Source organism: Macaca nemestrina, chromosome 9 (assembly GCF_043159975.1).
Source record: "Macaca nemestrina isolate mMacNem1 chromosome 9, mMacNem.hap1, whole genome shotgun sequence".
NCBI classification, from domain to species: Eukaryota; Metazoa; Chordata; class Mammalia; order Primates; family Cercopithecidae; genus Macaca; species Macaca nemestrina.
Genome location: NC_092133.1, coordinates 60,049,474 through 60,191,485, shown reverse-complemented (window position 1 = coordinate 60,191,485; position 142,012 = coordinate 60,049,474). Strand labels below are relative to the sequence as shown.

At 40.3% G+C, this 142,012-nt stretch overlaps 1 long non-coding RNA gene across 2 annotated transcripts; it reads right to left on the bottom strand.

Moving 5' to 3' along the window:
- Positions 1 to 25,327: 25,327 nt before the first annotated feature.
- LOC105466154 (uncharacterized) lies at positions 25,328 to 133,749 on the bottom strand. 2 transcript variants are annotated; one of them, XR_011607796.1, is made up of 5 exons: positions 132,763 to 133,749; positions 128,105 to 128,253; positions 117,959 to 118,084; positions 28,589 to 28,696; positions 25,328 to 25,941 (listed from the first exon to the last, which is right to left on the bottom strand). It is a non-coding gene; the product is annotated as an uncharacterized lncRNA (long non-coding RNA). The 2 variants fall into 2 exon arrangements; XR_011607795.1 differs by having other exon boundaries at positions 25,328 to 28,696; positions 132,763 to 133,747.
- Positions 133,750 to 142,012: the final 8,263 nt, after the last annotated feature.

The window sequence follows — 142,012 nt, the reverse complement described above, 5'->3', positions numbered from 1 at the left end:
TCGTGTTTCATTGTGCCAATCCCTTTTCATGGTGAAATTCCCAGAGCCTAAAAAGGCGTGGATAGGTTCCCAAACCCTATGTTTTATCACTCACCTGCATTCTCCTCTGTGTACTGTGATGGCTTGGTGGGGATGAAATTGACAGAAAGAAAAAGAGGTAATTGACTGAGTAAAATTATCACTAAAAAGTCAGCCTTGAGGACACACTGCAGCACACCTCTCTTATTCACTGTTAGAGTAAATTAATCGTCTGAAGTTGTCTACAAGGCTCCAAATATTGCCCTGGAATGACCAAACTTTCACTTTTAGCATTCTTTGAAGGGCTAATTGACTTCCAGAAAAGCAGCCTGGCTTGTAAATTCATTGCCAGTTTGGAAAAAAAAAAAATCTTAAATTTAAATTTTAAAATATTTTAAAATTATTTATATATATACATGTTGAAAAGAATATTTTATCTCTCCACCTACTGATGCATATCTTTAGCATATGACTATATTATAGTTATCAGATTTAAAAGCTGGCAGACTCACACCACCATTCATACACTGTAATTATTGGTTTGTCCTCCAATTATCTTCCTAGACTGGAGACTCTCTGAAGGCAAAAATGGGTCCTGCTACTCTTTCTATCCTTTCCAAATTCCTTGCCCTGATGTAGGAAGCACTTAGAAAATGCACTTGAATAAATTAAAATGTAGTCACTGTCATTTCTAATAATAATAGCTAACTTTATTAACAGTTTCATTCAATTCTCACAATGATCCTTTGAGGGAGTGCTATAAATAGCTCCGTTTTAGGTTGCAGTGAGTGGAGAACGCACCAAGCTGCACTCCAGCTTGGGTGACAGAGTGAGACTCCATCTCACACACACACACACAAAAATCCATTTTACTTATTTTTCATTTCAGCTTTTATTTTAGATTCGGGGGAACATGAGCAGGTTTGTTACATAGGTCTACTGCATGATGCTGAGGTGTGTAATATGATTGATCCTGTAACTCAGGTAGTGAGAATAGTACCCAATAGGTAGTTTTCCAACACCTGCTCCCCCTCCTTCATCCCCACTCTGGTAGTTCTCATCTTTATGTCCATGTGTACCCAATGTTTAGCTCCCACTTACAAGTGAGAACACTGGTGTTAGGTTTTCTGTTTCTGTATTAATATGCTTAGGATGATGGCCTCCAGCTGCATCCACATTGCTGCAAAGGACATGATTTTGTTCTTTTTATGGCTGTGTAGTGTTCCATGGTATATATGTGTCACATTTTCTTTATCAAATCCACTGTTGATGGGCACCTAGCTTGATTTCATGTCTTTGCTATTGTGAATAGTGCTGCGAGGAACATATGAACGCAAGTTTCTTTTTGATAGACAAATTTATTTTCCTTTGGGAATATACCTAGTAATGGGATTGGTGGATTAAAGGGTAGCTCTATTCTAAGTCCTTTAAAAAATCTCCAAACTGCTTTCCACAGTGGCTGAACTAATTTACATTCCTACCAGCAGTATGTAAGCATTCCCTTTTCTCCACAGCCTTGCCAGCATCTGTTTTTATTTTTATTTTTTGAGTTTTAATAATAGCCATTCTAACTGGTATGAGATGGTATCTCATTGTAGTTTTGGTTTGCATTTCTCTGATGATTAGTAATGTTGAGCATTTTTCCTTTTTTTTTTTTTTTTTTTTTTTTTTGAGACGGAGTCTCGCTCTGTCGCCCAGGCTGGAGTGCAGTGGTCCCATCTCAGCTCGCTGCAAGCTCCGCCTCCCGGGTCTATGCCATTCTCCTGCCTCAGCCTCCCGAGTAGTTGGGATTACAGGCGCCCGCCACCTCGCCTGGCTAGTTTTTTGTATTTTTTAGTAGAGACGGGGTTTCACCGTGTTAGCCAGGATGGTCTCGATCTCCTGACCTCGTGATCCGCCCGTCTCGGCCTCCCAAAGTGCTGGGATTACAGGCTTGAGCCACCGCGCCCGGCCCTGTTGAGCATTTTTCCATATGTTTATTGGCCACTTGGATGTCTTTTTAAAAAATTATCTCCATTTTAGAGACGAAGAAACTGAGGCCTAAAGAAGGTAAGTAACTGACCCTAAGCTACATAGCTACACAACAGAGATGGTAGTAGACTTTACGTTAGTAAACTCCTTAGGTTTTCAAAGCTCATGGCATGTGTTAAACCACTCTTGCATACTACCTCTGTGAATTCCTAAAGGGACCCAATTTCATATTTTTGTCCTTGTGCTTAGAAACTATGTAAGCCAGGCTAAGTTTATCATGGTAATGAATAATCCCAATAATTCAAGGGCTTTCACAGCAGCAGTTTATCTCACATTTCATGTCTAAGCCCCTAGGGAATGGCAGGATCACAAGATGGAAGGAGCCTTGGAGTCTTCTGCCTGATGCCCTGTGTGCAACCTGCAGATGGAGGAAGGGAATGGGGCCATTCCCAGCAGAAGTGATGCTGAGCCAGGCCAAAGACGACATCTGATCTAAGCCAAAAGGTTGAGAGGCGATTAAGCCAAAGACTGATGCGCACAACTTCCACTCACATCCTATTGGCCAGAACTCAATCACATCACCACGCCTAATTGCAGGGCAGAGTGGGAAATGGGCTCCTGCTGTGGGGCCAGGTAGAAAAAAAGCAGATGTGGGTAAGCACTAACAGCTTCTACCCCAGAAAACTAAGGGACTCAAGATTCAAGCCCAGCATCAGAGAACTTTAGAAGCAGAGTGCTAAGACACTTTTCTCTTCCATTATCTCTTGCAAGCTTCCTATTTTCCCTTCTTCACTCTAAACTACTGTGACCCATTAGCAACTGCAGCTTCTCCTACTAACCTATGCCAATATTACCTGAAGAGTTAGATTCAAATCTCTAAAGTATATCCTTTAACTTTTAAGAAAAAAAAACTCAAAATGTATTTCTTGCCCTATAGGTGTATTAGAAAATGTCATTTCCATTGCATGAAACAGTTTTCCTTCAGGAAGAATGTATCGCCAGATAACCTTCGACAATCAATTCTCTGAACACATTTAAGGTTTTTAAGTTACTTGTAAATATTGTACTTACAGAAATGATTTATAATAAATTAGGATCATAGATTTGATAAAGCAGAGTTAATCTACGGTACATTGAGTGTGAACACAAATTGTATTTCATTAATTAATTAATTCATTTAACAAATATGTACTAAACACCTATTAAGTTTTGCTGCATACCAGACCCAAGACCCAAAGGCCAAACACCAATAAATACAATACAGTTTTATATGATGAAAATATTAAATAAGATTTTATAAGACAACCTTGGATCAAAAATCTGGGCCTATTTTCCTTCCTGACAGTGTTCCCATACCTCAGCAAATCAGAAAGTACAAGTTTAAGTTACATTTAGTTCTGTCTATCAAATGTGGACAGAAGACTGTTCTCTATAATCGCAGGGCCCCAGAATAATGTAACTAACTCACAGAAACTGACCCATTTTCTGAATTCCCTTCAGTTTACAATTATCAGTCAGAGTTGACAACTAGTTCTTACTTCCCTAAGACCCTCAAGACTAGCAATCAAGATTCAAATACATCAAGATCACCCACAACAACTCAGTTCTTAAAATTCACTCTGAAAATTCCATTCTTTTCTATGTAAACCTAAGATCCTGAGGAGTATATCATTCCAGTGGTTTATAAACATTGCCAATCATCAGGATCACCTGGAAATTCATATTCATATAAACTTTATAAATTTCAAATCTATATTCCACATCTTTTAAATCAGAATCTTGAAGACAGAGGTCTGGCAATTTGTGATCTTGAAAATTTACCCTAGTTAATTCTTACAATGTGCCCAGGCATTAAGAAACATTGCATCTTTTAAACTTGCCCACTATTGGTTAGATCTACCTTAGGATACCCAGGGCCTCACATCCTTGTAGACAATCATCCAGCTCTTAGAAAGTAGATTTCTAGCTACCCTCTTTCCTCTGCAGCTTGACTCTAAGTCTCTCAGAAACATTTCTTTCTTTACAAAACTTTTACCTTGGAGCAGTTCTCTAGTAATTCCAAACCAAAGGCAAGTAACACTCTCATTATCGTAATCACTTCATCAGTCTACATTTTAATGGAGGCATATTCTCAAACCCTTTTCAAAACCCAAATCAGAGAGGGATTTTAAAACAAACAAGTTAGCACTACTTTAAAACCCATTTTCAGTCATTCTCATATCCTTAGTACAAATCCGTTAAAACTTTAGAAGTCATTAAGGGGTGGCCCTGAAGGTTTTTTGATTGTCAGGAAGTGTTATTGAGATGGATTTGTTGAAGAGATGCTTTATACCATTCCACATTCCTGTCAAAGTTTTATTAGATTTCTAAACTGAAGATAAATACTTTATTTTTAACCATAACAATCTGAGGCTCTGAGAAAGAAAATGAGAAAGTCAAATTATCCTACACCTTAGTTTGGAAGATGGAATTGCACACTTTCAAGTAGAACTGGCTGTTCAAATGAAGAAGGACCTCTGCAAATAACGAACAACAACCACAACTAAAATTGGGACAATAATACGTGGAAAGAGCTAACCTTCCAAACTGATTGTTTGATTTAATTTCCTTATTTGGTACAGCTTGATCTCATTCCCTCTGGAAAAAAAAATAGTTTTAAAAAATTTCCCTTATTAATTCCTTTAGTATGATCACAAACCTCAACAGGCAGGCTACTTGAGAAACAGTTCATAGACTCTCAGAGCTGGAGAAAGCCACAGGGATTATCTAGTCCAAACGTCTCTTCAATACAAGAATCCTTTCTCTGGTGTCATTGACAAAGAGAAGCTCAACCAGATTCTGCTTCAAAGACTTCAGGGAAATAACGAGGACTGACATTTGTAGGTCACTTTGTAGATAACAAAGCACCTTTAATCATATTGTTCCCCTTAAATTATATTGTAGATGATGACATGGAGATTTTGAGAGATTAAATGACTTGCTGTGATGACACAACTAACAAATGGCTGTATTAAGTCTTTGGACTAAAAAGTCGTATTTCTTTTCCCTCTTGTCTTCCTGGTGAGAGTCAAGGGAGGCTTTGTTCTTTGCAAGGCATTCCACTACAGCTGACCCTTGAACAACATGAGTTTGAACTGCAAGGTCCATATATACTCTGATTTTTTTCAATAAGTTACACCAAGTGTCCTTACCTCTCCTGCATCCCCTTCCACCTCCACTACCTCTGCCACCCAAGACAGCAAAACCAACCCCTCCTCTTCCTCCTCCTCTGCCTAGTCAACATGAAGACCATGAGGATGAAGATCTTTACAATAATCCACTTCCACTTAATGAATAGTAAATATATTTTCTCTTCCTTGTGATTTTTGGTAATATTTTCTTTTCTTTTCTATAGCTTACTTTATTGTAAGAATACAGTGCAAAATGTATATAACATACAAAATATGTTAACTGACTGCTTATGTTCTCAATAAGGCTTTTGGTGAACAGTAGGATATTAGTAGTTAAGTTTTTAGGGAGTCAAAAGTTATGTATGGATTTTGACTCTTCAGGGGGTCAGCACCCCAACCCTCATGTTTAAGGATCCACTGTACTTTGTTGAACAGCTATAATGATTTAAAAATTCCTAGAGGCAAAATCTATTTCCCTGTAACTTTTAAGAATTTTTAATAGAGGCCGGGCGCGGTGGCTCAAGCCTGTAATCCCAGCACTTTGGGAGGCTGAGACGGGCGGATCACGAAGTCAGGAGATCGAGACCATCCTGGCTAACACGGTGAAACCCCATCTCTACTAAAAAATACAAAAAACTAGCCGGGCGCGGTGGTGGGCGCCTGTAGTCCCAACTACTCGGGAGGCTGAGGCAGGAGAATGGCGTGAACCCGGCAGGCGGAGCTTGTAGTGAGCTGAGATCCGGCCACTGCACTCCAGCCTGGGCGGCAGAGCGAGACTCCGTCTCAAAAAAAAAAAAAAAAAAAAAAAAAAAGAATTTTTAATAGAAACTTTAATAGTGCGTAGTTTATGACAGGCACTATTTAAAGTACCTTCCATGTATTTACCCATTTAATTCTCTCTACTGTGAAATGGGTATGATTATTATCCCCATTTTACACATAAGAAAACCAAAGCTGCAAGTGAATGGCAAAGCTGGAATCTAAACCAAACTAGTCCATCTCCAAGTCCAAAGACCACCCTGCCTCTCACTCTACTATGGGAACTGCATTCTAAGCTTTGAATCAACACAAAATAAAATTGCTTTTTTGGTCACAAAATAACCATGAAAATATTTGAAAATAACTATCAAGTTCCCTCTCTGAGATTTGTATCACTCAGGGTTCCATCAGAGAAACTGAACTACTAGAAATGATACATAAGATAAGAGATCTATTACTGGGAATTTACTTTCACAATTGTGAGAGCTAAACAGTTCTGTAAATCTCTTGTACTTATGTCTGATGCCAAAAGTCATAAACTCAAGGCTTGATATTTGATAAAATTAACTTTTTACTGTTTTATTAAGAGTATTAAGTTAAACTGACTTTTTAAAAAAACTACAAGAGCATCGTAATTAAAAATACAGTGATCACAAGTACAGTTTGGAGCCACTGCTTTGATGCATGTTAAGCAGCTAGACATTTACCCACCACTTTTGCTGAGCTATCAGTGCAAATAACAACACAGTGCAAAGGAAAATAACATCTTAGTATTATTATAAAAATCACTTTGAAATTACAGGGCCTCTGAAAAGGATTTAGGGATTCTCAGGGGTTTGTGGGCCACACTTTAAGGACCAATGATCTCTAGTATATCCAAGAAGTTCTGGCAAGTCAACTTAATTTAGAGTAGGCCACCTTTGGATCCAGGTTTATATCAATCAACCAAACACCAAACATTTATACACACAAACACACACAGGCACACACAATCTCTTAGGATGACAATTCTCATTGCCTACACGCAATTCAATTGTGCTAGCACACAGAATTCCAACTCCAAAACAAAAGGAACTTCAAGCATGGCACTGTTATAAGTGGTCTGTCTTCCCTCATCGTAGATATAAAGACATGTTTAAGTGAAAAGGTATCACTCTTTGTGAAGGGAAAGTTTTTATAAGATTAGTATCCTCTATTCTCATTAAAAGACAAACCGTTCCATAGGTCCCTTGAGAAGTTTTTCCTAATATCCCACTACATTCTTGTTGGCTTCTGTCCATCATTCCAATTATCAAGACCCTTTTTAATTTTGAATCTGCAATTCATACTTTGTGCCAGGAGGACTCTTGGAAATCCTGAGCTGCAAACTGGGGGTAGTTCTTGACTATTTCCCACATGACGCTCCCTTCTTTATATGAGGACAAATGGGTGCAATTGTCAGTTGTGTTTTTAGAGCATGGTACCACAAGACCTTGATCATTTCATCCCTAAAACTAATTTAACACATTAATAATGAAATTGAAGCAAAAAAATGCCAAACAAAATATATCTTTTCTTTTGGATAAATTATGCATAGTTGCTACGTATAATATTTCTATTAGTGATTACAGGAAGCCCATCTCTCAATGTCCCCAATAAAAGCAGAAATTGGGTGTTACCACCATCAATCACTTATAAAAGAGAAGCTCCAGCCATCTCACTTATTGGAGGCAGTGACCACACTGTGACTATGGATACCGACTGTTGACAGACCTCTGTTCTTCCACCAGCTTAAAACGGAGGGAGGGGGAGCCCTGAGTTCACCACTGTCCAAACTAAAAACAAAAGGAAAACACCTGATAACTGGAGTAACATGTCATTATTACTTAAAAATATACTAAAGGAAAAACTGAAAAGGACATGATTGAAAAAGACACTTAGTTGATTTTGTCATTTAAAAGTCTGGCTGGGTGCGGTGGCTCAGGCCTGTAATCCCAGCACTTTGGGAGGCCGAGGTGGGTGGACCACAAGGTCAGGAGTTCAAAACCAGCCTGGCCAAGATGGTGAAACCCCATCTCTACTAAAAATACAAAAATTAGCCAGGCTTGGTGGCAGGCACCTATAATCCCAGCTACTCAGGAGGCTGAGGCAGGAGAATTGCTTGAACCCCGGCAGCAGAGATTGCAGTGAGCCAAGATCACATCATTGCACTCCAGCCTGGATGATAGAGTGAGACTCCATCTCAAAACAAAAAAAGTCTAAAAAATAATCTCTGTTCAGTGCCTTATAAAATGATCAGTTATGTTCCAAGGAGTCTGACTCCATTTTTTGGATATTTGACTAATGACAGCTTTTAAGCTTCACCCCTCCCTCACTCCCTTCTGCTCCACATCTGGTACCATGGACTCAGTGTTGATTCCCCACAAAATTTATCTGTTGAAACCCTAATCCCAATGTGATGCTATTTGAAGATGGGGTATTTGGGGCATCATTAGATTACGAGGGTGGAGCCCTCATGAATGGAATTAGAGACCTTATAAGAAGAGGACATACAGCTTACTAGCTCCTATTCTGCATGGAAGGATACTGATATAAGTTGGCAGTCATGAACCAGGAAGAGAGCCCTCATCAGAACTGATCTTGCTGACATGCTGAGCTTGTACTTCCAGTCACCAGAACTGCAAGAAATATATTTCTGTTGCTCATAAGCCATCCAGCCTATGACACTTTGTTGTAGAAGCCGAAATGGATGAGGACATCTGAGTAAGCCAATAAGAAAGCCCAGGTGTGCCAAAAGAGACTGAAACCATGCTAGTCCCTCCTCCCATGCAGGAACCCTTGCATGGGCTCCACCTCCTAACCACAGTAAGAACTCTGAACCAGTCTCCTTTTCTTGCTCTTTCAAGCCATTTTGGACCTGTTTGGGAGACCTGCCCTGCTCTCCAAAAACCTCAATTACAGAAGGAATAAACCCAATCTTTGGAACTTTGTGAATGTGATAGGATATCTCTCCTGTGAATGTGTCATGTTATATGGCACAGTTGACCTGAGGAGGAGAGATTATCTAGGTAAGGTAATCTAATCACAGGAGCCTTTAAAAGCAGGGACCTTTCTCTGGGTGGCAGCAAAAGAGCAGCCACAAAGGGAAGTCAGAGATTTTAAGCACTAGGGGAATTTGACATGTAGCTGTCAGCTGGAAGGTGAAGGGAGACACATGAAAAGAAATACAGATGGCTTCTGGGAGCAGTGAGTGCCCCCACCTGACAGCCAGCAAGGTGCTTAGACATACACCTGAAAGGATCTGGATTCTGTCAACGTGAATGAGCATGGAAGGCTATGCTTCCCCTGAGCCTCCAGGTAAGAGCCCATTTGGCCAACAGCTTGTGAAACTCTGAGCAGAAAACCTAGCCAAGCTGATTCAGATTTCTGACCTACAGAACTGTGGGCTAATAAATGGGTGTTGTTTAAACCACTAAATTTGTGGTAAATTGTTATGCAAGCAATAAAAAAAAGTGCTAAGAGTGTGATGCTGAGAACTCACCAAAATTAAAAACTATAGGTTGCCTTCTACACCCAAAGAGGTTAAAATCTAACAGGCAAGTGAAGTGTATATACTAACAAAAAGGAACATGTGACAAGTGCTATAAGGACTATCCAAAAAAACTGCTTGACTTAGGTATTTTTGGCTGCTAAAACAAAATATCTTAGACTGGGTGACTTATACACAGTGGAACTGTTTTCCCACAGTTCTGGAGGCTGGAAAGTCCAAGATCAAGTCACCAGCAGAGTTGGTGTTGGTGAGGGCCTGCTTCCTGTTTCACAGACAGTGGTCTTCTCCCTCTAACTCCACATGGCAGACAGAAGGAGCATTCTCTCTTGGGCCTCTTTTATGAAAGCACCAATCCTAATCATGAAAGCTCTTCCCCCATGACCTTCTCACTTCCCAAAGATTCACCATCCTAATAGCATCACCTTGGAAGTAAAGATTTCAACATATAAATTTGGGAGGGACATAAATATGCAGACTATAGCACTGCTATAGAACAGTGATTCTCAACCAGGGGCAATTTTGATCCCCAGGGGACATTTGGCAATATTTGGAGACAGCAGAATTGCTGCTAGCTTCCAGAAGGTAGAGACTAGGAATGCTGCTGAACATCATACAATGCACATGACACTCCCCACAACGAAAAAAAGAATTATCTGGTACAAGATGACAATAGTGCTAAGGTTTGGAAACCCTGCCCTAGGAATAGAGAGAAGAAAATTAATTTCAACTGAGGAGTTTGGCCCAGCTCCTTAGAGGTGGTGATATTTGAGCTGGACAGTGGAGGATAAGTAGGATTTTGAAAGATAGGGGTTCAGGTAGCAAGAAACTACTCCTGGGGTTCCTGCTTGGACACTATACCAAAGCACACACAGGCAAAGTATGGCGTTGGCAGGTAGTAAGTAGCCACTCCCCCACCCCTGTTCCCACTCCTACATCCTCACATGGTTTTCCTTTTAGTTGGTACCAAGTTCTGTAACTTCCCAATGTCTCACTCAACCAAAAGAAAATTAATTTAGAAATGGGGGTGCATGACATGATGTTAGAATTTATGAAGGATACAAAACAGAATAAACCATGACTCATGCCTTCAACATGTTGACAATCTAAGTGATGAGACAGTCTATCCACAAAGAAGTGCATCAAACTTAATTTTATTAAAAGTAACTGCACCACTCCTCACACCAGTCAGTTACCTCAAGGAAATTCTCCAAGCATGCCTCAACATGTATGAGATGTGCAGTCAAATTCCTGTGTGGATTTTAATGAAATGAGTTAATTTGGTGTATTGCCCTCTCTTCTAGTCTTCCATAGAGTCTGTCTTGCAACGCAGTCACAGGAATTCAGCCCTCCACAAACTGAGAGCCTTCACATACTTACTGCTTGTTCACTGCAGTGCCCCTCATTACCATGTTTATTATACTTTTGCATACCCTTGGTAGTCAAGAATGCAGGACTATTGTTAAACCCAGACAGGAGGAAAAATACAAAAAACTCACTCTCTTTGGCACTCAATGTTTATCAAAGCCATTAGAGGGGGAGAAATGAATCTGTCGCTAACAGCATTTTCATTCTGGATAGCCCTAAACAGGAGCAGCTGGGCTGAGATTGCCGTTTCAGAGTTCACGAGGGACTCTTACAGCTGTCACATCTAAGCGAGTCTTTAAAACATTTCTCAAAGCCAGACTTATTTGAAACAAGCATCTGGTGACAAATGTTGAAAGAATAACAAAACCCTCTGTACTCTGGGTTTCTTGACCTTCATGTTTATTAATGTTCAGCACTTCCCCACCCCTCTCAAAATTTCAAAACCATACCACTGGGCTCTACTAAATGCACTCTGCTGGAGACAAGTAAAATAGAGTAGATTTCTATGCTTCTCTGCTTGACAAAAATAAACCCATTAAAAAGTTAAGACGTCAATTGATGAAAGAATGCAGGGAGCAGATTTGCTCAGCTCTCCACTGGACAGTGGGTACTTTTTAATTGAACTAAAACTTGAGCACTCTTCACTAAATCCCCTTATGATTAATTCTGTTAGCCAAGTAGATTATTTCTACAAATTTTTAAAACTATAGAACTTCTTTCACAGACAAGGAAGATTCCTTTTAACCTCAATTTTCTCTCCAGAGTTGCCTATAGAGAAAGCCAAATGCTTCCCAGAGCCCATGAAAACTCTCCTTTAGTGGCCTGGATAAAATTGGCCAGTCCATGAATTCTCTATCATTTCAATGGTTGAATTCAACTTTACAGGAGTAGCAAAAAGAGACTGACCTTGTGCTAAGAGGAGGAAGTAAGGAAAACAGAACTGAGGGACTCCTTTGAAAGATGCCTTATTGAAATAGAATCCTAAGACCTCTAATCATTAAGAACAATCTATTTATTTTAGGAACAAGTCTCAGTATGCCCTGGATTAACTCAACACATAAGGATAGGATGAGACAGTTAATCTCTATCCTTCCTAATACACCCAAAAGGCAAGAAACACTCAGATCATAAAGCTAAAGGTTATTTATTAAAGATACTGAGGAAAGGAAAGAGGTTATGGCACTAACTGCCCATCAACACCATGGACAAACCTTTGTCCCAGGACAATGTCATGTGATGGATTGTTCCAAGATAGATGTAACTAAGAATTGATGCAATATGAGTGATTCTCTTGACCCCTGTCTTGACCCCAGCTGGGCTGCCCAGTAGCACCTACAAAAAGGAATCCATGAGTTGAGCTCAGTTTCAGTGAAGTATCCAATAAAACAGGATGCATAATTATAGCATGTTCTTCAGATTAGAGGCGTTTCCTCAAACTCTTTTGTCATTAAAAGCAGAGCTCTACTCTTTATTCACCCATCCTCTCTGTGTGCCACCACTTTCCCTTTCTTCCTTTATAACACACACACACTCTCAGACACACATATACACACACTCTCACACACTCACACACACACTTAGGTTGCTACATACGAAGGAGGGAATTATTCCCTATTGTTTGAACTACTTTGTCTTATTTAGTGTATTAGTCATGGTTCTCCAGAGAAACAGAACCAATAGAATAGAGGGAGGGGGTCAGGATTTATTAGGAGAATCAGCTCACACAGTGATGGAGGCTAACTCAGCAGTCCAGAAGGCAGTAATGGAAAGAGTGGTGAGAAACAAGGCCAGAGACATAAGAAGGGACTAGATCAGGAAAGGCCTTGCAGTACAGGATTATATATACATATATATGTTCCAGCTATTGTAAGAAGGCATCTGGGTAGTTTGAGCAAAGGAGTGGCAAGATTAAACTTAATTTCTTAGAAGGATCATTCTGACTGCTGAATGGAGAGGATCCATGGAGTGGCAAGTTAGAAGCAGGGAAGCTACTTAGGAGGCTCATGTAGTAGTCCAGGAGTGGACACTGGTAAACAAGGACTATAGAGAACAGTGTAGTAGCATTGGAGAGGCTAAAAAGTGGTTAAATCTTAAAATAAAAAATAAAAAGCCTACAAGGTATTTGGTCTGGTAATAGTCCTCCCATTTACTCCTATAGAGACAGTGAAGAGAGCGGGTATAGGGATGGCAGAGGACATGAACATATTGGGTTTGAAATGCCAACTGAACATTCAATAGTACATGTGAAGGTGGCTGTTAGCCAGCCTAGAGTTGAAGAGAGAGACTGGAGCTGAAATGCAAATTTGAGCCATCTGAAAAGAACAGGACTTAGATCCATGGGCATACGATGTGAGTCGAGCGAGAAGAGCAAAGGTCTAAGGATCCAACCCAGTGCTTCACCATTTTGAGCAAGGCGAGAAAAAGCCAAGAAAGTAGACTGAGAGGAAGTAGTCAGTCAATGTGGTGTTCTGGAAGCTGAGTGAAGAAGACATTTCTTCAAGGAGGGTGTGAATCCATGGAGCAAATGCTGCTAAGAAACCAAGGGTGGACCTGGGAACTGACCATTGTATTTAGCTATGTGGTACTCCTGGACTTGGGCCCTGAATTAGGTTTTTTAAGTGGAGTGATGAGGCACAAAAGCCTGGTTTGAGAGGGTTCAAGAGAGAAGGGAGGAAAGTGTAAACAATTGGTAGAGACAAGTCTCCTGAGATTTACTGTAAATGGGAACTAAGAAATTGGGCAACAGCTAGAGAGGAAAGTGAAGTCAAGGAATTTTTTTCTTTTTAATGGAAGAAATTACAGTGTGTGTATACCAATGGGAAAGACCCAGGATAGAAGAAAAAGTTGATGATACAGAAGAAAGGGAAGAAATTTTAGAAACAATATCCTTAGTATCCCAAAGAGGTGTCACCTCCAGTGTACAGGTAGTAGGGTTAACTTTAGTCAGCAGCCCACTGGGCATCCAGATTGGGGTGGGGGCGTCAGGAGGCAGGGTATACAGGTGCAAATACAGACTGATTAGAAGGTTCCATATGGGAAGATATGGAAGTTCTCATGAAATTGCTTCTTTTTTTCTCTGTAAAATAAAATGGACTGGCTGAGGAATCCTGGTCATTTGAGGAGAGAAAGGTGTGAAATAGAGTGAGCTGACTAGTAGATGTGGTAGGATTGCTGTGCAGTCTATAGGAGTTTGTGGTCATATATGTACCCAAACAGAATAAACCCAAATCCTGTTATCCTATGATCTTCATGTCTCCTCTTTCTAAGGTGAAATAATAATACTTTTGAAGAAATTCTATCCAAAGGAAAAAAAACTAATCTCTTTTTCTTGAACTTTATGAAGATTTCTAAAGCATTTATTGATGATTGAACCCAAACTTCAAAATAAGGAATGTATGTTATGCACTGCATAACTATGTTTCGTCACTGATAGACTACATATACAATGGTGGTCCCGTAAGATTACAATGGAGCTTGTATAGAAACCTGATATATGACACTTGATACTGGCATTGCAGATCAAGTAGGGGAAATGATTGATATCCAGTAATGGTGCTGGGACATTTGGTTTTCCATATGAAAAAATATATACAAATGAAAAACTCTATACTATCTAGGTTTGTGTAGGTACACTTTATGATGTTTGCACAACTAAGTCACCTAAGGATGCATTTCTCAGAATGTATCTCATTCATCAAGCAATATGACCATTAATATATTAGAAAAATGTATAAATTTTATGGGAAAAGGATTTTTGTTTATTTTGTTCATTATTGTATTCCCAGTGCCTAGAACAATGCCTGGCACATAGTTTGTAAATGGTCAATAAATACTGAAAAAATGTACATTGAATAAATGTACATGCATATTGTAGTATTACACATACACTGTATGAATCCTATACAAGCATCTATCCAGTGATCTGTAATAACAGGATATCTCCAAAGTCTTAGTCAAGTTTTAAGCTTAATAACTTTTGAAGTATAAATGCTACAAGCCTACAAAAAAAATCATTTAAAAGTTAAATTATTTAACTTTCTTATATATTTATATAGTTTTGTGAATTTTAAAAAATAAATATTTTATTTCAATGTTTTGCTTCAGTTAGTATTGGTCACTTGAATAGAGCCTGAAAAACAACTTAACAATTTATTATTTTAAACTTACAAATCTCAGTAAGTATATAAGAAATGTAAATAATTCAGCTTTCAAATTATGTTTTTGTAATTTTGAAGTTCTTAAAGCTTAATTCTAAACTAATATTTTTTTGACACCCTGTATATACAAGCCACAGACAGTGGTTGTATCAGTCCTTGGTTCTTCTTGGGAAATATAAAGATGAGATTTCCCCCAAAACTATAAAAACCTTAGAAGAAAACCTAGGCTATTACCATTCATGACATAGGCATGGACAAAGAGTTCATGACGAGAACATCAAAAGCAATTGCAACAAAAGCAAAAATTGACAAATGAGATATAATTAAACTAAAGAGTTTCTGTTGCAGGAACAGGGACCCCAAACAGAGGGACTGGCTGAAGCCATGGCAGAAGAACATACATTGTGAAGATTTCACGGACATTTATTAGTTCCCCAAATTAATACTTTTATAATTTCTTACACCTGTCTTTACTGCAATCTCTGAACATAAATTATGAAGATTTCATGGACATTTATCACTTCATCAGTCAATACTCTTACAATTTCCTATCCCTGTCTTTAATCTCTTAATCCTGTCATCTTTGTAAGCTAAGGATGTATGTCGCCTCAGGACCCTGTGACGATTGTGTTATCTGTACAAATTGTTTGTAAAACATGTGTGTTTGAACAATATGAAATCTGGGCACCTTGAAAAGAACAGGATAACAGTGATTTTCAGGGAACAAGGGAGATAACCATAAGATCTGACTGCCTGCAGGGCCGGGCCGAACAGAGTCATATTTCTCTTCTTGCAAAAGCAAATAGGAGAAATATCACTGAATTCTTTTTCTCAACAAGGAACAGCCCTGGGAAAGGAATGTATTCCCAGGGCAAGGCCTCTAAATGTCCACTCTGGGAGTGTCTGTCTTATGCAGTTGAAGATAAGGGATGAAATACACCCTGGTCTCCCGCAGGGCCCTCAGGCTTGCTAGGTTTAGGAAATTCCAGCCTGGCGAATTCTAGTCAGACCAGTTGTCTGCTCTCGAACCCTGTTTCCTGTTAAGATGTTTCTCAATGACAATGCGTGCACAGTGGGACATGGAACCTCATTAGTAATTCTGATTTCTCCCTGGCCTTGTGACCTTGCTCTGCCTCCATTTGCCTTGTGATATTTTATTGCCTTTTGAAGTATGTGATCTCTGTGACCCACTCCTTATTTGTACACCCCTCCCCTTTTGAAATCCCTAATAAAAACTTGCTGGTTTTGTGGCTCGAGGACATCACAGAACCTGCCAACATGTGATGTCATCCCTGGAGACCCAGCTGTAAAATTTCTCTCTTTTGTACTCTTTCTCTTTATTTCTCAGACTGGCTGGCAGAAGGAAACTAGTAAAGAACCTACATTGAAATATTGGGGGCTGGTTCCCCTGATAAGTTTCTGCAAAGTCAAAGAAATTATCATCAGAGTCAATAGACAACCTACAGAATGGGAGAAAATACTTGTAATCTATCCATCTGACAAAGGTCTAATATCCAGAATCTACAAGGAACTTAAACAAATTTATAAGAAAAAAACAAACAACCCCATTAAAAAGTGGGCAAAGGACAAGAACAGTCAGTTCTCAAAATAAGATATTTATGAGGCCAACAAATATATGGAAAAAACCTCAACATCATTGATCATTAGAGAAATGCAAATCAAAACAACCATGAGATGCTATCTCTTGCCAGTCAGAATGGCAATTATTAAAAAGTCAAGAAACAACAGATGCTGGCAAGGCTGTGGAGAAATAGGAGTGTTTTACACTGTTGGTGGGAATATAAATTAGTTCAACTATTGTGGAAAACAGTGTGGCAATTCCTCAGAGACCTAGAATGAGAAATACCATTTGACCCAGCAGTCTCATTACTGGGCTTATACTTAAGGGAATGTAAATTGTTCTATTATAAAGATATACACACACATCTGTGAATACTTGCAGCACTATTCACAATAGCAAAGACATGGAATCAACCCAAATGCCTATTAATGATAGGCTAGATAAAAAAATATGGTACATATACACCATGGAATACTATGCCACCATAAAAAGGAATGAGATCATGTCTTTTTCACAGACATGGATGGAGCTGGAAGCCATTATCCTCAGCAAACTGAGGCAGGAACATTAATGCATATGGAGCTTAATACCTACATGATGGCTTGATAGATGCAGCAAACCACCATGGCACACATTTACCTATATAACAAACCTGCACATCCTGCACATATATCCTGAAACTTAAAATAATTTTTCTAATGATGAGATTTTCTGGTCTAGTCTGGACCCTCTTCTATGAGTCTGGTTTAGAAGATGCCTCCTTCTTACCTACTATTTATTACTGATCAGACGTAGTGCTTGACCAAGCCCAATCTTTAAGACCCCGTGGCCTGGGCTCTGTTCAAGGCTCTACCTAACTTCTCTGCAGGATGCACTGCCACTCAGTGACATTGTCATTTTTACTCTCTGTCCTTAGAGGTCTGGGACCTCTGTGGTGGCTACATTCTCCCTGCAAGGTCAGCACAGGCAATCAGAAAGAGTCCTGCTCCTTTGGCCCATGGATCTCTCTCTGTCTGAAGTAGGAACCTAAAACAAGTCTCTCACTTGGGCAGTGACACTTTCTTTGTAATAGCCCCTGGGAAACAATAGATCAGGAGAAAACTGAATTTACCCAGTGTCTGTAGATCCCTATATATGTTCTGAATGAAAGTCCAATTTACTAATTAAGTTACTCTGTTGTAACCGAGAGTTTTGCCCAAAGCTAGTCAGGAACAAATGCTTGTAACTTAGCATTTTTACTGGAGGGTTTTATTGGTCTTTCTTCCACTTCCCAGTACTAAAACCTAGAGAAGAGAGAGAAGGAGAAGAGAGGAAAGAGAAAGCAGGTAGATAAATAGTGCTTGAGGGAGGAGACTCCTGCTGGCATCTGTCAGCCAAGTGTACAGAAGGCTCTGGGTGAGGTCAGCACAGAAGGGAGCACAGTGCTCAGGCCATCCACCTGCTATGGGGGTCCCAATTGACCCATCTGAGCCATGGGATCTCCCCAGCCCACTTTTTCTGCATTCCAGGCCCCCTACCTATACAGAGAATTCCTACCCAGTACTGCAGCATTCATGCACACAAACTGCTTAGCACAACCATCAGAATATACGAAATACCACATGCAGATCTCTTTGGTTGTTCTGCAAAGAGTTTTATCACTTTATATTATGTGCCCTCTTCACTTTATTTATTTAATTTTTAGAGACAGGGTCTCACTCTGTCACCCAGGCTGGAGTGCAGTGGCCCAACCATGGCTCACTGCAGCCTTGAACTGCTGAGCTCAAGTGATCCTCTCGCCTCGGCTTTCTGAAGTGCTGGGATTACAGGCGTGAGCCATCATCCCCAGCCATGTGTGCCTGTTTAAATTGAATATTTCATATACAATCAGACTCCTCACTTTAAAAAATAATGATTTGATAATACATGTCAGCAATTGATAGGAAGCTTAGAAGCAGTTTCCTATTTGTTTAGGTCAGGGCAGACTGCACACAGAACTTACTTTATCATGTAATTTTCGTCTTTAGATAGAAGAGTCATTTCAAATTATATGCCTTGCCTTTGAAATAAGAAATAAGAATTGCAATACAAGTAAAACAGTTTTTAAAACAGTATCAGAAAATAAAAGGTTACCAAAAAATGTACAAAGTATATTGCCCTGAAAAACACATAAAATTAGGGTAAAGAGAAAATCTTAACATTTAAGTAATTGACATAAAATCATATTTTAACTTTATTGTTGAAATTTTGAGACATACAAAACCAAAGAGAAAAACACAATGAAGAACCAAAAATCTATCATCTGTTTTCAACATATAGTTATCGAAATATGGACATCCGGGTTTACTCAATTTCTTCACCCTCTATATACCTACTAATTTTTTAAACATTTTTTACAAATTCTAGAAATATATTTCATCCACAAATTCTTAAGTGTAAATATTAAAGATTATGAACTCCTTTATTAAGTTAATCAAAATATCTTTATCTTTAACACACATAGAAATATAAATTATTTAGTATCAAGTATAAAATCAGTGCTCAAATGTTTCCAGTTGTGTAAGAAAGGTTAGGCTTTTACAATTGGTGCATTTGAATTCAGATCTAAACAATGTACTCATTTTTATTTTATTTATTTATTTTTGCAATGGAGTTTCACTCTTGTAACCCAGGCTGGAGTGCAATGGTACGATCTTGGCTCACTGCAAACTCTGCCTCCCAGTTTCAAATGATTCTCGTGCCTCAGTGTCCCAAGTAGCTGGGATTACAGGTATGAGCCACCATGCCTGGCTAATTTTTGTATTTTTAGTAGAGACTGGGTTTCACCATGTTGACCAGGCTGGTCTCGAACTCCCGACCTCAAGTGATCCACCCACTTCAGCCTCCCAAAGTGCTGGGATTACAGGCATGAGCCACCACACCTGGCCCAATGTGCCCATTTTTAGTTGGAATATGTCATACATTTCTTATTTTTTACTCTATAAGTTCCTCTTCCCTCCTTTTATTTTCATTTATTTGTTGAAGAAATTAGAATTCCCCACATTCTATATTTGTCATATTGCAATCAATTGCTGTTTAACACATTCCACCACCCCTATATTCTTGTAAAAACAAAAATAAATGTTGAGGCTTTATTAGAATCAGGTTCTGATTTGGGAAGGGCAATTCACAGTTGCTCTGTGGTTTTTATTTTATCACTTTAGAAAGCACATTCGGTCCTGTTGTCTCTCTGTGCTCTAGCTGAACTCTACTGGATGCACAAAGAAGAGCTGGTGCTATTCCTACTGAAAGCACTCCAAAAAAATTGGGAGGAGGAGCTCCTCCCTAACTCATTGTATGAGGCCAGCATCATCCTGATACAAAAACCTGGCAGAGACACGACAACAACAACAAAGAAACTTCAGGCCAATATTCTTGATGAAAATCGATGCAAAAATCCTCAACAAAATACTGGCAAACTGAATCCAGCAGCACATCCAAAAGCGTATCCACCATGATCAAGTAGGCTTTATCCATGGATGCAAGCTTTGTTCAACATATGCAAACCAATAAATGTGATTCATCACATAAACAGAACTATAGACAAAAACCACATGATTATCTCCATAGATGTAGAAAAGGCCTTCAATAAAACTCAACACCCCTTCATGTTAAAAACTCTCAATAAACTAGGTATTGAAGGAACAGACCTCAAAATAACAAGAGCCATCTATGACAAACCCACAGCCAACAGGTGCACCAGCAAAGCAATGTGGGGAGTTGTTGTGGGTCCCAGGGGAAGCTGCTGTAGTATGGCTGGTGCATGGCCAGAGGGGCCACACTGCTGGAGCAGGGTGCCAGTCAGGCATGGTCTGCCAGCACAGAAGCTATTAGTGCGGGCTCCCAGAGCACCTGAGTCTGTCCTGCAAGCAGACATAGCCAGGCTGGGGCCTTGGGAGAGGCCAGCAGACAAGGGGGTGCTCAGATTGAATTGGTCCCATCTGATAGAAAAGACCACCCTGCAGAGTTCAAGTCTGGCAGTTCCCCTAGGGCTAAAGTCTCCCGTGGAAGCAAGTCGAGCCTAGGGGGATGGCTACCCCAGCCATGCCCCACTGTAGATGCTCTTACAAGAAACTCTCAAGGATCTACATCAGCCAGCTTGCTGCCCCTATCACTTCTCCCAGCAGCTCTCCTTGCCAACTCTAATGTCTGTGGTGTTCAAGGGGTCTCCTCCTGCCCAGGTTCCAGAGGCCTGTGGCAAGAGCAGGTTGTTTCTTGCCAGTTCAACTCACCCTTTCCTCCAGACCCCTTGGGAGCTAGGAATGAGTCCTGATGCATGGTATCTCCATGCAGGGTTCCCAGCTACCTCACACTTCAGCCCAGCTTCTGTGTTTTTCCTCTGCGCACTCTCAGTGCCTTCTCTCTGCAGATCTGTTAGGAGCATGCCAGTCAGCTCTGTCTCTTCCATGGGAGCAGTCCCATCTGGCTTTGTCTAGTCAGCCATCTTGCCCTCCCCACGTCTGTTTTTGAATAGCATATTTGATGCTGTTAATACTTTGCAATTATTAATATTTCAGTGCTCAAATTATCTCCCATGTGGGAAATGACAGCGTCTTTAAGTTGGCTCTTTTGCACTTTGGACATGACACAAATGTCATGATAGGTTGTTCTAAGTTATAATAAGGTTTTTCTGTCTTATCTTCCTTATGTCCTGCCTAAGACCCAAACCCAGGCATTATCCAAAACTTACTGGCTAGTTTTAGTGAGGCATTATTCTTAGAACCTACCATCTGCGGGAAAGGCACACTCATTTTGAGTTGATTGAACAATGTCTCCCAGAGCTGTCCAACAGAGTGTTCTGCAATGATGAAAATATTCTATAACTGTACTGTCCAAGATGGTAGTCACAAGCCATGTGTGGTACTTGAACTCTTGAACTATGGTTAGTAAGAGCGATCTGAATTTTTCATTTTATCACATTTACCTTTAATTATTTTAAATATAAATAGCCATGTGTGACTAGTGGACACCTTATTGGACAGTTCAGATATACACCCTGGGGATGGTTTTTAAAGTGCCACTGAATTTCTCTGATACTTTTCCCATGAAGAGTTAGGGTCGATTCTTCCCCTCTTCCATTTATCTAGGTGGGCCTGTGACTGCTTCTACAATCACAGAAAGGTAAAAGGGATGCTATGTAATTTACAAGTCTAGGTCATAAAAGTCCTTTTGGCTTCTGACTGGCTGTTTTGAAACCTTCACTCTCCTATGCCCACTCTGAGAATGCTCACTCTGTGGGGAGCTAATTGCCAAGCGGGAAGCCCCGCTACACTGAGCTGCCACACTGGAGAGGCGATGTGAAGGCACTTTAGTTGACATGTCATGTCCACCTAATCCTCAGCAAGTCACTGGGTTTGTGAGTAAAGCCTATTTAGATCCTGCAGACCAGCCCTTTGGCCAGATGAGTGGTTCAGATGAGAGCAAGAACGTAAGAATCATAAAGCCCAAATTCCTGACCCACAGAACTTATAAGAATAGCAAAAGGGTTGTTCTTTTATACCACTAAGTTTGATACACTGCCTAGATTAATAACAAGCACTTGGTTAAATATATTATGGTATAAACCAATTAGACTATTAGACAACCAATAAAATAGTCCTTATGGAAAGTAATTATATAGAAAATTATTATCAATAATGTTAAATATTAAAATATATATGTGAATTGATGATAACTATTAAAAACACATAGAGGAAAACACAGTTGAAGGAAATGCACCAAAATATTAACATATATTATGTCAAAGTGGTAGGAACATCAATTTTTCTTTCTTTATTTTCTAAGTTTTCTATATATGGCACATATTTTACAACGAAAAAAATAAATAGCTTAATACACAATTTCTTAAGTGACAGAAGAGAAAGGAAAATTCCTGCTTACCAGCTGCCTGAGATACCTTCCTATCCAAAGGCCCTCCATCACTAGGCAAAAGTGATGGTCAAAGCTTTGCTCGTCCACCTTCTACCACCCTCTATCTGGTGCCTGGAGACTCAATCTTCCTCTCTGGTCCCCCATCCACCCTAAAAATGGATAAAAAGAGACCTGGGCACTCTTGCCATATGAATGCAGGGATTTCTAAAGGGCAGCTTCCTACTTGTTTCTCTCTTGTTCCAGGCTGCCCCAAAGAAATGCAGGGCTCCCCATAGTAGTGTTAATTACCTTGAAAGCATGACCTTATAGATATCACCAGCAGCTGGAACCCAGAGGTGAATCTAGGTTTTATGAGGCTCATCCAAAGCTTTTAGAATTTGAAGGGGAGCCTCTTTTAGAAATCCAAATAGCACATTTACCCACAGAATCCCAAAAGGCACCAACTCCCAGGATGGGGAAAAAAGGGATGCTCTGATCTCCTGTTGCACCAGCAACTGTACTGTGCAACTGGACTCCTTGAATATTCCAGAGCAAATGCAGGATCCATGTGGCCTTGCTCCCCTCAATTTCTCAACAGCACTTCCCCTCACTAGGCTCTCTGATGGTGTTGCTCAGTGTCCCAGTGAAGGACTGCAGAGCCTTGGGCAGCGGGCAGTGGACAATGAGGGTGGCTGCCTCTCAGAGGGGCGCCAGTGGCGTTCCCAAGGGCCACCTTCTCACCTGCTCGCTTACGGAGTGTGGGGTTCCCGAGTTCTCCAGAGAGCAGCTTGCTCTTTCTGTGCATATTTCTTGCTTTAGGTCATCTGATGAAAACTTGCCTCTCTCCTTATTTAGAAGAGCCTGCTAGGGCTCAAACTCATGACAATAAATATTAACTAACATTTCCAAACCAAAGGTGCAAGTATAGTTTTCTGTTTAAGTATACATTTCCCCCTCCTTTTGTTTGATAGTTGGTCTACAATTTCTTTTTTCTTAATGAACACACCAAGAGAAGAATCTTCAAGTGGACTTCAGGGGGATCCTACCCCATGAGATCTGGTTACTTTCACATGAAATCTAGTCTCTTCCTTACATCCAAGGCCTCTCCAGCATGTGAACAAGGAAACAACATTGGGACTGCTATCTGCTGAAGTCTCTGCTGCAGCAAATGGTACTGTGGCCACCAGTGGGAGGGGCATACTCTACAATCTCCTCCAAAAATGTGAGCATTCTCAAAAGCACCCTTCATGCCATTCGGTATAAATGAAGAGAAAGGAAGAATATAGATCCCATAGTGCTTGAAATTTCCTGGAAGCTGTTAATTCATGCTTATTACATAATCACCATATGACCTTTTATCAATTGTTTGCAGGCCATTTCTCCAACTAAATTTTAAGCTCTGGTCATAAAGGGGCAGGGTCCTGCCATTTTATTTTTATATCCTGCATCCTTGCAAAATTCCAGGCTCATAAAGGAGCTTACTAAAGCTTGCCAGAATATTTGAATTAACTAACATAACTAACTTCATAATTAACCACAAATTCATATTAATCATGCTAAATGAGGGAAGATGGCATTGAGCCATACTGACAGCTAGCCTACACAGAGCGTCACTGTGTGACACAGAGTTTCTATGGGGTCTCCAAGGAGGAGGCTGGGAGCTCTGAAAACCCCTTTCAGAGGCAGAATACTTGAAGGAGGAAAATATGTTTAAATTGGGAAAAGAAAGATTGTCAAGGCAAAATAATACCCCGTCTTTAAAAGCCCTGTCCTAAACCACTCAGGCTGCCCAAGAATGGAGCAGGGCGTCTCACAAAACCACAGCTGTCCTTGCTGGGCAGATGAAAGCTGAGTCTGAAGGATCATCTGCAGGAGGAGCTGTGAGTCCTCTATGGCCATGTCTAAATTTAGGTGTCTCTGATTCAAGGTGGCAAGCCCAACATACCCCTCACACCATCCCCTCCTTGGAATAAAGAACAGCAGGAGACCAAGCTACAAGGAAATTACACATGATGGTGAAAGTATAAATTGGCCACTTGGCTCACCTCAGGGAGCATCCTTCCCAGGCCCCTTCCAAGTCTCTCTTTGGTTCAGTTTCCAAGGAGTGTGGCTTAAGCACTGACCTCCCTGCTACCCTCCTGCCTCACTTATAGTAACAGTTCCTGAACAGAAAAACATTCCAGTGTCTACCTAAGGCACCAAACATGTGAATATATTAGTTTCCAATTGCTACCTAACAAGTTACCACAAACTAAGTGGCTTAAAACATTTATGTATTATCTCATGGTTTCATGAGTTAGAAGTCCAGGCAAGTGGAGCTGAGCTGCTTAGGGCCTCACAAAGCTAACATCATGGTGTCAGCTGGGGCATCAGTCTCATGTGGAGCTCAGAGTGTTCTCAGATTCATTCAGATTGATGACAGAATTTTGATCCCTGCAGTTGTAGAACTGAGGTCACATCTTCTGGCTGGATGTCAGTTGGGGACTGCTTTCAGCTCCCAAAGGCCACCCTAAGGTCCTATCCACATGGCCCCCTCCACTGGAAGTTCTCCGTGTGACTGTTGGTTTCTTTCAGGCTAGCAGGAGAGTGCCCGCTTTGTTTCCTGTCCCTTTTAAGGACTCACCTAATCAGACCAGGCCCAGCCTGGATAATAAGATAATCTTCCTTTGCCCATAAAGACCAGCATAATCGCCAGGAGTGATATTCATCATATTCACAGGTCATGCCTATCCTTAAGGGGAGAGGGATGATACAGGGTATCTATACCAAGGAGCAGGAATCTTGGGGACCATCTTAGAATTCTACCTGCCACAGTGAGTACAGTATATCTAAAATGTACTTTGCATTTTATCTTCCTTAAACACTTTCTTATATACTAGCCCATGTTAGCAAGTTAAGTTAAAAAAAAAAAAAAAAAAAAAAAAGCTAAGTAAAAACTATAAATAGCACTTAAAGGAGAAGGAAAGAGGCAGAGGTCCAGAACTCTAGTTTGCCATTTGCCCCCTCCTCCCCATATCAGCCAACCTCAGTTGTTTGCCGTAGAGAAATGCACATGTCTGAGATCCCGCTGATCAAAATGTGACCCAGCACTTCTGTTTATTATTCATTGGGCGTTGTTGAGTTACACTGGTCATTTCACCCATTAAATGATGTGCTAAATCTGGAGCACAGGGAGAGAACAGGGAAGCCCTGGGGGAAGATTGCTTTGGGATAGGCTAACCTGGCCGCCCTTGGCTGCATGTCTGGGTTCAGGCCATCCTCCCACCTCCCCTTCCGAACCCTGCAGAGAGTATCTGCACTTTGGGTTAGTGCTGGCAGCTGTAGCATTTCCTGTACATGAGAATATAGAAAATTCACCTCTCTGAGTAAGGGTTCTTCCACTCAGCGTGAAGTTTTGTGGCTCCTCTCTGTTGTTGCCTGTTCTCAAGATTCGTTCCCTTTATTACCCGAGTAATGTGGTCGTACCACAGTTTGTTTTCCATTCTCTCGTGGATGGACACCTGAGATATTTCCAAGTTGTGCCTATCATGAATAAAGCTGCTGTGAACATTCTAGTATAGGACAAAAGGATGAAAAGAAGTTTGAAGTCTGTCTTCTGTCTTTTAATCTTATTTATGATTTTTAAATAAAAGGTTTCTAATTTCAATGTAGTCTTATTTCTTGGCATAAGTTTCATGATTTTTTAATTTTAAGAAATCCTTGGTATCCCAAGATTATAAACAGCATCTCTTACACTTTTTTTCTAACCCATCATAATTTTGTTTTTAATAGCTAGTATCTGAAATTCATTTTTGAGATGGCTTGAGTTAAGGATCTTAGTATTTCCTGCAGACATACAGCCAAGACCTCCACTACATGTATTGAGGAGTCTGTTATCTCCTGACTTTGCATTCTTTTCTCCTCTTATGAACTCTCCTTCAACCATCTGCCTCCATGGTTCCAATAACCAAGTAAGCATTGATAATGCCAAAGTCTTTCTCTAGCCAAGGATGGCAACTCCATGGACTCCTCTTCTCAACTACGCATGCTCCTGTCATTCAATCTAATGGCAAATATTTCTAAATATGCACAAAATCTGACCACTTCTTACCAGTTATACCACTTGCACTGTGTCCAAGTCATTATGACCCATAATTTGGACTCCTGCCTTAGCCTCCTGACTGGTTTCCCTGCTTCTGTTATCACCCCAGCAAATTAGAATAATCCTGTTAAAACTTACATCAGATCATGTCATCCTTTGCCATAAACTCTCCAAACATTCCCATCTCCAGTAAAAAGCAATTGTCTTAAAGCAGCCTCAAAGGCCCTACCTGGCCTAGGTGCCCCTGCCCTTTCTGTCCCCTTTACTCCCACTCTCCCACTTGCTGACCCCATTCCAGACCCATTAACTCACTACCTGCTCCTGAGAACACCAGGTGTTCTTCTTATGGGCTTTGCAGGAGCTACTCCTGATACCTAAAATGCTTTTCCCTCCAACACCTGTGTGACTCACTTGATTACCTCCTTTTGAACTTGGCTCAAATCTCGCCATCTCAGGAAGCCTTGCCTTGCCCACCCTGTTTAAATTGAAACCTGTGCTTTTCCCTACCCCCATCCCAATCCCCATGTACTGCTCTGTTCTCCATAGCATTTGTTACTGGTTAATACACGACATCACTTATTTATTCTATTTCTTTTTTTATTTCCTCCCCTCCAACTAGAATATAAGCTCTATAAAGACAGGATTTTTACCTTTTTGTGGTTGATTCTACTACCACAGAGTGGTCCTTAGCATGTCCCAGATGTTCAATAATGTGTTAAATAATGAGTAAATGAACTTCCTTCTGAATGTTACCTAGATCTTCCACAGGCACCTCACACTATTAACATTGAACTTACTCTATTTTTGCCAGAACTACCCATGTCCACCTTACCCACACAAGCTTACTAGAATAGTCCTAGTCTCATTACAGTTACCTATGTCACCTTCCTCCACTATGACCTCCTTGTCATCTCACTGTCAGCTCCTGAAGACCAGGAGCTCATTTCCTCATCTTTCCTTGGGTCATTGCAGTTTCCCACAAGCCTCTTTGCCTCTGTTCTGGCTCCCATTTAATTCTCGCTCCTCAAGCAGCCACCAGCATGTTGCTAAAATCTACATATAATCTTGTCCTTTGTTTGCTTACAATTCTTTCATGACTCCCCTTACTTTCAGGATAATGAACAAATGGTATTGTTATTATGGTATTGTTACCATATGTTATTATGGTATCATGGTATTGTCACCAGTGGTGAATCTGTACGGGTCTTCAGCAAATTTGATCCTTGCCTCCTTGGAGAAAAGAATTTGGCTGAGGGATACAAGTAGGATTAAGTCAGAGGGAGAGACCAAGGCAAGTTTCAGAGCAGGAGGGAGAGTTTATTAAAATGTTTTAGAGCAGGAGCAAAAGAAGCAAAGTACACTTGGAAGAGGGCCAAGCAGGCAACTTGAGAGGTCCAAGTGGCTCGTTCAGCCCTTGACTTGGGGTTTTATACATTGACATGGCTCTGGGATTTTCTTTTCTCCTCCATTGAATCTTCCCTTGGGGCAGGCTATTGCTCAGCTACTGCATGTGCAATGTCGGTCAGCATTTGGGAGGGTGACCACATGTATAGTGCATTTACTAAGACTGGGCGCATGCTCTCTGGGGGCAAACGCCCCCCAGGGGAACATCACACATCAGTCATTTTGCTTCTTAGTTCACATGCTTCAGGCCACTTGCCCAGCTTTTGAGATCTTATCAAGCGCTGATTACCAACTGTAGGTGTTTTCCATCTACTGGGAGACTGTCTTACCCTGGAGCCAGCTGCAACCAATTATCATTTCAGAGAGACAGTTTAACAACCACTTGACATGACCTGATGGTCATCTGACATTCCTGGGGTGGAGAGTCCTCCCCTGCCTTCCTCACACCTACCTAACTACCTACTCTAACATTCCTGCCCCTCAAGAGTCCAAGACCCAATTCTTTGGGAAAATGGACAAAGGTCAGTCTTCTGTAACTGCTTCCTGCTGTCAGAGGGGTGGTAGTCATTGTTCTGTGGGTCTTGGCCTCTTGCTAGCTGTCAAGGCAGGGTGACTCTGTGAGTGAATCTCTTGGTGAAAATGGTATCCAGCCAGGTCAAAAAGGAGACAGGGACAGGATTTTACCTCTCCATATTCCACTGATGGGCAGTCTAGGGGTTCTCTGTGGAAGGGTGACTCTTGAATACTGAGAGAGCAGTATCCCTCACTGAGGATCATTTGGAGCTTGATGGCCTAAAGACAGGAGGAGACAAATTGGGTATTAGATTTAGAAGACATGGACCAAAAAGGAGCAAAAGTAGGAGACTAACAAGTGGGCCAGAAATAGAAGAACCCAGAAGAACCATTTCCAGGTTCCATCCCAATCTCCAACCCTGACAGGCTCATTCTCGTAAACAGGAGGCTCAATTTATGAGTTGTCTGATATTGTCTTGTACTTTTCCCAATTCATTGACCCCAAAGCAACATTTTTCATCTAAGACTAAACAAATTCCTCCCTATTCTACCATTAACATATCTAGCTCTCAGCCATTTTGGAGGACTACAGCTGCTAAAAAGTCCATTTGTTCTTGAATGGCTGTTAAGGTTTTAACCATGGCATCATATTGTTGGCTACTTCCACTGAGAGTTGGCTATAGGTCAAGGCTTGTGTGACTCCAATGATTCTGGTTTCTGTATCAGCTATAATGCTAAGTTCCATGAGAAGGTGACTTAATTGTATAGCCTTTTTCATCTTGGTCAAGATGTAATGCCCATAGATTGGTACTGAAGAGAGAGATTGCCAGGGATACATGTCCCAAAGATGTCCAGGGATACATAGCCTGTGGTACAAGTTCCAGTCCAACTAGTGGGGAGGCACTGGTGAACTAACTGGTCACAAATATAGTGACTCCTCACGTCTTAAGACAAGTAAAGGTGTCAAAATGAAATAAATGTCTGACTCTTTCCAGCATAGGTAAGTGGCTTAGCTAACTCCATATGTTCCCAGGTTTTACATAGACTTTAATGGCTTTAAAGCAGGCAAGCTGTACAGTTATTAAGAGTCACAGTAGCAGTTTATGACCTTAAAGTATTTAGTAGCCCTAATAACCTTTAAAATCATACAGCATTTCTTTTATAAATTCCCTTTCACAAATATTCTTATGACTTGTACAGACCATCTACAACATGCTTGGACTTTCTGACTTGTCCTAAACCTCCCTCTTTTTTAAACCAGTCATTTTGCTTTTGGACAAGAATTTGCCATGCAAGATCCTTTCTCATATAAAATATCTTTTCTTTATAACTTTTCTTACCAAAAATACCTCTACTTTCATAACTTTTGAATTAGACAAAAGCCATTTTCCTACTGTTAGGAAGTTATGGTTTGTACTACACATTGTTGTGTGAGTCCTGTGATGGGGGAGCAGGTGGGGATGTTATCTATACACTGTAGAAGTTATCCTCCCTCAAGAGATTGCTCAATTAGATTTCTTGCTAGGGCTTTTCTAAATAAGAGTGGGCTATTTCTATACCCCTGAGGTAGGACTGTCCAGGTTGAAGTTATTGGTTAAAGATTTAGGTAGCTTTCCCAGAAGAAATAGGGTTATTAGAGGGAAAGATGAATTCAGAAGTTGGGCAAATATTAAGCAGGCACCCATCTTGGAAAGTATATTTTTGCCCAAAGTGGTGGGGGTATTTAGACATTAATGGGGACCACTGGGAAAATGGTAATTGATCCCTTAAATAATATAAATAATAATATATATCTTAAATAATATAAATATTTAATATAAATATAAATAATATAAATAATTAAATAATATAATCTTTTTTCTTTGGAAGGAGGGCATGCCATTTGCCCCTGTTACCTGACAGTATCTGAAAGAGTTGCTCAGAGAAGAAGATTAGCACTAAATAGGCAGCTCTTGAACACAAAAGGGAAATTCATAATTTTATTTGTAGCCTCTAGAGTTGCCCTTGGCTTTGTTTCCTTTGGTCAGAATGGATACCCCCTTCAACTCAAGGCCTTTATTGGATTGGAGTCCGGCCTGGGGGCCTTTCTGACTCTCAGGACAGTCCTTTTTCCAGTGGCTGAGCTTGTGGTAGAGGGAGCAGGCCTTGTGGAGCTTTTTTCCACTTAGCCCATTGAAGTTTTTTGTTTTAAGCTTGTGTGTGGGGGGATGTCAAGCTTTTCCCAGTTTTTGAGGATGCATCAAGGGGTGTGTCCTATGGTATGGAGACATGATTACCTATCTGTGAAAAGAGAACAGAGGAGACAAGAGGGAAAGAAGGTGTCCCCTCTAGTTTCCCTACTATCTTTTTCCTGGACTTACAGCAGACCAGAGTGAACAGGGCATCCCCATTCATCCTAGGGGTTCCAGATGAACCAGTGGTTATCCTAACCTTGGTCCCACCTTGTTTTATGGAGGTGTGATTAACCATTTGTGAAGAGAGAACAGAGAGAAAAGAGAAGAAGGCATTCCCCCTTGTTCCCTTCATCCTGCGCCTATCACAAACTGGAGTGAACATGGTGCCCCCCTTTCATCTTAGGGGTTCTGGAATGGACTGTGCTTACCAGGTACCCCTAACCCTGGTCCCATCCCATTTCTGGGACCAAACTTCATCTCTATTCTAGTGGTAATCTCTTTTGCACCTATAGCCTGGGACTAGCCTTCTTCTCTGCTCTACAGGTACTCTAGTCTCTTGCACCTGTGGCCTTGGGGTAGCCTATATCCTTGTCCCCATGACCTTACAGTGACTCTCATTCAGAGCATTCTAGCAACGAAATGATCATCTCTTTTCTCATATTCCCATTTCCCATGTTCTTTAAGTAGATGAGAAGCCTGTTTTTCAGCCAATTGCCACAAGGGGGTTGGACGGCCCCCCTTCGAATATAATCTTGAAGGTCCTGATGCATATTGAGAAAGGTGTAGAAGTGATTAGAGGAGGAAAATTTTTATTTGGGGTTCCTTGTCTTCTGGGGTAACATGCAAAACAAATGCTTAAACAGATAGAAGAATCCCTCTGCTACCAGAGGAAGCAGGAGGAAGCCAGAGGGAAGCTCATGGAAAGACTTTATATGCTCGCAAAAACAGCAGCCCTTAGATTTGGAGGGCAATGTTTATTTGCCTTCTTGACATAAAGGAGGAACCTCCAGATAACTTGGGGCCTGGGATAAGGGCTCACAGGTGACAAAGGAAGAATTTTCCTTCCTTCTAAAAAGGTGATAACTCAGAAAAAGCAGATAGGTGGTGTCCTCAAAGGACCATAGAGTGAAGTCCTATGCAGGTAGACAAATAGCTTCAAAAACCACCAAAAAACTTGACCCTGGAGCATAACAGGGACAAAAAGCATATGGGAAGTCACAAGGAGCTGGCAAAGCCAGAGTTACAATTAGTGTCTGCCCTGACAATGAGCCAACAGACAGGGAAAGGGTTGAAGGTCATCTGAGCTGGAAGAGTAAAACCAAGTATAAATCTCAGGGGATATCCACAATGAAGCCCATGTCTTGGTTGCCAGGCAAACCCAGCAAGAGCCATAGGCCCAGGAACAACAAATGGAGTATGTGTTAAGGCAGAGAAGGAAGTCACACAGCATACAAAGTGAAAGCAGAGAAAAGGCAGACTTGCTCCCAATGCAGATGGTCCAGCGGGTGTGCAAGGCCATTTCAGAATACACACAGAGAAAACAGGAGAATAGGCAGTGCACCTTTTTGGGAAAGAGCCTGTTTTAGTTGAAGAATCAGAGGAAACCCCAGACATTACATGGCCTTAGACTTCAGCCCTACCACTCTCGTAAGCCTCCTGTCCAGGAGGGCCATTAGTGTCTCAGGTCTACTCAGTGCAGACTCTAAGGTCCTTCCCACCCCTGCAAACCTTTCAGAGTGAGCTGAGAGATCAGCTGTGGGGAGCAGAGCTATTGTGGCTAAGAGGAAATATTCTGGGAGTGGTTAGTAAGCAAGAGAGTGAAAGGAAACCACATACAGGGGTTGAATGCCTCCAGCTGAAGAAGGTAAGGTGTAGAGACATCTTAGCTCTTGGGAATGTATCCAAGTCATGGCACCAAAATACGTTACCAGCAATCAACCCATACAGGTCTGCAGCAGATTTGTTCCTTGCCTTCTCAGAGGAAAGAATTCAGCTGAGGAGTGAAGTAGATTTAAGGCACAGGGAGAGACCGAGACAAGTTTAAGAGTAGGAGTGAGAGTTTATTAAAATGTTTTAGAGCCGGAGCAAAAGGAAACAAGGTACACTTGGAAGAGGACCAAGCAGGCAACTTGAGAGATCCAAGTGCCCCATTTAGCCACTGACTTTGGGATTTGTACATTGGCATGGTTCTGGGGTTTTCTTTTCTCTTCCCTTGATTCTTCCGTTGGAGCAGGCTGTTGCTCAAATGCCACATAAGCAATGTCAGTCAGCATTTGGGAGGGTGGTCACATGCATAGTGCATTTACTGAGGTTGTGCGCATGCTTTCTAGGGACAACTTCCCTTTACTGGTCAAATGCCTCCAGAGGAAAGTCAGACATCAGCCATTTTGCTTCTCAGTGCACATGCTTGAGCCTGTTTGCCCAACTTCTGAGATCTTATCGGGAAGCGACTGATCACCAGCTCCAGGTGTTTTCTATATATTGGGAGGCTGTCATCCCCAAGCACCAGCTGTAACCAATTATCATATCAGAGAGACAGTTTAACAACTGCCTGACCATTATCTGATGGTCATCAGACATTCTTGGGAGCGGGGTTAGAGGGCCTCTCCTGCCATGCTCATGTCTGCCTAACTACCTATTCTAACAGTTATGTTTGTCCATGATCTGTCCTGGCTGAGTTCTGCAGCAGTGCCTCCCAGCCCAGATTCATTCATCAACCACGCACAACTATTTGCCAGGGGTCCCACTGTATATTCATCCATTTTGCATTGCTATAAAGAAATACTTGAGACTGTGTAATTTATAAAGAAAAGAGATTTGTTTGGCTGCAGGCTGTACAAGGATGGCATCAGCAACTGCTTGGCTTCTGATGAGGCCTCAGGAAGCTTACAGTTATGGTAGAAGGTGAAGTGGGAGCAGACAAGTCACATGGTGAGAACAGGAGCAAGACAGAAGGAAGCAAGAGAGAGGTGAGGAGGTACCAGGCTCTTTTAAAGAACCAGCTCTCATGTGAACTGACAGAGTGAAAACTCACTCATTATCACAAGGACAGCACCCAGCCATTCATGAAGAATCTGCCCCCATGACCCAAACATCTCCCACCAGGCCCCACCTCCAACATTGGGGAACACATTTCAACATGAGATTTGGAGGGGATTATATTAGTCTGTTTTCATGCTGCTGATAACGACATACCCAAGACTGGGAAGAAAAGGATGTTTAATTGGACTTACAGTTCCACATGACTGGTGAGGCCTCAGAATCATGGCGAGAGGCAAAAGGTACTTCTTACATGGCGGCAGTAAGAGAATATGAGGAAAAAGCAAAAGCAGGAACCCCTGATAAACCCATCAGATCTCATGAGACTTATTCACTATCATGAAAATAGCACGGGAAAGACCAGCCCCCATAATTCAATTACCTCCCCCTAGGTCCCTCCTACAACATGTGGGAATTCTGGGAGATATCATTCAAGTTGAGATTTGAATGGGGACACAGCCAAAACATATCATTCTGCCCCTGGCCCCTCCCAAATCCCATGTCCTCACATTTCAAAACCAATCATGCCTTCCCAACAGTCACCGAAAGTCTTAACTCATTCAGCATTAACCCAGAAGTCCACAGTCCAAAGTTTCATCTGAGATGAGGCAAGTCCCTTCTGCCTATGAGCCTGTACAATCAAAAACAAGCTAATTACTTCCTAGATACAATGGGGGTACAGGTATTGGGTAAATACGGCCGTTCCAAATGAGATACATTGGCAAAAACAAGGGGTTACAGGGCCCATGCAAGTCCAAAATCCAGCAGGACAGTCAAATATGTTAAAGCTCCAAAATGATCTCCTTTGACTCTAGGTCTCACATCCAGGTCACACTGATGCAAGAGGTGGGTTTCCTTGGTCTTGGACAGCTCCATCCCTGTAGCTTTGCAAGGTACAGCTTCCCTCCTGGCTGCTTTCAGAGGCTGGCATTTAGTGTCTGTGGCTTTTCCAGCTGCACGGTGCAAGCTGTCAGTGAATCTACCATTCTGGGGTCTGGAGGACAGTGGCCCTTTTCTCACAGCTCCACTAGGCAGTGCCCCAGTAGGGACCCTGTGTGGGGGCTCTGACTCCACATTTTCCTTCCACACTGCCCTAGCAGAGGTTCTCCATGAGGGCCCCACTCCTGCAGCAAACTTTTGCCTGGGCACCCAGGCATTTCTATACATCTTCTGATATCTAGGTGGAAGTTCCCAAACCTCAATTCTTGACCTGTGCACCCACAGGCTCAACACCATGTGGAAGCTGTCAAGGCTTGGGGCTTCCACCCTCTGAAGCCACAGCCCAAGCTCTACGTTGGCCCCTTTCAGCAATGGCTGGAGCAGCTGGAAAACAGGGCACCAAGTCCCTAGGCTGCACACACAGCATGAGGACCCTGGGCCCAGCCCACAAAACAACTTTTCCCTACCGGGCGTCTGGGCCTGTGATGGGAGGGGCTGCCGTGAAGGTCTCTGACACGGTCTGGAGACATTTTCCCCATGGTCTTAGGGGTTAACATTAGGATCCTTGCTACTTATGCAAATTTCTGCTGCCATCTTGAATTTCTCCTCAAGAAATGGGTTTACAGAGGCCTCAGAAATAACACCACACATCTACAACCATCTGATCTTTGACAAACCTGACAAAAATAAGCAATGGGAAAAGGATTCCCTATTTAATAAGTAGTGCTGGGAAAACTAGCTAGCCATGTGGAGAAAACTGAAACTGGACCCCTTCCTTACACCTTATACAAAAATTAACTCAAGATGGATTAAAAACTTAAACATAAGACCTAAAACCATAAAAATCCTATAAGAAAACCTTGGCAATACCATTCAGGACATAGGAATGGGCAAAGACTTCATGCCTAAAATACCAAAAGCAATGGCAACAAAAGCCAAAATTGACAAATGGGATCTAACTAAACTAAAGAGCTTCTGCACAGCAAAAGAAACTACCATCAGAGTGAACAGGAAACCTACAGAATGGGAGAAAATTTTTGCAATCTATCCATCTGACAAAGGGCTAATATCCAGAATCTACAAGGAACTTAAATTTAAAGTAAAAAAAAATCAAAAAGTGGGCAAAGGATATGAACAAACACTTCTCAAAAGAAGACATTTAAGCAGCAAACAAACATGAAAAAATGCTCATCATCACTGGTCATTAGAGAAATGCAAATCAAAACCACAATGAGATACCATCTCATGCCAGTTAGAATGGTGATCATTAAAAAGTCAGGAAACAACAGGTGCTGGAGAGGATGTGGAGAAATAGGAACACTTTTACACTGTTGGTGGGAGTGTAAATTAGTTCAACCAGTGTGGAAGACAGAGTGGTGATTCCTCAAGGATATAGAACTAGAAATACCAGTGGACCCAGCGATCCCATTACTGGGTATATACCCAAAGGATTATAAACCATGCTACTATAAAGACATATGCACATGTATGTTTATTGTGGCACTATTCACAATAGCAAAGACTTGGAACCAACCCAAATGTCAATCAATGATAGACTGGATGAAGAAAATGTGGCACATACACACCATGGAATCCTAGGCAGCCATAAAAAAAGATGAGTTCATATCCTTTGCAGGGACATGGATGAAGCTGGGAACATTGTTCTCAGCAAACTGCATGTTCTCACTCATAAGCAGGAGTTAAACAATGAGAACACATGGACCCAGGGAGATAGCATTAGGAGAAATACCTAATGTAGGTCATGGGTTGATTGGTGCAGCAAACCACCATGGCACATGTATACCTATGTCACAAAACTACCCATTCTGCACATGTACCCCAAAACTTAAAGTATAATAAAAATAAATAAATAAAATAAAAATGGGTTTTTCTTTTCTACTGCATCATTAGGCTGCAAATTTTCTGAACTTTTATGTTCTGTTTCCCTTTTAAAATGGAATGCTTTTAACAGCACCCAAGTCACCTCTTGAATGCTTTGCTGCTTAGAAATTTCTTTTACCAGATACCCTAAATCATCTCACTCAAGTTCAAAGTTCCACAAACCTCTAGGGTAGTGGCAAAGTGTCTCCAGCCTCTGGTAAAACATAACAAGAGTCACCTTTGCTCCAGTTCCCAACAAGTTCCTCATCTCCATCTGAGACCACCTCAGCCTAGACCTTATTGTTCATATCACTATCAGCATTTTTCTCAAAGCCATTCAACAAGTCTCTAGGAGGTTCCAAACTCTCCCGTATTTTCCTGTCTTCTTCTGAGATCTCCAAGCTCTTCCAGCCTCTGCCTGTTACCCAGTTCCAAAGTCGCTTCCACATTTTCTGGTGTCTTTTCAGCAAGGCCCCACTCAACTGGTACCAATTTACTGTGTTAGTCTGTTTTCACACTGCTGATAAAGACTTACGTGAGACTGGGAAGAAAAAGAGGTTTAATTGGACTTACAGTTCCACATGACTGGGAGGTCTCAGAATCATGACACTGTGGAAGTGTGGTGCCATCAACCCTTTGCCTTCTCCTAGTGCAATTAAGAAACACAAGCTTTCTTTAAAAATGGCAGGGCGCAGTGATCACTGTCCCCCATGAATAGCCATCACTCTGCTGGGAAGAGGCTCAGTCTTACAGAGTTATGTCAAACAAATTTAACCAAACAAACTTAACCCTCTGTCTGTCTTCTAACAGCAAGCTAGAGGATCAGCACTTTGGGGTGTATATATGCCTGTCAGAGGGTGTGGGCAAATCAGAAGTTCACATACTTGGCTTGAAAATTTCCACTTAGAGAGTAGAAGAGGGCTCTGTACACATCATCGACTAAGCCATACCTGGCTTTGCCTAAATAGCCTGGCAATCTGAAGCCCTGGGCCAGTTTTCCTCTTGTCTTGGAACTAGCAGGATACCCTCTGCTCCTACAGCTGCCCCATTCCACAATCCCTGCCGCTAACGAAAGTGTCGCAAAGGCAAGGCTGATGTTTGTAGTGACCACATGAGAACTGGAAGTATTCTAACCAAAGGTAGGAGCAAAAGTGTCTCCAAGCACAGGTATTTTCTCAGTAGTGCTGTCTCCTCAAAAGTCAAATGGGGTACCATGGCTAGGTGACCAGGTATTCTGACTGAGACCAAAGCAGAAATGTCTCCTGAATCATATACAGCCTTGTCCCCTCTGACTGTAACAGAAGTGTTCTGTGTAATAAGTACCCCAGGAGCTCAGAATGATGGTAGGAAGAGAAGCATCTCCAAAAACAAGTTCCATGATGTCCCTTCCCATTGTACCACCTGGACTTTAACCACATGGGCTCCAGCTGCTCTGATTGTATGTGAGAATACAAGGACCTGCAAGCACAGGTATGCACTAGCTGCTGCTATTCCTAAAGATGAACTCTGGTCAGGCACACCTCAGGTGCGCTGATTGTAGGCATGAAAGAAAGTATCTCCAAGCATGAGAGGGGTGCTGATCCCTCCCACTGCAACAAGTGTGCTCTGGCCAGGGGGACCCTAGGAGCTCTGACAGAAGTTGGGAAAAGAAAAGCCCAACACAGGTATAGTGCTGGCCTCTGTGGCTATAAGAGATATGCTCTGGCATGATGGGTCTCAGCTAATCTGACCACAAGAAGGAACAAAAGTGTTACCTGGCCCTTGATTCTTCTTAAGAGGGCTGACTCCTCTAGTAGTAACAACTGTGCATTCACCCAGCTGGCTCTGACTATAGACAGGAAGGAAAGTATCTCCCAGGACAGATCTGCTCTTTGTAGAGATGGACCAGATTGTTGTAGGCCGGCAAGAACCTGGTGCTCAGGTCTAGGTGTCTCAACCCAGGAAAGTAGTGTCTGCTCAGTCCTGCACCAAAGCTGAGTGTTCTAGATATGGATCTTAGACTAAGGCAGCCACACTCATCCTAAAGCTACTGCAACCCACAGAGGCCACAGATTTCATAAACACAAATGGGTCTGCAGAAGTGTTGGCAAACAGTGAATTCTTGCCCCCAATACTGGGCATCCTGGTGCAGACTCTAAAGCCAGAAGTAGTAGCTGTACCAACTAAGAAAATGCCTGAGGTGCATCCACAAGCCAACTGGGTGATGACAGGGATGTCAAAGGTGGAAAATGGAGAGGTCAAATCCATGAAGCTGATTGAGTTGTGCTGCCATCTGGTGGTTAGGATGTGGCAGAGGTTAAATCAGGAGCTTGTGCTGAGGCTTCCTGGTTTCCAAAAGGGAAAGTCAACAAAGCTGGTAGCTCCAGGCTGCAGCCCATCAGGGGCCTAAAATATACACACAGGGGTCAAAATGATTTTCCAAGTTGCATGAGGGCCACTAACCAACTGTGCCAATGCTGCCAATGCATACTATCCAAACCAGAGATGTCCGTGGAAAATGGGAAGTATTCACTAGAGACCAGGGAGACCAGAGATGACAGCCTGGGGAGGGAGCTTAGTATCCATATCAATTTCATCAGAGTCAGAGGTAGGATTGGATGTGGACTCTGGTGAGGTGCTGACTGCAGGCATAGAGGCAACTACAGAGGCAGTGATAGGTAGGCCAGAAAAAGCAGAGGCACTGGGGAGAGTGGCTCCTGCTGCTGCCCACTAGAGACCTCAAATGTGGGCTGAGTGGAAGGGAAGCCCACGGGAAGATTGAAAGCTGTGGTGGGGCTGCTGATTATAATGCAAGTGGGCTGGTAGAGACTGGGGCCTTTGCAGGAGATATGTGCTCCATACTGCAATGTGCCTGGACAAATGGGAAGCAGCCTCACCCTGGAGCCTGGAAACACCTATTTCTCCTCTCAGTAGTGCTGGCTCAGCCAGTAGTAACAGGTTTGCTCTGAATAAGTGGGCCTCAGTTACACTGACCATATGCACAAAAGAGTCTCCCAACACTGTGGCTGGCTCCTCTCACTGTGCCATCTGAACTTTATCTGGGGTGGTGGGGGGCAGGTGGTCTCACTGTAAATAGAAATGCATGGGCCTAACAATAGATATGGGGTTGGCCCTGTGCTGCTACAGATGCTCTGGTCAGGTGTGTCCCAAGCTCTATGACTGTAAACATGAGTGGAAGTATCTCCAAGCACAGAAATAGTGCTGGCCCCAGTGACCGCAACAAATATGCTGTGTCCAAGTGGGCCCCAGGTGCTCTGAAGAAAGATAGAAGCAGACAGAACAGGACCCTCAAGCACAGGTATGGTTCTGGCCACTCCAACTGCGCCGGACGTGCTCTGGCATGATGGGTCCCATGTGATACGACCACACACACAAAACGTGTAATGTATTCTCATTGGAGCTGACTCCTCCAGTAGCTTTCACCCAGGAGACCAGTATTCTGACTATAGACAGGAAGAAAATTGTCTCCCAAGATAAATTCGCTCTCCATAGAAGTGGAGTCTGCAGCCTGGACAACACGGTGAAAACCCGTCTCTACTAACAACACAAAAGATTAGCTGGGCGTGGCAGCATGTGCCTGTAGTACCAGCTACTGCAGAGGCTGAGGCAGGAGAATTGCTCGAACCCAGGAGGTGGAGGTTGCACAGTGAGCCAAGATCACACCACTGCACTCCAGCCTGGGCAACAGAGCGAGACTCTGTCTTTAAAAAAAAAAAAAAAGTGGGGTCTGCATTTGCAACAAGGGTGCTATGAGCCATGAGGACCATTGAGTTCAGATTTAAGCCTCTCCCAAAATGAGCTCTGGAACTGGGTGTCCCCCTTGGTTCCTCACCAAAGCTCAGTGGTCTAGACATGGATCTTGGGCCTAGGGCAGCCACACTCACCCTAAAGCTGCTGCTCCCCATCAGGGCTGCAGATTCCATAAACACAAATGGGACTGCAGTGGTCTTGGCAAGCAGTGAACTACTAGCCCCAGGGCTGGGCATTCTGGTGGGGGCTCTAAAGCTAGGAGTAGTGGCTGTACCAACAGGCAAAATATCTGAGGTGTATCCAAAGGGCAGCTGGGTGCTGATAGGAATGCCCAAGGGAAAATAAGGATATCAAACCCACAAAGTTTACTGATGCTCCCAGTGAGTGGCTGGGCTGCAGTAGAGGTTAAGTCTGAAGCTCTTACTGGGGCTGCCTTATGTCAATAAGTTACCAAAGCTGGTAGCTGCAAGCTTCAGCCCAGGAGGGGCTGCAAATGTGAGCTAAACGTTGGCTCCTGGGCCATAATAACTTTGAAATTTGCACTTGGGCCACTGACCAACTGTGCAAACAAACGGGTGGGAACAGGTTGAGGTAACACTGCTCCTGGGTGACATGTTCTCAGAACCAGGGAGCTCCATGGAAAATGGGAAGATGTTCTCTCTGGAGCCTGAAGGAGACCTCAGGAAGAAAGCTTGAGAAGGGGGAGTGATGTCCCTGCCCGTGACACCAAAGTTCAAAGCAGCTAAGAGTTCAACCCTGCAGACGTGCTGGTTGCGATGGAGGACATGACTGCAGAAAGAGTGATAGGCTGGTGGGAGAAGGCTGAGTGCTGGCAGAGGTGACTGAGGAAGGGTATCCATGAATCCACTGGAGGGTCTATAGGTGACTCTATTCTTCAGGAAGCAAGCTAGGAGAAAAATCCACGTGCTGGCAGGTGTGAGGAGGACAGTAGTAGAAGATGCTCCAGCTATGACTGAGAGATGGGAATGCAGGTCCTCTGTTCTTATTACTAAGTGGAACCCCCAAAATGAGCTTGAACCTAAAAGGAGAAAGACAGTCAGCACAAACAGCAAATGGAGAATTAGGAGAGGAACTGTGCATCTCATTTCACAGTCGGTCTCTGGAGTGTGAGAAGATAGAGGGGCAGACAGGACTGGGGCCCTGGCAGACAGGTCAGCTAAGTTTGTAACTGGGAATGTTTTAACATGCAACACCCGCAAGGTGAAAGTGACCATTGCAGGATGTTTTCATTCCCCACAGCAGGCAGAGCAAAAGAACCCACAGGCTGAGTGGTGACACTGTAGTCCACCGTGGCCTCAATCTTAACTTCCAATATGTTGTTGAGCCATTGACACTCAGCTTTCTTCTCTAAGTTTAGGTCTTCTCTAATGACTAGACAAGGAAGCTGAGGAGGGGAGGAGGGCAGCTCACCTCCATCCCACAACAGTAGCAGTGGGGGCAGCAGCAACATTGAAATTTTCCATCTACAAGGCCTACAACTGGCAGATGTGGGTGAAGAATTTCTCCTTGACAAGTATCTAAATGGTGTCTGGAAGCTTTTCTCCCCACTAGTCTCCTCCAACATCAGTGAGTGGAGAACTCTGGGATGGCCTTCATCAAGCACTGTCTTTGTCAGCCTCTTGAGCAGGAAGGAGCAGGATGAGCTCTTTGAAGACGTCTGGGCTGTCTTTACTCAAGCTGTCTTCTGGGAGCCCAGATTGGAGTGTCTCCGGACAAAGACCCCCGACTGCACCGGAAAAAAGACAACAGTCCAGTGTCCTCCACAGGCCTAGATGCTGATGGCATAGTGCTCCTACTGCCACTGTATGCCGATGATACACCCCTGCTGCCACGGGGCCTATTCTCTGATCTCGCCGCCGTTGCTCACTAGTTGGTGTCCTCTTCCTTCGCTGTTTCTCTCCTGTCCTCTCCTAGGGCCCTTCACTCAGTCTCCTTTGGACAAGGATCTACCCAGTGACTGATGGCACCGGCCTCAAGGGACGACTAGCGGCTAAGGTGGCAAACGGAGGATGGCCCCTTTGCTTCCAGGAAGACGGATGTTTACTGTTCCCGGGTGGCCTGATTCTTCCAAGTGGCCCATTGGAACACAGAGTGTCCCCCCAGACACTCTGCTAGGAGCGGAGCGCTGAGCCTGCTGCACAGAGGCAAAAGCCCTCAGTGCTCACAGAACAACCGCGAACAGCACCCAGGAGAGGTGCAGGGAGCCAAGCCATCTGGCCAGACGGAGTGGCGGGGGCGGAGGAAGGGCAGCGCAGGGACCAGTGGGCAAGGCTGCCAGTGAGTTGCCTGTGGGGAGCAGTTTGAGCTCTGCTGTGTTTGCTAGGCGGAGAGGGCACTGAGAGAGGTCGCCTAGCTAGACTCTGCTCGCAGGGGGCGCTGTCCCACGCGGTGCTAGCGACAGTCACTGACTGGAGCATGTGGCAAAGAAAGGGCGCACCAGAGAAGGGCGCCAGAGGGCAATCTTAGCCGCCCACCCGGCCTACTCTCTAGCGCTTCGGGACCTCCTGCCTCTGGGGCAGGAGTTTGGGCTCAGGTGGGTCCCACACTGTTGGGGACTGTTGAGGACTGCCACTGCGGAGGGCCGGACCCACAGGGCCTGTGAACCCCTTAGCGCCTGGCACAGGGCACCAGCTTGGGAAATCAATTCCCGTGTGTCCTCTGGTCCTTTTCCCGGAGTCACTGAGAGGCAGAGCATGCCCAAAGCCAGAGCGCGGGAGCACCCCATTTCCTGACTGGACAGAAGTGGCTTGCATGCAAGAAGGGTCCAGTAAGAGGGGGAAGGGCAGCAGACAAGGGACTTTGGTTCTCGTGCAGCACCTAGAACGCCTAGGGGTCCAGGATTGCTGCAGAGCACGTGCTACGATGGGGCGGGGACCCTGAGCAGCACAGGCGTAACTACCCTAGACTGACTCTTCCTTTCGAGTTGTCACCGCAGACAACACCAGTTTATCCCCACACCTGCACCCCATGCTTCAGAGCTAGGGTAGGGTCAGAGCTGGGGATGCCACCTTCTCCAGGAACCTCACGAGGGCCTGGAGTCAGGCGCCCTTCTCTTGGCCACCCTGCAAAGGCAAGATCCCAGAGTTCCACCAGCTGACATGTAAAGGACATAGATAGAAAATACATAGGCATGGGCAAGGACTTCATGTCTAAAACACCAAAAGCAACGGCAACAAAAGCGAAAATTGACAAATGGGATCTAATTAAACTAAAGAGCTTCTGCACAGCAAAAGAAACTACCATCAGAGTGAACAGGCAACCTACAGAATGGGAGAAAATTTTTGCAATCTACTCATCAGACAAAGGGCTAATATCCAGAACCTACAAAGAACTCAAACAAATTTACAAGAAAAAAACAAACAACCCCATCAAAAAGTGGGCAAAGGATATGAATAGACATTTCTCAAAAGAGGACATTCATATAGCCAACAGACACATGAAAAAATGCTCATCACCACTGGCCATCAGAGAAACGCAAATCAAAACCACAATGAGATACCATCTCACACCAGTTAGAATGGCAATCATTAAAAAGTCAGGAAACAACAGGTGCTGGAGAGGATGTGGAGAAATAGGAACGCTTTTACACTGTTGGTGGGATTGTAAACTAGTTCAACCATTATGGAAAACAGTATGGCAATTCCTCAAGGATCTAGAACTAGAAGTACCATATGACCCAGCCATCCCATTACTGGGTATATACCCAAAGGATTATAAATCATGCTGCTTTAAAGACACATGCACACGTATGTTTATTGCGGCACTATTCACAATAGCAAAGACTTGGAATCAACCCAAATGTCCATCAGTGACAGACTGGATTAAGAAAATGTGGCACATATACACCATGGAATACTATGCAGCCATAAAAAAGGATGAGTTTGTGTCCTTTGTAGGGACATGGATGCAGCTGGAAACCATCATTCTCAGCAAACTATCGCAAGAACAGAAAATCAAACACCGCATGTTCTCACTCATAGGCGGGAACTGAACAATGAGATCACTTGGACTCGGGAAGGGGAACATCACACACTGGGGCCTATCAAGGGGAGGCGGGACGGGGGAGGGATTGCATTGGGAGTTATACCTGATGTAAATGACGAGTTGATGGGTGCTGACGAGTTGATGAGTGCAGCACACCAACATGGCACAAGTATACATATGTAACAAACCTGCACGTTATGCACATGTAACCTAGAACTTAAAGTATAATTTAAAAAAAAAAGAAAGAAAATACAATGGCTTTTTACTTATTGACCTTATATATTAGAAACTTGCTACATTCACTTTCCACTTCTGATAGTTTCTTTGTGGATTCCTTAAGATTTTTTTACATACACAACGTGTTTCCTATAAGTAATGACAGTTTTACTCCCTCCTTTTTACTCTGTATGTCTTTTATTCCTTTTCCCTACTTTCTGCATTTACGAGGACCTCCAGAAAACTGTTGAATACAAATGGAGAAAATGCATATCCTTTTCAGGTTCCCGGTCTTAAGGGGAAAGCATTCACTATGCTAACAGCATAGTCAGGGTTTTTGTAGAAGCCCTTTATTACATTAAGGAAATTCCCACCAGTTCCTACTTTTCTGAGAGATTTTTTTGAAAGGGGTGTTAAATTTTGTCCATTTTTTCCAAAGCTGTGGAGATATTTGGCTTTTCTCCCTCATCCTCTTAATATGGTGAATTACGCTGATTAATTTTTAAATGTTAAATCAACTTTGAATTCCAGAGACCACTTAGTTGTATTACATCATACATTTTGATGGATTTTATTTGCTAAAATCTTGTTAAAGATTTTTGTGACTATGCCCATGAGGGATATTAATCAGTAATTTTCTTTTATTGTTAGGTTTTCATATTAGCGCTTACTGGACTCTAGATTGAGTTAGGAAAAGTTGTCTCTGTGCTATTTTCTGAAAAAGTTCATCTAACACTGGTAAGATATAATAGCATCCTTACGCGTTTGATGGAATTCACCAGGAAAGCTATGTGGACTTCAATTCTCTTCCTGGGAAGATTTCTGTAGTCCATTACTATCCTTTAATTTCTGGAAGATATATCATGATGCTCCCCATTTTTATGCGTAATACTAGTAATTTGAGTTCCCTCTTGTCATTCCAAATAGAAGATCAGTCTTGGTACAGATTTTCAGTTTTATTTTGTTTGAAAAAAAAAAGAAAAAACCACAACTTTTAGCTTTGTCATTTTCTCTATTGTGTATTTTCTTCTCTTCTTTCCTTATTGCTACTTGCTTTGGATTTAACATGCTCATCTATTTTTTCTATTGTATGGAAACTTAAATTACTGATTTTTACATTTCTCTTGCTTTTTAATAAAATAAAGCTACAACATTCCCTTAAGCACTACTTTACCTGTATCCCACAAATTTTTATTTGCTATGTTTTACTTAGTTCAAGATATTTTCTTTTTTCTCGTCATTTTCTCTTTGACCAATTGTTTATGTAAAAGTGTGTTTTGCTTAATTTCCAAATATGAAGATTTTCAAGATACCTGAATTGCTATTGATTTCTAATTTAATTCCACCAGGGCCAATTATAAGTTTCCGATCCTTTGAAATTTTTAAGACTTTTTTTTTTTTTTTTTTTTTTTTTTGCTCAGCTTAGTCCCATCTTCACCAACATTCCTTATGTAATTACGAGAAATTATGTTCAGCTCTTCCTGAGTATAGTATTTCCAAATCTCAATTAGATCAACTTAAGCCTTCCATACTCTTACTTTGTTTGTTAGCTACTTGCTTTAATAATTGCTGAGAAAGAGATATTAAAATCCCCTACCATGATTGTAATATGTCTACTTATTGCCTTAGTTTGGTCAGTTTTGCCTCATGTATTTTGAAGGTCAGCTATGTGCATAAACTTTTAAGAAACTTACCTCTTCCAAATAAATCGACCCTTTTATTATTGGGACATGTTTCTTTTTATAGCCAGTAGTAATCCTTGTCTTCAAGTCTGATTTATCTGATATTAATTTATCTACACCATATTCACTACTCTTAGAGGTACCAGCATCCTGGTTTACCAAGGAATATCCTGCTTTAAGCAACGAAAATCTCACATTCTGGAGAATTCCTCATCCTGAACAAAATGGATGGTTGGTCACCCTAGCTATCTAGTACTTGCATGGTATATCTTTTTCTATCATTTCATTTTCAACAAATCTATGTTTTTATATTTAGAGAGTACCTCATATAGATTGCGTAGTTGGGTCTTGCTTTTTTAATCCAGTTAATCAACCTCTGCTCTTTAAATGGATGTTTTAAATACTTTCAACTCTTATTTTAGACTCAGGGGATATATGTGCAGGTTTGTTATATGGGTATGTTGCATGATGCTGAGATTTGAGACACAAATGATCCCATCATCCAAATAGTGACCATAGTACCCAATAGTTACTTTTTCAAACCTTGTGATATGGTTTGGCTGTGTCACCACCCAAATCTCATCTTGAATTTAGCTCCCATGATTCCCACGTGTTGTGGGAAGGATCTGGTGGGAGATAATTGAATCATCAGGGCAGTTTCCCCCATACTGTTCTCGTGGTAGTGAATAAGTCTCATGAGATCTGATGGTTTTATAAGGGGAAACCCCTTTCATTTGGTTTTCATTCTCTCATCTGCTGCCATGTAAGACATGCCTTTTGCCTTCTGCCATGGTTGTGAGGCCTTCCCAGCCACATGGAAAGTGAGTCCACTAAACCTCTTTTTTTTATATAAATTACCCAGTCTCAAGTATGTCTTTGTCAGTAGCACGAAAACAGACTAATACAACTTGTTGCTCCTCCCTTTATCCCCCTTGTGTTCCCCAATGTGTATTACTGCCATTTTCATGTCCATGTGTACCCAGTGTTTAGTTCCCACTTATAAATTAGAACATGTGCTATTTGGTTTTCTGTCCCTGCATTAATTCACTTAGGATAATGGCTTCCAGCTGCATCCATAATTTTATTCTTTTTTATGGTTGCACAATAGTTCCTGGGGTACACATGCCACATGTTCTTTATCCAATCAACTGTTGATGGACACCTAAGTTTTTTTTTTTTTTTTTTTAATACTTTAAGTTCTAGGGTACACGTGCACAACATGCAGGTTTGTTACATATGTATACATGTGCCATGTTGGTGTGCTGCACCCATTAACTCGTCATTTACATTAGGTATATCTCCTAATGCTATCCCTCCCAGCTTCCCCCATCCACGACAGGCCCTGGTGAGTGATGTTCCCTTCCTGTGTCCAAGTGTTCTCATCGTTCAATTCCCACCTATGAGTGAGAACATGCAGTGTTTGGTTTTCTATTCTTGCTATAGTTTGCTGAGAATGATGGTTTCCAGTTGCATCCATGTCCCTACTGAGGCATCACGCTATCTGACTTCAAACTATACTACAAGGCTACAGTAACCAAAACAGCATGGTACTGGTACCAAAACAGAGATATAGACCAATGGAACAGAACAGAGCCCTAAGAAATAATACCACACATCTACAACCATCTGATCTTTGACAAACCTGACAAAAACAAGAAATGTGGAAAGGATTCCCTATTTAATAAATGGTGCTGGGAAAACTGGCTAGCCACATGTAGAAAGCTAAAACTGGATCCCTTCCTTATACCTTATACGAAAATTAATTCAAGATGGATTAGAGACTTAAATGTTAGACCTAAAACCATAAAAACCCTAGAAGAAAACCTAGGCAATACCATTCAGGACATAGGCATGGGCAAGGACACCTAAGTTTATTCCATGTCTTTGGAGTTGTGAATAGTGCTCTGATGAACATACAAATGGATGTGTCTTTTTTATTTTCCTTTGGATACGTACCCAGTAATGAGATTACTGGGTCAAATGGCATTTCCATCTTCAGGTCTTTGAGGTATTGCCACACTGTCTTCCACAATGGTTAAACTAATTTACACTCCCACCAACAGTGTATAAGTGCTCCTTTTTCTCCACAACCTCACCATCATCTGTTATTTTTTGACTCCTTAATAATAGCCATTCTGAGTGATGTGAGATGAGGTTTTTTTCATGTTTGTTGGACACTTGTGTGTTTTCTTTTGAGAAATGTCTATTCATTTCTTTTGCCCACTTTTAGTGGGGTTATTTGGTTTTTGCCTGTTGAAATGTTTAAGTTCCTTATAGAATCTGCATAGTAGGTCTTTGTTGGCTACATAGTTAGCAAATATTTTCTCCCATTGTATAGGTTGCCTGTTTACTCTGTTGATAGTTTCTTTTACTGTGCAGAAGCCTTTTAGTTTAATTAGGTCCCAATTATCAATTTTTTGTTTTGTTACAATTGCTTTTGAAGACTTAGTCATAAATTATTTCCCAAGGCCAATGTTGATCATGGTGTTTCCTAGGTTTTCTTCTAAGATTCTTACAGTTTGAGATCTTACATTTAAATCTTTAATCCATGTTAACTTTTATATGGTGAAAGGTAGGGGTCCAGTTTCCTTCTTCTGCATATAGCTGGCCAGCTATCCCAGCATCATTTATTGACTAGGCAGTACTTTACCCATAGCTTATTTTTGTCAACTTTGTCAAAGACCAGATAGCCGTAGGTGTGAAGCTTTATATCTGGGTTCTCCATTCTGTTCCATTGCTCTATGTGTCTGTTTTTGTACCAGTACCATATAGTTTTGGTTACTATAGCTTTGTCATATAATTTGAAGTTGGGTAATGTGATGCTTCCACTTTGTTCCTTTTGCGTAGGATTGTTTTGGCTATTTGAGATCTTTTTTGGTTCCATATGAATTTTAGAATAGTTTTTACTAACCCTGGAAAAAAAAACTATATTAGTGGTTTGATAGGAAGAGCATCTAATCTGTAGATTGCTTTGGGTAGTATGGCCATTTTAACAATATTGATTCTTCCAATCCATGAGCATGGGGTGTTTTTCCCATTTGTGTCATCTATGATTTCTTTCTGCAATGCTTTGTAGTTCTCCTTGTAGACATTTCTCACCTTCTTGGTTAGACGTATTCCTAGGCATTTGTGTGTGTGTGGCTATTGTAAAAGGGATTATGTTCTTGATTTGGCTCTCAGCTTGAACATTATTGGTGTATACAAATACTACTGTTTTTTGTATGTTCATTTTGTATGCTTAAACTTTACTAAAGTCATTTATCAGTTCCAGGAGCCTTTTGGTGGAGTCTTTAGTGTTTTATAGGTATCAAATCATATCATTCATGAAGACAGTTTGACTTCCCCCTTCCTGTTTGGATGCCTTTTATTTCTGTCTCTTGCCTGATTGCTCTGGTAAGGACTTCCAGTACTATATTGAATAGGAACAGTGAGAGTGGGCATTCTTGTCTTGTTCTAGTTCTCAAGGAGAATGCTTCCAGCTTTTGGCTGTTCATTGTGATGTTGGTTGTAGGTTTGTCATAGATGGCTCTTATTTGAGGTATAGTCCTTTGATGCCTAGTTTGCCGAGGCTTTCTATCATGAAGAAATGTTGAATCTTATCACACGCTTTTCCTGCATCTGTTGAGATGATCATATGTGTTTAATTCTGTTTATGTGGTGAATAACATTTGTTGATTTGTGTATGTTGAACCAACCTTGCATCCCAGGAATGAAGCCTACTTGATTGTGATGAATTAACTTTTTGATGTGCTGTTGTATTTGGTTTGCTGGTATCCTGTTGAGGATTTTTGTGTCTACGGTAATGAGGAATATTGGCCTATAGTTTTCTTTTTTCTTTGTGTGTTTGCCAGGTTTTGGTATCAGGGTAATGCTGGCTTTATAGAATGAGTTAGGGAGGAGTCCCCCCTCCTCGATTGTTTTTAAATAGTTTCAGTAGGATTAGTACCAGTTCTTTGTATCTCTGGTAGAATTCAACTATGAATCCATCTGTTATGGGCTTTTTGGTTGATAGCTTTTTTTTATTACTGATTTAATTTCAGAACTCCATATTGTTCTGTTCAGTTTTCATTTCTTTTTTATTCAATCTTGGGAGGTTGTGTGTTTCCAGGAATTTATCCATTAAAAGGGTTGTTTAGTCCAATTATAGTTAATGTAATTGTTTATATAATTGCGTTCAAATCTGTGTAGGATAGAAGAGTTCTAGGTGTTCCACATTCCTACTTACATTTGAAATGACATACATCTTTTAAACTTTATTCTGGTGAAAGTATAGTGGTATCTCACTGTGGTTTCAATACTCATTTTCCTGATAACTAATAATATTGAACACTTTTTACATACTTATTGAAACATTTTCAATCTCCTTTTGTGAAGGAGTAATACCCATTCTTTCCAAGGGTTGCTTTAAGAATATTTTTTAATCTGCATAATGTATAGCGTCAGCATGCAATTAATATCAACTGTTATAATTCCTATTGTCATTATTACCATGGATTGTTCTCCAATGTGGTGGACGTTATGTCCTCTTTCTGAACCACTTCATTCCATGCTAGGCTTTGCTGTTAATTCCCTCAATTCCCACAGAAAACATTACCACTAGTCTTTTATGGAAACCAGACTTCTGTTAAAGGTTTAGGGTCATGGTAGGAAATGACAGTATCATACAATACAGGCATTAGCTAAAAGTCAAATGTTAGACATCACTATTCTAAAACTCTTAGAGTTCCTTTCATCATCTTGCTTATTCCTGGAACTCCCTGTTCTCAGTTTCTCCTTACCAGGCCTTAGGTCCCTTAACTCTTCATTCCAGAGTTACTCATGGATAAATTGCTCTCTCTATTGTCTTGCACACTTCAACTCTTTTTAGATTTTTATTCTCTTTTCAGAAAATTCCCTACGAGTGAAGACTAGAGCTTTTGCTTTCATACCAAAAGATGCTCATCAAGATATTTATCAAAAACAAAGTGCCTTCTCTTGAGTTTGAAATGTTACCACTCCTTTGGAAAGTCAAAATGTTTGCAGTTAATTTTATTACAAATTATTTAATTACAAATGTTTATTATAAAACTATTTAATTACAAATGTTTCTGTTATATCTATAAGTATATATGTTATATCTGAAAGTATTAATTAATTAACAAGGGACTATTCATCCTATGTTACAGCTAAAATAGCTGAGGCTCATTGATGAAGTAATGTTCCAAGTTGCACAGACCTCAATTTGAATTCAAACTCAAATGTACCTGACCCTAGAAATTGTTTCTCCATCCACTAAATCACATTCTTCCCCCATGGAACTCCTGAGCTCCTGCACATTTCCTCCCTCTCAATCTCTGCAAGTTGAATTTCTTATTCAATTTTCTCTTGGGTCCTAACCCTTACTACTGTTTGACACATGAAATTATATCACTATAGGAAGTCACCAAACATCTGAGCCTCAGCAACTTACCTGTGAATTGGGAACAGTAGCTACATTTTGATTGCTAGAAGAATTCATTAAACTAACATTAAAATGTTCTATAAGCAGTAAACACTGGATTTTATTTCTAGCAGTGTGGTAGATTAGAAACTCCACCATTTAAATCTAAAAATACTGGATAAAACATTTTTTTAAAAAAAAAAAAACCTTTCACTGAATGGCTGAGCTGGTGATATGGCAAGGGAATTTCTCAGAGAATAGAAATGGTTAGAAGGCATAAATTTACTTGGCTAAGGGAGAACTGAATCTGCAGTTTTCTCTGGAATATCTGCCTATCCCTATTGGCTCAGAACCTCAATTTTAATAGATTATGTGTGCTGAGGCAGAAGACAAGACTCAGCTTGTAAATTCCCACACAAACATGAGATTTCTAAAACATGACACGTTCAATGAGTAAATCAGAAATAAATAACAAATCTGGCAAGGATGACGATGAAGATACGTGCCTACATAGGCCTTGGTTCTGGGTTGGAAGGACAATAGACAAAAGTTTACTTCTTGAGAATTCTCAGAAACCTCTTCTCCCCATAGACTTGCAGTTCGACATCATTCTATCTGAAACATCCAAGCCAATAATTTTGGTTAAAATGGTCCTGAACTGATAATGCCCCCACATGTCACCTATACACACATGAAAGAATTATTAAACCACACATGGATACCTCTGTCACTTGGGAGGTAGTGCTCAGTGTTGACATGGTTCAACTCATAACCCTACACATCTGTCATCCTAACAACATTCAGTTCCTGGGGAAATGTTTCTCCATATCCCTTGCTCTGTGTCCTGGAAACAAAAGGCAGCTGTGTTTCAATTCCAGGAAGGTCTGTGGATTTTGCCACTGCCAGTGGTGTCAAAGACTAACACCATTTGGGAGTGTAGGGGGATTTAGCTACAGATGTTGTTAAATTTTAAAAAGACAATTTTGTCAAATTCCTCTTCCCAGAAAACACATATCCAATGGATTTTTTGCATTAAAAAAAATTACCCCATGTCCATAGTGCCCAGCATCAACATTTCTATTTCTCTTCAGGTTCCAATTCAAGGTTTTCTACATTGCTTCACAAATTAGTGCAGCATTTGTGATAATTGCAGATGGCAGGGAAGGAACATTTGCAATACTTAGCAATTCATATTTCTTTTATATTTGTATATATGTAGGTCTGTATACAACCTCTAAAAATCATGGTAACAAGTTTACATTTGCAACTAGGACACAGAATGCTAGAAGTGTGAGTTGTATTTTCACAAAACATTTAATATTTAAATTTTTTAAAGATAAATGCTGTTTCATTTACATTTTTCTTTAAAAGTTTACATTCATCATATAAATTATATATTGCCTTCTAATTTTAATAGATAATTTTGAATATTCTCAAAGAAAGCTTTGTAATAAGTAACTGTTTTGAAATGAAAGATTAAAAATAGATTTTATAGAGTGAATATAAACAAATAAAACAAGCATTTATTTACTCATATAAATTTTGGCCCATCAAGAGAACACCTAGATATGTATAATAATGAAATTCACTAATCTCTGATATTTTGACAACTTCCAGTCACCTAAAAAATTATGTTTTCAAATACCTTTAGGCATTATCATTATGAAGGTATATTTATCAAGGTAGGAGGATAAAACATTGCATCTAACAGTTTTTTGGCTTAATTTATTACTTTTAAAAACTTAGACATATGGTATGTGAATTCCATCTGTAATCTTGCAAATGCTGTACTCATTACAAATGTTAGAAACAAGACTGGCCAGGTCCCTTGAAAATGCAAAACCAACTTCTTTCTTTCCGGAAAAATCCACTTTACACTCAAACTTCAAGTAATTCCCACAGGTAAAGTTCTAAAGATCATATTATGGTTTTTAAAAATCACTAAGCCCATGAGAAAATAGGCTATCATGATTGAGACATAGCAGAAAACACGGATTTGCAATCTGATCAGCTAAGATTTAAGATACTAGAATTATTGGATATAATAAAAAGTAATTATTTTGATATGGCTATAGTTGGGAAGTTAAGAGATTAAAGAGACATAGAGGATACAGTAAGCCCAACATGTCCGTCAGCATTCCAGAAGGAGCTAATTGAGAGAAGAGGGAATAATATTAATATGCATATGTGAAAATCTGATATATGTCAGAGGGACGATGCAAATCAGTTTTTGAAAACATGGACAGCTCATTAATGTATGCCAGAACAATTGATTAATTATCATGTGGAACAAAAAATGAACATGAATTCTTATTTTGAAACATATTCAAAAATATGTATACCTATATGTATATGCATCTATTTGAAAGATTTATATACATGTACATGTACATAAATATATACATGTACATATACCTGTATATAAATATATGTATATTTGTTCACATGTATTTACACATATGTAAATACATGTGAATAAATGTATATAAATATATGTAAATTTATAGATATTTAAATACATATACATATATTATATTTAAATATGCATATATTTAAATATATACATGTATGCATGTATTGAAAGACATACCTATATACAGATATACACATATTTAAATATACATATATTTTAAAACATATATAGATATACATATATTTTTATATATATATTTGAATGAGATTCTTCTAGTTAAATTAAATGGATAATTAATCTCAAGCACAAAATACCCCTTGCCTACATATGAATGGATTAATTTTTTCCCCACTGTCATGTTTATTGGCTTTTTTTTTTGAGAACATAAAGGTAATACAAGCTCTTTTAGAAAATTAAAGAAATGTATATACATATAGGTATATATTTGTGTGTGCATATGTACCAAAAACATTTATTTTTGTTTTAATAGCAACCATTTAATACCAAAAAAAACATTTATTTTACATCTCTAAGTCCACAGCCTTTTTCTTGGTGCTAAAGGGAAAAAATCAGTAAGTTTCACTGATTTTTGCTTTGACATATTTGCTTTTAATTCCTGAGAATCCTGAAGAGATCAGAATGTTACTTAGCAAACGGGAAACTTGCTGATCAGTTAAAGAAGTATCTGGAAATTTAAATGATTTCTACCCTACAACCACTTGGGAGGAAAAATAACTAGAAAATGGGGAAAAAAGTCTGGCAAGTCTGCCCAGAGCCTGGAGAAAGAGAGACATACTCCCTCCAGAATACACAGCAGGTTGTTTGTCTTTTTGAAAATCTTGATTGCTCAGGGCCCATGAGAGTTAGTGCAAGACCAGAAGGTAGCTTTCTGCAGGACCAGGTGTCACAGTTCCATGGAAACTTGAGGAAGTTCAAACATCTATTAAAGTGACGAAGTTTATAATAAGTTAGTTGTTAAATGCCTTTTTGCTTGTTCTCTAAACCCATGAACTGCCTTTCTTTCCTCTTTCTGTTCAGTATCTAACATTTTTCTGCTAAATTTGATATGGCATCTGTATTAGTCTATTTTCACACTGCTGATAAAGATATACCCGAGACTGGGAAGAAAAAGAGGTTTAATTGGACTTACAATTCCACATGGCCTCAGAACCATGGCAGGAGGTGAAAGGCACTTCTTACATGGTGGTGGCAAGAGAAAATGAGTAAGATGCAAAAGCGGAAACCCCTGATGAAACCATCCAATCTCATGAGACTTATTTACTACCACAAGAACAGTATGGGGGAAACCACCCCCATGATTCAAATTATCTCTCACCAGGTCCCTCCCACAACATGTGGGAATTCTGGGAGATGCAGTTCAAGTTGAGATTTGGGTAAGGACATAGCCAAACCATATCAGCACCAGAAGAAAATTCAGACTTGGAGACAGAAAAAAATATAAGCAGCATATTTGCAAACAGATTAGCATTTGATTTGTATGAGATTCTCCTAGTTAAATTAATCCAATTATTAATCTTAAGCAGAAAATATCCCTTTCCTACTAAGAATGTATTAATTTTTTCCCACTGTCATATTTACTGGCTTTATTTTGAGAACATAAAGGTAACACAAGCTCATTTAAAAAACTAACAAAATACAGAAAAGTAAAAAGACAACAAAAATTACCAATAATCTTACTCCTAAGAGTACGTTTTTAAAATCTATTTTCTTTCCTTTTTCTATAAATACACATTTTTTATTTTTGGAAAGTTTAATAAAATGCAACCACTCTTTTTCTTAATTTTACATCAACATTAACAGTTTTAAAATTCTTCAAAAACATATTCTTTTTTTGAGATGAAGTCTCACTCTGTTTCCCAGGCTGAAGTGCAGTGGTGCAATCTCGGCTCACTGCAAACTCCACCTTCCGGGTTCAAGCAAGTCTCCTGCCTCAGCCTCCCAAGGATCTGGGACTACAGGTGTGTGCCACCATGCCAGCTAGTTTTTTATATTTTTAGTAGAAATGGGATTTCACCATGTTGGCCAGGATGGTCTCGATCTCCTGACCTCATGATCTGCCCTCCTCAGCCTCCCAAAGTGCCAGGATTACAGGCAAAAACATCATTTTAATCACTACAAATTTATTCCACCATTCCCCTTTTTACATTTTTAAGTGGGATCATATTTTTACATTTTCTTTTTTCTTTGTGTTTGATTCCTTTTTCGGATTTACTTGTGAAACCACAATTTTCCTCCCCACAACAGTGTTTAACAGTTTAGAGATATCGACAGTTTTCTTTGTGAAATTTTGTACCCAATATTTTTGAAATTTTTTTCCAATTGGACAGGTGAAAGTTGTATCCCTTGTTTAATATTTATTATAATTATTACTAGGGTTTCTGACTTATTTTGATGTCTACTCCAGACTTCTACATGCTTCTGGTTCCCTCCCCCTTCTGAATCCATATGACCCTTCTTTCACTTCCAAATATAAATCCCAGACACAGAGCTCTACCTTTCCCACGACCCCACTGACTCATAAACTGCCCCCCTAGACAAACACCCAGGTAGAGGGTATGTGCCTCAATACCTAGATATGGGGATATTGATAGTATAGAATAAACAGCTCCCTTCACCTGCACTGGAAGGATAGAACCAAGCCAGATGGAATGGACTTCAACTCAGTGATGTGTTGGAGTATGTCTCAGCTCACGAGAGCCAACTACAGATTTCTTTTCTCAATTCCATGTTCAATGATGTCACATTGGCTGCTCAAAATTGTTCATGGGGAGAGGATTTCCACCATTAATTAGCAAATGCTACAAATTAAAGCCTCCCAGTGCGCCATACCCCCACACCCACCAACTACCCAGAGACAGTTGTTAGACATTTAACAGCATTCTACTACCTACTTCCACTTCAGGCTATGGCAGATAAGCTAGTATCAGACTAACCTTCCTGCTTAGAACACCTAGAAAAACTGTATAAATTTTTTTAATTGTTTAAAGGAACATTACCAGGACAGCCAAGACTTAAGGGTCTGAGATCCTAGAGACAAAGAAGTGCTGAGAAGTGAGTCTGATGTTACACTCCCCTGACACAACTGCTGATGCCCAGGCAGCATGTGAGCCACTAAGCAGAAAGTCATGGCCAGCAGGCATAAGAGCTGAGCAGAGCTTTCAGCAGTCTCAGGGACTGCAGAGAAAAATCTGAATTTTTTCAGGACCTACCAAAGAGGAGGGTTCCTAATAAACACTCAGGCTTTCATGTGGGATTTCTGAAGGGCAATATTCCAGGAATTTAGGTAACAGGAGACACCAAACCCTCAAAAAGAATAAAGTTTGCCTCAGATTTAGATCAATTGCAGACTAAAGTAAGATAAACCTCCTCATCCTAACTGCCTGCTAGTCACAAAAGTAAATCCTCTTGTGGGCTTATAGTAGAACCAATAACCAACAATAGCTAGCAAGAAATCGATTCAAGGTGTACAAAGCTACAGAAGAATTGTATACCTAAATGGGAAAACCTAACAATAAAGTTTCTAGTAGATGCCACTGAAAATCTACATGGTATTGGAAGTACTTCAAAACACATGTACACCATTGTGCAACATTATTTGTAATATTTAAAAACTGGAAGCAATAGAATGGATACACTGTGGTATATTCATTCATTAGAGTATTACACCACAGTAGTATAAAAGCACAAACTACTGCTAAACACAACAGGCTGGATGAATGTCACAGACATAGTACTGAATGAAAGAAGCCAATGCAAAATAGTACACACTGTATGATTCCATTTATATAAAGTATAAAAATGGGCAAAATCAATCTATGATGTTAATAATTTAGCAGGAGAATAACAAGAAGTATGAGGGGGCTTCCAAAAATGCTTGTATGTTTTGTTTCTTGATCTGAGCAAGGTTTACAAGGCTTGTTCCTGTGAAAATATAATAAGCAGTCGACTTATGGCTTGTATGCTTCTCTATATAAATGTTATATTTAAAGTTTATTAAAGGATAATTAAGAGACAGCACTGAAACTCTTCCCAGAGGTGAAACATGCCACCTGAATCAGACAGGCATCCATGATGCAAATGACAGAAAAATCTAACTCAAACTGACTTTGAAACTAGTATGAAAGTCCAAAGAAAATCTGCAAATTACCAACAAACGTATGAAAAGATGTTCAACATCATTGGTCATTAGGGAAATGCAAATCAAAATCACAATGAGATGCCACCTCACACCTATTAGGATAGCTTAAATGAAAAAGATAATAGCAAAACTTGGCTAAGATGTGGAGAAATTGGAACGCTCTCATACACTGCTGGTGAGAATGTAAAATGGTACACCCACATAGGAAAACTGGCAGTTCCTCAAAAGTGTTCAGCAGACTTACCATACGACCCAGTGGTTCCATTCCTAGGTACATACTCAAATGATAACATATATCCGTAAGAAAGCTTACATAGTAATGTTCAAATATCATTATTCACAATAGCCAAAAATGGAAACGAGTCAAATAGCAGTTGGCAACTTAAAAACGGAATGAAATACTGATGATATATGCTACAACATGGACGAACTTTCAACTTGTGATGCAGAAAAGAAGCCAGTCACGAAAGATCACATATACATATTTATATGGAATGTCCAAAACAGACAAATCTAAAGAGACAGAGTAGATCAGCAATTGTCATGGCCTAGGGCTGACAGTAGGGAGAGATCAGGAAGGGGACGTTGAAGAGAAATGGGGAATAATCACAAATGGGAATGGGGCTTCCATTTGCAGTGATGAAAATATTGTAAAGTTGATTGTGGTGAAGGTTGCACAACTCTACATATTTACTTACATTTTAAAGGAGGATTTATTTGAGAAAAACAAAAACACAACAGAACACTCCATGGGCCACGTTACACAATAAAATAGGCAATAGTATACATACTTTTGTAAGTTTAAACACTCAGGTATACCAACGACAATCACGTGGGTATAACGGTTATGAATAGATAAATTGTATTCATAAAGAAATAGGTCAAAGGGAAATATATAAATGTCTATTACTCTGGTTGGCAATTGTGTGCACCCAGCTTTGTAAATGTGATCATACCATGATGAAAAACCTGTCTTTTGATGAAATCGATCAAAAACTACTGTGGGTCACCTCCATATATGCAGTCACCCAGAGAGCCAAGATCTTAAAAAATTTTATCTTTCACAAATGCAGGCATACAAAAAGGATATCTCTTCATTTACTGAGGAAGTTTCAACATTTTTACACACACAAACACAGTGCTTAGACTGTTACAAAGTCAACATTGTGATAAATCACTTTCATGGAGTCAAATTTGTCAAAACATAAATGCATAAAACTGGAACTCTCTAAAAGTTTCTATATAGTTTATACCTCCAGTATTGAACTAATGCAAAAACAAAAACACATAGCATAGCAAATTGCAAAAATAAAAATAATAATAATGCTGACAATTTAAAATAGTGCAAAAAACATTTAAAAGAAAAAGAAACACAAAAAACTTAAAATTCAACATATGGAAAAAATGTACTATAAATTATGGGCAATTGCAAGGAGATAGTTCCTAAGAGCTGACTGACTTTCACCATCATTAGATTTTGAAGTCTTACATCATGAAGAATAGCTGCTTTTCATCTTTTAGGACATGGCTGTCCTCAGAGAATATTTCCACAATCATTTTCTATGCAGTACTGCTCTTTTTGAAATTCTTCTATTTCTAATTCTTTAAAAAATGTGTCTTTTCATCCTACCATGCACATGATTATTTTTGAACCAGTCAGTAATATCTCTGACTTCTTCATGCAAATGTGGCTTCAATGCACTAAAATTTCCTGGAACGTCATTAGCCAGGAGGAATGATACATTTTTAAACTGAGGTTTTTGTCATTGCCATATTATGGCCAATCCACTCATCTGAATTTTCTGCCAAATGCAAATAAAGATAAAATTGATTTTAAAAAGGTTAAAAAAAAAAAGATAAAAAGGTGACAGTTCTACTTAACATGGTGCAACTAACATGACGTAACTATCCTGCATACAACTGAAAGCACATTAATCCTTTCCATAGAATTCAGCTTTCAGGATTTTAACATTTGGGCTGTTAAGCTTTTGAGATTGTAATTTTGAGAATTTTACACATTAGGGATTTTAATCTTTAGGGATTTCAACATTTGAGACTACGGCTTTCAAGACTGTGTCTTTTGGGATTATGATCCAAACCATCCCAAGACACAACAACATTGAATTTAGGCCAGTTACGTGTTCAAGTGAAAAGAAGAGTTGCCTTCTCTCACTTTAAATCAAAAGCTTTCTATGTTTAAGTTGAATGAGGAAGGCATGTCAAAAGCTAAGACAGGCCAAAACCTAGGCCTCTTATGCCAAACAGCCAAGTTGTAAATGCAAAGGAAAAGTTCTTGAAGAAAATTAAAAGGGCTACTCCAGTGAATGCACAAATGATAAGAAAGTGAAACAGCATTGTTTCTGATATGGAGAAAGTTTTAGTTGTCTGGAGAGAAGATAAAAACAGCCACAACACTTCCTTAAGTCAAAGACTAGCCCAGAGTAAGACCCTAACTCTCTTCAGTTGTATGAAGGCTGAGAGAGGTGAGGAAGCTGCAGGAGAAAAGGTTGAAGCTACTAGAGGTGGGTTGATGAAGGCATTTCCAGAAAAAGTGCAAGGTGAAGCAGGAAGCGCCGATGTAGAGGCTGTAGCCAGTTATCCAGAAGATCTGGCTAAGATAACTGATGAATGTGGCTACACTAAACAACACATTTTCAATGTAGATGAAACAGTCTTATATTGGAAGAAGACATCTAGGACTTTTATAACTAGAGAAAAGAAGTCAGTTCCTAACTTCAAAGTTTCAAAGGACAAGGCTGACTCTCTAATTAGGGGCCAATGCAGCTGGTAACACTAAATTGGAGTCAATGCTCATTGATCATTCTAAAATTTCCACGGTCCTTATGTTAACCCTTTCCTGCCTGTGCTCTATAAATGGGACAACAAAGCCCAGATAATAATAGCACATCTATTCACAGCATGGTGTACTGAATATCTTAAGTCCACTGTTGAAACATACTACTCAGGAAAAAAAAAAAATCCCTTCAAACTATTACTATTCATTGACGATGCATCTGGTCACCCAAGAGCTCTGATGGAGATATACAAGGACATAAATGTTTTAATGCCTAACACAACATTAATTCTGTCATGGATCAAAGAGTAATTCTAACTTTTAAGTCTCAGTATTTAGGAAAGTCATTTTGGTTTTGGGGTTTTTTGTTCTGTCTTGTTTCCGTTTCTTTTCGAGGAAGAGTCTCCCTCTGTCTCCTAGTCTGGATTGCAGTGCCACAATCTCGGCTTACTGCAACCTCTGCATCCTGGATTCAATAATTCTCCTGCCTCAGCCTCCTGAGTAGCTGGGATTACAGGCGCCTACCACCACACCAGGCTAATTTTTGTATTAGATTTCACCATGTTGGCCAGGCTAGTCACAAACTCCTGACCTCAAGTGATGTACCCTCCTCAACCTCCCAAAGGGCTGGTATTACAGGCATGAGCCACCGCACCCATCCTGGAGACACATTTTGTAATGCTATAGTTGCCTTGGATAGTGATTCCTCTAATAAATCTGGGCAAAGTAAATTGAAAACCTTCATGAAAAGATTCACCTTCTAGATACCATTAAGAACATTCATAATTCATGGGAGGAAGTCAAAATACCAATACTAATAAGAGTTTAGAAGAAGCTGATTACAATTCTCATGGACAACTGAGTGGTATAAGACTTAAGTAGAGAAAATAACTGCAGATGTAGTAGAAGTAGTAGGAGAACTAGAATTAGAAGTACAGCCTGAAAATGTGACTAAATTGTTGCAATCTCGTGATAAAACTTGAATGGATGAGGACTTGCTTCTTATGGATGAGCAAAGAAAGTGGTTTAAGATGGAAATTACTCCTGATAAAGATGCTTTGAACATTGTTGAAATGAAAACAAAGGATTTAGAATAGTAAAAAGAGCATTTAGAATACTATATAAACTTAATTGATAAACAAGCAACAGAGTTTGAGAGAATTTACTCCAATTTGAAAGAAGTTTTACCGTAGATAAAATTTTATCCAACAGTTTCACATGTTACAGAGAAATCGTTCATGAAAAGAGTCAATCAATGTGGCAAACTTTACTATTGTCTTATTTTAAGAAATTGCCATAGCCACCCCAATCTTCAACAACCACCACCCTGATCAGTCAGCAGCCATTAACATGGAGGCAACACCTTTCACCAATAAGATTATGACTCGCTGAAGGCTCAAGTGATAATTAGCATTTCTTAGCTGTAAAGTATTCCTAATTAAGATATTTGCATTTTTATAAATAATGCTATTGCACACTTAGTAGATTATAGTATATAACAGATATAATTTTTATATGCCCTGGGAACATAAAAACAATGTGTGTGACTTCACTTTATTGCAATATTTGCTTTATTTTAGTAGTCTAGAACTGAACCCATGATATTGCCAAGATATACCGGTACTTAGTTTCTGACCTAGTCACAATTTATCAGTATAGGTGAATGCCACCTTCAAGTATTCAACTGAATACCTAGGTCACCAAATATATAAAAACATAAAAGACAGAAGACCAAAACTATGTCTATCATTAGAATTGTGATCAAAAGCATGTTTACTTACAATTTCTATTTTGGCCTTCACCTCAAAACCTGAAAGATAAGCAGGGCAGGTATTATTAACCACATTTTATAAATTAGAAAACCTAGGATCAGAAAGCTTTTGCCCTACTTTTTAATTGGTGACAAAGCAGGAACTGGAAAAATTATCTCCTGGCCCTTTACATATGAGTGTTACTACTGAACCATCCAGTGTGGCAAGCATTAAAATGTTTTCCCTAAACTTGAAGATGCAATGACCCATCCACACTTTTGCTTGATTAATCACTAAGGAACATAAAATCACATTAAACATTTCTATGTGACAATGCTAGGCATTCAGTAACCACCGACAGATCCATTCATGTGACTGTGAGGTCATGAAACACAGAAACCCAATTAATTGTCTACCTACCATTCAAATTTATGTTACCCTTTAGTCACTTATTCTAGCCATCTGAGCTAATCCATGGTTTTTGCAATTAAAAAAACACTGAAACATTTCTAAATCTAAGGGCATACTTTGAGTGAACACCAAACATTTTGTATGATAGATTGGGTTTTGTTTTGTTTTTTTTTTTTTAACTCAAGTAACTAGCAAACTTTATGTTTTTTTAAAAAAAAACTCACCATGTTACTTGTAATCGAAAATGGATTTACTTAGCTGGGTAGCTTTAATTAGTTTGTTGGTACTCCAAAGACTTTTGAAAGAATGGGATTTTTTTCTAATACCTATAACGCATACAAGCGTTAAATCAAAGCCCACTCCAGCAAAATCGAATTCTAAAAGCCCCAGAGTAAAATCAAGACAAAATAATTTACACTACAACCACTGCATCAAAATAGAAAGAAGTCTGAATAATCCAATAGCTACCACCACTATGATTTTCCAAAGAAAAGCAGAATTTAAGATTTTTCTAATAAATTCCACACTTGTTACATTTCTGTTACTGTTAGCTTGTCTAAAAGGGTTATTACTTCTAAAGCACATCAATTTAACAAGCATATCATATAGTAAAGACAGAGGGAAACATACTAAAATGAAAAGAGAGGCAACTTCTTGATGACAAAATTATATGTATTTTTTCTTTTTCTTTTTAAATATACACTTAATGTTGCTATAAGATTGTTACAGTCCCCCCACACTTCATCCCCAGCTCTTGGTTCTTCAGCTTTGGCTTCCCTGGTTCTAAGCCTTTAGACTTAGACTGAGCCATGCTACCAGCTTCCCTGGTTCTCCGGCTTGCAGATGGCCCATCCTGGGACTTATAGTTAAGATTGTTATTTAATAACTAAAAAGCAAGAAAAACTATCAGACTTACCAGGGACAGTGTCTCAGCCTTAGCATCACACCGCATAGAAGTTAGGACCGTTGCTGTGCATGGTTAGTGCTGCACCCACCTATTCTTTGACCCCAGAGGGCTCTCTCCATTTCACTGGGCCTGTGCTTCTCTACCCATGAAATAATGATACATAAAATGACCTATTCTACCTCATATATTAGAAGAGCACAAAAAGGATTAACACAAATATGCAGCTATCCAATTCAGGCGAAGAAGATTTGGCAAGTTGAAACTTACTTTTGAAAACCAAGTAGGGGAAACACTGTTCTAGGGATTCTATTCAGTTCAATAAAGAAAGAAAACGCAGAAGGATTGAAAGACAAGAAGAAAACTGCTGTCACATTGCAGATACAATAATGTGTGAGTAGAAAATTTTAAAAAATTACAGATAATGCATTGAAATTTGTAAGTGAATCTGGCAAGTTTCCTAGATAAAAGGCCAAAAAATAATATTCCATGTACTAGCAAATAAATAGAAAACAATGTTTTAAATGACATTATACCTGCATTTTTAAAACTTAAACACCTAGGAATAAATCTAAAAAAAGATGTACAAGACTTCTACATAGAAGCCTATAAAACATTGATTGAAAGAGATACTGGTATAAGAAGTCAGTTGTCTCCAAGTCCCAACACGGTGTTTTATATTTTATTTTATTTTATTTTTAAATTGAGAACTGATTCAAAATTTTTTTCTATCTTTTTTTTCTGTGACTCAAAATTGTACGTGGAAATGCAAAAGAGCAGGGATAGCCCAGACAAATTTGTAAAGGAAGATCAAAATGGGAGAATTTACACTACCCAGATATCAAGATTTATAAATCTTTAGTAATTAAGACAGAATAGACAAATAGACCACTGGAGCAGAAGAGAAAGTCTAGAAACAGGACCAGTTTATGGAGAATCGATTTATGTCAAGGGTGGCACTGCATAGCAGTGGGTAGAAGAGCTTATTTTCAGTAATGGTGCTAAGTAAATTGGATATTCTTCTGAGAGGGGGAAGAAACCCTCACCCCTATCTCCTACTATAGACAAAACATTAATGCCAAGTTAATTTTAGATCTAAATATAAAACTTAAAACAACAGAGATTCTAGATGAAATAACTTCATAATCTGGAAGTTAGGGAATAGATTTCAGAAACAGTATACAAAAAGCATTTAAAGAAAATGATTGATATTTAGACTATGTTAAAAAAATAACTAAAACACACAAAAAAAATTGTTAAAATATACCATCAAAAAAGTGAAATGAAAAACAAATAGCAGAAAAATATTTACAAAATATATAGCCAACAAAGAACTCAGATTCAACATACATTAAGAATGTTTACACGGTAGACAATCCAGTAGACAGTTGAGCAAAAGACATGAACGGGCACTTTATAAATGAGGATATCTGAATGGCCAACAAACACTGATAAAGGCATTCAGCTTCATTAGTCATCAGGGAAATGAAAATTTAAAAACTGCTGTGACTACTACACACCACCAAAATGGCTTAAGTAAAAAAGACCTAGTAATATCAAGTGCTGTAAAGAACACTGAGCTGGCTGGGTGCAGTGGCTCACACCTGTAATCCCAGCACTCTGGGAGGCTGAGGCAGGAGGACTGCTTGAGGCCAAGAGTTCAAGACCAGCCTGGGCAACATAGCAAGACAACTATCTCTAAAAAAATTAATAAATAATAATGTAGAGCAACTGGAAGGCACATATGCTGCTTGTGTGAATATATAACGTTCAAAAACAGGCAAAATTTACCTTTAATGCTAGCAATCAGAACATTTTCACCTTTGGGGAGAACATGGTGGGATAAAGACTGGGAAAGAATACATGTGGGAAGGAGGGGCTTTTGAGATATAATCTCATATTTTTATCTTCATGGAGATTATACAACTGTGTTCAATTTGTGGGGTTTCATCAAGCTGTACACTTTACACTTGTGTGTCTCCCTATATCTACATCAGTTGTTAAAAGTTTGCATAAAAATTGAACCATAGGTATTAAGAACTAGAAGACTATAGTTATCAGAAACAGACTATGATGCAGGCTGACAAATTTTCTGAAAATTCTGTAAATCTTAAGGCATAATTCCAAAATTAGGGCAATATCCCTTGGTTCACCAGGGTTTTTATATATATATACATAAGCTTTTTATAACATCTCACAGCCAAGGCCTCCTGGAGTTGTTTTGCCTTTAACTAAGCTAAGAAATCTGGCAACTGTGGAAGCCTGAAGCTTTAGTCATTTTCTTCAAATGCTCCTCCAGACCTTAAGCAGTAGAGACAACTAGCAGAAGAGAGAGGACACGGAGGGCCGTTAAATCTCAGCATGGGAAGGAAGCCCTAGAAGTCATCAGTCAAACCTTATTCCACACACAGGAGGCATCCTGCAGCATCGTGGCAGGTAGTCACTTAGTCTCTGCTTCAGCATATTCGAGGTCAGAAGCTAAGGCAGCCTGTTCCCCGGATGAAGAGCTTTCCATGTCCGCAAGCCAGCCTACGTAAAGCTCCCAAATCTGCCCCTCTTTAACTCATACTCTTTGGATATAAAAGAATAAACCCTCTCCAGATAGCACCTTTTCACATATGAAAACAGATAGCATGCCTCCCAATAGTTTCTCTTCTTTACACTAAATATCCTTCACTCCTTCTCACACTCAATTGGACACTGTCAGATTGAGAAAATCTTTCCTCTTCTTCCTTGAAGGACTTTGAAATCAATTTGATTCACCTTAACAGAGGTCCAGGAAATGAGAAAATCTAGCTACGGGAGACTAGCATGGCCAGGCCAATTTTGTGTATAAGCAGATCAGGCTGTTGCATTTTCTCCATGATTTGAGGGGCGAGAAATTGTCCTTCTATTTATTTTTTAGACAGAGTCTCACTCTGTCACCCAGGATGGAGTACAGTGGCACCATCACAGCACACTGCAGCCTCAACCATCCTGGGTTCAAGTGATCCTCCTGCCTCAGCCTCCCAAGTAACTAGTACAGGCACGCACCACCATACCAGCTAATTTTTGTATTTTTTTGTAGAGATGGGGTGTAGCCATGTTGCCCAGGCTGGTCTTGAACTCCTGGTGCTCAACCTATCCTCCCACATCAGCCTCCCCAAGTGCTGGGATTACCGAAATGAGCCACCATGCCGGGCAGAGGGACAGAGAAATTTTCTGTGCATAAAACATTTCCCCATTTGCCTACCTCAAAACCTGAAATTCTCATATAAATCACAACTCTGTGTTAAGGCTTCAAAGATTACTCTGAAAAGACAAACGTTCATGTTTGATCATGGCATAACATTAGAGAAGAAACTAATTTTGAGATGAAATAGAGAGCTGAGGAAATAGATCAGGGGTCAGGTGCATTAGTGGAGAGTGAGAAAGTACATGCAGAGTGAGACAACCCAAGAGGACAAATCCAGGTAGAAACCAGAGCGTGGGGCACCTAGGAACCTGGACTAAATGAAGGTATAAACACCTAGAAAGAAAAGTCAACTGAGAGGGGTAAGGAAAATTGAGTTTTTAAAGAGCTAGCTCTTCCTATAGGCAGAGACATGGGATCTCCCTCCCATCAGAAACTCCTTGGACTGGTAGGCGGCTCTGAAGCAGGAACAGGAAATTCTCTCTCTCTCTCTCTCTCTCCCCCCCCCCACCCACCCCCAACCCCATCTCCCTCTCTCTCTCATGACAGCACTTCTGTGGCAGGCCAGGTCTCACTAAAAACTGACCAAGCAGGCCTCCATGACAACTATTTCAGCACTGACCAAGTGGTTGGGTAAAATATTAAAAGCTGGTAGAGCCAGTACCCTCATATAAAGGCTGAAATGTAACAAAAGCCCACCAAGAATTTTGCCTGGGCCTTGAAGCATGACAAGATAATGAAGGCATTCTTAACAGGATCCATTTCGGATTAAACAAGTTTTATTAGGGGTCTGAAGAAACTCCAGGCCTCCACAAACAAGTTTACTGGGGCTCTGAAGGAACTCCCCAAACCTCCATGATTTAATAGGAGACAAGATAAGGGTAATCACCCATGGCACCTGCACCCATTTAGATTGAGTGAATTTACTGAGGCTTCAGAGGAAGATCTGCAGGACTCAGACCTTAGTTATAGATTAGAAGAAGTTAATAACTTATGTCTTTAGATGAATGCACACTTACACGTAGATATATAGCTTAGAAAGTATATAAGCTCTGGAAAACTTTGTAATTTTGAGTTGGTCTGGCGATAATTTCCAGGCCTTCTCCCTGTAACCAGTTACAGAAATAAAAACTGTCTTCTTCCCTAGTTCATCTGCATCTCGTTACTGGGCCAAGAGAATGAGCAGCCCGACCCTCGGTTTGGTCCAGGAACACTTCCTTCTCCTTTCCTTTTTGTCACTATGCAGTTGGCCCACCGGGAACTGTCCTTGCCAGTGAGATCTGCCATTCCCCAGCTTCCATGCCCGTAACTGGGTAAGTGGATAAATCATACCAGCCACAATCTGCATCCAGCTGCCCTGAATTTGTTGAGGGTAGGAGGAGTAGGAAGCTCAATTTGGGCCTTTGGTCTAAGTTATATCCTTCAACAGAGTTAAATCAACTACATCGAGACTATATGGAGGAAGGGCAGTTATTAGGCAGCTAATAAAGCTTCATTTCAAACCCATATGTCTCAGATTGTCTGTTCTTAGCTGGCAACCATTCAAATACAGGAGTAGCAAAGAGTGTTTGGCACCCTTAAGTTCCAACTGAAGTACATTGATAGGTGTGATTAGTTCTTTTATAAGCTCTTTCTTATATAAACATGTAAACAAAGGTCTTCTGGGATAATGCTTTGAAACAAAAGAAGAGGCTTTCCAAGGTAGAGATTTCAGCTTATGTGGAATTTTTTCGTAAATAACATCTGTAGATATAGGATACCTAAAATATTTACAAGAGGCTAGAGATATGGGATGCACAGTTTCACGCAGCAGGAAAGTAGGAAGTTCAGGAGTAGAACACATGGTGTCCACCTCTTCGCCTAGAGTTGTTGTACGATGGCCTGCCTTGCAGCCCACTGGGACTAGGTATTTTAGCCCTGCCACTGATGAGGGTGATGTGTGCCTCAGGGTCCTTTAATTATTGGTTGTAAGAAGCCATTCATTCTCTTCTGCTCACATGTTAATACAGAGAGATGGAAAATCTGACTGTTCATCCCACAAATCCTTTGGTTTGTCACACCCACACCTGGGACCATATGCAATGAATTAAATCTGAATAACTGTTGATTTAATGGTTGCTTTGGAATTGATTTTAAAAACCTACCAAAGCTTTCTTTAGCCAGCTCTGTTCTTAAAAAGATAATTACACTTCAAGTTGGGAGACATTAACCATATCCCTAGGTAATGGATTTTGAACTTTGCAAGATTTATGGCTGCTTCTTCCTATTTAAAGACACTCAGCTCAGAAGATTGCAAAGTTAAGTAGAAATGACAATTACACATCTTCTGTTTCACTGAAAGTCTTTGGAACCTGGAAAGTAATCAGAAGGGTTTCCTTTTTTCCTTTTCTTATTTATTTTTAAAGAAAAAAATTGGACCACAAAAATCAGAAATTTAGAACTAGAAAAGGCATTCAAAACCATTTTGTCACAACCCAGAGGACACTGGCCAAAATACATCATAGTAAGTCCTTACTATTAATTTTATATGATTTTAAAGTTTAACCTTTATATCACCTTTATAACTAAGTGCATAGCCCCATTTTTTTAGACAAGATTGAGACTCAGAGGAATTACATAATGTTGCTTAGGACACACAGCTGCTAAGTGGAAGAGGTTGAGGTTCAAACTCAGCTCTGTCTTATCCTGAGGCTACATTCCTAACTCTCATTCAATCTTACCCCTTTCTTCCCTATCCTAAAAGGTGTCCTCAGTTACTTTCCATCATATCCCTCTTCCTTCATGGGATGTCTGATTATCTCTAATTATCTTGTTTAGCATCTTGTTGGTATTCTGTGTTCTCCCAGTAAAATGAAAGCTTCATGGAAATGTCTATCAGATGCACTGTTACTCCCAGCTCCTAGCACCTAATAGTCACTCAATCAAATGTTTAACAACTATTCTTGCTCAAAAATTTAGTCAGAATTCAAAATAGAACCAGAACCCAGATATATACTGGCTCCTAGATCAATTTTTATTCCATAGCCATAATTCTCCATTCACCTGAGACTGAGGAGCCTTTTTTATCCACTTTCTAAAGCCAATGGTGCCAACATTCCACCTCTTGACCTGCCTTCATAATAACCCTCTAACCCTGGCTAAACACCTTCTGCATACACAAAACTCCTCTAGGAAGAGTGGGTATATAAAGAATATAAACTCAGGTCCTTGGCCCCAAGGACTCAAGGGGTTCACAGTCAAGCTAGAAAGACAGGAGATATGACTTTAAAAAGTAACTCACACTGCAAAGCAGCCTATTTTAAGTATCCAGTGAGCAGCTGTTTGTGACAAAGTTTACCTTCCTGCAGAAATTTCAGTTCCAAGGAAATCTAAAGCATCACTAAGGTGAGGAGAAAGGAAGACTCCAATTTGCCAGCTCTGACATCTCCAGCACCTGCTGTTAATCACACACCTGCACTCAGGCATGATTTGGTGGTTCCTGTGATTGGCCATTTCAATTGCTATCTCTGTAGATCACTGTCCCAGCTGAATATCCAGAGACCACATTCATCAAAAGCATAATCTGGGCAGAACGTGACTGTTTTCCCAAAGCCAGAAGGATGGCATCAGAAAAGAAAAAAAAAAAAAGGCAGTAATTTTAAAGAAAAGTTGGTTGTCTTTGAGGATAAGGATAATGGTTTTCATTTTTACTATTAAAAGGACATCCTCGGTTCCTACGGTATGGTTTCAAAACTACTCGAGTATTTATTTTTGACCACCCATAAGAACAAACATGATGCTAGCCAGGAATTCGGCAACTATCACAGTACACAGAGGATATTAGAATTCTCAGTACCTGAAAAATAGGCCAGCGAGTCGGTTAAGTGATATCAAAGGCAGCGAGGTGGGGTGGCAGAGCTCTGTGCTGAGAGCCTAGTGAGTAGGTACCTAGGGTGCTGGCTTCCTTCTGCCTGTCCACCAGCTCTCCCCACCTGGGGCTTAAAGGGGCAGCAGATGGCCCAGGCTGAGCCGATTACAGGACCCTACCCCTCAGGTCCAATGACTGATCCAAGCCAGGCTTATCAGAGCCCTTCTCCAGCATTTTCCTCATGGAGCAGGAAGAGAAGAATCCCTCTTTTCTCTTTGGTTGTGAGGTGTAAGGACGTCACCCAGAGCTTCCTGCAGCCATGTAGAGGAGTAAGAGCAAATGAAGCCAGCATCCAGAGAGGATCTGGAATAGGAAATAGTCAATTCCCAAATCCCAAGCTCCAGTCATAGACATTTCCAGAGCCACCTCTCCCTGCAACTCTTGTGTAAGTTACCCAGTGTCTTTCCAATAATTACTCTTACGCTAGTTACAATTGAGTCACTGTCACCAGTAACACAAGAATGACTGGTTAATAGAAATTAATACCCAGATGTGGGGCAATACAAATGGCAGACCCTTAAAAGTAGGATAGGCTCAGTTGATATAAGGTAGGGATGAATGCAAGATCCCTCCATTCCCAGCTGGGAAGGCAGAGTCCTCCTTAAATAAAAACAAAGCAGGTGTTAACCATCACCTGCTGTATCTTTGCAGACAGACCATGATAACATTTCGGTGGTTTGGTATAAAAATATTTTAAAAATAAGAACATGCTGGATACTTATCGCCTTCAGTAAGATCCTTCAAGAAGAAAATGTCTCAATCCAAATTGGCATTTCTTAAAGCAGATAGGAGAAAATAAATAGGTATGTGGTGTTAAAACAGAGGCACTTTCTGCCTTTGGCTAGTGATCCAAAGCCGCTGAGGGTCAGACAGCTATGCTACCTGCAAAACTACCAAAGATGAACCCTCTGCCCCACATTAAAGTCACTGCACTGACAAGGAGAGGGGATACTAAGGAATAACTCAGAAATGGGAAAGGCTGGTCACACAGGCTTCTCCCAAACAATTCCTGCTGTACACCTCTTCCTGAGAAAGAATAGTAAGTTTTTTCATCATGAGGCATGAATGATTGGGATGTAGACAGAAGCCAGAGAGCAGATGAGCTCCGTTTTATTTCAGCCTATTGCTTCAGTTGCCCTGAGGCAGGGGCCAAGGGAGAAGTTATTAAAGAGGCCATGGAAGGATAGGCAAAGTCCTATAGGTTTGTTTCTAAAAAACAAAACCTTCAAAGGCAAGGTCCAGAGACAAATATTATGACTCAATAAGATTTCTGGTTGGCTACAAGTCAATAGAGCCCATTCAAATGAACTGAACATTGAAATTTAACAAGCTCTTTAAAAGAGATATTTTGCTGTAGAAATTCCTAAATTAGAAGGCTTTAATCATTCGATCTCTAAGGTAATCCCCTGGGCTGTTGTAACCACAAAGATAGCAAGGGGGCTTCTCAAAGAATATTACCCTCCATGGGCAGCCCCTCTACCTATTGTGGCCATGGAGGGAAACCACCAAGGAAAAGATGCCAAAAGACTGAATGACCATTGGCCAAATGGTCGGGCAGTTTGGGAGGTCAAGATGGGTGAATCACTTGAGCTCAGGAGTTCAACACCAGCCTGATCAATATAGAGAAACCTTGCCTCTACAAAAAATACAAAAATTACCCCAGCATGGTGGTGCATCCTGCAGTCCCAGCTACTTGGGAGGCTGAGATGAGAGGATGGCGTGAGCCCAGGAGGCAGAGGTTGCAGCATGCCACTGCACTCCAACCTGGGTGGCACAGCCAGATATTGTCTCATAAAAAAAAGAAAAAGAATGCCAAAGACCTAAAAGTAAAGAGTAAAAATGACAGAGAGTAAAAAATGAATATGGCATACAGTCCTATTGAGTGGGCTATGACATTTTCTGGAGTGTAGCTATTCTGTTTTTCCTGTATTGTTGTACCTTGGATGGGTTAGAAACAGTTAAATTAGCCCCAACACCCATAGATTTCTGAATCTCCAGCAGCTATATCTGACCTGACTGAGAGGCATTGTCTTAGTTCATTAGTGCTACAATAACCAAATACCACAGACTAGCTGATTTATAAACAATAGAAATTTCTTTCTCACAGTTCTGGAGACTGTGAAGTCCAAGGTCAAGGCAGCAGTTGGTTATCATCTGGTGTGAGTCTGGTCTCTGCTTCCAAGATGGTGTCTCATTGCTGCATCCTCGAAAGGGAAGAAATGCTGCATCTTCACATGGTGGAAGACAGAGGGTAAACTCTCAGAATGCTGTGTGAAACCTCTTTTATGAGGACCTGAATCCAATTGATGAGGGGAGGAGCCCTCCTGATTAGATCACCTCTTAAAGGCCTCACCTCTTAATACTATCACATTGACAACACCTGAACTTTGAAATGTACACGGTCAAACCATAGCATGCATATCATCCAAGACCCTGCACTTGGTAATAGATGCAGTAGTTGGGTGATAGTTTCGGACAGCTGTCTTGAAGAAGGGAGATTATACTTGTCATTACACATGGATCTACTGCATTTTGTAGGCAGCAGTCAGAATTTTATATATGAAAATAAAAGGGGGGGCGGAGCAAGATGGCCGAATAGGAACAGCTCCAGTCTCCAACTCCCAGCACGAGCGACACAGAAGACCGGTGATTTCTGCATTTTCAACTGAGGTACTGGGTTCATCTCACTGGGGAGTGCCGGACGATCGGTGCTGGTCAGCTGCTGCAGCCTGACCAGCGAGAGCTGAAGCAGGGCAAGGCATTGCCTCACCTGGGAAGCGCAAGGGGGAAGGGAATCCCTTTTCCTAGCCAGGGGAACTGAGACACACAACACCTGGAAAATCCGGTAACTCCCACCCCAATACTGCACTTTAAGCAAACTGGCACACCAGGAGATCATACCCCACACCTGGCCGGGAGGGTCCCACACCCACGGAGCCTCCCTCATTGCTAGCACAGCAGTCTGTGATCTACCGGCAAGGCAGCAGCGAGGCTGGGGGAGGGGCGCCCGCCATTGCTGAGGCTTAAGTAGGTAAACAAAGCTGCTGGGAAGCTCGAACTGGGTGGAGCTCACAGCAGCTCAAGGAAACCTGCCTGTCTCTGTAGACTCCACCTCTGGGGACAGGGCACAGTAAACAATAACAAATGCAGCAGACACCTCGGCAGACGCAAACGACTCCGTCTGACAGCTTTGAAGAGAGCAGTGGATCTCCCAACACGGAGGTTGAGATCTGAGAAGGGACAGACTCCCTGCTCAAGTGGGTCCCTGACCCCTGAGTAGCCTAACTGGGAGACATCCCCCACTAGGGGCAGTCTGACACCCCACACCTCACAGGGTGGAGTACACCCCTGAGAGGAAGCCTCCAAAGCAAGAATCAGACAGGTACACTCGCTGTTCAGAAATATTCTATCTTCTGCAGCCTCTGCTGCTGATACCCAGGCAAACAGGGTCTGGAGTGGACCTCAAGCAATCTCCAACAGACCTACAGCTGAGGGTCCTGACTGTTAGAAGGAAAACTATCAAACAGGAAGGACACCTACACCAAAACCCCATCAGTACATCACCATCATCAAAGACCAGAGGCAGATAAAACCACAAAGATGGGGAAAAAGCAGGGCAGAAAAGCTAGAAATTCAAAAAATAAGAGCGCATCTCCCCCGGCAAAGGAGCGCAGCTCATCGCCAGCAACGGATCAAAGCTGGACAGAGAATGACTTTGATGAGATGAGAGAAGAAGGATTCAGTCCATCAAATTTCTCAGAGCTAAAGGAGGAATTACGTACCCAGCGCAAAGAAACTAAAAATCTTGAAAAAAAAGTGGAAGAATTGATGGCTAGAGTAATTAATGCAGAGAAGGTCATAAACGAAATGAAAGAGATGAAAACCATGACACGAGAAATACGTGACAAATGCACAAGCTTCAGTAACCGACTCGATCAACTGGAAGAAAGAGTATCAGCGATTGAGGATCAAATGAATGAAATGAAGCGAGAAGAGAAACCAAAAGAAAAAAGAAGAAAAAGAAATGAACAAAGCCTGCAAGAAGTATGGGATTATGTAAAAAGACCAAATCTACGTCTGATTGGGGTGCCTGAAAGTGAGGGGGAAAATGGAACCAAGTTGGAAAACACTCTTCAGGATATCATCCAGGAGAACTTCCCCAACCTAGTAGGGCAGGCCAACATTCAAATCCAGGAAATACAGAGAACGCCACAAAGATACTCCTCGAGAAGAGCAACTCCAAGACACATAATTGCCAGATTCACCAAAGTTGAAATGAAGGAAAAAATCTTAAGGGCAGCCAGAGAGAAAGGTCGGGTTACCCACAAAGGGAAGCCCATCAGACTAACAGCAGATCTCTCGGCAGAAACTCTACAAGCCAGAAGAGAGTGGGGGCCAATATTCAACATTCTTAAAGAAAAGAATTTTAAACCCAGAATTTCATATCCAGCCAAACTAAGTTTCATAAGTGAAGGAGAAATAAAATCCTTTACAGATAAGCAAATGCTTAGAGATTTTGTCACCACTAGGCCTGCCTTACAAGAGACCCTGAAGGAAGCACTAAACATGGAAAGGAACAACCGGTACCAGCCATTGCAAAAACGTGCCAAAATGTAAAGACCATCGAGGCTAGGAAGAAACTGCATCAACTAACGAGCAAAATAACCAGTTAATATCATAATGGCAGGATCAAGTTCACACATAACAATCTTAACCTTAAATGTAAATGGACTAAATGCTCCAATTAAAAGACACAGACTGGCAAACTGGATAAAGAGTCAAGACCCATCAGTCTGCTGTATTCAGGAGACCCATCTCACACGCAGAGACATACATAGGCTCAAAACAAAGGTATGGAGGAAGATTTACCAAGCAAATGGAGAGCAAAAAAAAGCGGGGGTTGCAATACTAGTCTCTGATAAAACAGACTTTAAACCATCAAAGATCAAAAGAGACAAAGAAGGCCATTACATAATGGTAAAGGGATCAATTCAACAGGAAGAGCTAACTATCCCAAATATATATGCACCCAATACAGGAGCACCCAGATTCATAAAGCAAGTCCTTAGAGACTTACAAAGAGACATAGACTCCCATACAATAATAATGGGAGACTTCAACACTCCACTGTCAACATTAGACAGATCAACGAGACAGAAAGTTAACAAGGATATCCAGGAATTGAACTCATCTCTGCAGCAAGCAGACCTAATAGACATCTATAGAACTCTCCACCCCAAATCAACAGAATATACATTCTTCTCAGCACCACATCGTACTTACTCCAAAATTGACCACGTATTTGGAAGTAAAGCACTCCTCAGCAAATGTACAAGAACAGAAATTATAACAAACTGTCTCTCAGACCACAGTGCAATCAAACTAGAACTCAGGATTAAGAAACTCAATCAAAACCGCTCAACTACATGGAAACTGAACAACCTGCTCCTGAATGACTACTGGGTACATAACGAAATGAAGGCAGAAATAAAGATGTTCTTTGAAACCAAGGAGAACAAAGATACAACATACCAGAATCTCTGGGACACATTTAAAGCAGTGTGCAGAGGGAAATTTATAGCACTAAATGCCCACAAGAGAAAGCAGGAAAGATCTAAAATTGACACTCTAACATCGCAATTAAAAGAACTAGAGAAGCAAGAGCAAACACATTCGAAAGCTAGCAGAAGGCAAGAAATAACTAAGATCAGAGCAGAACTGAAGGAGATAGAGACACAAAAACCCTCCAAAAAATCAATGAATCCAGGAGTTGGTTTTTGAAAAGATCAACAAAATTGACAGACCACTAACAAGACTAATAAAGAAGAAAAGAGAGAAGAATCAAATCGACGCAATTAAAAATGATAAAGGGGATATCACCACCGACCCCACAGAAATACAAACTACCATCAGAGAATACTATAAACACCTCTACGCAAATAAACTGGAAAATCTAGAAGAAATGGATAATTTCCTGGACACTTACACTCTTCCAAGACTAAACCAGGAAGAAGTTGAATCCCTGAATAGACCAATAGCAGGCTCTGAAATTGAGGCAATAATTAATAGCCTACCAACCAAAAAAAGTCCAGGACCAGATGGATTCACAGCTGAATTCTACCAGAGATACAAGGAGGAGTTGGTACCATTCCTTCTGAAACTATTCCAATCAATAGAAAAAGAGGGAATCCTCCCTAACTCACTTTATGAGGCCAACATCATCCTGATACCAAAGCCTGGCAGAGACACAACAAAAAAAGAGAATTTTAGACCAATATCTCTGATGAACATCGATGCAAAAATCCTCAATAAAATACTGGCAAACCGGATTCAGCAACACATCAAAGAGCTTATCCACCATGATCAAGTGGGCTTCATCCCTGGGATGCAAGGCTGGTTCAACATTCGCAAATCAATAAACATAATCCAGCATATAAACAGAACCAAAGACAAGAACCACATGATTATCTCAATAGATGCAGAAAAGGCTTTTGACAAAATTCAACAGCCCTTCATGCTAAAAATTCTCAATAAATTCGGTATTGATGGAACGTACCTCAAAATAATAAGAGCTATTTAGGACAAACCCACAGCCAATATCATACTGAATGGGCAAAAACTGGAAAAATTCCCTTTGAAAACTGGCACAAGACAGGGATGCCCTCTCTCACCACTCCTATTCAACATAGTGTTGGAAGTTCTGGCTAGGGCAATTAGGCAAGAGAAAGAAATCAAGGGTATTCAGTTAGGAAAAGAAGAAGTCAAATTGTCCCTGTTTGCAGATGACATGATTGTATATTTAGAAAACCCCATTGTCTCAGCCCAAAATCTCCTTAAGCTGATAAGCAACTTCAGCAAAGTCTCAGGATACAAAATTAATGTGCAAAAATCACAAGCATTCTTATACACCAGTAACAGACAAACAGAGAGCCAAATCAGGAATGAACTTCCATTCACAACTGCTTCAAAGAGAATAAAATACCTAGGAATCCAACTTACAAGGGATGTAAAGGACCTCTTCAAGGAGAACTACAAACCACTGCTCAGTGAAATAAGAGAGGACACAAACAAATGGAAGAACATACCATGCTTATGGATAGGAAGAATCAATATTGTGAAAATGGCCATACTGCCCAAGGTAATTTATAGATTCAATGCCATCCCCATCAAGCTACCAATGAGTTTCTTCACAGAATTGGAAAAAACTGCTTTAAAGTTCATATGGAACCAAAAAAGAGCCCGCATCTCCAAGACAATCCTAAGTCAAAAGAACAAAGCTGGAGGCATCACGCTACCTGACTTCAAACTATACTACAAGGCTACAGTAACCAAAACAGCATGGTACTGGTACCAAAACAGAGATATAGACCAATGGAACAGAACAGAGTCCTCAGAAATAATACCACACATCTACAGCCATCTGATCTTTGACAAACCTGAGAGAAACAAGAAATGGGGAAAGGATTCCCTATTTAATAAATGGTGCTGGGAAAATTGGCTAGCCATAAGTAGAAAGCTGAAACTGGATCCTTTCCTTACTCCTTATACGAAAATTAATTCAAGATGGATTAGAGACTTAAATGTTAGACCTAATACCATAAAAATCCTAGAGGAAAACCTAGGTAGTACCATTCAGGACATAGGCATGGGCAAAGACTTCATGTCTAAAACACCAAAAGCAACAGCAGCAAAAGCCAAAATTGACAAATGGGATCTAATTAAACTAAAGAGCTTCTGCACAGCAAAAGAAACTACCATCAGAGTGAACAGGCAACCTACAGAATGGGAGAAAATTTTTGCAATCTACTCATCTGACAAAGGGCTAATATCCAGAACCTACAAAGAACTCAAACAAATTTACAAGAAAAAAACAAACAACCCCATCAAAAAGTGGGCAAAGGATATGAACAGACATTTCTCAAAAGAAGACATTCATACAGCCAACAGACACATGAAAAAATGCTCATCATCACTGGCCATCAGAGAAATGCAAATCAAAACCACAATGAGATACCATCTCACACCAGTTAGAATGGTGATCATTAAAAAGTCAGGAAACAACAGGTGCTGGAGAGGATGTGGAGAAATAGGAACACTTTTACACTGTTGGTGGGATTGTAAACTAGTTCAACCATTATGGAAAACAGTATGGCGATTCCTCAAGGATCTAGAACTAGATGTACCATATGACCCAGCCATCCCATTACTGGGTATATACCCAAAGGATTATGAATTATGCTGCTATAAAGACACATGCACACGTATGTTTATTGCAGCACTATTCACAATAGCAAAGACTTGGAATCAACCCAAATGTCCATCAGTGACAGATTGGATTATGAAAATGTGGCACATATACACCATGGAATACTATGCAGCTATAAAAAAGGATGAGTTTGTGTCCTTTGTAGGGACATGGATGCAGCTGGAAACCATCATTCTTAGCAAACTATGACAAGAACAGAAAACCAAACACCGCATGTTCTCACTCATAGGTGGGAACTGAACAATGAGATCACTTGGACTCGGGAAGGGGAACATCACACATCAGGGCCTATCATGGGGAGGGGGGAGGGGGGAGGTGGGAGGGATTGCATTGGGAGTTATACCTGATGTAAATGACGAGTTGATGGGTGCAGCACACCAACATGGCACAAGTATACATATGTAACAAACCTGCACGTTATGCACATGTACCCTACAACTTAAAGTATAATAATAATAAATAAATAAATAAATAAATAAAATAAAAGTGTGTGTGGATTATGATATCTGGGGCCTCACTTCAGACATAGAAATTGGTCCAAGGTAGGACCCAAGACAGGTCCATCAGAGTTATTGTCTAGGTTCTTTCTGCTGGAGCTTCTAGGAAAGGTTTATCTTTCTCCTTTGTTATAACCAGGAAGAATGTAACCTCAGAGCTGTTGTAAGGCAGCATCCCCAGTGCCCCCTAAGGAGTCTTTCTGCAAAACGGAAAAATGTGCCTCTTCCTCAAAGTGCTTTTGTTTAAAAAAAAAACAAAACAAAACAAAAACAAACCAAAAAAAAACCTTGAGTGCCATCTGCTGGAAATTTATCATAATAAACATACAAATCTTTGAGTGTGGTATGATTTGTGACACTTGGGTGGAACACACTTGTACACTGCACACTATACATGGCAGCCCCACTGATAACCATGTCCCTACTACCTGGGGAAGTTTGACTCGATGATGCCAATACCCCAAAATTGGCAGACATGAGAAGGTGTGAGAAATTCCCACAGGCTTCAAGTTTCTTGGCTCCAGTTCCAAAAGTTGACCTGGCTTCTGTATCTCTTTCTTCCATTCTATAAACAACTCCAAACTCTTTGCAATATATTCTTTTTCTCTTAGGCTGGCAGCTCACCGAAATTTGATTTTTATTCCTTTCAATTAGAAGAGTTCTGGCAAATATATCCAGTTTTACTCACTCTCTAGCCATATAACCTTAGCTAAGCCACTTTACCTCTGGGAGTCCAAGATGGGAGTCCAAGATTCCTGAGCTATAAATTGAGCAACAACTGAGGTCGAGGGGGAAAGCATGTGAGGTAAATGTACGTGAAAGGGCTTTGGAATTGTAGTATGCTACAAGATGGGAGGGACTACAGGATCATGATGAAAATGAGGATGATGATGATAATTCAGATAGGGCAAGAGAAAATGGAAAATCCATTCCAATTATTTTGCAGCTTTTCTGTCTTTCTTCCAAGCATGGGGTAGGAGCAGATTTTAATATAGAAAGGAAGAAAAAAAGACAGAAAAGAAAATACAAATTTAGGTCAGAATCAATAGGCATAGGAGGATGAATTGTGCCCTCTCAAGAGGCTCAGGATTCTGTCCTACCCTCTTCCAACAGGAAGAATTGAATATGGATAATTGTGTAGACAACATGTATTATCTGAAGCCATGAAAATGAGTCCCTATCCAAAATCAATAAATTAAAAGAAAAAACCTGAGACATCTTGTTTTCTTCTTCACAACCTGTTTAATCAGCTACCTATTATACATAGTCCTTGGCATATCAACAAATAGAGGGAAAAATTCCAATTACTCTCAGAAACACAAGAGTAAATACAAAAAGCAAATATTACTAACCCAGGTCAAAGACTTTTACCTATGCTAACCAAATACTGTTAGTAGAGATAAAAGTCAGCAGTTAAACAATCAATCAGGTTGAAAATAGAGGGTTCAACACGGGGCAGGATCTACTAATGTATTGATCATTGCACATAAGCAGAGACCAATATTCACTGTACTTTGAAACACCAAACTGCCCTCTTTCATCAGAATAATCCAGTATATTTCATCCTGACCTTTTCCTTACTTTTCCATACCTTAACTAATTCATCTGAGCTTGGCAGATTAATTAATTAACCAGCAAATGTTTATTGAGGCACACCATTTGCAAAGCTCTGGGCTAATCCGTTCAGGGCCTATGAAAATGAGTAAAGATACAGCTCCTGCCTTCATGAAATGTGAAATCTAGGTGGGGAAAGAAAACAGTTACATATGGAAGTTAAATCTTCTTAGTTCATTAATCATTTATTTACCCATTGATCCATTCGTCAAATACTTATTCAATACTTAGGTACCAGAAGAAAAAAAAATAAGGCAAACATGGCCCCTGCCTAACAGAGGCTACAGTTTCCCCAGGAAGATAGGTGTTAAACATTTAATTTTCATCTACAATTGATGCTCTCAAGGACACCTACATGATGCTTTCAGTACGTTAATATTTTTTCCTAAGTCACATGTAAGTTGATGATCAAAGGATGTGTGGCAGCTAACCAGGTGAGGAGAAATAAAACATTTTAGGTAAATAAAAAAAAAACACATATGAAGAAACTATAATGGGAGAGAGCTTAAGACATTAGAACTAACTGAAAGGAGACCAGAGGGTCTAAAGCACTGTGAAAAGGAGGAGAACAGGTCAATACGCAAATGAGAACTAGACAGGGGCCAGGCCATGTTAAGGATCTTACACTAATAGCAATGAGAAGACATTCAAGGGTTTTAAGGAGTACCATGATCATATTTGCATTCTGTGAAGATTAATCTGGCTGCCTGTGTTAGAAATGAATTGGAGGTTGGCAAAAGCAGATTTAGGAGGCCAATCAGAAAAGGTGTATCAGCCTGTGAACACAGCCTGTGAACGCAGCAGATGGCCAGGTCATACCAACAGCCACCACCTCACTGTCAGCACCATAGTCCTTTCCCAGCTCCTTCTGACATTATCAACCCCTTAGGTTAGAGGGAAAAGCTCTCCAGATACCCTGAAATCCAACTCAGAACATACTTTCCCAATTCCCAAACAATTCTATAAAAGGCAGTTGGGTTCCATGATTTAATGAATACTTCAATTTAACTTTATGGTGACTTTGCTTTTCATTTTTGAGCAGTTTTATAATTTAGAGGGACCTACCACACTTCAAAAGATTCCCAGAAAAAGGCTATAAGATACTGAAAGAGTTTAAATATTAGTTCTGTGGCATAGGCAAGAGACGCTAAAGCTGCTTCAAAGTATCCTAAAGGCTTTTATGCAGATAATGAACTGACATCAAGAGGTACAGCTTCATGTTATTCATCAGGTCAAATTATTGTCCATGCTTGAGAAGTCAAGGAAGCCCCAAGGCATTAGAAGAGACAGGAAGGGGTGGGATTCAGTACAAAAGTAGAGGAGGAAGCCTTGGAATGTATGAGCCACTGCTATCCCATACAGTGCCTATGTCCAAATTGGATAAACACTCCTCTGTCTCTGGGTAGTAGCAGCGCACCAGAACACAGAGTTTGGTAAACAGAAGACAAGCGAGACTTCAGCTCCCACATCCTTTGACTGGGCCTCCTCAGCTAGTGAACAATCTGTACAATAACATTGCAAGCTCTCTGAGATGAAGGCAAGGTGAGTAGTCTATGACACAGTGGTTCAGAGCAGGGACTCTGTAGCCACAACATGGTTTTGAATCCTGCTTTACTAGCTGTGTGCCCATGGATAAGTTACTTGATCACTCTGTCGCTTGGTTTTATCATCTATAAAATGGGAGAAATAATAGTACCCACCTCAAAAGAATGTTATAAGAATCGAGTTAATATTTGGTGCATAGTAATCATCATTTACTTAAGTGTTAATTAAATGAAATAAATAAAAAGGAATAGAGTGAGTGGGATGTTTTCTCTGTATTAGGCAAGGCCATTTTGCTGGGTAGCAACCAAACATGTAAAAAGCAATTTCTATAGAAAACTGAAAAAGGTTACAGGGCCATCTTAGAAAGAATGATGCCTCTAGTATAAAAATGAATGCCACCTATGAACATCCCTTGTCTGAAAGCCTTCAGAGTCATCTCCCAGTTTCCAAGATGTTCTGCCTTTAAGCTACTGTTTGCTCAGGAGATTCTTCAGTTCCAGCTGCTACAAGGAAAGCTGAAATCAGTAGGCAGCAAAAATTGAGAGCAACATCACTGCTCCCCATCTCCCGAAGTCACCTGAATTCATGCTGAACACGGGAGAATAATTCTGGCCTCCCCAGATGGTGAATACATTCATGCGCCTTTTAAAAATGCTCATCTCACTCAAATATGTTTCTCAGCAGGGAGTGTCTACCTGCTGCTTGAACGCTCAGAGGATTAAGGGAAATTGTATGCATACACTAATGGCTACATTTACTCAACAGTTATGGGAGAAATGAGCATTTTAACACAAAACAACACTTTCACCTTGCATTTTCAGTTCAGTCATTCCCATACCAAAGTGCATTCCCCACTAGAAAAGATGACTACATTACTCACTGATCTATCTTAACAATTAAGGAAGGCCAGGGCAATGACAAAAATACACGCCAATCACCTATTTAGGCTACCTTCATCTGCTTGCCAAAAAGCTTATCTGTAGCACCAAGAGAGCTGTTTAAAAAAAAAAAAAAAAAAACCCTAGTTGCCAGTACAATCTGCAGGGACCTACACCTTCTATGAGACATTAGTGACATTCATAGCAGGGAACATCTGGTCTAGTAAATTACTAGATCACTGAGCCAGACTCAAGTCAATGCCACAGTTGTAGCACTCCATTTCTACACTGGCATGGTCTTCTCTGTGAAAAGTGCCCTTATTTTTCATCTTTGAACTTAAGAAGTAGAATTAACTTCAGGAATTAAGTATGATATAAACCATTTGAAGGATCTCTATTCATTAAGGTTCAATACAGAAAACAGAAAGAGCTCTAAGTATTTTGAGCGGGAAAATATTTAATGCAGGGAATTTCGGAGTTTACAAAATTAATGGAAGGGCTAAAGGAGCATGTTCTAAGATGGGCCTCCAGGAATGACTGCCAGAACAATAGAAAACTGGCCCACCTCTGAGGCTGCCGCTGGAGACATAAATGCAAAATTATACCCACTTGTAGCTGGAGCCCAAGAATTAGACAGCAGAATCAAGATGACACTGCTGCCATGATGACCTCTCAGTACTTGGGAAGTTGGAGATTAGACACGGGAATGCTGATGCCAAACAACTCACATTCCCCCATCCTTGCTTATGAATAAAAACAAAAAAAGGAAGCAGGAAAAGGGCTTCTACCTCCCTCCCACCTTGTATATCTTAAAACAAAAACATCTAATTGGAAAAATCTATTTTATATCCAGAGTCCTGTTTATAAAAAGGTGTTGGAAATATAGTTTTTAGCTTTTTAACCTCTTCATAGAGGACAGTAAAATGTAAATTGAGTAAGGCAATCAAAAGAATTCACCACATGACTTCTACAATGTTCCCAAAATAGATTCACTTCCTTTGTGCTAAAATATGTGGAAATCTATTAGACAGGATTCCTTTGTATTAAGCCTTAGCCTTTCCATGAGCCACAGAAATAACTGCTGGAATGAGTACAACTTTAAGCCATTAGCACCTTTGTGTGGATTAGTGTATTTAACCACTTACCAGAGACCAGGAGGTACCAAAGCAGCAGACCTTACACAGACAGAGAGGAGAAACTCAGAACCAGGAAACAGTAAGTACAAGTGTAGGAGGGGACAGGAATTAGGCACTAAAATTATGGTTCTCTTTCTTTGCCATTAAAGATTAGGCTGATATGGCCGAAAAGCCACTGTCTCACACAGGCACTTGGCATTTATCAGGATGAGGATGAGAGTAGATAATCTGTGTACCTTCATCAGAGGACACTCCCTACCTAGACATGAACACAGATGCCCCACTCATACCCTCTCCTGAGGACTGAGTAGGCCCAAATGACATTCCCACAAAAACATGGAATGGGTGCCAAGAATGGCAGTCAGTGCCAGCAGTTCCAAACTTCAGACCCACAGAACAAATCCATTCTCTGATACATTTTATGTGCCCAGGCCAGGGATTATTTAGAAACTGTAATTTGACTGTCTTTCGGTAGGACGTACACTTACCATTTCCAAACATGCTCTCACCTTTCTCTTATATATTTTTACCCAGCAGCACCCCACATTGACATCACCATCACGGCCATTCCTGGTCTCTTCTTTCTCCTCCTTAAGGGAAGACTGAAGACTCAGGAGCTAATGAAAATAAATAAAATTATCAAGCCCAGTGGGTAAGTAAGGGATCATCAGTGGCAGACAGAGCTAAAAGCAAGAAACAGAAAGAAGTGGATCAGAGCAGGAGGCTCCCCTCTAACTGTCACAAACACCATACAATACTCTTTGCTGCTATAGGCCAGGCAGCATGGTGCCTGGTGTATCATCTTGGCCTAGAGGCACGGAATCAATATGAGCACCTTGGATCTGGGAATGATCATTGCACACAGCAGGAAAGGAGAAGCTGGAGGTCCTGGGCCATTGCCAGGTAAGACTACTCAGCTCTTCTCTCACTTCCAATAAAAGAAGGGAGGAGCCTACTTTGGCAACTGGCCGGATTCCTGTCTGGGAATTAGTCTTGCCTGATGGGTAGAGCATCCCAGGCCTGTTCATCTACCTGCCAGATATTAAATTGTTTACCAGGCTGGAGGAAAGCCCCACGGCAAGCCATGATAATTATCCAGGCTGACTGCTCTCTGCCTGGGCTCCTCTCAGAGGCTTGGCCTAGTCCCAGGGAACTATAAACTAGTTAACAACTTAACTCTAATTAATAAATTCCTTAATGAAGATATAAATGCCCACATTTTTATCCTTTACGATGTACTTTGGGCTTTTTTTCCCGTTAAACAGCTTTACTAATGTCTCTGCTTCCTCCTTTTTCAATTCCCACTTTCACATTTGTTTCTGGTCTCTAAATAACAGCCACTGACTGTCTTAGCTCTTTAAATCCATCTCATTCAATGCCCCACTGCTATCTGCTCCGAATCTTTTAGGGTGTTTTGTGTGTTCCTTCGAAGCACCATTGCCAAACTGTGAGGAACAGAAAAACCTGCTGAGGTTTTCAAGTAGAAAGGGCAGAGGCTGTGTGACTATCTACATATATGGAAACAGAAGAAATGCCACGATATTTGAAAAAGGCAAGTGTGGTCATCATCTTTAAGAGAAAATACAAGAAAGGTGACTGGAAACCAATATTGTGCCTCATTGTTCTCTGTTGAGGGCAAGATTCTAGCTGCGGTCCTTAGACTAAAGGCATGGAGTGTCACAAAGGTCATACATAAATATCTGAAACTCCTTTTTATTTGTCAAACCTTAAAAGTTGATTTTAACTTAAAACATGTAAGTATATATCTATTCACCACACTTTCTTATATTACGTAAAATTTCAAACCTATACAAAAGTAAAGAGAATATCATGACCTCCATTTACCCATCGCCCAGTTTACTAAGAATCATGTGATCAAGTTTATTTTACTTATTTATCCACTCAGTTTTTCCCACCACTTTGGATTAACATGAAGCAAATCTCAAACATTTTATTATTTCATTACATTTTAATAAGAATTCTTATAAGATCCATAGCTGTACAGGTGCCCAACGTGAATTTTCTCCAAAACAAACGACTAAAACAACAAATAAAAAAACTCACTTCAAGTAAAATGTCTTAGGGAGAACACTGAAATTCAGCAAGGAAGTGATACAAGCCTTCTGAAACACAAAAACCTGGGGTGGCAGCATAGAGAGGAAAGCAAAGCACCCAGCCAAAAATTGGTCAGAGGCAAGGACTCTCCATTGCAGTGAAAAGGTAAGGGGGATATCCCCAACAGTTCCCATGCCTAGAGTCCACATGGCTGCATTGATCCAGAGAAGGAACCCATGTTAGGCCCCCATCTCTGAGGGCCTAAAGGATGCCAATGTACATCCTGCCCTGGGGTCCAACACCCTTGCAACTTCACATTCCTAAGGCCCTGTCATCACCCCATCATGCCCCAACAAAGGCTGCAATACTATGACCCCAGCTAGACTCAGTAGTACAACCATAACTCCAGCACTTGAGCCCACAATGTACCCAGAGCCCCAAGAAACAGACACTCCAGCACAGTGGGGAAGTCACCCCCAAGACTGTGGGAACCAACATGCACACACCCTGAGGACCTAAGGATGGGTTCACCTGGTAGCCCTTGTTCCTGACAAAGCCACGCCACTGCCTCCACAAACGCTCTCATTCTAGGCCACTGAAGCACTTGCAGACACTTCTGACATTCATTATAGCCAAAGAAATAACGCAGAGATTACACTACTGCACCATCCAGAACCAGAGCCAAAGCACTATACCCAACCAATACTATAGGTCACACCTGCAGGAAAGTCTTTCCCTATGAAAGCTTCTCCATAAAATTGGAAGAGGCAACTGTCCCAATAGATGCACAGATATCAATGTCAGGATACAAGAAACATTTTAAAAGCAAGAAAAAAAGTCTCCTTCAAAAGAACACAATAATTCTCCAGTAACAGACCCCCAAATATATATCCTGGGCCATGGTCACCCATATTGGCTCAGAATAAATCTCTTTAAATATTTTTATGGGCACATGATCTGAATAGCCATTTTTCAAAAGAAGACATACAAATGGCCAAAAGATATATGAAAAAAATGCTCATCACCACTAATCAGAGAAATGTGCATCAAAACCAGAGTGAAATGTCATCTCATCCCAGTTAGAATGGCTATTACAAAACAAACAAACAAAAAAAAACAAAAAAAAAAAAAAAACAAACAAAGGCTGGTGAGAATGCAGAGAAAGGAAAACTCTTATACACTGTTGATGTACATGTGAGTTAGTACAGTCATTGTGAATAACAGTATGGAGACTTCCCAAAAAACTCAAAGTAGAACTACCATATGGCCCAGCAATCCCACTACTGGGTCTATATATCAAAAAAAAAATCAGTATTTTGAAGAGATACCTGCACTACCATGTTTATTGCAGTACTGTACTCAATAGCCAAGATATGGAGTCAAACTAAGTATCCATCAACAAATGAATGAATAAAGAAAATGTGGCATATATACACAATGAAATACTATTCAGCCATAAAAAAGAATAAAATCCTGTAGCTCACAGCAACATAAATGAGCCTTGGGGAGGAGGTGGCATTATATTAGGTGAAATAATACAGAAAGACAAATACCAAATATTCTCACTCATATGTAGAAGCTGAAAAATTTATTAGACAGAAGTTTAAAGTAGAATCATCCTTACTGGAGGCTGAGAAGGGAAGGGAGGTTGGATAATAAGGAGAGGTTAGCTATCAGATACAAAATTATAGCTAGAGAGGAGGAATAAGCTCTGTGTTCCAAATAAGCTAGTGTTCCAAAGCACTGTGGGATGACTATCACTAACAACAATTTATTGTATATTTTTCAAGTAGCTAAAAGAGGATTTTGAATGCTCTCAGCACAAAAACATAAAAAATGTTTGGGGGAAAATGCTAATTACCCTGATTTGACCCCTAGATAGTGTGTACATGTATCAAAATATCACACTATACCCATAAATATAAGTATTATGTGTCAATTAAAAATAATAATAGAATATATAACCAAAAAAAGAATGATTGTAAGAACCAAGACTGATAGGCTCTAAGCATCAGTGTTAGTGAGTGGGCTCTGGAGGTAGACATCCCATCTATTGAGGGCCTGAATAGAACAAAAGGTGAAAGAAGAAGGGATTCACTCCTCTCTTCTTCCTGCCTGTCTGCTTGAGCTGGGATATTGGTCTTCTCTTGTCCCTGGACTGGGATTTACACCTAGTTTTCAGATTTTCAGACTCAGACTGAATTACACATTAGCTTTCCTGGGTCTCCAGCTTGCAGGCAACAGATGGTGGGTCTTAGCCTCCACAATTTCATGAGCCAAGTCCTTATAATACACACACAGACACACACACACACACACACACACACACACACTTTGTTCTATTTCTCCGGAGAACCCCGACTAACACAATATTGTAATAGGGCTGCTGGAATATATGACCTCTAACGAGTTTTCTGTCTTCAGATATTGTGGGACTGTTGTTAGCTAAATTCCTCATGTACTCTCAGGTCTGGAAAATAGCACCACCGGATAACCAGCAGTTTATAAATTTCAAGGGAGGTTATGGTGGGATCTAGAAGTTTCCATGAACTTGAGGCAAAAGAGGGCCAGGATGAAAAGTGCCACGATTAAAGGATTTGAATTCTTTTGAAAGCAAGATTTTGTTTATCAAAAAATGCTTCTAGGTCTGGGCGCGGTGGCTCACGCCTGTAATCCCAGCACTTTGCGAGGCCAAGGCGGGTGGATCACAAGGTCAGGAGATTGAGACCATCTTGGCTAACATGGTGAAACTCCATCTCTACTAAAAATACAAAAAATTAGCCAGGCGTGGTGGTGGGCACCTGTAGTCCCAGTTACTCGGGAAGCTGAGGCAGGAGAATGGCATGAACCCGGGAGGCAGAGCTTGCAGTGAGCCTAGATCACACCACTGCACCCCAGCCTGGGCGACAGAGCAAGACTCTGTCTCAGTAAATAAATAAATACATACATAAATACATAAATAAATAAATACATAAATAATGCTTCTAGTTTGATGACTTGATTCACCATTAGTAAGTGATGCTCACAACCCGTCTTCCTCTAAAGCTGGGTTTTGTGGGGTTAGGATTAGGAAAGGCTTGCAATGACTGTGTAATATCGTGGTGCCCTAACAGGTCTAGGTGGCGAAAGAGCACTCATGGTTTCTAAAGGCAGTCACTGGAAGCAAAGAAACCTCTGGCACATAAAGATCCTTCTGCTGATCTTAGTAATAAAGGAAGCTTTCTAAGTGGATTTGGTAGCTCCAAATCCACCTTGAAATCTTTAAAGGACACTAATAAGGCCTTGACAAAATGGTTAACCGTGTTGTCCATCAACCTATGTCATAACTTTATGTCTTTGAGTCCTAATTTTTTTAAATATCCTCAAAGATCCATTACTAAAATGCATCCATTGCCTTTGTGTTAGAGAATGAGCAGCAGAAGAAAATGATATGGGCCAGGATAGGATTCAAGGACCATTTAGGGGTAGCAGGTAGAAGGGGTGTTAGTGGCAACTGGGGATAAGATACGTCACCCAGATGAGAAAAGGCAATGAGCTGATTCTAGGGAGTAAGACAAATCTCAATGGATTGGCTAGATCTTAAGGTCAAAGTCAGAGTTAAGAAGATCAGAATTTAAGATCACAGAACTGGTGAATAGAAATCCAGCTGTGCTTCTCACTCAAGGTGGGTACCCTGTGATCATAACACAGCAATATTGGCCAAAGGAAGGGTCAGAAGCATACAATAAGTTCTTACTGCTGATTGAGGCAAAATCTGATATTAATTTACATTAATTATCTGGGGTATAAAGAATGTGTCACCTCCTCCTGTTGAATGTGGATGTATAATGTAATTTTACTCCCATGATTAGTTTATATTATATGGCAAATGTTTCCCACCCTAATATAAATATCTCATAAGATTTTCTATATTTCATTTTTCTCCATACACCTTGTGATCTCAAGTTCCATGCCACTTTGGGGATTTCATGTTTGACTGAACTGCACAATAGCTGACGTATGTGCATCCTAAGCAACCTCCTCCAGGAAGCCTTCTGTGACAGCTTTTCCCTGAAATTGGGTCAAGCACTCAGCTATACAAAATGCACAGAATGTATCCATTGATTTACCTCTCACTATTTTTAAAAGGCATGGCACACATTTCAAAAATATAACAAGTTTTTTAAATGAATACAAGAAATCTGAATGAGGGAAAAATAAATTGAGGAAAAGTAGAATAAACTCAGAGTAAAGAGTAAGATATAAAATGACTGACACAGAATCTTGCTAGAACTGAGCCACAAATTCTGGCTCTCAGCTTTCTAGCTACAAAAACTAAGAGAGACTGAATCACTTAAATAATCCATAGTGGCCCTACATGCGTTTGCTTGTTTGTTTTTAAGAACACCTGCTCCTAATGCTGTCATCTGAGAAATGTATTCCTCTGGTCTTCACTGATCATTCGCATTCAAAATGTGAATGGTCAGTGAAGCAGCTTAGAGGAATAACCTGGTTTGAACATCTGCAAAACACCCTATTTGTCCCCATTGACAGAGGTACTGTTTAGTGTCATTTAGCCCCCAAAATGAGTAAAATCCAAAATTTGGGGAAGAACACCCAAAGAGTGGTGACCAAGGAACATTAGACAGAAGAATAATCACTCCGTGATTCAAGATCACAGAAGTCATCAGTGAGTGCTAGATAATGGAATCCAAGAAGATGGAAAGAAACAGGCAGCAACTGTCAGGGAAGGCACCAGCCTGGAGGAACAAAAAACTGTTGAAAAAGCAGAGAAGATCTTCAAGTCACAGACAGACATTAAGTGGAAAACATATAGTGCCAGGAAACAGAACATAGAACCATCCGGAAATGTCCCCACAAGAGGAGCCTTAGGGATGTCAAATTCCCTACAACTGCACCCTCTCTTTAAAGATAAGGGAACTAGGCCACGCACGGTGGCTAACGCCTGTAATCCCAGCACTTCGGGAAGCCAAGGCAAGCGGATCACGAGGTCAGGAGTTCGAGACCAGCCTGGACAATATGGTGAAGCCCTGTCTCTACTAAAAATAAAAAAAACTAGCTGGGTGTGGTGGTGTGCACCTGTAATCCAAGATACTCGGGAGGCTGAGGCAGGAGAATCGCTTGAACCCAGGAGGTGGAGTTTGCAGTAAGCTGAGATCTCGCCACTGCCCTCCAGCCCAGGCAACAAGAGTGAAACTCCATCTCAAAAAAAAAGATAAGGGAACCAAAGCCCCAGAGAGCACAAGCATCTGACCCCAAAGTCACATGGCCAATGTAGAGGCGACACCTGTGACTCTGTTTTCCACTTTTGATGATAGGAAATGAATACACGTGTAACCCTCCCCAAGCTAGTTAATGGCTGTCTTGACTGAGGAAGCCAGAAATGAAAGATGGATGAGAAATAAAAGAGTCATTTGGAGAGAGTAATGCTCACTCTCCTTTTATTCAGACCTCTACTACTGCTGTGACATTTATGTAAATAAGGTCATTAGTAACCTAAGAGAATTATTGGGATTATTACAGTGCTCAGTGTATGGAGTGCTTACTGTACACCAGGCACTCCCCTAAATATCCTCTTTGCAAGATCTCATCGAATCCTGCAACAGCCCTAGGAAGCAGAAATTGTCTACATATCAATCAAGTAAACAGCCTCAACAAGGTTAAATGATTTCCTCCCCGTCACACAGTTCATCGGGCGTTGGGGGTGGAGACAGGTCTGTTTGACTTTAAATGTGTGTTCATTCTTCAGCCTCAGAAAATATTTAACCTTCCATTTAGTGGGTAAGAACAAAGGAGGCGTGTTCATTTCTATTACCAGGACAGATTCATTCAGCTTTAGGACCTCCCTACAGAATGGGAAATGTAGGACAGGACTGTGTCATACAAGCGGCTCAGCAGCAAATACACTCAGGGTGCTGCCTGTAATTCCACTTCATGGCTCTCACTCAATATAATATAGGGACATTTGTATACATGCAAATATAATACAATAAAGATAGTGCACGCATGGAGTCTCTGCCTTCCTGCTCAGTCTGCAGCAGGTCATTTGTGAAGCTCCGCGGAGCCCTGACCTAGGGCTTTGCTCCCTGAATAAAAGCAGCCTGAATGGTAAATGCGCTTGCCTTGAACCAGAGCCCACTGCAGTTTCCCTGCTGGATGGCAGTTCTTATTGGACCTGGTACAGTTCTTATTTCACAAATCAGAGCTTAAACCTTCACAAGAGGATATCGATTTGTGCTGTCAACACAGCAAGAATCCAGAGCTGGGAGCTGAGGGAGTCTGGCCCTTTTAATCAATATTTTCTTACTCATTAAAGCAGATGTCTGATTTAACTTTTGATTTTAAGCCAGACTCACAGACTGAGAATCAGTGTTCTGATGATGTAGTCTTTACTGGGCAACAAAATCTGCCCATTGCATCAACATCCCTGTCTCTCTCTCTCTCTCTCTCTCTCTCTCTCTCTCTCTCTCTCTCTCTCTCCTTTTCCTTCTTCCTCTCTTTACTCTTCTATATCTTCTGTACTTGATGTTTAACCCAGGCCCAGCTGATACCTATTTTCTGCTACTTTTGCCTCAGAGAGATCCAAAGGGCAACCTTCAGCACACAGCCAAACCTACCCGACCCCAGGATTCTATTGTTCCCAGGATGGATGCATCATCCCAAGAAATAATTTTGCCTTTATGGGCTGTTTAAATCATCTTATTCAGATGGAAACCTCTTAAGACTTAAAGATTTGAGCAGATAAAGGGCAGCGAAGATCAACAAACTTGTCAAAGGATAATTCATAAGAGTCATAGTCCAAATGCCTCCCTGGGAGTAAGTTTAATCTAACATTCCTCTCAAACCTCCTGCTCATTTAGGCAGCACTGCATGGTGCAAAGAACACAGGATTTACAGAAGTGCAGACCTCGTTTGGAACTCCAGGTCAGCCACTCACTAGCAGTGGAACTTAGGGTGAGTAATTGTACTATAGACTAATTTTCTTCATCTGTAAAATAGAGAAAATAACCACTGTCTCATGAGGTTGGTATGGAAATTGAGTTAGATAGAATAAATAAAATAGGTTCGTTTCCCAGCCAATGCAGGAACTCATTTAAAATAAAACAATAAAAATAAAAAAGAGAAAGAAAGTGATTTGTAATCACATAATTGCAGTTTCATAATCACTCATAATCTCATAACCAGTAGCCCATAGTAAATTCTCAATAAATGTTAGGCCTTTTCTTTGTCTTTCTCTCAATTTCATCTCTCTTTCACAGTACCCCCACTCAGTCTTTTTTTCTTCCTGTTTCTCCATTTTCTGCCCCCCTTGCTATTCATATACCTTAGGCTCTTCTTCTCATCATCCCCTTTAACTGGACTTAAAACCATAGACTGTCAGCACCAGAAGAATCCAAAAGAATGTATACACTTTAAGATAAATAACATGCCCCGGATCACAGCTACCACAGGCAGCACTCAGCCCTCCTAACTCTCAGGCTCTCACATCCTAGTCTCACTCTCTGTTTTGGAGTTTTAATTCTTGAAGGTGGTAGCTCTCACAGTTTTAGTACATTTCCCAGAGAATAACCCAAAGTACACGATTTGTCTCACTAATTCTAGAATAAAAATAATTAATACAGCTCTCATTTAAAAGTTTGATATGATGGTGGATTCATTTCAGTTAAGCTGTCTCAAATCCCACTTTTTTTTTTTTTTTTTTTTGAGACTCTGAGCTATGGAGTATCTTTTCTCTCCCACTTAATGTCATTGGTGGACTGAAGCCAGTACATACTGGCTCATGAGAGCCAATTCTTAGCATCTCTTTCCAATTCTGCATTCAGTGATATCACATTGGTAACTTGAAATTGGCAGTGGTGGGAATATTTACATCATAGAAATTGGCAACCACTATAAATAGGCTTTTTCCCCCCCAGACAACCAGGAACCAGTTGTTGAACACTTACCAGCACACCAATGCGTAAGTTCTCCACACATGTGTTTGTTGATATACATATGCAGAGGGGCCACGGGGAAAGAGAAAGAGATGGTTATTTCATGACTATAACACCCTTTTTCTCGGCAGTCCTGTTTTGCTTTAAGAAATGTTTAAGTTTGCTTTTGCAATAATGATATCCTACAGAAGCCTATAAGCTTTGCCCTGTGTGCACAAGATAATGAATTTAGGCCTTTGGAAATCTGTCACCTGCTGGTCATGACAAAGGCTCTATTAACACTTGGTCATGTAAATTTGCTCTGCCTTGGCTCTTTAGAAGATGAAGGTGTCTGCTGGACCATGCATACACCTGCATCAGTTTTATCCTATTGATTTCAATGGAGAGTATAAGACTGTGAGAATTTTAGTCTTTAAGAATTTCTGTGAGTTGCTATTGGCATCATTGAGCATTTCATTGTTCATATCCACATTTCAGTGAAGCTCATTTCCTCCAAATACAGTATCTGCTAGTAGCCAAAAGGCCGTGCAGTGGGCTCTGAAGCCAGACAGCCTGGGATTGATCCCAGCTTACTAGGATTGTCCTACTTACTAGGACATTCCTCAACCTCTCTGTGCCTAGTTGTAAAATGGGGATAATAACAGTATCCACCTCCCCAAGTTGTTATGAGGATTAAATAATAATTGGTAATACATATCACATGCTTAAAACAGTAGCTGCTGGCACACAACAGACATTCAGTAAATGTTAACTATTAAAAAAGAGTGGAGATAGAAAGTCTATCACAAGGTTAGATATTCAAGCCCCAGATTTTAGCTGGGTAAGTAACGATGAGGCTTGGAAAATCCCTTAAGGGAAAAGTTTGGAATATTACTACTAGAAGTGTACGTCAGTTCTCCCAGCTGTCCGGGGCTCCCAGAAGCTCTGTGATGGGAGGTCCTCCTGTTCTTTCTTCTCTCCCACTGAACGGTTCAGGGATCTTCCAAACCGCAGCAGCTGGAGAGTATAACTGAGCCCCCTCTCCTTATCTGAGGCAGGAGTTCAAAATCTTAGTCCCCAGGGCAGACATGAAGGGTGATATTCATATGAAGACCCTACCGCAGGCTTTGGCAATAGTCTGATGATTTATGAATTAGGCACAATTCCTGGATGGGAGCCTAACCTCCACCTCATGATGGCCATCGCAGAACACAAAGGGGTAAGATTCACAGCAGTAAAGGAATTAACCTCTAGATAGTCCTCAGGCTATTCCTCAATATTCTAATTCTTCTCCTTCTAAGTACATGGAGGATCGCACTTTCCCTTCTTGGTCCTTGTTAGGCAAGTTTATATGTCTTATTTTGGCCAATAAAATGTGAACAGTAGTGATATGTGTCTCCTTCAACCTTCAAGAGCCAGTGAGGGATTTGCCTGCTTCCTTCCACTGACCATAGTGGCTGGAGACATTCCATATAAGGTTTCATCAGTTTTTATCCCTGAGTGTGAATAACCCGAGAAGACCCCCAGATTACCCACAATAGACACACAGTATAAACAAGATAAAACTTCACTGTTTTCAGCAACCAACACCTTGGGGATTGTTTGTTCCCACACAAAGTCTATCCCATCCTGACTGATATAACCTTAATTTTACTCTAATTTAAACAAAAAATATCGATAAGACATTTGCAAACTTCTTTCCTTTATTATTGATGACAGATTATTTATAATATACCTCATAACAAATCTCAAAACAAAGAAGTTAAAAATCACTAATTTATAGAAACAAAGTTTATTTTATATAAAATTCATTTTACTGTTTTTCTATAAATTTTATTTATTTAGCAAGTTAATTTATCTTCATTTTCTTTATTCTTTATTAGATAAAGTGATCCATGTAAAGACTCATGCCTAAAGGAAATCAAACAAAAATCCTCCAAAAGTCTAACAATGTAGACCTCTGTGAAGGAAATTCAATGGCAGAGGAGTGGCTACATCAGCAATTCCTGCTACCTTTCCCTGGAAATTCCCCCCTTTACCCTGGAGTTACCCTTTATTTGTCTCCTAATACCACTACTCCAGTCTCCATGAATTCAGTGCCTCCCCAACTGGATTCTAATTGCGCCTATACTTTTTTCTCTTTCTCAGCAGAACTGAAACAAATTGGCATTTTTCAAAAATAATTTTTCTTGAAGGTAGAAAAGGTGAAAATAAACAGAATGTAAATATATTAATAGAAAATACAAACAAAATAATTTATGCAGTTAAAAACAAAACTGCTCAGAGGGCCACCATGATAACTTGCCTTTGGCTCCAGTTTGGCTGGCAGTGTCTGCAGGCACCTTGCTTGAACTTCTTCCCTTCTTGTTTCTGACCTCCATATGGTGAGAAACATCTTGTCACTTACTACATGGCCACAATCTAACTAAACATCTTGCTCCAATCAAGGACCAATGCCAGAACCACTTTCCTTGAATCAAATATGTTCAGCCCTCTAACATTCTCCCTCTCGGTCTCAATTATTCTGATTTAAGGACACCACATTTATGATTCATTCTCAGGAGAAGAGGGAGAGGCATCCTTAATTCCCACTGCTGGAGTTTGCCTTCCCAAACTCAGGTTAATAGCTTTGTCCATTTCTATAACTTACCTTGTCACCAGCACAGTGCATTCAAACACACATACATGTGCACACCCATATGCTCATAATACTAAGGAAAGTGATCTTACCTAATCAATATAATTTCTAACATTGAATCAACATATATATATATATATATATATATATATATATATATATATATATACACACACACACACACACACACGGGCTGTATTTAAATAGCATATCAGTTAAGAATATGAGCTTTGTGCAAATAAACACAGCTTTAAGTTTCGGCTCCAGAATGTTGTAGCTGGAGATCCAAAAGCCAATTATTTAATTTGCTAACATCTGCTTCCTCAAGTGTAGAATAAGAATAATAGTAGTACCTAGCTCATAAGATTGATGTGAGATAATTCACATAATGTGAGAGACTCAATGTAAAGCAGTTAGCATAGTGCCTGGAACATACGAAGTACCCCATAACTTTTAGCTAGTAGTAGCAGTGGTGGTGACGGCAGTGGTGGTGCTAGTGCTGGTGGTTGTGGTCATGATGGTAATCGTAGCAATATTATCTGAAATTGTCTTATTTCACATTACCCTTACATTTCTATTGTAACTCCCATAGTACTTCAGCTTTTTTCCTACTGAATGCCCTACAGAGTAATTTTTAAGTTCTTTAGAAATTCAAAACACTTTAGTAATTATCACCTATTCTGAAATATTACCCACGTTATCAGCAAGACATCGCCCATTCCCCAGTGCTTCAGAGCTATTCAAATTTGCTGATCTGACAGTGATGCCATTCTGACACCTTCAATAAAAGGCTTCCCTTATTTCCTGCCAAACCACAACATCTACTTGCTTGAAACTCATCCAGATCAGATTCAGTCCTGTTTTTGGAAACATGTATGTGCCCCCAGAGAATTCAAACACTTAGCAAGGTACTGAGCAATTAAACTTTGATGGCCTATTTTAGAAACAGAAAAGGGAAAGGAGAGGAGTCATAGAGAGGGAAAAAGAGAAAAGGGAAGTGAATTTAAGTGACTCAGCTGGGTTTAGGGGAAAGAGGAATGTGTCTACTCATTACGTCCTTCCCTTTGGAAGGAAGTCAAATGCTTTCGTTGAAAAGCACACAGAAAACTTTCATGATTTCGTACACAGACAAACTCATAGATTAAGGCAAAGAAGGCCCCAATGTAAACAGATGCAATCAGATATTATGTATCTCAGCTGTCATAAATCTAACCTGATCTGGTTGCAAGCAGCAGGCAGTGTGACAACTTTTGGGGTCTTCATGGACTAAAAGCTCTAATTAGAAGAGCATGTCAGCTATTTGGTCCTCTTCCACTATTCTTTTGGGGAATTATTCTACTCTTCTTATTCTAATAGAGAAGTCTTTGAACAAGGAGTTGGATTCAGCTTTCTCTTTGATGATTGGCTTATCCCCTAAATACTTCTACCTCTGGCACAGAAACAAGGGCCCTAAAAAATAGCCCTCGGTCTTCTCTACTGTATCTGAAGAAACTATGGCAGGTCAAACATCCAAACCAAGCAGTTTTTTGAGGAAACATGTATCTATTGGTCATTTGCCAAGTGCAGACACCCATGCTAGTCACTGTGGAAATACAATGCCTATAAAGTTCAGTCTCTGCCTTCCAAATGCTCACAGTCCAGTCACTTAAGGGAAGAAAAATTCTCCACCCCACGCTACCAGGGTGGCCTCAGGATTTTACACTAGGCCCAGCCCATTCTAGCCCACACTGATTTGTATCTCCTTCTTAGGAACCAGAAAGGAATTTTCCAATTTCATTAGACATTAAGATAAAGGGAACAAGCCTAGTCATATCTTGCAGATAAACCAACCACTTCAATAAAATACTTTAAAAGAGGTGACTCCAGTAGCAAGACACAGAATTCCAAGTTCAATAGCTCAAAACAGCAAAAACCATTTGCTGAGAGGAAATAATTGCCAATGACGGTGATCTGTTCTTTCATCAAAGTATCTTGTGCTTAGAAGAGAGAAGAGTTTACCCAAACGCCATCTGGGATCCAAGAAAGACACAGAGAAGAAAGGTGCGCTAAACCATAGAAGTCCCATTACCATGCTCCACAGAGATCCCCAAATCCCCCTGTGGGTTAAGTCAGAGAAGAATGGACAGAAAATTTTGATTCCTTTACCTCAGAACGCCCTTCAGATTAGAGAACATGAGTCACTTCTGAAAATTTGCCCAGTAATTCACCCTGATGGTAACCCATAACTCCCTAAGAAATATTTATATGTGATATACCTGTAAATTCTGAAACCATTTGAAACTGATTTCTATTATATCACTTTGGCATCCTTCTGATGTACTAAGATAATCTCTAAAATTGTGATAAAGCCCCAAACCTCCAGGAAAATCCACAGAAGGGGCCTGGAGGTGTATTCTGAATCAGTTGGATGTCTGTTGATCAATCATAACATTAGCTTAACTAATTAGAAAACTAATCAATAGTGACCAAACAAGCACATCATGATCTTTGGGTTTGCACTGATATTCTTCAGTATCACTAATAAAAGCTAACATTGTATTAGTCTGTTCTCACACTGCTGTAAAGAGACTACCTGAGACTGGGTAATTCATAAAGGAAAGAGGTTTAATTGACTCACAGTTCTGCATGGCTTGGGGAGGCCTCAGGAAACTTACAATCATGGCAGCAGGCAAAAGGGAAGCAAGGACCTTCTTCACATGGCAGCAGGAGAGAGAAGCCAATAAAGGAGGAACTTGGCAAACACTTATAAAACCATCAGATCTCATGAGAACTCACTCACTATCATGAGAATAGCATGGGGGAAACTATTCTCTCATGATCTAATCACCTCCCACCAGGTTCCTCCCTCAACACCTGTGATTACAAGTCAAGATGAGATTTGGGTGGGGACATAAAGCCAAACCGTGTCAAACATTAATTGAATACTTACCATGTGTCAGAAGTAAATCGTGGCAAAGTGAAATTAAGTAACTTACAATCAGTCACACAGCTAGTAAGGTTGAACGGGGTTTAAACTTGGCTGAAAAGCGGGCCAAACAGGAAGACCTGGCTAGAGTTTTCACATTAACTACATGCTCTATTCTACACCATCCACAAACCAAATGACCTGCATCAGATGCCACCTTATGTTTCTATCAAGCATTTTCTTTTACTTTAAGAGAGTTCACTACCATCTAGTTAAGCATTAAAATCTTATTTATCACACCTGCAGTCAGGATATTTTTCCCTTTTAAATTTTTGTGAAGATATGGCAGTAACACATAAGAATCTGACTTTCTTTTTCCGTTGTCTTAAACCCATGGCTCTCAACTATGTCTGCACATCAGAACCATTTGGGAGTGTTTTTAAAGATGAATGATGTCCAGAAAATTAACTCTGAGATTCTGATTAAATGACTCATGGGTGGATCCTAAGAATCGGTATCTTTAAAAATATTTTCCAGGGGAGTCTTAATGCATAGTTAGGATTAGGAACTGCTTCACATTACAGGATAGGAAACCCATGCTCCTCTGAAAAGGGAGGAATCTGGATTCCTTTGCAAGGCTGGCATAATAAAACACCACAGCCGGGTTACTTAAACAACAGAAATTTGTTGTCTCACAGTTCTGGAAGTTGCAAGTCCAAGATTACAGTCTTGCTTCCTCTTCTCTTGGTCACTCTTCTATGCATGCACCTCCCTCCTCCTATAAAAATACCAGTTTTATTGAGTTAGAGCCCCACCTGAGCAGCCTCTTTTTAATTTAATCACCCCCTTTTTAAGATCCTTTCTCCAAATGCAATCACATTCAGAAATGCAGGGAATTGAGACTTGGATACGTTAATTTGGGAGGAGGGGGGAAATTCAGTCCATAACAAAAAGAATCATAAACTCTTTTTCCTTCCAGTATGATCTCTTCACCTCTTCTCCTTCCAGTTGATTCAACACCCTGCTGCCAGATGAATCTGCTCAGATTATATCATTCCTCTACTCTGAATTATCCATAATCCCCATTGCATGAAAAATAATGTTCTAAATCCTTAGCCTGATCAATCAGGCTCTTAACTCTGTGGCCCAAGTTCACCATTCAGCCTCACATTCATCTTCTGCCTTAGGTGACCTACCCCTCCTGCTGAACTGGTCCTCCTCAGGAAACTCATTTGTTCTTATTCTGGGATGCAAAGAAATCCAGTTCTGGCTAGCCCTACTCCTCAACTCATCATCGGGTGGCAGGGGGAGGACTGACTACTCATTTTCTTTCTTTCTTTTTTGACTTTATTCAGGTATGATTGGCAGATAAAAATTGTATATATTTAAGGTAAACAACTGGTTGTTTTGATATATGCATACATGGTAAAATAATCACCATTATGAGCTAACTGGAATACTCATCACCACATATTGATTGATTGTGGTAAGAAATGCTTAAGATCTATCCTCTTAGCAAATTTCAGTACAATACATTATTGTTAACTATAGTCACATTGCTGTATCTTAGGGCTCCAGAACTCATTCATAATCTTGTGTAACTGAAACTTTTACTCTTTGATCAACATCTCCCATTTCCCTCTCCCTTTACCACATTTCTTTCTTTTACCAAGATCCTCTCCCTTGAAGAGATTTTGAATTTCCCCAAAATGTGACTAACAGTCACTTTTTCCTTTGGCTCAGGAATTCCTCCAGACTTTGACTCCTTTAGGCCCCCTTGAACACCTGCACTCATTGTCTCTCCTTTGCACGGAGCTCCCTCTTCCAATACAATAGCTATACGGATTTGGAGGTCCAACCTCAGACTGCTAACTCCAGCTTTCAGCCATTCTCCCTTGGCTTGAAGCACAGCCATCTCAGGCCTGTCCTGAACACCCATCAGAGACGGCTCTGTGTGGGCAAGGGTCTTAATCTGTTGTGTTCACTTAGGTGTCTCAAGAGCCTAGAACAGTGCCTAACACATTGTGGGCACACGGTAAATATTTCTTGAGTGAATGAATGCATGAATGGGCACATCCATCAAGACCTGACTGAGGATGAGGAATCATTCCCACTTTGTAAAGTAAATTCACCTGTGTTGGAGGAAGGCCCTTATTTCCACTTAAAGCTGTCTATCACGTAATGGGTTATTTAACACAGTCATAATAACTAGAACCCTGATTAATACTACATAGCATTTGTATTACCCTTTGTACTTTTCAATGCATTGTCCCATTTATTATCTCAGTCCATCCTCATAATGATCTCATTTCCCTATTACAGATAAAAAATGAGGCAGAAAGGTAGCAGGACTTGATAAAAGTCACAGAGCTGGTCGAGCACAGAGATGGGATCAGAACTGGGGCCCCGTCTCCAGTCCTGGGCTCTCCTGGTGCTGCTACTGCTGGGCTGGCACCATGCCCTGTCAGACACCATGGGGCACACATTACCATCAAATCACAAATCTGCTTACTGCATCTGAAGGGATTGTGCAGAATGTTGATGAGTTTCATTCAGGAAAGAAATATAAAGCTTAGGTAGCAGGTGCTTTCATTCACTCTGTACATTTAGGGTATTCACAGGTTCCTACCAAATCAGGATAAGAGAAAAAGGTATTATTATTTAAAATTATAACTTCCCCTTAAGGAGAAAAAAGAAATAAATGAGGAGTGACTAGTCAACACCCCTTGATGTACAAAGGTGGACCTGATGGTGAGTTGAGAAGAAGGCTAGCAAGAGCCCAGCTGTTGTGTCAGGAATCTGAAAGCAGCTTAGCTGGGTAGTTCTGGCTCAGGGAGTCTCACGAGGTTGCAGTCATCGGAAGGCCCAACTGGGGCTGAAGAATCTACTTCCAAGTTCACTCACATAGTTTCTGCCATGCCTCTGTTTCTCACTGGCCAGAGCCTGAGTTCCCAGCCACATAGTCCTGTCCATGAGGCTGTTCACAACATGGCAACCAACCTCCCCCAAACTTGGAGATTCGAGACACAGCATGAGGCAGGGACAGATGGGGGTGAGGTGCCTAGGAGAAAATGTAAGGTGACCTTTATGAGACCTCCTCCAGCTCAAGCCCTGAAAGAGTGCTCAAGACATAGCTGCAGTCTTTTTTATAGCCTCCTTTTGGAAAGGATATACTATCTCTTCTACCATATGCTAATATGAGGTGAGTGCACAAGGGTGTGAATTCCAGGAGTGGGGGATTATTGGTGGTTATCCAGGATGCTGGCTACCACAGAAGTTTTTCAGCTTTCAGGCCACACACATGCAAGTTCTCATGTAGATTATGTTTCTTTCTAAAATCCCAACTGGATTCCATCAGACAAATGTGGGTTACCAGGAATACAGCTAAAGGAGCTCTGTCTCTGCAACAGCATTATTAGTAAAATCCTTTTAACAAATGTCTGTGAGGCTACCACTTCCTTAATTAATTGATGTAGGAAGAAAATGATGTCGCAGTATACCAAGGAATTAAGGGTTTGGAGTCAATCATCCGCATTTGAATCCTTCTTCTGCTGATTACTAGCTGCGGGACCTTAGGCAAGTCACTCACCTTCTCTGAACTTCACCTTTGTATCTAGAAAAATACTAGTTCCTAAGGAACTCATGAGAAATATGGCACTATTCATTCATCCCTTTAACACGCACTTCCAAGTACCTGGCTTATCATCAGTGCTGAATTAAATGCTTGTTAAATCCACATCTAAATCTAATCTGATTGTCAAGGGTCTTCCTTAAATATTACAGGAGGATATTAGGAATTATAACTGAAAAGCTTTCACATACTTTGTAAAATGTTTTTCCTTATTCTATTATCTCCTTTTAGTCAAATTGCTTTGTTATACTAGGAATGTTTCTTCATCTATAAGCTGTAAATAATTAACTATAAGTAAAATTAAATATGCGGCTCAATGAGGAAAAAACAAAGTGATGGGGGAGTGTGGAGGCAGGAGCAATTAAAACAGTGAATATTGCAGGACATTTTATTTTCTGCTGTTTCTTCTTCATTCTGTAAAGTTATGGTACTATGATTTGATCTATCTCCCAAGATTGTTGAGAATCAGAATAAATGTTTAAAGAGCAAATATTCCACTGTATCTGCCAGAGTGCCTGATACTGTAATAGGAAAAAAAAAAAACAGAACAATTGTTTGTTGATTTATGAAGCAAGACTTTTTAATGTTGTTCTCTTTTCACCAAAACCAAAAGGGTCTAAAGATTCCTTTAAGCTCTGGCGTGTGGTCCTGCAGTGGTGACTAAACTATATCATCAAGAAACACCTTGCAGGCACGCACTTCACAGCTCCACCTCCTCCAGTCCAGTGTTTTCATGCTGGATTCCTGCAGTGGAAGAAAGCCACTAGGAAGAAACAGCTAAAGCAACAGAAACATGGGGAATGAAAACACCGTATTCTAAAGTCTGATATCAGATAGTCAAAGACAGAACAGCCATTATTGTCTACAATTAGAATACAGGCTCTGATAGGATTAAGAAACCCATTCATGTGCTCTGTGTGGACTAGCAGGAGTCAGGGACGACAGAGAATGCTGGAAATGTGTGACTTACAGACTGAGGCTGGAAGGTGGGATAAAGGAGGATGAAGAAAGGAGGTCAATAACATGGCAGAACCCCCAGGACTGATGACAAAGGCAGTGTGGGAGACCAGAATATGCCACCCCAAAATATGAAGGATTGTTGAGCTGAGAGCAATTAAGAAGAAGCAGATACAGAAAAGCTTTCTGCCTTCCATTTGTGTAAAAGCAGGACAAAGATTTACAATCCCAAAAGATATCCTGTGCACCCCTCCTCTACCAGGGAGAACAAAGGTTAACCATTGAAGACTACTTTGTACACATCATCTGGAGATGATACCAGAGGAATCTATATTAACAATCTTTACTAGCTAACTTTAACCTGCCTTCCCTCAAGATGCTGTCCCTAGAGATTCAAAGTCCTTTTCCTTTGTCTTGTTACTTGTCTAAAAATTTACTCTTCTTTGTTGAAGATGTTAAATTAACTGGAATTCAAAGCCACTTCTTTGAGAATTACTCATTCTCTGGGTGTCTCCCATGTATATATGAAATATACATGTTAATAAACTTCTGTTTATTTTTCTCTTGTTAATCTGCCTTTTGTCACAGGAGTCTGTTCCAACTAAGAATCTACAGGGGTTATTTTTCACCTATAGCAGCCAGTGAGAAATTCTCAAAGGAATGCACAAGAGACATTTTAAAATCAGTGATGTCTGATATTCAACTTTAATTTAATTCAACATCTTCAATAAAGATGAGTAAATTTTTAGAGAAATGACAAGACAAGGAAAAAGGACGTTAAGTTGTTCCCTACCCTGGGCTGTGTTTCTTTTCCATTATCCACAAACCCTAAAAAAAAAAAAAAAAAAGCCTACTATTCATAACAGATTTGTGTTGATTGTGCTTTTAGAAATTAAGGACAAAGGTGGGAAGGGGTAGCGTCCAGGCAAGAGGTCAGTGAGTGCAGGATGCAGGAGCACAGACTATAGCAGGTAACCACGGACAGGAAGGCAACCCCAGAGACTGACAAGGAAATGGAAACCTGCCTCAGCAAACCTGCTATCCCAGGGAAGGTACTGGGATACCCCGCATGGTACTTGGGATGGGGTTTATTTATAAATCACTTAAACCGTTCTATCACAAGACCAGAGGATTTGAGAACATTTGACAACATATATTTGTATGTATGTATACTTATATATGTACATGCATGCATGTATAATGCATATAGTTAAGAATATATGTGTGTATATGTAGACACTTAAAATAACTTGATAACTGCATGTGGTTAGGTGATATAATGTATATAAAAGCTTAGCTCAGTTCCTGACATACAGTGTTCTTCATTAAGTATTACTTAAGCAGGAGGGTTAAAAAAAAAAAAAAAAAAGGAGCCTAACATCTAGTCCTAGATTTCCTTTCAGGAACAGGCAGTGCTTTTATTTAGAACAATGCAAAAAGGTGAAAGATGCAATCCTGAGAGCAGGAACTGTTGTTTGGAAGGGCTTTTCCTCCCGACTCCCTCTCCAGGACATATGCCAATGTCTTGAAACATTTTTTGGTTGTTGAGACTGGGGGTGGGAGGACTGGTGTCTAGCAGGTTGAGGCCAAGGATGCTGCTAAACATCCTAGAATGCACAGGACAGCCTCCACAACAAAGCATGGTCAGGCCAATATGTCAATAGCGGTGAGGTGAGCCAAAGAGACAAAGCAACAAGTGTCATCGATAAAGTGTTCTGCATTACACAATAAACAGGAATTCATAAAGAGAGAAGAAAAGAGAGGTAAGGAAGCAAGATGGACGAAATACGTCACCACTATTGACACATTGGCCTGACCATGCTTTGTTGTGGAGGCCATCCTGTGCGTTCTAGGATGTTTAACAGAATCCCTGGCCTCAACCTGCTAGACACCAGTACTCCCACACCCAGTTTCAACAACCAAAAAATGTCTCAAGACATTTGCATATGTCGTAGGGAGAGAGTGAGAGGAAAAGGATGGCTAAATAAATAACATGACAAAAATGCTAGAGGAATTTTAAGAGCTAATAATGTCTAATACGCAATCTGAGATTGTTTTCATAGATCTCAAAAAAACCCTTCCCTTGTCTCCCCAAACCTTCAGCAAAAGCTGCCACATGCAAAGACCTCGAATGAATAGATTGTGCAGGTGGTGTGTGTGTGTGTGTGTGTGTGTGTGTGTGTGTGTGTGTGTGTGTGTGAGAGAGAGAGAGACAGAAAGAGAGAGAGAGAGAGCGAAAGTAAGGAAGTCTCACATCTGGGTCAGAGAAAAAAGACAAGCATCAAACCCCCCCAAAAAAAGAATAGGAATCCTGCAGAGACAGAAAGCCAGAGACAAAAGTGCCTGAAATAATAAAAGCACCTAGGAATTAGAGGACTCTGAAAGATGGGAAAGATTTTTCCAGAGCACTTGGAATGTGGCTTTGAACCACACTTTATGTAGATCATAAGGGACGAGGAGACTTAGCTTCCATAGAGATTCTACCCCTCATAATTATCAATTTTAATGTAAGTTCATTTTATACAGTCATTCTCAACTATTTTAACTTTTGTATAAGGCCCAAGCTCAAAGAACGCTCCTGTATTTTTAAAAAGAAGTACTTTACCTGAGAGATCCCACTTGCACACAGTCATATGAATGAGTCCAGGAAAGGCCACCCAGATAGGCAGAACTGGCTTCAAAGTGGGGCCAGAGCCCACCATAAGTCCCTCTAGGAATGTCACACATTATAATAGGATCAAGTATGATGAAAATACAGATGTGAAGTGCTTTAAACTGAGATGTTCCACTTAATAGGCAAAGAGATAAAGTAGTATTTCCTCTGTCACAATACTATAAATTCGAATATGGTCTGTGGAAGGAAAAGGTGATAAGTATTGCTGTGGGTCAAAAAATATACATATTGAAAAAGAAAAGTAAAAAAGCAGCATTCAGAAAGCTCAATTTGAAAATCACAGAACCTCTCCCAGGAATGACAAACACTAACTTGCGAGCAACAAGAAGGCTTAGCACCAAAGATCAGTTGGCTAACAACTAAGGGAGCACAATGAAACCTTGAAGTGCTCTGCCCTGAGAGTTGTTACCAATGTGTAATGGAATTTAGCAATAAAAAATAAATAAAACAATAAGAGCTTTCTATTTTCTGCTAGTATGGAATTCCTGACAGCTCATCTAACCCTTTGGTGTCCAGATCTCAGAAGCCACTTAATGAAACAATGGCTGTCCAAGACCAGAAAAACTATGCAATAATAGTTTCCCTGCAAACCATGAGTCAAAAGAAATAGATATAGCCTGACACTCAGCCTGTCCTCTAAAAGGTTTTAAAAAACCAAAGTGAGGGCTAACCTCCTCCATACAGGCCATGTCAGCTATCTGGACAAGATCACAGAAGCATACACTGCTTGTCGAGTGAACTGAGCTCCAATCAACAGAGAAGCCTTCTTTGAGCTCCTGACAATTTAATTTAGCTTAACAATTACATCTGCAATTTGATCATACAACCTTTCCCTCTTAATGGCCAATAAAAGTGATGCTTCCCCTAAGACATGGAAATCTAACATGATTAAGGGGGGGGGGAAGAAGAGAGTCTAACTTACTTGGTTCAACCAAACCCTCCCCTCAATGTTCACGCCAGTTTTCCATTCCAATCTCCATCAATCTTCTTTGTTGTGACTGCCTATTGATTAGATTGGCAATACACAGAGAACAGTGTGTGAGTTCTCTCTGCATTGATCCTCAAGGCAGTGGAGAGAATGTCTCCAAAGAGTCCTCCTTCTGTGGGGTTAAGGCGGAATTCAGAGAAGTTATTCGTTTTTCCGCTATTGAGTAACCATTTTACTATCTGTATGTATCCCATAACATCATGTCATTGTAAACCTTGAATATACACAATAAAATTCATTGTTTTTTTAAAAAAAATACAAATTCAACTCTCACAGTGTGGAGGCCAGAGATCCCAAATCAAGGTGTCAGCAGGCTGCACTCCCTCTGAAGGCACTAGGGGAGAACCCTTCCTTGCCTCCTCCACTGCTGCTGACTGCAGGCATTTCTTGGTTTGGGCTGCATAACTCCAATCTCTGCCAACATGTTCACATGGCTTTCTTCTCTATGTATCTAATCTCCTTCTGGCTTTCTCTTACATAAGGGCATCTGTTATTGAATTTAACTCCCACTGGGATTATTCAGGATGATCTCACCTCAAGATTCTTAATTACATATGCAAAGAACATTTTTACAAATAAGGTCATATTCACAGGTTTCAAGGGTTAGGACATCTGGAAGTCACTCTACAATTCACTACGCTGGTATTACCTGAAGTTCTTTCATTATATTTTTGCTTCCCCAGGCCATGATTAAATAGTGGGAAAAAAAAAAAAAAAAACAGGCCAGGCGCGGTTGCTGACACCTGTAATCCCAGCACTTTGGGAGGCTGAGGTGGGCAGATTATCTGAGGTTGGGAGTTCAAGACCAGCCCGACCAACATGGAGAAATCCTGTCTCTACTAAAAATACAAAATTAGCTAGGCATGGTGCCACATGCCTGTAATCCCAGCTACTCAGGAAGGCTGAGGCGGGAGAATCACTTGAACCCAGGAGGCGGAGGTTGTGGTGAATTGAGATTGTACCTCTGCACTCCAGCCTGGGCAACAAGAGTGAAACTCGGTCTCTAAATAAATAAATAAATAAATACCATCAGCAGACTCTTTCCCCCTCTTTTCTATTCTTCCCCGTAACAAGAATATGATAGTAGCTAACATTTCTTGTCCTCTTTCCATGTATAGGCCACACTATAAGCATTTTTATGTTTTCTACATAATGATTAAATTTAATCTTCACAAAAATCCCATGAGGTAAGCACCACCTTTATCCCCATTTTATAGATGAGAAAATATGCAGAGGAATGTTAAGAAAACTTGCCATGTGTCCCCCAGTTGATAAGCAAATTAAACCCAGGGAACTTGCACCTTTTTTGACAACTTTATTGAGATATAATTCATATACCATATAATTCAACCATTTTAAACATACAATTCTATGGTCTTAGTGTATGTATATATAAATATATATTTTGTTTTGTTTTTTGAGACAGAGTCTCACTCTGTCTCCCAAGGCTGGAGTGCAGTGGCACGATCTCAGCTCACTGCAACCTCCGCCTCCTGGGTTCAAGCGATTCTCATGCCTCAGCCTCCCAAGTAGCTGGGATTACAGGCTTGAGCCACCATGCCTGGCTAATTTTTTGTATTTTTAATAGAGATGGGGTTTCACCATGTTGGCCAGGCTGGTCTTGAACCCCTGACCTTGGGTGATCCGCCCACCTTGGCCTCCCAAAGTGCTGGGATTACAAGCATGAGCCACCGCACCCAGCCTTGGTCTTAGTATATTCATAGAGTTTTGTAACCATCACTACAATCAGTTTTAGGATATTTTCATCACCCCAAAAAGAAAGACCTTATCCCGTAGCTGTCATCTCCCAATTCCCCATTCCTTAGGGCCCGGGAACGGCTAATCAACTTTCTGTCTCTATAGATTAGCCTATTCTGAACATTTCATATAAACGAAATCATATTATAAGGCCTTTTGTGACTGGCTTCTTTCCCTTAGCATGAGGTTTTCAAGGATCATTCATGCTGCAGCATACATCCGTACTTCATTCCCTTTCATGGCCAAATAGTATTCCATTATATGGATATACCACATTGTGTGTATCCATTCATCAGGAGATGGACATTTCAATTATTTCCACTTTTTGGCAGCCTGCACTTTTAACTTCTATGCTCCAGGTATTTCCCTAATCTCAAGTAATTCTCTCCCCAGAAAGATCCATCACCATGAGCCAAGAAGATAAAATTACTCTAGAGAAAAAGTTTCAGGGAGATATTTAATGACTCAGAGCTTTCATCTAGAATAAACGGGAAATAAGTTGTGAAGAATAATTCTCTTGTTTTGCAACCCTTCGTTATGTCTTCACAATCTCACCTGTACTTTTAACTCATCCTTGCACTTACCTGATTGTCATGAATGCCACAAACCTTTATTATTAAGGGAAAACTGTGTATCAGGAATTATGGGACACAGAGATCCTAACTGACTTCCTCAAGTCCCACAGCTCCTCAGGAACTAGTCAAGGAATCCAAATCCCCTACCCTTAGGATCATTGCTTTTTCCTTTGCACCAGAGGGTCTTCATTACCTGTCTGAATCCTCAACACTGCAACATTTATCTATCCAAGAGAATGCCTGAACCAACACATTTCTTTAGACTTTTCAGTATAGACAAGTTTAACATATGTAAAAGTAGAGAGAATAACGTAATGAGCCCCCATGTTCCTTTCAGTCTGCTTCAAGACAATTATCAACTTATGAGCTACCTTGCTTTATCCGAACCCTTCCTACTTCTCCAGCAGTGTGGTGGTAAATGCATAACCATCAGCTCTCCCTGGAGAAATCCCTGATTTGTAGTGTTTGTGGATTTCTGTGACTGACTTCAAGTTACCAACATGATAGTGCCAACTAAAGGTTGGAAAGAGATGTGCAGAAGCACAATTAGATAGTAGTTTCACCATATAGATAGAATCAATGCAATAATTTCAAGAGCACAGATTATAGCAATTGTAGTAAAATAACTAGCAAGTGGTAAGTTTTGAGTATTTATTACCTTTTTAAAATTTTTTAAGTGTAAGTCCATCGAATTTAATTTTTAATAGTGACTCTCTACCACCAGCTCACAAAATTCCTTAAATTCTGACAATCAGTTCTTTCCAACAAGTACAAGCTGGCTCTACCTCACCGCTGCACTCTTCCATCCCCACAGATTACTTTTTTTAAAATTCCAGACATTACATTACTTATCCATAAATATTTTAGTGCATATCTCTAAAAGATAAAAACAGAACCACAATATTATTATCACCTGTAAAAACTTCAGGCTGGGTGTGGTGGCTCACGCCTGTAATTCCAGCACTTTGGGAGGCCAAGACAGGAGGATCCCATGAGCCCAGGAACTTGAGACCAGCCTGGGCAACATAGGGAGACCATGTATCTATATAAAAACTAAAAATCAGCTAGGTGTGGTGGCACATGCCTGTAGTCCCAATGACTTGAGAGGCTGAAGCAAGAGGATTGTTCGGGCCCAGGAGACCAAGGCTGTAGTGAGCCATGATCAGGCCACTGTTCTCCAGTCTGGGTGACAAAGAGAGACTCTATCTAAAATAGTAATAATAATAATGATTCCTTAATAGTCCCTCATTGTTCCCTAACTGGCATGTAAATTTTAATAGTTTGTTTAATTTAGGATGTAAATAAGGTTCCTAAACAATTCATTGATTCATATGGCCCAGAACGCCATTTTAATCTATAGTTTCTCTCCCTCTCTCTCATTCTCCCTCTCTCTTTTTCCATGCAAGTTGTTTGTTTACTTGTTGAAGAAATGAGAGAGTCGTTGCCCTTTCAGTTTTCTTTATTGGCAAAAGCTCTAACCTGGTAATAGAACTGGATGTCCATAAAGTACAAAGCATCTGCTCTGGGAATTCCACTCCTGTGGTCCCTTGTGGCTTAGCTCTTTAGGGTGGGCATCTGCTGCTCATGACCAATAGAGTCCTGGTCATGAAATTCCTAACCCTATAACATGAAAATGGGGTTTTTAAAACATACTGAAATCAAAACAAACAAGCATGTATTTGGATAGTCAAAACACGGGGAACAGCACTCCAGCTCCCACCACCCGATGGGGAAAGAAATACCCAGCACCACATTCACAAGCCCGCTACCGCCAGCTTTCAAAAACAGCAAGCCCGAGTCACCTTTTGTCACATTCCAGCAACAAGCAGCAGAAGCAGGGTTGTAAGGCAAAGAGAGGGCTGACTAGTTTGAGGAAGAGTTGGCAGGTAATACTAGAAAGCTTGTCTCTCTGAGAGCTCATTAAAAAACATCAACCTTGAAACTTCAGTTTTCTCCTTTCCCAAGGAGTTCTGTGTGGGCTGCTGGGGTTTCAGCACCAGTTGTCACTGCAAATGTCGTTTGGCAGGGGCAAGAAGCCCAGGAATCTCTGACATGCTTCTGAAGGGTTTCAGAGATGAATCAGCGCTTCTGCATTTTTCTTCTTATTTTTTTCCTTCCCAAATATAGTGCTGGGAATGAAAACCTCGCTCATCCTATTTCCCAAACTTGGCAGTTATGACAGTTTTATTGCAGTGCTTTATTAAAGCGTAGCCATAGATTTACATAATTAAACCCAGGTCTGCTTTTCTCTCCCCTGCATCTACATCTGTCACTCACTGCAGTGTGGCATGGTAATTCCATCTCCTCTGCGCAAGTGAGAACTTGGAGGCTTGGGGTGGTGTCACCCCCTGGTACCAAGGAATATTCTCTGATGGAAACAGAGATGATGAGTTTTGACCATGAGTAGAGATAAATAATTTCCTGCCTTTCAGCAGGAAGCTATTGGCCTTTTTCATTGCCTCTTAGAGCTCAAAGGGCCCTTGAAAATCATCTCGCATAGATGGTGCAATCTGGTAATTTGGGCCTGATTTGGCCCGCATATTTTTTAATTTGGCCCTTGTAATGTGTGTGTTTGCTTTTCATTTGAATTGGTTATCGATACTTAAAATTGGGAACCTCATATAAAAAGCCAAATTTAGGGCTTTTCTTGAAAAACTTGTTAGTGTTGTCCATGTGGGGGCCTTCATTTACTGCACACCAGGCATCTCTGAACTGACCAGCAGCTGCCCCCTTCAGGTAGGGCAGGGATCTGCAATTACTCACAGTTCTTCCCACTCCCCTAGCTCTGCATCCACCTGCAGTTCACATGTATCTGACCCTGTGAAAATTTGAGTTCGTAAACTCCTTCACATTACAGGTGAAGAAGAGAAACTGCACACAGGTTCCTAAGTAGTTAATGACAGATCCCAGGTTTCCTGACTCCAAACAGTATGAACAACCATTTCTTTGCTGGAGGTGTCTGAAGACCTGAATTCTGACTCCAGCTCCATCGCCTGTTGGCTGTGGCATCTAAGCTCAAGATTGAACCTCACTGGCACACACATTTCCTCATCTGTAAAACGGAGCTGATGGTAGCATGTTGTCCACCTCACTGGGCTTATGAGGACTAATGTGTTTATGGAAAAGTGGAGAAAAGTCAAAAACCCTATATAATCTTATGCTTAGTATTATTAGTATTCTCATGATAACATTTTCATTTGCAATTTCCAGCTCACAAATGTCTACATTATTCCAAAATATTATTTATTAAGTACACCCCTCAAATCAACTCAATGAGTCCTTACTTAGCATCTACTACGTGTCCAGGCTTATACATAGATGTGCAGAACTATATGGGGAGATGAGATTGTAAGAACACAGTATAAATGAAATGACAGACAAAATATGTGGCATATAATACATAATACAAATAATAAGTCTATATGTTGCTTAAATAACGTAAGATGGCTCCCAGAATTACATTTCCACTTTCAAAATGCTGCACAATCCTCCCAGAAGCCTGAGATAAGAACCTTTGCATTCCCTGTTCTACAGTGTAGCAGCAGCAGCATAAGCACTACCAATTATTGGATACCCATAAATGCACCAAGCACTGATCAGAGCACTTTACATGAATTATCCCCATTTCATTCCTCACCAACTCTATGGGGTAGGTGCTTTTTGATTCTGCTTTTCCAGTTGAGGAAAGTGAAACACAGAGGTCAAGTGACTTGCCCAAGGTCACGCAGTAAACAGTGGAGCCAGTAATCTGAGCCATGCTCTCTTACACACACCAGTGTGCTACTTCTCTCACTCCCACTCTAAGTCAAGCTCTGTAAGACTTCCTTTAATCCTCCACACACATTCTCTGCCCCAACCCAACTCCAAGTCTCTTAAGTTCATTTCCTTGACATTTTTTAACCCCACCAGCCCTCTCCTTTCCTCTACGGGCTTCTGCCTCTCCATCTCCTGTCACAGTCAAGCAAGTCCAGTCAGGAATATTTTCCGTCCTGCCTAGACCAAATTGTAATCATCACAAAGATGATTGTTTACTCATTGCCCTCATCACACTAATGCTTATTAAGCTCACATTACTGCTGAAAGGGAGTGTGACTTGATCTTCAGTGAGTCATTAAGTGCAACCAACACTCATCAAAGGGATTGTAAATTGATGGCTGTGATAATCCTCCTAATTACCAGTTTCTTTTTGATGACCTCCTTGTTATCAGAAAGTATGTTGCGTAGTTATAGAACCTTAATAGTCCCTGCGTTGGCAAGCCAGCCTTCTGGAGAGAGAGCCCAAAATGCACTGTGGATATGCATTTCATGAATATGCGGGTGGGGTTACATGCACACAGATAGTGATTTAAAGTCTGCCTTGGTTATGGTTCCATAAACTACAACAAGATGCTACAAAAGAAAAGCAGGTGGAAAAAGAAAGAAAAGCAAACAAAGGATCACAAACTGGGACCAGGAATAAAGTTAAAACTGCATAAATACAGACACTACCATTGGCCACAGATTTGCCTCTTATGTTTTCAAGAGACCACTGTGAAAGGAATAACTTGGCCATTTGTTTGTCTAAAGGGTCTCTAATAAAAGTATCTAAAGTGGTTGGTAAAAGAAGCACAATTAATATTAACAAGACCACAAGGGAATTTCACCTGCTGAGTCCTTATAAGAGAGACTTTATAGAATGTAAACAAGCAATGACCTCAATAATACCCTTACAAGACTCACAAGGATAAGAGTCGTCTGTCTTTCACCTACCTTCATTGTAGATGATGGTAACACAGCCATGCACAATTCAGAAAAAGTAATTCTTGGGGTAGGAGGAGGAGGGGTGAAGGTGCACAAAAGGTTAAATCTGCATATATTAACATATGTCAATACGTATTATACACGTGTTAATATGTAATTTTTTTTAGTTCTTACCAAAATGCACCAATTAAAAGTGTATCTATTATACTACCTGCAAGTATAGTGAAAATACTAGCCAGCAACTAAGATTCCTACAACTGGTAAGTATAATCATAACTGAGTCTGCCTCCTAACCATGCCTCTCTTAAAACCACGGTCAATCTAAAAACATTACTAGTTCCAATGTGTATGCCTCTGCCTCTTATTTCCCCAGAGCTCACGGTTTTCCCTACAAGCAGACAGTCTGTGATTAAATACTTGGGCTCAGGAACCAAGTGGCTTGGGTTTCAATCCCTACTTCCTTCATGACTTTGAGTGGGATATTTGACCTTTTTATGCTCTCGTTTTTTGTAAACTGGAGGTTCCTAATAGTCTGTACTTCATAAGGTTATTGCAAAGATTAAATATTAATAGATGTAAAACCCATGAACAGTACCTGGTACACAATAAGCACTCACAATAAATATTGCCATTGTTGTTGTTGCTATCATTATTCCATGAAACTTAGTCTTAGATTTTGTGTGCTGCCTTCTCACTAAACAATAGCCATTGATTAGGAAGATCATGGGTCTCTGGGGGCTTTCCTCCAGCAAGAGCTTGATAACACAATCAGTAATCTCTAGTTATTCTATGATTTGCCTCCCAATTAGATCGGAAGTTCTATAGCATCATAGATATCACATAGTCCAACCTTCTCATTTTACATTTGCTGGAGAAAACAGACTGTCAGTACAACTAAGTAACGTCTCCAAGGTTAAACAGCCAGCGACTGGCAAACCAGATCAAGAAATAAAACCAGCTGGGCACAATGGCTCCTGCCTGTAATCTTACGTACATTGGGAAGTCGATGCAGGAGCATGGCTTGAAGCCAGGAGTTCAAGACCAGCCTGGGCAACATAATGAGAGTCCATCCCTACAAAAAAAAGTACTGAAATTAGCTGGGTGCAGTGGCATGCACCTGTAGTCCAAGCTACTTGGGAGGCTGTGGTGGGAGGATCACTTGAGCCAAGGAGTTGGAGGCTGCAGTGAGCTCTGATGGTGCCACTGCACTCCAGCCTAGATGACAGAATGAGACCTTGTCTCTATAAAAAATTAAAATTAAAAATTGAAATTAAAAAAAAGAAGTAAAATCACTTGACTTCCAGTCTAGTCCTTTTGGCATTAGAGCATCTGTCTTCCCACCAAATCCATGACACACAGCAGCCTCTTTTACTTTCTTATCTATTTCTTAGTATAATGATGATTCTCAAATGTTCCTCACCTGCCCAGACCCTTCTCCAGTGCCACCCAGCCATCCACCTACCTAACATTGTCACCTGGTCATCTCACAGGCATTTCAAATTCTACTTGTTCTGATGAAACTCATCTTATTCTCTAATACAGAAACTCCCCTGCATTTTCTCTCCCTACTGTCCACACAATAATACATGCAGAAAAATCAAATTTGTGCCTGATTCCTCCCTCTCTCTTATCCCGTACACCCAGACTCTGCAAGTGTTGCTTACAATGCCTACAAATTATTTCCCAAATGTATCCTTTCCTAATAATCCCGAAATCACTGACTTAATTTGGTTTAAACTTTTCTGCAGCCATTCGACTTGTTCTTCTTAAGAAATTAGAAGCTCTCAAGAAAAGCAGAAAGTAAATAGTACTTACTGAGCCCTTATTGCATGCCCAGACACTGTGTTAGGAGTTTATATGTGCTGTAATCACGACTCACATGGTATCCTAATTTTACAGATGAGGAAACTGAAGCTCGTTCAAACTGTTTATAAATGCTGGAATGACATTTGAAAACCAACAAGAGCTATTGTAACAGCCTAAAACTATTGTTATCAGAGCCTATTACAACTCTAAGCCCAAGAGAAAGAGGAGGGAGTAGTTACCAGTACCCAGAAGAGAAAGAAAAGGCCTTCCATCAGGAGCTGTGGCATTTAGTAGAGGCATGTAGCCAACCACAACGAATAGGTAAGGAGAGAACTGGAATAATAACTACCTTGATTCCCTCTGCTTCCATCAGCCAAATCCACCTGGAACCTGAATGGCAAGACAGCTCATCAGTGAAATCCATGAGTCAGCCTCTGCAGTCCCAGAACAGGGCATCGAAGAGAGAAGGGTAGATCTAGAGAGGCAAACAGAAGAAATCCAGCAGCACATACAACTCGTAAATGATGGAGCCAGGATTTAAACTTAAATCTCGGTGGTTCTGCATTCCTTCCTACAAGTCTATGAATTTATAATATTGTGAGGTTTCTATGGGCAGAGAATATTTCTGTCATATAGGAAGCATTCAGTAATTATTTACTGAACTGAATTGAAACCAGACAGAATCTAATTTCATGGCCCAAGTGAGCAGGGCCTCTCCTTGGAAGCTTTGTAAACTGAGTTATATATGTTTAAGTGTTTACTTATCTCCCTTTCTTAAATCACTCTACCTTACACTGGAGCAAACCTTTCTATAAAGGGCCAGATAGTAAATATGTTCAACTTTGCAGGCTATATAGCCTCTTGTCACTACTACACCACCCTGCCGTCACAGAGTGAAGGCAACTGTTGACAATACGTAAAAAAATAGGCATGGCTGTGTACCAATAAAACTTTACTTATAGAATGTGAAATTTGAATTTCACACAATTTTCATGTGTCACAAATATTCTTCTTTAGAATTTGTTCAACCATTTAAAACTGTAAAAAAAAAAATTCTTAACTCATAGGTTATGGAGAAACAGGCAGTAGGCCACACTTGGGACGTGGGCCAAAATATGCTAAACTCTGTCTCGGTGAGTCCACCTGAATGCTCAGGAAATCCTCTGGGGCACATCATCACACATGTAAGGCCCTTCCTGACTACCATACCTGTTTAAAAACTCATCTGACCTGTGCCTCATCTCCTCCAAGTCTTGCCAACTAACCATGCTCATCTGAAGAAGCAGTCCAGAGTGAGGGCTCACCTTGTGATTACGAGGTACTCTCTGCTCAGTGAAAACCATTGTGGTAGCTGCCATTTATTGAGCTCTTAAAATGTGCCAGTGACTGCATTAAGCACTTTACATGGATGATCCTATTTAAACCTCACAACAACTCAAATCAAATTCCAAACAGCAGCAGCATAAATTAAAGCAAGCCAGAGATAATGGTGGGGATATTGGCAAGTGAGAGCATAATGCTCTGTCTGAAAGGAACTTCACTGCCAAAAACCAAAAAAGGCACTGAAGTGAATATAGAGGCATATGACTGAAGGACTGAGATGTTCTTGCTGAGGTCATTCAACCATGAAATAAGGGAATTTCTGCCTAAAAAGGAGGGTATCCTTATTTCCCAGGGTAGATGGACATTCAACTGCCCTTATCAATAAGTGGGAATAGCAGTGGGATTTAGAGGCTTAAAAGTCTCATTCCCAATGTGCCATGTAAAAGTATAATCCTTGCCTTTCCAACACTTCCAAAAAGCATTAGCTCTAGAAAGACAATGAGAGTGGAAAGAGCATAGATTCTGGTAATCCTACAATCCTGACTCTAGGATTTAGACATGGGGTGATCTCAGATAAATTAGTCTTTGGGTCTCAATATAACATCTAGCTTGCAAGATAATAGTGAAGATTAAATGAAAGCATGTATGAAAATATAAGCAAAATGCCTAACTTGTAGTAGCCATGTAAAGTGGTTCTCAGTACATGGGAGGTAGGAACAATCTCTCTTGATCTAAGCTTAGGTTCTACTGAGCCAAGCTTTCTCCTAAAGAGCAGCTCAGAGAAAGGACTCCAAATACTTCTCCCGCAGACTCGTCCTGTGAATCCAGTCCAGTTCAGGATGCCATACAAGCATCCAAAGCTGGCAGTTCACTTGCTGAGGGAGCTGGTAGAATATGGTGAGTTTCAAAGTCACTTGTACTAACCCGGTTTGGAATTTACTCAGAGTTCATACAGTTTGAAAAGCCTTCATATCCTCGGTTTGTACCTCAGAAAGAAAAACAAATTTCATTTTGAGGTTGACAAACCTCCTTCATCCATCCCAGGTTCAACCACCTAGAAATCAGAGCCTTTGGACTAGGAACTGATTGTTGTCAGCTTGTCAAGAGAAATCAAACTCAAAGAGACTATTTCCTCACTGTCCCTGCCAACACCATCAGCCTGCATCACCCCACACACCATCACCTACCTGTTTCCCCCATTTGCTTTTACTGTGTAACAATCATTACAAACATCTCTTCCATACCACATCACCCACTGTAAGTACTTAAGAACAGGGGGGACCATGGCTTATCCTTCTTTGGTGACATCATATCACTTGATGAAACGGTGCAGGTACAAAATTGAGGGACTCAGATGCCCAAGTAAAGAGTTCAAATATCATTCTGAAGAAGACAGAAAGGCTGGTTTTGGAGTAGAAGTAATATAGCATAGTCGATGCAATATTTGGGGGAATTTTCTCTGACAGCACATACATGAAACATTGGAAAGAGGGAAAATAATAGGAGAAAAAAATTAAAATCCAACAGACCCATTAAGAGGTGATTATAATCAGTGAAGCCTGAGACAGTGAGTGTCTAAAATACAATTGTAGCAACAAACAGGGAGAGGAAAGGATGTTTTTAAAACACATTCTGAAGATGGTGAACTACAGTATCCTCCAGGGTAGGAACCACAGCTGAGTTATCTTTGTGACTCCATTTTCTCAGGACTGATATGCAGCCAACATCTGCCAATGCAGTTCTATCAGCTGTTAAAACACTGAAACGCTTCCATATTTGTGAATATTGAAAGCACCCCTTTCCTGAACCATGACCCACCCAAACCCATGCCTGCCCCACCACCTTAGCCCTCCTGGAACTCCCTGAAACAATGCCTCTTCTAAATCCAAGAACTGAAGAGTTTACACCTGGCACAAGGGAAGGCTTTGAGGATTTTGCTCCTATGCTAAAGCTGATATAATTTCTGATTGGACAGTCTCCTTGCTGACTGTTACATAAAATCATGTCTTTTTGTTTAGCCCAGCTCCTGGTATATATTAAGTGATGAAGGAAAGAAGGAAGTGATGGGAGAAGGGAAGAAGGAAGGAAGGGAAAGAGAGAAGGAAAAAGAAAGGAAGAGGAGGAGGAAGGGAGGGTGGGAGAGAAGGAGGAAGGGACGGTGGGAGAAGAGGAGAAAGGAAGAAAGGAACAGATTTTGATGACTGGTTGGACATGGGAACAAATGAGCAAAGAAGTCCTATATACAACTATTGTCATACAGACTTATGAGGCTGTGTGGTTATTCCTTTCCTTCAGAAAAAGGGAAGTAGAAGGAATAGCTAGTATGGGACAAAGATTGGTATGTTCTCTTAAAAATAAACTGCATTTGAGCAAAAGCTCATATGGGAGAAATAAAATTCAGGAAGGATTGGTTGGAAGCTGTGCAGTCCATTCATTCCTCTCTATACTCTAAAATCTACCTCTTGGATAGCCCAAGCCAGAGGAGAGCTGTGAATCTTATGGACATCCTTCAAGAAACTCCTTTAGGCTCTTGAGGTCCAGTGATTGTTCTATTTCTGAGAAACTGGATGACTTTTATTGTATGGACAATGAACTGTGTAACTAATCTTTGTTAGTCTTGTAAAGCCAAATCTGTGGTTCTCCTGCAGCATGTGTACCTCTGGGGAATCCACTCTATGGCCCTATTCTTGTTTTTCTTATTTTTCCCCACCCATCTCTAATTTGTGTTATCTTGTCATATGACATGTAAGCTCACTTAAACTGCTTTTGAACAAAGAGGGGACTAACGTAACTCATACTAAATTTGAACTAAAGATGGGATATTCCAAATGAAAATATCCAGTTGATCCAAATGTCCAAAATCAGTACATTGGGTTTCAGTGTGTGGAAGGCACTGTGAGAGCTGCATAGACGTGGAGGACATGACCTCACAGAGCTCAGTCTTTGGAGACAATGAAAATAAGCATACATCAGAAAAGACGGCACAATCTGTCAAGTAGGACTTGATTAACTGCAGAATGAATATCACTTGTGAGTACTTGAATGAGAGGGTGAAATCCATTTAGTCATCCCTTGTGTCCTACGTGCTGAAAATGTCCCTTGGTGCTGCTATACAGTACAAGGATGGGGCTTCTGAGCCTTGGAATTTCATTTTATTTGGTATGTGAGCACCACTATGGTTGGATTTTCTCCAAACCTGCAGATACACATCACCCTTGTTATTTTGGGTGCTTTGCTTTGTTTTGTGGGGATACCCTCACTGATTTGATGACCTGGCTGCTCACTCTCAAAGCACGGGCAAGAGAATGGAAAGGCAAAGGAAACCCAAAGAGTGAGCCCAGAGAAAAGATAGAAATGAATTTATTAACAAAACATACCAACTATCTAAAGCAGTCATATGCCATCAACACAAATTAATTATCAAAAGGTGATTAGAAATCTATGGTGAAAGAGGCAAAGAAAAACTATATTGCCTCTAAATAGCCATTACCTCTTTCATCCTCATTGCCTTTTCCGTAAAAACAGAAAAGGCAAATCCTTGCCACATTCTCCCTGAAACCAGAGGTACTGAGTGTCTTCCAGGTAGGCAGCATCATGTCAGCATTCCAGATGACAGAAGGATAAGTCACGGCCCCAGCCCCATGGGGCTGTGTGGGTCCCATGAAAAAATTCTCTAAAAGCTCTTGGAAAATGTACCAAATGCTACATACACATGCCCAGGAATTTATTTTTAGGGTGGAAACAAACAGGTCCTTTAAGATGCCTTCAGCAAGCTGAGGCAATTCCAAATCAAGAAAGGAAGATAATTCTGGAGCCACATGCCTTTTCTAAAAGTTCAGAGCTGGAAACCATTCCAGAAGCCCTATGCAAAGGTCTAGCACCCCATGAGTAGACAGAGAGATACCATTCATCTAGAGGAAATAAAAGGTCACTTAGACAAGTTTGCCAGAACAAAAGTTTAAATTCCAAGATTGGCTTTCTCTAAGCAAAAATGTGCCAGTGTCTCCAGTCTCATTCTATGCTCATAGATACTTGTTTCCCACACCTGGAGAACCCCTCTCTCTCGGATCTACCTCCTCACCAGACCCTAAAGAATGCCAAGAAGTGACATGCTCAAAAACAGTCTCTGAGAACCTACAAAGTCCCCAGCACTGTGCTTGGCACTGTGAATACAGAACTGAAACAAGGTCTTGATTTTCCAAAACCAGAGATTCTAGTGAGGCAACAAGCCAGCAAACTAGCAATCCCAAAACAGAAGGTCATTGCTCTGAGATGGTAAGCAACAGTGGCGACAAAGTATTGAGGGGCATAGCCAACCTAAGAGCAAGGAATGGCAGCCCCAGCCATGGCAGCTCAGGAGCCAGCCTGATGATGTGACATTTGTCTCTTGGCTGTGAAGGGCTGCAGCAGCTTCAAAAGCCATGTTGACCACACAGAGGCCTGGAAACTGAAAGGAAGCTCTGAGAATTCCCTGTAAAATATGGAAAAGATGGCAGCTCCAGCTGAGCAGATGCTCAAGAGAAGCCTCAACTGTGTCATCAACAGCAATATTGTCTTTTACCAAGTCCAAGAAGCCTCTCCTCTGCCTGTAGCCCCACACGTTTATGAGGGTTTTTCTCTACCTACCCCAATGCTCCCCTGAATCAACTCCCCCATGGAGCACCCCAATGGGTGTTTCCCTCCCTTTAAAGCTCAAAAAGGAAAAATAAAAGGTAAGATGCAAAAAGATTAACATTTTCAAAGTAAGGTTTTTTAAAAATCTGACTTTTCTGAAGCCCCTTGGTGCCTCCCTCTGGTTCATCATGAATGACCAGGACAGACAGATTCCAGCCACTTTGGGATCCTGGCCATAACCAAAAAGGACACAGGGAGTGACAGATAAGTGGGAGACTAAAGAAAAAGATGTGGAATTTTCAGGCTGAACTGAGAGCCTGAAATTCCTTAAAGAGTGAAATATAAATACTCACTGTCAAAGGCCATATATGTAAATTCAGCAATTTGTTGAGAAATAGAACTAGTTGTAAACTTAATATTAATAGGAGCTAGGGATAAAATAAGACATAATTCTTGCTTTCACAGAGGTGACAGGTGAGTTAATAAATAAACCATGACCCTAAAGAGTAAGTATGAATAACAGACATACAAGATACCGAGGGAAGGGAGAGTAATTAAATGGGACAGGGACAAAGGGGAAAGAAGGAGGAGAGCAGATCATGGCAGACTTCCTAGAGCAGTTGACTTTTGAGTTGACTAATTAATGCTAAAATACGAATGGGCTGTATACAAACATTTATAGCAGCATTATTCATACTAGCCAAAAAATAAAAACAATCCCAATGTCTATCAGCTGATGAATGGATAAACAAAATGTGATATATCCATATAGCGAATATTATTCAGCCATTAAAAAAATGAAGTATTGATACATGCTACGACATAGGCAAACCCTGAAAACATTACACTAAGTAAAAGAAGCCAGAAACAAAAGACCATTTTCTAGAATAGGCAGATGCATAGAGACAGAAAGTAAATTAGTAGTTGCCTACGGCTGGAGTTTTGGGAGAAATGGGTATGGGTTTTCTTTTGAGAGTAATGAAAATGTTCTAAAATCGATTATGATGATAGATGCACAACTCTGTGAATACTCTAAAAGCCATTGAACTATGCACTTTAAATGGGTGAATTGTACGTGAATTACATCTCAATAAACCTGTTTTTTAAAAGTGCAAGTTGCCTCTTATGCCTTAATTATTAGCTGATAACTGCTCATCTGCAGGGACTTTGAAAACCTTACCTCAATGGTCTGAGAAATGCAGGTACTTCCAACAGACAGAAAGAGTAAAGGAGACATTCTGGTCACAAGGTCTCCTGCTTTGCCCATGCCAGGAGCACACTGGCACTTCCCTGTGGCTGAGCAGGCTACCTCTCTCCTCACCATCGTCAGTCAGGTCCTATGACAATTTGTATTAGCCCTATTTGGAGGTCCTCGGAGACATCCCTTTGTGCGCTAGTCATGTGGAACAGCAGGCTAGAAATACTAAAATGCTCATTACTGCATGGAAAAATTATCTCAGACTAATTCTTAAATGAATGTTTGATTCATTACGAGTCTGATATAATCTCTCCTCTTTCTGACAATGATTCCAATATGCTACCATCTGCAGAATTCCGCTTTCTCTCTGAAAGTAAGTTCCTGCCTGGATAATACAGTCAGTGGAAACGCAAAAAGAGAGCCATATGTCACAATAAATGCACATTGCATTCCATGCTCGCTCTCTTGTCCCACTATTATTTTTCATGCCAGTCACTAGTTATGAACGTTTGTTGCTTTAAATGACTTCCTCCAAACATAAGCTGGATTCAAATTCAATTAGAAGTGGAAAGGAAAAACACAGCAAGCAGCTTTCTCCTTATGTCCAGCTCAGTAGGAACTCAGATTCTGAATATGGCCCAGGAGATCTTTAGCCGTCTTTCCTCACATACGATTTCCTTTTCTTATAATTTAAAACGACTAGGATGAATGAACAGACACCTGAACAATTCTATGGGTTAAGCAGGACCCCAGGAGTCAGATCTGCAGGTTGAATTCTCCAAGTTCATACAACAGACACTCCAGTTAATTTTCTCATATGACCCGCATTCCTTCCCAGACTATCTTTCCTGCAGTCTTTTTTAAGCAAACAAGAGCCCATGTGAACCCGCCCTCTGACACACCGGATTGAAGTGGAAGGAGCACCTGGGAATATCAATGTCTCTCTCCCGAAAATGTGGAATTGGAACAAAGAGACTATATATAGTGAGTTGAATTTGGATGTGGGAGCTTAAAGGTCGTGTTTGGAGGAGGGTAGAGGGAAGAGCTGGGCCAGCCATTTCTTAACGTGTATAAGAAGCAACAAAGAAACCCATCTGGGGTGGAGAAGAGAACAAAGCCAAGAGAAGAAAGAGGTTGAGAAAAAAAAAAAAAATGTAGTGATCGCCCGAACTCTAGATTTCTCACCCTCAGCATTATCAACACTTGGGGCTGGATCATTTTTTGTTAAGGGAACTGTCCTGTGCACTGTAGGAGGTTTAGCAGCGTCTGTGGCCTCTGCCCACCAGAAGTCTGTAGCACACATCTCCCACCCCAGGGTAACATACAAAACTATCTCTATACATTGCCAAATGTCCCCTAGAGAGTAAAGTCGCCTCAACTTAAGAACGAACCACTGCCCTGACTAAACATTTGTTTATTTATCCCTCAATAGGCATTATGCAGGGCAAAACCCAAGTCATCCTCAACTCCCATCGTTCATATCCTGCATCCAATCCATAATTTAAATCAGCCACCTCTGCCTTTGAAATATACCCAGAATCCAATCATTTCTCATGACATTCATTTTGACAACTCTGGTCCAAGCCACCCTCATCTCTCCCTGAATTATCCCCAAAGCCTCCCACCCCGCCACCCTCACTCTACCCCACCCCCTTCAGAACATTTTCATACAGCAGCCAAAGACAGCCTTTTAAAATGAAAGTCTCCTCATGTCACTCTCCTACTTCAAACCCACCAAGGTCTTCTATCACCATAAGGACCAGTCAGAGTCTTTATATTGGTCTATAAGACCCTTGAAGATTTTGCCCCCACTTCTCCTGCTAATTCACTTCTTACTGCTATCCCCCCTACTCATTCCACTCCAGTTCCATTGACCTCCTTGCTGTTCCTCAAATATGTTAAGCACATTCCTGTCTCCAGGCCATTGCAAAGGCTGTTCCCTCTACCAAGAATGCCTTTCCCCCAGATATTTGGCTTGCTTCCTCATGTCATTCAGATCTCTACCCAAATGTTTCCACATCAGAGGGGCTTCTGTGATTACCCTATTTGAGATAGCAACTCCCATTGCCTCTCTTCCCTACTACCCCTACCCTGCTTTACCCCATTTATTCATTGTGTTTGTTTATTATCCATCTCTCCATCTAGAATATAAACTCACAAGAGCATGACTTTGCCTTGTTTACTGCTGTATCCACCAGCCTCTGATCTGAACAGTGATGGCACTGTTGAATGATGTGCAGACTACTGTGAGTGCAAAGATGATCACTCTATCACTTTATCAGAGCAAAACTGGAAACAATCCAATTCTCTAACAATGAGGCAATGGTTAAATAAACTATGACTCGTATGTGCAGTGATTTAAAAACTTATGTATTCAAGGTTTCCCGGTTTAAATTGAAATCTTGCCAGTAAACCCTAACATACCTTCCACCAACTCCACAAAATACTTGTGGAACCCAGACAGAAATGAAAACTGATTAACTGAAAACTAGGGCTGTATATCAACCTGTTCCCAGAATCTGGGAGGAATTTTCATTAATAACAGAGAATATAAAACCAGACTCTCTTGTAACTTCCAGAAACATAATGAGTCTGTACACTTGAAAGTAGGTAGATGTACTTGTCAGTACTCCCTACTTCCAGCTCCCTGAATTAATCCATTAGTATTTACTGTGCAAATATCAAATATTGAAAGCTGTCCAAAATGCTTTAAGGTTATAAAGATGTCTCAGACCTTAATAATAATCACCAGAGCAGTAACTATTATGCCACCCTACAGTTGAACGCTCTGCACTGCTGAAGTACACACACTTCAACAGGGACTATCTCGCGTGATCTTCACGGTTGCACTGAGACAGGCAGAGGAAGGTTTGTTTTCCTGTTTGACCGCTTTACAAGAAAAATTTATCAGGCTGGGATAAAAACAGCGTGTTCAACTGAAAAGATTTTCCCAGCTGCTGGAGTATGTACTGAGGTGTGCAGAGGAAAGAAAACCACCACACATGGATGAAGCATCCAGCGACCGCCGACAGAGGGAGCCATCACAGCACGCAGGCGGCAAGGTGCAAAGGGAGGAAATAGCTCCACGGGGGCCCAGCGAGGGCCCCCAGCCACCGCAGTGCGTCTGCGCAGTGGGAGCTGTAGCCATGGGAACATCTAGGGCCCTGGCAAGGAAAATCTAGGCTAGACCTTAGCACCCCCTGTCAGGGACTTCCTGCTGGTTAACTTCCTCTGCCAGCAGGAAGTCAGCTAGCAAAGAAGTCCCAATTACATAGTCTACAGGAAGCAGGACGCCAGGGTGCAGAGCAGGGCAGAAAATGGATCGGAAGGGCAAAGGTGAGGTAGAGTTGGGAGACTTACCTGAGGTCATATAGTCAGCTTCACCCGATTGTCAGGAAAGTAGCCCTGTGAACCCTAGCTGGGGAGAAGAACTTAAAGGCAATGGAGAGAACCGTTCCATAGGGTCCTGGAGGATTTGCCATCATCATTTGTAAGGTTCCATACAGTCTCTAGAAGATGAGGTAAGAATAGTCAGTGATGTAACCACATGGAGCAAGAGCTATAACCACATGGAGCAAGAGCTATAAATTTACAAAAGATCTTCCCAACAATGTCAGGCAGAAAATTGTTAGGCCAGCCAGGAAAGGCTCAGGTCTGGGAAAACAGTCATTCCAAATCCAGAAAAACAATGACTTAGAAGAAATGATCTTCCTTTTCCTAATTCTTATTCTTAATACCAAATAAAATCCTTCTTTTTGCAAGCTAGAGATCCCCAGCTAATCAGGCTGTGTTTTGCTCTGATTAACATTTGATATAGGCATTTCCTCTTTTTTTTTTTTTTTTTTTTTTTTTTTTGGTTGTTTGATGCCAAGCTCTTCTTAAAGGTCAGTGAGCATCACACCTAATCTGGCTTCTAATTACTTTTGTAAACATTTCAGAATGAATAAATGCCAACATAATTAACCACCCAGCATATTATCTGCTCTCTCCTTTTGCCCAGTGTACAGATATCCAGCAAAGCAGCACCCCAGGCTCCTCTGACACTCATATCTGTGATATGGAAATTATTTGATTGAGTCTATTTAAATCAGAGTTTCCCAAGATTGATTGTCAGACCAGTACTAGGCACAAAAATCACCTGAGGATCATTGTAAAAATACAGATTCCCAGATCCTAGTCCTAGAATTCTAATTTGTTCTGGCTGGGGTGGGGCCTAGAAATCTGCGTTTCTTCCTTACATTACTTTTCCAGTACTGATATCAAACCCAGTTAGTAAGCCACTGATTTAGATCATTTTTCCCTTGGCATGAAGTCCATCATACTCAGTCATCTCTATTCTTATCCCTTAGTCCATAGTACCCCTTACTTGCAGGCTCTTCTATGACATTTTCCCTTCTAAAGCACATTAGCCTGACTCCCTCTCTCCTATTTGAGAGGGTCTAGATGATCTAAAAATTACCTGTCAGCTTTAACTTTCTAGGACTTTGTCATTCACTGGCACAGAAACGGTAGAGTGAAAATTCAAGCATTGCATAATTTGTCCCAAGCCCTGTCAGTAGTCCATCCAGTGTTAATGGCCCTCTTCATTCTACTAGTGAACAGAGTCACCTGGCCAGCACCTCCACACCTGTGAGCAAAGGCAAACCCAGGGCCGACATGGCAGCCTGGGCAAAGAAGCTGAAGCAAGGTCCCAGCTCTTTCTAGGACTCACATTAAAGCCTAAGCACTACTTGCCAGGCCAATTGGCTTCACAAACACTGCGTCTTCTCTCTGGGAATAGGTACCCAGACAAGGGAAATCCCCCAATAAGATGACTAACTCTCACCCTTTGCAGGCTGTGTCCCAAAGCCTGTACAAATCCTCAAAGTCCTGCTCTCTCTTAGGGCTTTTGTGCTACTATAACAAAATACCATAAGCTGAGTAATTTGTAAATGATAGAAATTTATTTCTCATAGTTCTGAACACTAGAAGGTCCAAGATCAATGCATTGGCAGGCTCAGTGTTTGGTGAGGGCTGCTCTTGGCTTCCAATATGTTGTTGCTGTGTTCTCGCGTGATGGACAGAAGGGCAAAAGGAGGCGAATTCACTTCCTCATGTCCTTTTAGAGGTGCTAATCCTATCCTTGAGGGTGAAGCCCTCGTGACCTAATCACCACCTCAAGGCCTCACTCTTAATATTGTTGCACTAGCGTTGTGTTTCAACATGAATTTTGAAGGGGACACAAACACTGAAATCATAGCAGGCTCAGACTGCCCTTTTCCCCAGAAGGCTTCCAACTCTAACTCCCTACGCTTGCAGCAGTTCCCAGTCTTGGTAATATCATCCTCCTAGAGAACACTTGGAGATGGGAGCTGGGGGGACAGGGGTTGGCTTTTTTGGTTGTAATAATGAGAGCATGCTGGAACTTTGGCAGGGGACCTAAAAATCATGCAAGGGGAAAGACAGTTCTGCACAACCCAAACTGTCTCACCCAAAATGCCATTAGCACCCACACTGTGAAATCAGAATCACTTACAGTCTGAGCCACACAATTTAGCCCTTAATTATAGCTCTTTGTCAGGAGAATTTATTGCAGCATTGTTCAGGTAGCAGAAGCCTAGAAACAACCTAAAAGACCATTGATAAGGGGCTATTAAATAAAGCATGCTATATTCATACAAAAGAGTTCCATTAGAGAAAATGAGGGAGATCAATATGTACTGATACCCCACAATATCTGAGATATTTTATGAATTTTAAAAAGCGAAGTACAGAAGAGTATTGTAGTATGTCTCATTTGGTATTTTGGTAAAAGGAAAGGTGCTATATGGACCTATATGTCTTTATATAGAAAGAGTCTCTCAGAGAGCACTAAGCAACTGATTAGAGGGAAAGAGAACCAGGGAAAGAAGGATAGGGGTGGGAGAGGAACTTACTTTCTACCTTCAGTACTTTTCAATTTTTACTATGTAAGTTATTTTTTAAATATGAATAGCATCTCTTTGGTACTGCTGTTGTTTTGTGTTTGTTTGCTTTGCCCCCTGCAACTATACATTAAGTTCCTTGAAGGCAGAGACATTCCCCAGGGCACTTAGCACAAAGCAGGTGCTGGATATATTTCTATTGATTTATAAATTAATGGATTTCTGAAAGAACTCAAGCCAGGAAAATAATTCCTTTGAAAACCAAAATACCTACCCAGGCGCCAGAACCAACTGGGAGCCTTTGTCAACCTGGGCTTTCATGTCTGTCCCTCATTCGGAGGGAATTCAAAGAAGAAGATTAGAGTGAGGCTGAGGATTTTACCAAGATGGGCCACTTTTTCCACTTCAGCTACTCCACATTCACTCCAAGCTACTGGACTGACATTTGTAATGTCCCACCTGTGCAATGCCAAGCAAGATGCTAAGGACTTTTACCTACATTAACTCATTTGCCTCTTAACGATCCCATGAGACAAATACGTTCACCTTCGTATCTTAGGAGAACGGGATGCAAAGGTTATGACTTTACCCAAGACCACAGAGAATTTGAAGTTGGGGTCGTCTAATGTTTAGTGCTTTTTCCTATACAAAGCTATAAAACACAATATGGCCTGTCTTCAGAATGACAGGACAACAGAGTTACATCTGCGGGACCACATCTCAGGACCTCCATTTACAAGCTTGAGACTTAGGGCAAATTAAGTGGCCCCCCGACCTCATTTCTTCATCTGAAAACAAACAAAAAGACAGTGCTTCCCTACCAAGATAATAGAGGCTGGAATAAAATGATATGCTCTATATAAAGCATTAAGCTTTGAATCTGAGTCACAGTAGAAGCTCAATAAATACAAATTTATTTCTTCTTCCTCCTTTCATGCTACCAGAGTTGCCCCTCCAAAATCCAATTTAATATGATGACATTTTCTATTCTAATATGTTTATATTTAAACTTTCTAATTTTTTTTTTGCACTGCAAAATTCAAGATATCAGTGACCCCTCTATTCCTTTTTTTCTTTTTTTTTTTTTCTTTTTTTTTTAGAGATGGAGTCTCCCTCTGTAGCCCAGGCTGGAGTGCAGTGGTATGATCTCGGCTCACTGCAACTTCCGCCTCCTGGGTTCAAGCGACTCTCCGCCTCAGCCTCCCAAGTAACTGGAACTACAGGCGCCTGCTTCCACATCTGGCTAATGTTTTGTATTTTAGTAGAGACAGGATTTCACCGTGTTGCCAGGTTGGTCTTGAACTCTTGAGCTCAGGCAATCCACCCGACTTGGCCTCCCAAAGTGCTGGGATTACAGACATGAGTCACCATACCTGGCCAATCCCTCTATTCTTTAAAAAGTTATTGCAATTTTTAAAAGTTCTGGGCCAGATGTGGTGGCTCATGCCTGTAATTCCAACACTTTGGGAGGCTGAGGCATGTGGATTACTTGAGGCCTGGATTTCGAGACCAGCCTGGCCAACATGGCAAAACCCTGTGTCTACTAAAAATACAAAAACTAGCCAGGCATGGTGGCATGTGCCTGTAGTCCCAGTTACTCGGGAAGCTGAGGCACGAGAATCACTTGAACCCAGGAGGCAGAGGTTTCAGTGAGCCAAGATCGCGCCACTGTACTCAACCTGGGCGAAAGAGAGAGACTATGCCTCAAAAAAAAAAAAAAAAAAGTGCTGGTTGGGTTTCATGAAGACTTTAACAGGGACTTTTATTACCATTCTTCAGGAAACACAGTGGTTCACCTAAAAAGATAGGTGTGATTTGCTCCTGCCAGTGTGGAAAATAAACTGACAATTAATTGCTTTGGATCATGGTGATAATGATGAAGACAATAATGAAACAAAAGTTTGTTTCATTACAGTATTAACCATTTTATGTTGTCTAAATAGAAAGTATGATTTTGGCATGAAAATTTTCATATTAGTACCCGTATCATTACCTCTATTAAGTAAATTTGAATGAACAGAGGTAGTAATGTCAGCAAGATGGCAGAATACGAGGTCCTTGCTCATATCTCCTCACAGAAACATTAATTTGTCAGCTATCAACAGACAAAAGTACCTTTATGGGAGCTTTGGGGTCCAGGTAGGAGGCTGTAATACTGAGGAGGGCCATTTTGAGAATGCAGGTCTATGCCCAGGTGGTACACTCATTGACCATGACCCCAGCTACAGATGCAGAAACAGCGCCATCCCCCTGTGGACTTGCTTACAGCCCAATTTGGCCTTGGTTCTGCTACCAGCACCATCCACCATGGGACCTGGAAGGAGCCAAGAGGGAGTAGTTTAATATATTCAAAGTGCTAAAAGAAAAAAACTGCCAACCAATAATACTACACCTGGCAAAGCTGTCCTTAAGAAATGAAAGAGAGATAAAAGACTTTCCCAGACAAACAGAAGCTGAGGCCGTTTATCAGACTTGTCTTACAAAAAAAAAACTAAAGGGAGTTCTTCAAGTTGAAACAAAAGGATGCTAAGTAACAACATAAAAACATATGGATGTATAAAACTCACTGGTAAAGGTAAATATATAGTCAAATTCAGAATACTCTAATACAGTAATGGTGGTGCATAAATCACTTTTAACTCTAGTGTAAAGGTTGAAAGACAAAAGTATTCAAAATAACTATAGGTATAATCATTTATTTATGGATACACCATATAAAAAGATGTAAAGTTTTACTAAAATAGCCTGAAAGGTAGGAGAGGAGAAAGTAAAAGTATAGAGTTTTTATATGCAATTGATGTTGTTATCAGCCTAAAATAGACTGTTATAACTATAAGATGTTTTATGTAAGCCTCATGGTAACCACAAAGAAAAACCTCCACTACATACAAAAGAGAAAGAGAAAGGAATCAAAGCATGTCACTAAAAAATCAACAAATTACAAAGGAAGACAGAAAGAGGATAAAAGTAACTACAAAACAGAGAACAATTAATAAAATGGTAATAGTAAATCCTTACCTAGCAATAATTATTTTAAATGTAAATCAATTACATTCTCCAGCCAAAAGACAGAGTGGCTGAATGCAACAACAAAACAAGATACAATAATATGCTGCCCAAAGGAGACTTTAAGGACACACATAGACTGAAAGTGAAAGGATGGAAAAAGATATTCCACACAAATGATAACCAAGGGAGAGCAAGATTAACTATACTTGCTAAGAGACAAATGAGGTCACTATATAATAATGAAGACATTAATTTCATCAAGAGAATATAACAACTGTAAATATATATGCACCAAACATTGGAACACCTAAATATATAAAGCAAATATTAACAGAACTGACGGGAGAAATAGAAGGGAATATAATAATACTAGCATAGGGAGAATAGAAGGGAATAGAATAATACTTTCAACAATGAGTAGATCATCCAGACAGAAAATCAATAAGGAACTAGAAGACTTGAATAGCACTATAGGCCAAGTGGACCTAATAGACATACAGAGAACATTCCACCTACAGCAGTAGAATATACATTCTTCTCAAGCACATAGCTACTCGGGAGGCTGAGGCAGGAGAATGGCGTGAACCCGGGAGGCGGAGCTTGCAGTGAGCTGAGATCCGGCCACCGCACTCCAGCCTGGGTGACAGAGCGAGACTCCGTCTCAAAAAAAAAAAAAAGAACATTCTTGAGGATAGATCGTATGCTAGGCCACAAAACAAGTCTTAATAAATTTAAGAAGACTGAAATTACATTAAGTATTTTTTCTAACCACCTGGTATAAAATTTAAAATCAATATCAGGAAGAAAATTTGAAATTCATAAGTATGTGGAAAATAAATAACACATTCATTAACAACCAATGTGTCAATAAAGAAATCAAAAGGAAAATCAAAAAGTATTTTGAGGCAAAAATGGAAACAACATTCCAAAACTTATGGGAAGCAGAAAAAGCAGTTCTAAGAGGGACGTTTACATTGATAAATATCTACATTAAGAAAAAAAAAATCTTAAATAAACAACCTAGCACTACACCTCAAGGAACTAGAAAAACCTAGAACAAGTTAAGCCCAAAGTTAGCATAAGGAAGGAAACAATAAAGATTAGAGAAAGAATACATGAAATAGAGACTAGAAAGACAATTGAAAATTATCAACAAAACTAAGAATTTTCTAAGAGTTGGTTTTTTGAAGAGAAATGAAACTGGCAAACCTTTAGCTAAACTAACCCAGAAACAAAGAGAGAGGACTCAAACGAATAAAATCATAAATTTAAAAGGATACATTACAACTGATACCATAGAAATACAAAGGATCATAAGAGACTACTATCCAATAAATTGGACAACCTAGAAGAATGAATAAATCCCTAGAAAAGGACAACGTACCAAGACTGAATAATAAAGAAACAGAACATCTGAATAGACTAACAGTGAGTAAAAAGATTGAGGCACTGATCAAAAACCTCCCAACGGAGAAAAGCCCAGGACTAGATGACTTCCTGGGTGAATTATAACAAACACTTAAAGAATTAATTCTAATCCTTCTCAAAGTCTTCTTAAAAACTGAAAGAAAAGAACACTTTCATGTTTATATTACAAAGCCAGCATTACCGTCATACCAAAGCCAGACAAGGACACTATAAAAAAAAGAAAATGGCAGGTCAATATTCCTGATGAATACAGATGCAAAAATTCTCAACAAAACACCAGCATACCAATTCAACAGAATTATACAACATTAAAAGAATCATACAGCATGATCAAGTTGGATTTATCCCTGGATGCAAAGATGGTTCGTTGTATGCTGATCAATAAATATGATACATCATATTAGCAGAATGAAGGATAAAAATCAATACTATCTCAATAGATGTAGAAAAAGCATTTGACAAAATTCAACATCCTTGCCTGATAAAAACTCTCAATTAAATAGAGAAACAAGGTACATCAACATAATAAAGGCCATAGCACAAGTTCACAAGTAATATTATACTCAACGGTGAAAAGCTGAAAGTTTTCCTCTAAGATCAGGAAAAAGACAAGAATGCCCACTCTCATCACCTCTATTCAACATTACTGGAGTTACTAGCCCAGACAATTAAGCAATTAAAAGAAATAAAAGTCATTCAAATCAGAAAGGAAAAAGTTAAATAACCTCTGTTTGCAGACGGCATAATTTTATATATAGAAAATCCTAAAGACTCCACCGAGAAAACTGTTATAAATAATAAATGACTTCAGTAAAGTTGCAGAATACAAATGTAACATACAAAAATCAGTTGTGTTTCTATACACTCTCTAAAAAAATAAATTAGGAAAACAATCCCGTTTATAATAGATACCAAAAAATAAACACTTATGAATAAATTTAACTGAAGAGGTGAAAGATCTGTACACTAAGCAGTCTAAAACACCAATAAAAGAAAGCCAAAAAGATACAAACAAATGGAAAGATATCTGGTGTTCATAGATTTGAAGAATTATATTGTTAAAATATCCACAGTACCCAAAACAATTTACAAATTCAATGCAATCCCTCTTAAAATTCCAAGAGCATTTTTTACAAAAAAACGTTTTTTAAAACCCAAAAATTTGTATGGAACCACAAAAGACCCCAAATAGCCAAAATAATCTTAAGTAAGAAGAAAAAGGCAGAGGTATCACACTTCTTGATTTTAAACTATAATACAAAGCTATAGTAATCAAAACAGTATGGTACTGTCATAAAAACAGACATTAATTGGGATGCAAGGATGGTTCAGCATATGCAGACCAATAAACATAATACACCACATTAACAGAATCAGAATGAAGGATAAAAATCACAATTATCTCAATAAATGCAGAAAAAGCACTTGACAAAATTCAACATCCTTTCCTGATAAAATATCTCAATTAAATGGAGAAAAAATTTGCCTCAACATAATAAAATCCGTATATCACAAGTCCACAGCTCATCAGTGGAACAGAATAGAGAGCCCAGAAATAACCCCATGCATATACAACTAATCTTTGACAAAGGCATCAAGAATACACAATTAGGAAAAGATACTCTTTTTTTTTTTTTTTTTTTTTTTGAGACTGAGACTCACACCCAGCTGGAGTGCTAGTGGTGTGATCTTGGCTCACTGCAACTTCTGCCTCCCAGGTTCAAGCAATTCTCCTGCCTCAGCCTCCCAAATAGCAGGGATTACAGGCATGCACCACCATGCCCAGCTAATTTTTGTATTTTTAGTAGAGATGGGGTTTCACCATGTTGGCCAGGCTGGTCTCGAACTCCTGACCTCAAGTGATCCTCCCGCCTCAGCCTCCCAAAATGCTGGGATTATAGGTGTGAGCCACTGCGCCTGGCCAAGATAAAGATAGTCTCTTTAATAAATGATGCTGGGAAAACTGAAATTCTCATGCAAAAGAATGAAATTGAGCCCTTTTTGTATACCCTTTTTCCTGAAAAAATTAAAAATAAAACTGACATATGATCCACCAAAAAAATTACCTCAAAATGGATTAAAGACTTAATTGTAGGAACTGAAACTATAAAACTCCTATAAGAAAATATTGAGAGAAAGTTCCTCGACATTGGTCTTGGCAATGATTTTTTGTTTGTTTGTTTGTTTGTTTTGCTATAACACCAAAAGCACAAGCAACTAAAGCAAAAATAAAGAAATAGGACTGCATCAAACTAAAAAGCTTCTATGCAGCAAAGGAACAAGTAACAAAATGAAAAGGCAACCTGTGGAATTGGAGGAAATATTTGCAAATCATATATCTGATAAGGGATAAATGTCAAAAACATACAAGAAACTCAAACAACCCAAGAGAGAAAAAAAAAAAAAAAAGTGGAAGCATCTGAATAGATATTTTTCCAAAGACATACAAATGTCCAACAGGGATATGGAAATGTGCTCAATATCCCAAATCATCAAGGAAATGCAATTCAAAACTACAATGGGACATTGTGTCACATCTATTAAGATAGCTGTTATCGAAAAGACAAATGATAAATGTTGGCAAGAGTGTGAAGAAAAGGAAACTCTTGTACATTGTTGATGGGAATGTACATTGATACAACCATTATAGGAAATAGTATGGAGGTTCCTCAAACAATTGAAAATATAACAAACATATGATCCAGTAACCCCACTTCTGGGTATACAGTCATGTGTCACTTAACAGCAGAGATACATTCTGAGAAATCCATCATTAGGCAATTTTTACATTGTGCAAACATCATAGAATACACTCCCACAAATCTAAATGGTATAACATACTACACCCCTAGGCTATATGGTATAGCCTGTTGCTTCTAGGCTCCAAACCTCTACAGTATGTTACTGTACCAAATACCGTAAGCAATTGTAACACAATGGTATTTGCGTACCTGAACATATCTAAACCTAGAAAAGATACAGTTAAAATATGATATAATCTTAAGGGACCACCATCATATTTATAGTCTATGGTTGAGTGAAATATCATTAACTGGTGCATAACTGTATATCCAAAGGAAATGAAATCAATATGTCAGAGAGGTATCTGCACTTCCATGTTCATTGCAGCTTTATTCACATCACCAAGATATGGAATCAACTTAAATAATTGTCAACAGATGAATAGATATATAAAATGTAGTACATGCACAATGAAATACTTTAGAGTCATAAAAAAACAAGAAATCTTGTCATTTGTGACAACATGGATGAACCTGGATGACATTATGCTGTGTGAAATAAGCCAGGTACAGAAAGACAGATACTGCATTGTCTCACTTATATGTTGAATCTGAAAAAGCTAAAGTCATAGAAGCAAAGAATATAATAGTGATTGATCATTATAAAAATGCAAATCAAAACCAAAATGATATACCATCTCACACCAGTCAGAATAGCTATTACTAAAAAGTCAGAAAATAACAGATGCCGGTGAGGTTGCAGAGAAAAGGGAACACTTATACACTGTGGGTGGGAGTGTAAATTAGTTCAACCATTGTGGAAAGCAGTATGAAGATTCCTCAAAGAGCTAAAAGCAGAAATATTCAACCCAGCAATTCTATTAGTTTGTATATACCCAGATGAATATAAATCACTCTACCATAAAGATACAGGCACGTGAATGTTCACTGCAGCGCTGCTCACAATAACAAAGATGTGGAATCAACCTAAATGCCCAGAAATGACAGATTGGATAAAGAAAATATGGTACATATACACCATGGAATGCTATGCAGCCATAAAAAGGAACAAGATCGTGTATTTTGTGGAAACATGAATGGAACCGGAGGCTACTACCCTTAGCAAAGTGATGCAGGAACAGAAAACCAAATACCATATGTTCTCACTTATAAGTGGGAGCTAAATGATAAGAATTTATGAATACAAAGAAGATAACAAGAGACACTGGGGTCTACTTGAAGGGGGAAGGTGGGAGGAGGGAGAGGAGGGGAAAGGCAACTATTGGGTACTGGGCTTACTACCCAGGTGATGAAGTAATATGAACAACAAACCCCCATGACACATATTTACCTATGTAACAAACCTTCACATGTATCCCCAAACCTAAAATAAAGGTTTTTTAAAAAAAGAATGGAAAGGTGACTGCTAGTAGTGCAGGGAAGCATGGTGCAGAGGGCAGAATGAAGAGATGTTGGTCAAAGTGGACACACTTTCATTTCTAAGATGAAGTTCTGGGAATCTAGTGTACAACACTGTGACTATAGTCAATATGACTGTATTGTATACTTGCAATTTCCTGAGAGTAGATCTTAAGTATTATCACACACACAAAAAAGGTAACTGTGAGGTGATGAATGTGGTAATTCATTTGAACATGGTAATCATTTTATTATATAAATGTATATCAAATCATCATATTATATATCTTAAATACACATAATTTTATTTGTCAGTTATACCTTAAGAAAGCCAGTGGGAAAAAAATAAGAAAAGTCAATGAACAGAATGTTTCTGGTTGTACTAAAGCATCAGGCTTTACCAGAACAAATATTTGTATCTTTTAATGACATTTGCAAAAGATGAATTTAATTATAAAATCCTAAAGTGGGAAAGTTTCTAGTAAGACCATATAGTTCAACCACTGTTCTGCCTCCAAGAAAAACTAAGGGAAATTAATTTGGACATGCAGCCTTATACCATTAAAAACAACAAAATTGGGTGCCCATTCAGCGAGTTCTTAAAAGACAGAAAAGTTAAAATCTAATCCCTCAATCAACTGGTACAGAGTCTCTCAATCCTGGCTTCACAAATGCCCAGGGCCATGCCTCACCCCTCAGATATTCAGATCTCAGTGGTTGCAGTGGGATCCTGGGAACTGATATTTTTTTAGCCTCTCCAAATATTGTAATATGCAGCCCGGGTTATGAACCTCTGATCTATCGCTAATATTTTTAACATCTTTACTGAGATATAATTCACGTATCATAAAATTTATTCATTTAAATTACATTTCAATGGTTTCCTATATGTTCATGGACTTGTAAAATCACCACAATCTCATTTTACAATATTTCCATCACCCCAAAATAAAACTCGTACCCATTAGTAGTCAAACACTATTCCCCACCCTATCCTTTCCTCAGCCTTAGGCAACCACCATTCTACTTTCTCTACTAATGTGACTACTGTAGGTACCTCATATAAATGGAATCACACAATACTTGTGTCTGTCTTATTTCATTTAGCATAATGTTTTCAAGGTCCATCAATGTTTACGGCATATATTATAACTTCATTTATTTTAATGCCTGAATAGTATACCATTATACAGATATAACAAACTTTGTTTATCCATTCGTCAAGTGAGAGACATTTGGCTTCTTTCTACTTTTTGGCTATTATAAATAAATTTCCCAAATATTTAAAAGCACTTTCAAAAGCTCTGCTTTTGAAGTAATATAAAGCATGTATGTAATGGCTTGAAAGCATTTCTTGGTAAGGGAACATCAATACCCACCCTTCTCTGTAGTGGCTTCCTTTAATCTCACTACTCCTCCAGTGTGGAGTACAGAACTGAACACAATTCTTTTAGCACTGTCTTGGTGAAATGTCCATGTCTAATTGCTTTGCTCATCCTTATATTCTTGACACCCATGTCAACAATCCCACTGCATTTCTTTTTTTAAACCAGGATATGGCCTCACCTAGTCAGCTTATTATTTATTGTGACTTGGAGCAGTCTTTTCCCACACACCTTAGCGCAGAACATCTTAACAATTTTAGGACTTCCAAGTCACTCATTTCAGCAGCAATGGCAGCACCATACCTCCAACAACTCTCTCTTCCTCTCTCCAATCAAAACTGTATGAAACAAGCTCTCATGTTAATCAGTTCATCTCCTTTTGAAGTCACATCAATGCTGTTTCCTTGGGCAAATTGCATATGAAGGCTCTATAGTAAAAATTAAAGTAACTATCATGTACAGGCACTTACTCACTTTCAAGTACTGGGCTAAATACTGAACACAGATAATTTCATTGTATACTCATGACCAGCCTGCAAGATAGGTACCATTGTTTCTATTTTATAGATGAGAAAACTGAAATTTGGAGCAACATGCCCAGTACATGCAGTGGATGAGTAACAGTGATATGGTTTGGCTGTGTCCCCACCCAAATCTCAGCCTGAATTGTATCTCCCAGAATTCCCACGTGTTGTGGCAGGGACCCAGGGGGAGGTAATTGAATCATGGAGGCTGATCTTTCCCATGATACTGAATAAGTCTCACAAGATCTGATGGGTTTATCAGGGGTTTCCACTTTTGCTTCTCCCTCATTTTCTCCTGCCACCACCATGTAAGAAGTGCCTTTTGCCTCCCACCATGATTCTGAGGCCTCCCCAGCCATGTGGAACTGTAAGTCCAATTAAACCTCTTTTTGTTCCCAGTTTTGAGTATGTCTTTATCAGCAGTGTGAAAACAGACTAATACAAATAACACCAGATTTCCACCCGGATCAATCTGGCTCTCTGCCTCTATATTATATATCCTCTTCTGCTTATATAATCATGGAACTATTATTCAACAGATAATTGTGTCATAGTTATGCCAGCAACTATGCCAGACCTATGGGATACAGAAATAGGCAAAGCAAAAATGATTCCTGCCTTCATGGGGTTTACCGTCTAGTAGAGGATAGAGACACCAATTGTATTGTCCCACAGTCATATAATTATACACTGTGAAAAGTACCATGAAAGCAAGTTGCACTGAGCTGAGTGTGTCACCTGGTCCAGTAGGGTACTAGGGGAGGGAGGGAGTGTGCCAGCTCCCCAAGGAAGTAACACTTGAAGTCTGAAAACCTTCATCCTGGTCCATGAAGGAATTCTGGAAGTGGGAGCAGTGGGG